The sequence below is a fragment of the Dama dama genome, chromosome 12, assembly GCF_033118175.1.
Source record: "Dama dama isolate Ldn47 chromosome 12, ASM3311817v1, whole genome shotgun sequence".
In the NCBI taxonomy this organism is placed as follows: Eukaryota; Metazoa; Chordata; class Mammalia; order Artiodactyla; family Cervidae; genus Dama; species Dama dama.
This window is the reverse complement of record NC_083692.1, coordinates 846,270-990,448: the sequence shown is the minus strand read 5'-3', so window position 1 is coordinate 990,448 and position 144,179 is coordinate 846,270. Positions and strand designations below refer to the sequence as shown.

Genomic DNA, 144,179 nt, shown 5'->3' with positions numbered 1-144,179 from the left:
TGTGTTAATTTTATATCCTGCAACTTTACTATATTCATTGATTAGCTCTAGTAATTTTCTGGTGGAGTCTTTAGGGTTTTCTATGTAGAGGATCATGTCGTCTGCAAACAGTGAGAGTTTTACTTCTTCTTTTCCTATCTGGATTCCCTTTATTTCTTTTTCTGCTCTGATTGCTATGGCCAACACTTCCAACACTATGTTGAATAGTAGTGGTGAGAGTGGGCACCCTCGTCTTGTTCCTAACTTGAGGGGAAATGTTTTCAATTTTTCACCATTGAGGGTAATGTTTGCTGTGGGTTTGTCATATTATTATGTTGAGGTATGGTACTTCTATTCTGCTTTCTGGAGAGTTTTTATCATAAATGGATGCTAAATTTTGTCAAGGGCTTTTTCTGCATCTATTGACATAATCATATTGCTTTTATCTTTCAATTTGTTAATGTGGTGTATTACATTAATTGATTTGCAGATATTAAAGAATCCTTGCATTCCTGGGATAAAGCCCACTTGGTCATGATGTATGATCTTTATAACATGTTGTTGGATTCTGTTTGCTAGAATTTGGTTAAGGATTTTTGCATCTATGTTCATCAGTGATATTGGCCTGTAGTTTTCTTTTTTTGTGGAATCTTTGGTTTTGGTATTAGGGTGATGGTGGCCTCATAGAATGTGTTTGGAAGTTTCCCTTCTTCTGCAATTTTCTGGAAGAGTTTGAGTAAGAGAGGTGTTAGCTCTTCTCTAAATTTTTGGTAGAATTCAGCTGTGAAGCCTTCTGGTCCTGGGCTTTTGTTTGCTGGAAGATTTCTGATTACAGTTTTGATTTCCGTGCTTGTGATGTGTCTGTTAAGATCTTCTATTTCTTCCTGGTTCAGTTTTGGAAAGTTATACTTTTTAAGAATTTGTCCACTTCTTCCGTTGTCCATTTTTATAACAACCTGTGAGGTAGACACTATTGTTCTCACTTGATTGGAGGAAACAAGGATGGAAGCTGCAAAGAAATGTACCCCAGATCAAGATTCTTATCTGGTCTTTCTGATTCTCAAAGCAACACACTTTACCACTGGGATTGTGAGTTTCAACATTTTGCAGAAGAATCTGTGAGATTATATTTTATAGGGGACTTGGAGAGAGAACAAAAAGGCTAAGGGAACACAAAAATAAAATGGATCTATAAAGAAAGCAGCACCACATGTTGTTGCTGCTGTTGTTCAGTTGCTCAGTCATGTCCCACTCTTTGTGACCCCATGGACTGCAGCATGCCAGGTTTCCCTGTCCTCCACCATCTCCTGGAGCTTACTAAAACTCATTAATTAACTAATATTTGAGGATTCAAAAAAGGTATATTGTGTGTGTATGTGTGGATGTTCCTGTGTGTCTGTTGTATTTGCTTAATATACACTTGCCTCTAAAGTTATTAGAGTAATTCAAGTCATCATGGTCATGTCAAAAGAGTTTACTAGTTAAATATTTTATTATGACATAATATAGAGCATGAGTTAACAATCTGAAGCACAGTCAGTATTCATTAAGTTTTAGTTAATGATGATTATTATGACTAAAAGTAGTCTTTACAGTTTTTAATCCTGTGCAAAAAATGAAATAATACTATCCACATAGGTTGCTATCATGCCATGATGATATCAGTCATTGAAAGTATGTTTGTTAGCATTATAAATTTACTGGAATTAGGCAACACATTGCTCATTCAATTACAGTAACTGTATCCTTTAATTTTCTTCTCATCAACAATGCTCTGTTACAATTTATGCCAACTATTACAATTAGTCTGATCCTGAGGTTCCTTTATCTGTCCTCCTTCACTTTCCTGAACCTCAACCTGCTTCATACAACTCACACAAAGACCTCTATTAGAGTTATATTCTGCATTCCCTCTTTTTCAAATGCTTCTTCATCCTTCCACTAGTATTTCCCTGGTTTCTTATTTTCTAAGATTAAAAGAAAAACTCTTTAACTTTGAATTTATAGCCTCTGCATCCATTTTCTATTTCTTTTTTCAGGCTTGGTTGCCACTATACCTGAGACCTACTGCTTCTATTAAGGCCCTAAGTCATCTCACATAATTCAGGGCACACAGATCCCCTCTTGCCTCTGTGTTCACTAAGTTCCTCATGATTCTAAACATTATCTTCTCCCAGGAAAGAATTTGAGTAATTTTTCAAGATATCAGAAGCTTTTTTTTTTTTAATCTCAAATAAACTCATAAGGATACAGAACTCAATAGAATTTAGGTATTTATTACCGGAGACGATGAATTCAAGGTTGCATTACAAAAAAATGACATTTTTTCATGTAATGCAATTAACCATAATATGAGATACATGGAGAAAAGGAATAATGTGACCGAGTTTATTCTACTGGGACTCACACAGAATCCGAAGATGCAGAAAGTCATATTTGCCATGTTTCTGGTCGTCTATGTTGTCTCTATGGTAGAGAACGTGCTCACCTTGGTCACCATCACCATCAGCTCATTATTGGGGTACCCCATGTACTTTTTCCTTGCTCCTCTCTCTTTTATTGATGCCTGCTATTCCTGTGTCAATACCCCTAAACTCATTATAGATTCACTCTATGAGAAACAAACAAACAAACAAACACAGCCCCTTCAATGGATGCATGACTCAAATATTTGGGGAACATTTCTTTGGAGGTGTTGATGTCATCCTGCTCACTCTGATGGCCTGTGACTGCTATGTGGCCATTTGCAAGCCCTTGCGCTATATGACCATCATGATTCAGCAGCTGTGTGGACTTCTAGTGGGAGTGGCATGGCTGGGAGGCTTTCTTCATGGAATCATTCAGATCCTCTTCATCTTCAGGTTACCCTTCTGTGCTCCTAATGTCATAGACCACTTTATGTGTGACCTGAACCCTTTGCTCGATCTTACCTGCACTGATGCCCACACTCTAGGGCTCTTTGTTGCTGCCAACAGTGGGTTCATCTGTCTGTTAAACTTCCTCCTCTTGATGGGCTCTTATGTAGTCATTCTGCACTCCCTAAGGACCTACAGCTTGGAGGCGAGGCAAAAGCCCTCCACCTGCATCTCCCACATCAGAGCAGTCATCTTTTTCTTTGTGCCCTGCATATTTGTGTACTTGAGACCTGCAGCTACTTTACCTATTGATAAAGCAGTGGCTGTATTCTACACTATGATAACTCCCATGTTAAATCCCTTAGTCTATACCTTGAGAAATGACCAGATGAAGAATGCCATTTGGAAATTGTTTAGTAGGAATGCTATTTCAGGTGTAGTATAAATGTGCCTGGACACCAAAGTCAATTGAAGAGAGGCGAACTTCAAAAGGATATTTTTGACCAAAGAAAGAAACTAGTATAAATCATAAATTATACAAAAGGGGGAATAATAAATGGGTGTAGAAATGGGACAAAAAAATAGGCATTTGTAAATTTAGAAAACTACTAAATTTTTACCTTTTTATCTAACTTCATTAATGTTTATGAATTCAAAGTTATTTCTCTAATAAAACAAAAGTAACAAGACATGCTGATATTTATTAATAATTTCAATTACAATCCAAAGTGTAGACATAGCTATTATTGCCCTATTACAAGTGAGCCAATAAACGGCAAGGAGTATGTTTCAAAGCAAAAATACTGAGGAACCAGTAACCAGAACCTACCTGAACTGTCAGACCATGTTCTTAAATGCTGTGAGGTACGACCAGGCCATAATGATCAGCAAGCAACATAGCTATATTTGTTAACATTTATAGAAACAGTTCTGCTGAAATATATATTGATATAGATATATATTATACCTTAGTATATATACTATCATAATGTGTATATATTTAGTTGTTGTTATATATGAATAAATTCTAATGCTTTTAATTAATAATGCTGACTACTTTTTATGAGTCAGAGCTGATGATTTTATGTCAAGTAGTGTGTTATTGTGGTGTGTAACTATCCTAGGAATATAAAAGCAATGGACCATTTAATATCTAAGTAATAAATGATATACTATATTTCAAAATTTCCTATTGCATTCAGAATCACTTCGAATCACTCATGTTATGATCTTATCCTGATAAGGAATCAGAAGGAGGGATGATTCAAATAAAACACTATTTAATGTCAGATGGGAATTTCAATTTATTAAGTATATAAATAGTCATACTGCATAAAGTATTGCCTATTTGCAAACATTTTTTTACAATTATCCCAATGGCTGGTTCATAATAAATGCTGAATAAATAGTATAAGTTAAAGAGAGATGAATAACATTAATAAAATGAAGATAAATAAGGTTGTGAAAGAGATTAGGAAACTTTTTCTACTTTTACGTGTTTCAGAGTCTGGGATGAATTCTAGTCTTATCTCCTTGGAAATCACAATTTTTATTTATTCCCTCTTGAACTATGAAAAGAAAGAAACTAAAGCTGTTTCTGTTATCAAATGAGCAAATTATGTACCTTTTATTCTTTGTGCTATTACCAAGATTTCATTATTTCTTACTGTGGGCTTTTTCTGTTATTTGTTAAACAGTTTGCTTTTGGGTAGCATTATATTATGAAAAGTTTTTTTTTTTTTTTTTAAATAAGTAGCTTCAGTTACATACAAAGTAATTTCACTATAAATGTATTCCATTTATCATTTTCATCCTCCGTTCACTGAACAACAAATAGTTTTGGGTCCAAGGAGTGAATAAAGCACATTAATATTTGCTTGGGTTTCAGTGATAAGTGGAGAAGGAACTGGCAACACCCTCCAGTGCTCTTGCCTGGCAAATACCACGGACGGAGGAGCCTGGTAGGCTGCTGTCTGTGGGGTTGCGAAGAGTCGGACACGACTGAGCGATTTCACTTTCATTTTTCACTTTTACTTTTCACTTTCATGCATTGGAAAAGGAAATGGCAACCCACTCCAGGATTCTTGCCTGGAGAATCCCAGGGATGGGGGAGCCTGGTGGGCTGCTATCTATGGGGTTGCACAGAGTCGGACACTACTGAAGCAACTTAGCAGCAGCAGCAGCAGTGATAAAGAGAAATTCAAGAGATGCCTTCACAAAATTCAGGACCACTGAGAGACCCCCAAAAGTATAGGTGATTACAATGCAATTTTACAAAAAATAAGACAGTGGAAGCACAGGATGCTATGAGAGCATGCTTGATGGATATACAACAAAGACTTTGGAATCAAAAAGTTTACAGAGTGAAGAAAATCTCAAAACTGAAACTCAATGTATGAGAAAATGTTACCAGAGTAAATAGGCACCAACTGAAGTAAGGGTGTTCTTGGAGATGGACTATATAACAAAGGCTAGAAGGTGAATATAAGAATGCAGGAATCCTAATAATTTTGATAGAGTTGTGGTTGTGACATCAACTATTCATTTAAAATTATTTATTGTATTCCCACTATATGCCAGGAAACACACTGGGCATTTAGCTTATAAAGGGAAAATAGCAAGAGACAGAAATAGGGAAGTTAAAGAAGGGTCTCATAATTGTGTCAAGGCTTGATGCTATATGTACTATGTGGAAATGACTGAATGGTCTTTTAAGTTAGTGAATGATGCAGTTAAAGTTGAGATTTAGGTGATGACTCCAGATACAGTACAGAAAATAAATTGAAGGGAGCAAGACAGGCAGCAGTAGAGCAGTTAGAAGGTTACCATAATTATCTGGGTATGAAATGGTAGAGGCCTGAGCTGTCTCAAAACACTCTCTGACATAAATCACAGCAGGATCCTCTGTGACCCATCTCCCAGAATATTGGAAATAAAAGCAAAAATAAACAAATGGGACCTAATGAAACTTAAAAGCTTTTGCACAACAAAGGAAACTATAAGTAAAGTGAAAAGACAGCTCTCAGATTGGGAGAAAATAATAGCAAATGAAGCAACAGACAAAGGATTAACCTCAAAAATATACAAGCAACTCCTGCAGCTCAATTCCAGAGAAATAAATGACCCAATCAAAAAATGGGCCAAAGAACCAAACAGACATTTCTCCAAAGAAGACATACAGATGACTAACAAACACATGAAAAGATGCTCAACATCACTCATTATTAGAGAAATGCAAATCAAAACCACAATGAGGTACCATTACACTCCAGTCAGGATGGCTGCTATCCAAAAGTCTACAAGCAATAAATGCTGGAGAGGGTGTGGAGAAAAGGGAACCCTCTTACACAGTTGGTGGGAATGCAAACTAGTACAGCCACTATGGGGAACAATGTTGAGATTCCTTTAAAAACTGGAAATAGAACTGCCATATGACCCAGCAATCCCACTTCTGGGCATACACACTGAGGAAACCAGATCTGAAAGAAACACGTGCATCCCAATGTTCATTGCATATATAGGTCTTTCATTTCTTTAGGTAGATATATGCCTAAGTATTTTATTCTTTTTGTTGCAATGGTGAATGTTATTTCTTCCTTAATTTCTCTTTCTGTTTTCTCATTGTTAGTGTATAGGAATGCAAGGGATTTCTGTGTGTTAATTTTATATCCTGCAACTTTACTCTATTCATTTATTAGCTCTAGTAATTTTCTGGTAGAGTATGGTTTTCTATGTGGAGGATCATGTCTTCTGCAAACACTGAGAGTTTTACTTCTTGTTTTCTTGTCTAGATTCATTTTATTTCTTTTTCTGCTCTGATTGCTGTGGCCAACACTTCCAAAACTATGTTGAATAGTAGTGGTGAGAGTGGGCACCCTTGTCTTGTTCCTGATTTCAGGGGTAATGCTTTCAGTTTTTCATCATTGAAGATAATGTTTGCTGTGGGTTTGTCATATATAGCTTTTACTATGTTGATGTATGTTCCTTCTATTCCTGCTTTCTGGAGAGTTTTTATCATAAATAGATGCTGAATTTTGTCAAAGGCTTTTTCTGCACCTATTGAGATAATCATATGATTTGATCTTTCAGTTTGTTAAAGTGGTGTATTACATTGATTGATTTGCGGATATTAAAGAATCCTTGCATTCCTGGGATAAAGCCTACTTGGTCATGATGTATGATCTTTTTAATATGTTGTTGAATTCTGTTTGCTAGAATTTGGTTAAGGATTTTTGTATCTATGTTCATCAGTGATATTGGCTGGTAGTTTTCTTTTCTTTTCTTTTCTTTTTTTTTTTTTTTTTGTGGTATCTTTGGTTTTGGTATTAGGGTGATGGTGGCCTCATGGAATGAGTTTGGAAGTTTACCTTCTCAGCAATATTCTGGAAGAGTTTGAGTAAGAGAAGTGTTAGCTCTTCTCTAAATTTTTGGCAGAATTCAGCTGTGAAGCCATCTGGTCCTGGGCTTTTGTTTGCTGGAAGATTTCTGATTACAGTTTCGATTTCCGTGCTTGTGATGGGCCTGTTAAGATCTTCTGCTTCTTCCTGGTTTAGTTTTGGAAAGTTACACTTTTCTAAGAATTTGTCCATTTCTTCCAAGTTGTCCATTTTATTGGCATAGAGCTGCTGGTAGTAGTCTCTTATGATCCTTTGTATTTCAGTGTTGTCTGTTGTGATCTCTCCATTTTCATTTCTAATTTTGTTAATTTGGTTCTTCTCCCATTGTTTCTTAATGAGTCTTGCTAATGGTTTGTCAATTTTGTTTATTTTTTCAAAAAAACAGCTTTTAGCTTTGTTGATTTTTGCTATGGTGGCTTTAGTTTCTTTTTCATTTATTTCTGCCCTAATTTTTAAGATTTCTTTCCTTCTACTAACCCTGGTGTTTTTCATTTCTTCCTTCTTCAGTTGCTTTAGGTGTAGAGTTAAGGTATTTATTTGACTTTTTTCTTGTTTCTTGAGGTAAGCCTGTAATGCTATGAACCTTCCCCTTAGCACTGATTTTACAGTGTCCCATAGGTTTTGGGTTGTTGTGTTTTCATTTTCATTCGTTTCAATGCATATTTTGATTTCTCTTTTTTTTTTCTTTCTTTCTTTCTTTCTTTTTTTTTTTTTTTTTTTTTACTTCTTCTCTGAGTTGCTGGTTATTCAGAAGCATGCTGTTTAGCCTCCATATGTTGTACTTTTTAATAGTTTTTTTTTTCTTTCTGTAATTGAAATCTAATGTTATTGCATTGTGGTCAGAAAAGATGACTGGAATGATTTCAAATTTTTTTTTAATTTTTCAAGGCTAGATTTATGGCCCAGGATATGATCTATTCTGGAGAAGTTTCTGTGTGCACTTGAGAAAAAGGTGAAATTGATTGTTTTGGGGTGAAATGTCCTATAGATACCAATTAGGTCTAGCTGGTCCATTGTGTCATCTAATGTTTGTGTTTCCTTGTTAATTTTCTGTTTAGTTGGTCTATCCATAGGTGTGAGTGGGATATTGAAGTCTCCCACTATTATTGTGTTATTGTTAATTTCCCCCTTTCATTCTTGTTAGCATTTGCCTTACATATTGTGGTGCTCCTACGTTGGGTGCATGTATATTTATAATGGTTATATCTTCTTCTTGGATTGATCCTTTGATCATTATGTAGTGTCCTTCTTTGTCTCTTTTCACAGCCTTTATTTGAAAGTCTATTTTATCTGATATGAGTATTGCGACTCCTGCTTCCTTTTCGTCTCCATTTGCGTGAAATATTTTTTTCCAGCCCTTCACTTTCAGTTTGTATGTGTCCCTTGTTTTGAGGTGGGTCTCTTGTAGACACCATATATATGGGTCTTGCTTTTGTATCCGTTCAGCCAGGCTTTGTCTTTTGGTTGGGGCATTCAACCCATTTACATTTAAGGTAATTATTGATAAGAATGGTCCCATTGCCATTTGCTTTGTTGTTTTGGGTTCACGTTCACACAGTCTTTCTGTGTTTCCTGTCTTGAGAAGATCCTTTAGCATTTGTTGAAGAGTTGGTTTGGTGGTGCTGAATTCTCTCAGCTTTTGCTTGTCTGTAAAGCTTTTGAATTCTCCTTCATAGCTGAATGAGATCCTAGCTGGGTACAGTAATGTAGGTTGTAGATTATTCTCTTTCATTACTTTAAATATGTCCTGTCATTCTCTTCCGGCCTGAAGAGTTTCTATTGAAAGATTAGCTGTTATCCTCATGGGAATCCCTTTGTGTGTTATTTGTTGTTTCTCCCTTGCTGCTTTTAATATTTGTTCTTTGTGTTTGATCTTTGTTAATTTGATTAATATGTGCCTTGTGGTGTTTTGCCTTGGGTTTATCCTGTTTGGGACTCTCTGGGTTTCCTGGACTCGTGTAACTATTTCCTTCCCCATTTCAGGGAAGTTTTCAGCTATTATCTCCTCGAGTATTTCTTCATGGCCTTTCTTTTTGTCTTCTTCTTCTGGGACCCCCATGATTCGAATGTTGGGGCGTTTCACATTGTCCCAAAGGTCCCTGAGGTTGTCCTCATTTCTTTTGATTCTTTTTTCCTCTCTGCTTCATTTATTTCCACCATTTTATCTTCTACCTCACTTATCCTATCTTCTGCCTCTGTTATTCTACTCTTGGTTCCCTCCAGAGTGTTTTTGATCTCATTTATTGCATTATTCATTTTTAATTGACTCTTTTTTATTTATTCTAGGTCCTTGTTAAACATTTCTTGCATCTTCTCAATCCCTGTCTCCAGGCTATTTATCTGTAACTCCATTTTGTTTTCAAGATTTTGAATCATTTTTATTATCATTATTCTAAATTCTTTTTCAGGTAGATTCCCTATCTCCTCCTCTTTTGTTTGGCTTGGTGGGCATTTTTCACGTTCCTTTACCTGCTGGGTATTTCTCTGCCTTTTCATCTTATTTAGATTGCTGTGTTTGGGATGACCTTTCTGTATCCTGGTGGTCTGTGGTTCCTTTTTATTATGGAGGTTTCTCCCAGTGGGTGGGGTTTGATGATTGGCTTGTCAAGGTTTCCTGGTTAGGGAAGCTTGTGTCAGTGTTCTGGTGCATGGAACTGGATTTCTTCTCTCTGGAGTGCAATGGAGTGTCCAGTAGTGAGTTTTGAGATGGGTCTATGTGTTTGGTGTGACTTTGGGCAGCCTGTATATTGACATTCTGGGTTATGTTCCTGCGTTGCTGGAGAATTTGTGTGGTATGTCTTGCTCTGGAACTTATTGGCTCTTGAGTGGTGGTTGGTTTCAGTGTAGGTATGGAGGCTTTTGGATGATCTCTTATTACTTAATGTTCCCTGTAGTCAGGAGTTTTCTGGTTTTCTCAGGTTGGGCTTAAGTCTCCTGACTCTGGATTTCAGTCTTATTCTTCCAGTAGCCTCAAGACTTCTCCAACTATACAGCACTGATAATAAAACTTCTCGGTTAATGGTGAAAAGATTCTCCACGGTGAGGGACACCCAGAGAGGTTCACAGAGTTACATGAAGAAGAGGAGAGGGAGGAGGGAGATAGAGATGAGCAGGAGGAGAAAAAGGGGGACTCAAGGGGGGAGAGAGACAGATCTATGCAGTACTCTGTTCCCTAAGTGTTCTCCATAGCCCAGAACACCCACAGAGATTCACAGAATTGGATTGAGAAGAGAAGGGGGAGGGAGGAAATAGGGGTGATCTGGGGGAGAAAAAGGAGAGTCAAAAGGGGGAGAGAGTAATCATCACACTCCTGAGTTAAAGGGGGTACTGAAGATTGGATTCTTAACTGTCCAAAATTAATATCAAATACTGAAAAACAAAGATTAAAAACCTAGAGTAGAGGTTAGGGTTTTAAAAATACAATATTAAAAACAAAAACACAAACACAAAAAATTTAAGAAATATATATGAAGTTCACTTTAAAAATAGGGTCTTTCTTTTTTTCAATGTTATAGTGAAATGAAAATGAAAGTTAAGGAGTAATAGAGGAGTAATAGAGGACTTTAAAAGAAAATAAAAGAAAAAAAGAAAAAAATATATTTTTAAATTAAAAAATATAATAAAAATATATGAAAATGAAGGTGTAATAGAGGTGTAATAAAGGACTTTAAAAGAAAATAAAAGAAAATGAAAATTAAGGAATAATAGAGGAGTAATAGGGAATTTTTAAAGAAAATAAAAGAGAAAAAAAGGAAAAAAATTAAAAAATAGTAAAAATATATTTCTCTGGAGCTATTGCGGACAGCGTGGGTTCAGTTCAGTTTCAGATAGCTCTTGTTCCAGCTTATACTTCTCGATATCTATAGGCCCCTTCTGGTGTAGTTGGTATTAACTACAGGTATTTTAATCTGTTGTACCTGTCACTTCTGAAGCGGTTCCCTTGGTTTATTTGGCTTCTGTTTGCTGGTCTTTTCAGTGTCTAATTTCTGCCCTGACACAATCGGGCAGAGGTGGTCTCTTGTTTAGGTTCGCTTGTTCATTTGTGCTGTGGGGAGGGAGGGGCACTGCGGACAAATATCAGTAGCCTGTGTGGGGAGCACTCCGTCCACACTGTGTTTGCCCCTGCTCGCGGCGTGTGTGCTTTTCCCGTCTACACTGCTCAGACTCCAGGCTGCTCTATAGGGAATGGGCCCTGAGTTATGTGTGGTTCCAGTTTTTGGGTACTCCACAAAATTGCAGACTCGGTTGGGCCTGCGTTTTGTGCCTCCCCCCCCCCGCCACGAGCAGCTCAGGCAGCCAGGAGCATGACGATCGCACTCTCCCCGGGTGCAGTGCGCCTTATCCCCTCCATAGTCCCAGCCTCAGTTTCCATGTGCGCAGTTTGGGTGAGCCTTGTGTCTGTTCTGGGGAGCTGGTCTCTAGCCGCGACCCTCCCAGCAGATGTCAACCATCCAGAATCTCAGGAAGTCTTTGGTTAGAAACTGGAGGCCTGTTTGCAGTTTGGTAGGGGATGCCGTCTCTGGGGCCACATTTGCCCCTTTCCCCTCCCCCCTGCCTCCTGCCTGTGGTCCGCAGCTGGCTAGCTCTTCTCTAGAATTGCTCACTCCTTCCTTTGTTCTGCGAACGGCCCCACAGTGTGTTCAGTTAGCACTTTTTGCAGGTTAATATTCTCTCTCTCTCTTCCTATCCCACAGTTTAAGTTGTTATCTCATGTTAGCTCCCTCCAATTGCTCTCAGGGCATTCAGGTCCAGTCCTTACCCTAAGCAATGCCACCTGCTCCTCTCCATTCAGCCCCCACTTGCTGGTGGCAGATGCGGGTGTCTGGGGTACTTTTCTGCTGGGAGTTGCTTTTAGGCATGTGATCTGTGGATTTTATTTATTTTTTCTCCCAGTTAGGTTGCCCTCCGAGATTCAAAAACTTCCCCCGACCCACCAGTGAGAGGGTTTCCTGATGTTTGGAAACTTCCTCTATTACCACTCCCTTCCTGGGACGGGTCTCCGTCCCTAGCTCTTTTGTCTCTCTTTTTATCTTTTACATTTTGTCCTACCTCCTTTTGAAGACAATGGGCTGCTTTTCTGGGTGCCTGATGTCCTCTACTAGCAATCAGAAGTTGTTTTGTGGAGTTTGCTCAGCGTTCATATGTTCTTTTGATGAATGTTTAGGGGAGAAAGTGGTCTCCCCATCCTATTCCTCTGCTATCTTAGCTATCTTAGCTCCTCTCCCAGAAAGGGGCATTTCTAAAAGTGAATATTTGTATAAATCAGATTAAAGATAAGAATTCAGGTTTTCCAAATGCCAACTTGTTTTATCTTTTCCCTGTGGGATTAGCCACTATTCTCACTTGAAATAAGGTAATTTCAACAAAGACATTGTTTGCTTTGTGTAATTGTTCATGTAATTATTTCATTGAGCTTCATTGTTTCCCAAGTGAGAACTGCCTAGGGAAATAAGAGTGTTGAGAGCTCTTAACAAAATACATCCTTTGACTCAGTCCTGTAGGATTTTCTCATGTAAATAGGAAATACACAAAGTAAAGACCTATTATACAGTATTTTTTAAGCTTCCATTTCCCACACCGGTTTAGCCTGTGTCTTCACTTTATTCTTAACCCAGAAAAGTAAACTAAGTTGTAATAGTAAGACTAGAGAACTTCCTGCATCTGTCAGATATACTTGGTAGCACAAAAATGTGGTGGTTTTTGCTCATTATATTGGAAAGATAGATTCATTTCAAATGCTTCTATTCAGTTATCTACAGCATCAGGGAATGGATATGGACACACTTGCCCTCTGTAGAACACACATAGTTCACTAGATACGTAGAACTGGCCCACTAGGAGAGCACTGAGTAAACATTCTCTCTCCTTGCAGAAATTAATAAACAGAAACGCAGTGAAATAGAGTTGGGAGACCAGAAGGCATAACAGCATAGCAGAGCCCAACAGGAAGAAGAAAGACTCTATTTCTTCCTGGCAATGTCTCAGCCCATGAAAAGTCATGTGTACTTTATTTCCTAGTGCCCCCTCAGCTTTATTTTCCCTTCTATAAAAGCATTTACCTTTCCTTGCCTGTGGGGGAATTGCACATGGTTCATCATGGTTACAGTCCCTAAACTGCAATTCTTGCTGATCCCAAATTAACGCATGCTTGCTGGGGAAATATCTGACATCCTATATGTTTCAGGCCAACAGTTAGCAATCAGCTTTCTGACCAGTGAAGGATGTGGCAATATGCCACCCAGGACTGAGGGTTAGAATCTATTTCAGGTAATCTCCAGAAAGAGTTGAGCATTTATATTTGCTAGAGTATAGCTACATTAGTAAATGGTCACAGATCTCTCAGAGAAAGGTTAGGTTGAAGATTTGCACCACCTATTTGTGCTGACAGCTATAATTCAAAAATATCTGATATCTTCTTTAGTCAAAGAATCTCTGGATTTGGAAATTATCTATTTCTGGAAATTGGAAGAGGAAATATGGTTTTTTTTTTCCTTTCTGAATTGAAACTTGGTCATTCAATTCAGACCTCTGTTGAGCAAAGTCAACCTGTATTTTATCATCATCACCATCCAGTATCAATACCACCATATATTAATTGGCTTGGGCTTCCATAACAAAATAATGCAGACTTCACAACTTAAATACAAGTCATTCATCTTTTTCACAGTTCTGGAGGCTGGATGTCCAAGGTTAAAGTAACAGCAGGATGGGTTTCTGGTGAGGCCTCCCTTCCTACTTACAGACAGCCTGCTTCACACTCTCTTCTCTTGGGGCCTTTTCTCTGAGCAAACATGTGGACTCTGGTTTACGTTCCATTTCTGACGAGGACACCAGTTCTATAGGATGAGGCTTCACCCTATGCTCTCATGGAGCACTGCCTGTTTCAGTTGCCACTGCTCAAGACTTCCCAGCCTGTATAGATATACGAGTGAGGAAACTGATTACATGACTTCAGCCTCAGCCAGTTTCTGACTTCAAGCTTATGAGAGATGTTGAGCTTAAAATACCCAAATGAACTAATCAAATTCTTGATCTATTATAATTACCCAAATCAGTAAAGTGAGACTTAGTTTTTGAAACTACTAAATTTGGGAGTGATTTTGTTTTTTATATGGCAATGATATCTGAAACACTTCAGTAATTTTAACACTATACTATTGCTTCATGGATATAAATGTTAACTGAACAAAATAAAGATCTAAGAAATAAAATAGTACATAAATAGACTTTATATATTAACATTATCATAGTGATATAGAAGGGTAGTCAGAAACAGAATATTGTTCCCAAGTCAGATCAAACTCTGTCACTTGAAAAAAAATCAATACACATAAAACTTGATAAATGGGAGAGCTGCCTTAAACCACAATGCCAGCAATCTACAGAAATGATGGATTTAGTGTCGGCAAAAAACACCTCCAAAGATTCTGCTGAGCCATGAACATTTTGAATGGAAGAGGGAAGAAATCTCAGTTAATCACTGAGGTAGAGAGTCAGATTCCTCAACAACCCCCACTGCACGCAGGCTTGTTGACTTCTTGTAGATGTTACCTTGTTCACACAGTTTGGTCACAAGTTTGACTATGAAATTATTGAAAGGGAACCTAGGAAAGAAATCTGATAATCTGTTACTTATTTTTCATTTCTAACTTTTTTGATCTACAGAAAGATCCAACCAGTTAGGCAAGCTGTTGGTTTTTTTTTTTTGTTTTTTTTTTTTTTTTGCAAGCTGTTGTTATAAACTAAAATATTTGAAAGGTGTGCATGGGCTGAAAATGAGTAGAGCATAGGGTGTCTGGTTAAAGGTTACTTATACTGTAACTTTGATAAAGTGACAAGGAAAAGGCTTCCTGCTGAGAAGAGTTTTCTGTAAAGAGCTGCTTAAAATTGCATATAAATATCATTAAATATCTGCACTCAGAATGAGAGAGTCATTTCCTAGGCAGGTTGATAAGAAGTCTAGGGGTCCCCAAGGAGAGAGAGGTCTGGGATATTCAAGGAGGAAGAAAGGACAAACTTTTTTACTTTTTTTCCTCTACATTCCTTAGGATTATATAACAATAATGTATCCTGCCTAAGGACAGTCTTTGGATTAAACCCTCTGGCTAATTCTGTTATCTTAAAACATAAATTATGGGAGTAGGTCTGGTCTTTACAAGGATGTATCCTGCCTGAGGACGATCTTTGGATTTGGTCCTTCTGGCCAACTCTGTTATCTTAAGATGTAAATTATGGGAGTAGGTCTGGTGAGGTCTTTACAACCTCCAGACATTCTTTGGATTCATTGGAGAGTATATAACTCCATTGCTAATACTAGCAAAGGGGGTACTCTTTTGCCCCCTTCGGAAGCCTATGTCAGAAGCTTTCTCTATCTCCTTTATACTTTAATAAAACTTTATTACACAAAAGCTCTGAGCGATCCAGCCTCGTCTCTGGCCCCGGATTGAATTCATCTCCTCCGGAGGCCAAGAATCCCGCGTCTCATCGTTCAGCAACAACCTTTCAAAAATAAGGAAGACACATGTGCATTTCTAATGGAAAATAAATAATCACAGTTCATAGTTGTTGCCTGAACATTCAAGAGATAAATTCCAGTAGAAAGAGTTTTACCTTTTGATCTGTTGACCACTTACAACACTTAGGTGTTTATAGCTGGGTTTACACTATTTTCATTGCTATCTTTTGGGTCTGTCAGAACGGTAGACACATTTCATAATAATTATTATAACTTTTGAAATTCCCTTTGTAAAAAGGAGATGCTAGTTAAATATAGGTATGCTCTTGGTATTTTATACACAAAAGAATAGAAGCAGAGATTGCTAACAGATATTTACGTACCAGTGTTAATAGTGGCATTACTCACAACAGCCAACAGGTGAAAACAACCCAGATTTATTTCACATGTTTGGAAAGATTGTTGTTATTATCTCTCCAAACATTTTCTCAGGTCCTCTCTCTCCTTCTCTTCTTCTGAGACTCTTATAATGCAAATGTTGGTGCATTTAATGTTGCCCCAGATGTTTCTTAGACTGTCTTCATTTCTTTTCAGTCTTTTTTCTTTATTTCTTGGCACTGATTTCCACTATTCTGTCTTCCAGGTTACTTATCTATTCTTCTGCCTCAATTATTCTGCTAGTTATTCCTTCTAAGATATTTGTCATTTCAATTATTGTATTGTTTGTCTCTGTTTGTTTGTTCTTTAGCTCTTGTATGTCTTTATTAAATATTTCTTGCGGCTTCTCAATTCTTGCCTCCATTCTTTTTCTAAGATCTTGGATCACTTTCACTATCATTACTAAGATTTATCTTTTCAGTAAGTTGCCAAATTCCACTGCACTTATTGGCAAAATGGCTGTCTGAGGAGGCCTTACAAATAGCTGTGAAAAGTAGAGAAGTGAAAAGCAAAGGAGAAAAGGAAAGATATACCAATTTGAATGCAGAATTCTAAAAAATAGCAAGGAGAGATAAGAAAGTCTTTCTCAGTGATCAATGCAAAGAAATAGAGGAAAATAATAGAATGGGAAAGACTAGAGATCTCTTCAACAAAATTAGAGATACCAAGGGAATATTTCATGCAAAGATGGGCTCAATAAAGTACAGAAATGGTATGGACCTAACAGAAGCAGATATGGCAAGAATACACAGAAGAGGTGGCAAGAATAAGAAGAGGTGGCAAGAATACACCAGAAGAACAGTACAAAAAAGATCTGCACAACCAAGATAATCATAATGGTGTGATCACTCACACTCACCTAGAGCCAGATATCCTGGAATGTGACGTCAAGTGGGCCTTAGGAAGCATCACTATGGATAAAGCTAGTGGAGGTGATGGAATTTCAGTCGAACTGTTTCAAATCCTGAAAAATGATGCTGTGAAAGTGCTGCACTCAATGTATCAGCAAATTTGAAAAACTCAGCAGTGTCCACCAGACTGGAAAAGGTCAGTTTTCAATCCAAACCCAAAGAAAGGCAATGCCAAAGAATACTCAAACTACTGCACAATTGCACTCATCCCACATGCTAGTAAAGTAATGCTCAAAATTCTCCAAGCCAGGCTTCAGCAATATGTGAACCGTGAACTTCCAAATGTTCAAGCTGGTTTTAGAAAAGGCAGAGGAACCAGAGATCAAATTGCCAACATCTGATGGATCATTGCAAAAGCAAGAGAGTTCCAGAAAAGTATCTATTTCTCCTTTATTGACTATGCCAAAGTCTTTGACTGTGTGAATCACTATAAACTGTGGAAAATTCTGAAAGAGATGGGAATAACAGACCACCTGACCTGCCTCTTGAGAAACCTGTATGCAGGTCAGGAAGCCACAGTTACAACTGGACATGGAACAACAAACTGGTTCCAAATAGGAAAAGGAGTACGCCAAGGCTGTATATTGTCACCCTGCTTATTTAAGTTATATGCAGAGTACATCATGAAAAACTCTGGGCTGGATGAAGCTCAAGTTGAAATCAAGATTGCTGGGAGAAATATCAGTAACCTCACATATGCAGATGAGACCATCATTATGGCAGAAAGTGAAGAACTAAAGAGCCCCCTGATGAAAGTGAAAGAAGAGAGTGAAAAAGTTGGCTTAAGGCTTAACATTCAGAAAACTAAGCTCATGGCATCTGATCCCATCACTTCATGGGAAATAGATGGGGAAACAGTGGAAACAGTGGTTGACTTTATTTCTCTCAGCTCGAAAATCACTGCAGATGTTGGTTGCAGCTATGAAATTAAAAGACACTCCTTGGAAGGAAAGTTATGACCTAACTAGACAGCATATTAAAAAGCAGAGACATTACTTTGTCAACAAACGTCCATCTAGTCAAGGCTATGGTTTTCCCAGTGGTCATGTATGGATGTAAGAGTTAGACTATAAAGAAAGCTGAGCACCAAAGAATTGATGCTTTTGGACTGTGGTGTTGCAGAAGACCTTTAAGGGTCCCTTGGACTGCAAGGAGATCCAACCAGTCCATCCTAAAGGAGATCAGTCCTGGGTGTGCGTTGGAAGGACTGATGTTGAAGTTGAAACTGCAATACTTTGGCCACCTCATGCGAAGAGTTGACTCGTTTGAAAAGCCCCTGATGCTGGGAAAGATTGAGGGCAGAAGCAGAAGTGGATGACAGAGGATGAGATGGTTGAATGGCATCACTGACTCAATGGACATGGGTTTGGTGAACTCCGGTAGTTGGTGATGGACAGGGAAGCCTGGCATCCTGTGGTTCACGGGGTTGGACACGAATGAGTGACTGAACTGAACTAGTTGTTATTCTGGGGTTTTATCTTGTCCCTTCATCTGGGCCATATGCGCTCATGCTCTCTAACTTTCTGTGAATTTGGTTTCTGTTCCGCAGGCTGCAGGTTTGTAGTTCTTATTTCTACTGTCTGCCTTTGGGTGGATGAGGCTGTCTCAAGTGGCTTATGTAGGCTTCCTGATGGGAGGGACTGGTTCTTGTATACTGATGAGTGAGCTGGGTCTTATCACTCTGGTGGGCAAGGTTGTGTTCTGGACTTCTATGAGAAGCTTGTCTGATGCTGGTTGGTTGCAATCATCCTGTTGGTTGCTTTCTTGAGGTATCCATCAAAGGAGCCTATAGGTGTAGAGTGGGTCTAATGGTGGCTTCCAGAAAGACTCATACCAATGAGTGGTCTCCAGATTTACCACTGCTGTCATCTTTGTCCCTACCATGAGCCAAAGACATGCCCCGCTTCTGCAGTTTCCAATACTAGAAAGTAGGTCCGGCCCCGTCTCTTGGAATGTCATTGTTTATTCCGCCCCCCCCCCCCCCAAATTCTAATATGTACACAACCATGTGTATACCCTCCAAGAGTGTAGTTTCTGCCACTTTCGTCTTTGTGGACTTTCTGTGATTAAACACTGCTTGCCTTCAAATCCAGATCCTCTTGGGCTCCTACTCCTGTGCTGGATGTCCACTCTGGTGAGCCTGTCCGAGGGCTCAAGACTTCACTCCTGTGGCAGAAGTTCTGCAGTGAAATTGCTTTCCAATTTGTGAGTTGCCCACCAGGTTGGTATAGGATTTGATTTAACCACGACTGTGCCTCTCCTACAGTCTTATTGTGGATTCTTCTTTGCCTTTGGATGTAGGGCATCTATTTTGGTAGGTTTCAACCCCCCCCCCCCTCCCGGTGTACGGTTGTCAGCTGCTGGATGTGATTTTAGTATTTATATGAGAAGGGGTGAACTCACATCCACTGTTCCACAAACTTGAGCTAATCTCTGTTCTGTGCACTAAATTATGACTCATTGATAGACAACTAAAATGCTTATAGGTAAAAGTCTCTATAACCCTTTCAGCAAAATGCAAGGAACAGCTCATTTTTTTCTGTTTATCTGTCATAAGTAAAATAAGTTGCTAGATTTGTGGTATCTTCAAAAGCCCAGGAACAACGTTTATATGTTCCAATAAGAATAAGGCATTGAAGACATAGCTGACATAAGGCCTAAAAATATGTAATAATTCATAGTAATTATATATAAGCCACAACTATTCTCAAACTTGAAATGAAGTAATAGTATTTGTGACCTAGAGAAGAAAGAATGGTGGTTTTGCAATAAGTATTTCAATGTGATCCACCAGAAGAGCAAAGAAGATAAAATTTATATGTTTTAAAGCATTAGAGAAATACCAAATGCTCAGTGTATTCCTGGAACCAATATTTTGAAAAGCCAGGAACTAAACCCTGAATTTTAGGTGCTCTTTTCACTAAATATATGGGTCAATTCTAAAAACCACACAGGAAAGACTGAAAAGACTTAGTGGAATTTCCTACAAATGGTTTTCTCTTGGGACAATAAATAGGATTCAAATCCTACCAAGAAGAAGAGAACTTTGGAAGCAACCAGGCTTTCATTTGAGATTATAAAAAGCTTTCTACTCCTTATAGCCATAAAACAAAGTCAGATTTAAGAGATGTTTCGAAAAATGTGCTGCTGCTGTTTGTGTCAAAGAGTATTCTACCTGAGTTTTCCTCCAGGAGTTTTACAGTATCCACTGTTACATTTAGGTTTTTAATCCACTTAGAGTTTATTTTTATATATAGTGTAAGAGATGATCTTTAAGAGACAGTCTTTTCTTCATGGTATATTCTCACCTCTTGGAGACAGCCTCGCACAATTTAGTAAACGTGGTCACACTAGTACCATGCTTGGGCATTGCTGTGTGGTCAAATTATGAAAGAAAGAGCTCCGGTTGACCACTGAGTCTGAGAAGGTGACATTTGTGAGAAGAAACCATGAGTTGGAGTGTCTTATTCAGAGAAGCTCTGATTTACCAACAGTGTTGTAATAAGTAGGATGACCTGGTATTTTCCATGGGTATAGAGAATCATTACAGGTATCCCCCCCATTTTTGAAAATTCACCTTACACGCTTTGCTTTTGTGAAGACCAATGTTAGTATTTGTTTTCATTAATAGAAAAGAAACGTGAATATTTTTGCTTTAAAAAATTCCATTACCATACTAATGTTGGACATTTTTTAAATTGAAGTAAATTGAACTTTCAAAAAGAAGAAGAATTTTGTAGTGCTGAAATGTATTCCTACATTTGAGACAAGGCTATAGCATATTGACACCACCCTCTTGAAGGATAAAGTGAATCATTAAGACAGCAGATGATATTCTCATTAGTAGACCTAAACATACCACAGACAACTGTTTACTTGAAAGAAAGTAAAACTGAGTTTTAAGACTTGAATTGGACGTTTCTAGCTGATTTTTTTTTAAAGAGAGCTGAGTTTCAGTAACAGTTCCTGACACACTAATGGGGGAAACGTGTATCAGGCAAGGCAAGTAAATTAGTAAACCACTTTGGCTTTAATTTGCTTCTTTGTAAAACTAGTATTGCCTCCCTGGTGAATTAAAAACAAACAAACAAGCAAAAAACGCCTGCCAATGCTGGAGATGTGGGCTCAATTCCTGGGTCGGGAAGATCACCTGGAGGAAGAAACAGCAACCCACTCCAGTATTCTCGCCTAAAAATCCCATGGACAGATGATTTGCACAACTGAGGGGCTAAACAATGACAATAAACTCTGTATAACTGTTAGTGAAGCTAGCAGTTTAGTAAATAGATAAATCAACTGAAGTGAATATGCTGCAGATAATGAAGTGCTAATTTAATGTAAATTTATGTAACAGCTTCAGAGACCTGGGTTTATAACAAAAACACAAACACACAAACTTTTTACACAGGTTTTCAGCACACAAGGATATTTCAAGTAGACAAATTCCTTATTTTCAAAGTTCTAAAAGAACAATAACTTTGAAGCATAATCATGTTTTTTGTTGAGGCATAATAAAAGATGTTAACCCTTGTATCAAATGACTCTCAATTCTTGCTATGGAAGATTTTTCATATATTAAAAAAAGTAGATTAGCCATAAGGATATTTAGAAAATGGAGGAAATGAAGAATAATTTCAAAATCTCTGGCTTATTCCTTGTGCCAAGAAAACATTCAGATTGTGAATGATTCTTTCCTCTCCATGCAGTTGACTGTTTTGCTTCTATGATTATTCATAGTACAAAGAAAAAAAAAAGTTAGGTCTGATTCTTTCACTTAACTATCCCTTCCCAGTGTATCTGGCAAAGAATTTCTATTCCTAATTTACTATAAACAGAAATAGACAAAGGTCTTAGATCAATGTCCTAAAGAAAAGCCAATTTCATCCAAAAGGCATATATGAAGAATTTAATGAAGCAGATGTAGGGCAGTGAAGAAAAACATGCTCTATAATAATCAAACCGGGAGTTTATAGTTGTTTCCATTGCCTAATCTGAAGTTATAAACATGAACATTGAAGTTTTCAAATAGTACATTAAAAGTTAACAAAATGCCTAAAATGTGCCTCACTGGAGTTAAATAATCAACATATAGTTTCTGGGCCTTTTTCTCTGTCAATAATCAGCAAAATTTCTTATTTTCTGTAATAATTCACAACTGGTACAACCCTCACTATGTATACAAATCGTTACTTTCTTGGCTTCATAAACAGTCTAGGTTACTCTCCTCTTCAGCAAATTTCTCATGGCAATTTTCACCTCTGTGCTTCTCACTGTGTAAATGATAGGATTTAGCATGGGAGTGAGGATTGCAAAGAATACAGCCACCCACTTGTCCACGGGATAGGTGGACACAGGATGCGTGTAAGTGAACATACAAGGGACAAAAAAGAGCACCACTACTGTAAAGTGGGAGCCACATGTAGAGTGGGCCTTGCGCCATGCTTCAGAGCCATGGGATTTCAGGGAGCTCAGGATGACTATGTAGAAGATGAAGAGAATGAAAAAAAAAAAAAAAAAAAATGAGCAAGCACAGGCCCCCTGTGTTAGCTGCCACCACAATTCCAAGCCTGTAGGTGTCGCTGCAGGCAAGTTCCAACAGTGAGAAGAAATCACACATGAAGCGGTCAGTGACACTGGGACCACAGAAGGTCAAGCTGACAATAATGAGAATCTGCACAGTGGCATGCAGGATCCCCCCAGTCCAAGCCACCACCACCAGGAGCTGGCAGAGTCCCTGTCGCATGATGGTCGTGTAGTGCAGAGGCTTGCAGATGGCCACGTAGCGGTCACAGGCCATGACAGTGAGAACGATGGTCTCTGACGCTCCCAGGAAGTGCTCCATGAAGAGCTGAGACAGGCAGCCAGTCCAGGAGATGGTTCTCCTCCAGTGCAGCAGGTCTGGGATCATTTTGGGGATGGTGACAGAGGTGAAAGATGCATCTATTAAGGACAAGTGATTGAGAAAAAAGTACATGGGAGCAGAAAGTGTGGAGCTGAGGGAGATGGTGATGATAATGAGAAGATTGGACAGCCCAGTGAATAGGAAAATGAACAAAAAAACAACAAAGGGTACTTTCTGCAAGTGTGGATTCTGTGTGTGTCCCAAGAGAACAAATTCAGTCACATTGTTAGGAACTGATATCTTCCTGGGTCCTGAATTACCTACAAAGGAGTAAAGAATGATATCATTTAATTATGAAAGCTTTAGCCTGAATCTCTTAGGAAAAAAGAAAATAGTTCAGCCACTGTAACTGTGGGGCATGTCCTTGGTACTTTGCTCCAGTGCTTCTTTCAAGTCTTTCTCATTTTCTCCATTAGTCTTTCCACCACTTCAGAAATCCAGCACCTGTCATCTGTAAAATATCTATACTGCATTACACATCTTATTTACTAAAAAAACCACTGAACTATGTACTTGAGATCTGGATTTCCATTCTGGTTCCAGCTCCATGTGACTGCAAATTCATCTTGACTTCCCATGCTTTTAAGACCTCCTTTTTGTCTGTAAGGTTACAAATTGTAATTCATAGATATATCTCATAAGTTTAGAATTATCTTCAAGAGGAAAGAATGATTCCCTCTTCCCTTGACAATTTCCATTTGAACATTCTGCTCTATGTGTGAAAAGAAAGACAATGCCAATGAGTATATATAATAAATAGGGAGGTTAGGGAAATATGCGTAAGTCAGAGGTGACGCACTACACCTGGTACTGAGCAGAACACGTCTGCTATTCAGCTGTATTCCTCACTTACCGTAGTGCCTGGCATGGTGTCTGCAGTGTCTAAAACCTACTAGGTGATGAGTAGATGCTTGACGAATTGCCATTCTCCATGGGTAAGTATATGCCTCATTCCCAGACCATAAATCTAGGAGAAATTCAAGTGTTCTTTTTTCTCTTGCTCTGTTTATTACTGCACTCTACTTTATGAGAAACAAACATTTGAAAGGAAGCTGCACCCCAGATTAGCAGTTTCTGACACAACTTATGGGGTAAGAGTGAAAATATCTAATTGCCTCTCAAAAAAAATATGTTATTGGGTTGAAGATAATTATAGTATATTACCTGACATTTTTTTATTCTTCAAAATTCTGCTTCATGTACAATATAACATACTAATACTCAGTAAATTTACAGCTTCAGTGACCTGGCTTGAAAAAAAAAAAGAAAAAAAAGCAAAAGCAAACTTTTTTATACAGGTTTTCAGGGTATTTCAACTAGATGAATTCCTTATTTACAAAGTTCTAAAAATAAAACTTTGCTATGGAAAATGGAAACAAAAACAGTCTTCTAGTTAAGATAAAGAGATAATGCACTAGGTATTCATACACACTTTCACAAAATAATACAGACACAGGTAAAATGTATTGGTGGTGGTGGTTTAGTCATTAAGTCATCTCCAACTCTTGCAGCCCCATGGTTGTAGCCTGCCAAGTTCCTCTGTTCATGGGATACTCCAGGCAAGAATACTGGAGTGGGTTTCCATTACCTTCTCCAGGGGATCTTCCCGACTCAAGAATCAAACCCAGATCCCCTGCATTACAAACAGATTCTTTACTAACTGAGCTACAAGGGAAGTCCCCCAAAACAGATATGATTATTGAAAGTGTTAGTTGTTCAGACAAGCCCAACTCTTTTCTACCACATAGACTGTAGCCCACCAGACTCCTCTGTGCTTGGGAGTCTCAGACAAGAACACTGGAGTGCATTGCCATGCCCTCCTTCAGGGGACCTTCCTGACCCAGGGATAGAGCCCAGGTCTCCTGCATTGCAGGCAGATTCTTTACCATCTGAGCCACCATAAAATAAACACCTATTACACGTTTGCTCATTCAAAAAAAAATTTATTGGACACTTACTATGTATATGGACTTCCCTGGTAGCTCAGATGGTTGGGAAGATCCCCTGGAGAAGGAAATGGCAACCCACTCCAGTACTCTTGCTTGGGAAATCCCATGGACGGAGGAGCCTGGTAGGCCACAGTCCACAGGGTCGCAAAGAGTCTGACACAACTCTTTTCTTTTACTACACATATGAATGTATATCTGTTCACACAAACTTATGAAAAGTCTTCTAGTAAAATGCTCTTAATAATTGAAATTTTATTACCAAAACAGCATCATCTCATCCTTCTATGATAAGAATTATCTTGCCATTCCTTAATGTTTCTGCTACATGCATTCTCTTGCCTTCTTGTGCCATCTTCCCAAAGCATTCATCTTCTGGTTCCAGAATACTATGTTACTAATAGAATGAGAAATTTGAGGGACATCAATTTGCCAAAGAAAAGAGAAGGGAAAGCATAATGTAGTAACATGCATTCTACAAAGATGTTTTTTCCTTTCAAAGATAATGCAATAAACAGCTTTGTTTTTTTAATTATCCTAAATGAACACATAATTGTCAATCAACTCTACTCCAATAGAAATAATTTTAAGATGAATGCTTATCATAATATATTAAAGATAAAATAATATATGAGAAAACAAAATATGTCAGCTTCATTTCATTTCCTTATTCTGACGGAGTATCCTCAATAGGTCAGAAAAAGGTTTAATGTGCATAAAGTAAGAATTAGATAGAATTAATAAAGAGTTTTAGAAAAAACTGAAGGAATAGGAATTATATTTTCATTTTTCTTTGACCCCAGATTGCTCTTTCTCAGATTAAACCATAATGAAAAATACTTTTAAGGGAGAAAAATCATTTACAAATATGCTCAACACAGTAATTAAACATCTTTGGAAAAATTAGAAACAGTATGTAATGTTTAGCATTGGAAAAATGGACATTTGAAATATAGTGTGTCTCTTCGAATAACGTCTAGATTTAAACAGAGATGTTTTTAATTATTTTGCAATATCATTTAAACTTTCTTAAACTGTAGTATAGAGTGGGGACAATTTTGGATGCAACTTTGTGCATTTAGATATTTGAAACATATGAGCTTATTATGGAGTCTGAATATTTAGCATTGTGTAAATAAAATATTTTGGTGAGTAGCCATCTGGTATTAAAATTTTATTATAATAATATAGTTCTCTACTATTTCTGCAAATCATAATTTTAAAATACAGTCTTGAAATAGATATACATTAATATATATAATTATGATATATATTATGATAATTATGAATGCTATTATAATAGTAACACTTCACACCAGGTGAAGTTCACAGTAATTCTTCGAAGTAGTTGTTTCTAGTGCCAATTCTGGAATTAGATTAACATGCTAGTGTTGAAAATAATTACATTGTATAATTATACTTAGAGATGTTGAATAAATTTATTTCAATTATCTAAATTTAATTGCACAATGTCCGTGTGGAATAGAACAATAGGTGATTATTTTAACAATTTATAACAAGGAAATATAAGACAGAGAATAAAAATGCCAGTTGATCAGGGGAAATAAGCTAAGTCACTAAATTCTGGGTCATGATTTTTATCTTTAAGTTATTGTTTGCAACTGAATTGCCATGACACATTTATGTTGCTACCAACTGTAAGATCCATTACAATTGTGTACTAAATAAAATAAATGCTGATATATAAAATTATTTCATAAATAAATGTAATTCAATTTAACTCAGAAATACTCCTATATAGAACCACACTCACACACTGTGTTCAAATATGCTTGCCCTAAAACAAAGAAAAATACATTGTACAAAATCTGGCTTGATCCCAGAAAATATGTCTACTATGAGGAGCATGTGTAATGAAGGAAAAAAATTAAGAAAACTGAAATCACATTACTAAACCTGGATTGAATGCATACTTCAATATTATACTTCTGAACTGATATTTGTGATAGATGACACAGACAGCTTGAATGAGGATTTGAAACTACCTAAGAACAATACAGAATATCGATTTTGCTGAAGTGTAACCATGAAAATCTCTCGAACTCTTTTTTCAACTATAGAATAAAAGCCAGACATTTTGAATGATCATCCAGTCTTTATTTAAATAACTACAGTGCTGGGTAGAAAGATTGTTTTCAAACACCTATACCAGTCTAGTCTAACTCAGCAGAATGCAGAGTAGCTCAAAATCGAAATAGAACAGGGTTGGGTCTAAAACATTGAAAGTTGTTCATGAAAATAAGTTTTAAAAAGAGGAGTTCCTAGAACAATGCAAGGAGAAAGTCTGTTTCTAGAATATAAATCCAAGAACAGACCCTGAAGAGTCAGCAACACAGATTCTCAAACTGGAAGGATAAACCAGAATGAGAGAAAGTGGATTTATATATGGATCTTATCACAGTTGGTCAGAAACAAATTGAGGTGTGATTTGACCTTTCATAGTTTCAGGGACTAATTTCCCAGAGACCAGGTACCTTCCAAAGTGTTCTTATGGCAGCATCTTGTATTTCAATAGTTAGAGAAAGATCAGAATAGGTAGAGAATCAACCTAGACAGCATATTAAAAAGCAGAGACATTACTTTGCCAACAAAGGTCCATCTAGTCAAAGCTATGGTTTTTCCAGTGGTCATGTATGGATGTGAGCATTGGACTATAAAGAAAGCTGAGCACTGAAGAATGGAAGCTTTTGAATTGTGGTGTTGGAGAAGACTCTTGAGAGCCCCTTGGACAGGAAGGAGATCCAACCAGTCCATCCTAAAGGAAATCAGTCCTGAATATTCATTGGAAGGACTGATGCTGAAGCTGAAACCCCCAATACTTTGGCCACCTGAAGTGAAGAGTTGACTCATTTGAAAAGACCCTGATGTTGGGAAAGTTTGAAGGTGGGAGGAGAAGGGGACGACAGAAGATGAGATGTTTGGATGGCATCACTGACTCAATGGACATGAGTTGGAGTAAACTCCAGGAGTTGGTGATGGACAGGGAGGCCTGGCGTGCTGCGGTCCATGGGGTCGCAGGGAGCCAGACATGACTGAGCAGTTGAACTGAGAGAAACACGTTCTCAAAGTAGCAAAGACTCAAGAGTGGAGTTCTTATTGTTTTGGTCCAATCCAAAGACTTCCACTCCAGAGGACATCTCTTATGCTGTTCATCAGGAATGGAAACGTTTTGTAAGGTGTACTGTGGTCTCATAAGTCTTTGAGTTTTACTACTAACTGAAGTGCACGTGTGCTAAGTTGCTTCAGTCTTGTCTGACTCTTTGAGACCCTATGGACTGTAGCCACCAGGCTCCTCTATCCATGGGATTCTCCAGGCAAGAATAACAGAATGGGTTGTCCTGCCCTCCTCCAGAAGATTTTCCTGATCCAGGGATCAAAACGTTATCTCCTGCATTGCAGGTGAATTCTTGACTGCTGAGCCACCAGGGAAGCCCACAAATTGAAATAGATTTTTATGGCAATTTTTATGGCAATAAGCACATTGACTTGGGCAGAATCACACAACTTGGAAACAAATTGCAATTTACCTAGGTAAACTACTTGTAGAAATAGGGAAAGCTTTTTAAGGTTATAGAAGAAGATGCTGGCACCGTGTGACATAAAACTCATGTCTCCTGATTCTGAAGCTAGTTGTCTTAATCTCCATCATGTTTTCCTTACCATAAGATGTTTGCTAAATATTGTTACATCATGATGTTCATTGATTTCTTCAATAAAACATATAAGATCCTCATAGTAGAAGCCTGAATCTTTCTGTCAAAAGGGAGACTATAAACATATCTATGACATATACACACATTTATGATTTGTATTTGGTAACAGACCTCATTTTTGAAGAGTCAAACTTAATTTGCATTGAGGTTTTATAAATTAGGTAAATGGTTCAGCCAAGAAGTACCTTCTTTGGTCAGTAGAGTATGATTCCATTTTTTTTTGTTTTGTTTTTTTAATGTGTATGTCCCTTATAAATAATCTTCTAAAGCAGTTTTCAAAGAGAAATCCAAATTCAAGTAAAGTCATTCTTATACCCCAGGACATACAGTTAGTGAGAAGTAGACCTGAAGATACAATTCAAGGCTGTCTGACCTCAAGATTTGATCTTTTCTTAACCTCACATTACCTCTCATGTAAAAACTCACCAAATAGCTAGCCAGAGTCTTCTTTAGCATCCATCTGTCACAAAGGCTTTCAAAAGATTTTTTCTCATCCTAGTTTGTAAAGGCATTAAAATATGGATTTGAAATACACTTGGGAATTTAAAAAATGTTAACTTCTTCCTCTGAGAATCTCCTGTCTCAGGGGGATTTAGAATACTATAGGTATTTTATTTGGTTGTTTAGTTAATAACACAAAACCAGTTCTGCCTATATATATATATATATATATATATATATATCTATATTTTTTTAAATCTGAGTAGAGCTGACCCACAATGCTGTTCTGGTTTCCGGTGTATGGTGAAGTGAATTAGCTACACATATATACACTGTCTTTTAGATTTTTCCCATATAGGACATTAGGGAGTATTGACTAGCATCCCTGTGTTACACCCTCAGTCCTCATTAGCTCTTCTATTTCACACACACTCGTGTGCACATGTTAACCCCCATCTTCCCGCTCGTCCTGCTACTGTATCCCTTGGTAGCCATGAGTTTGTTTTCTACCTCTGCGATGCTATTTATGCTTCGTGGGTAAGTTCATTTATATTCCCTTTTAAGATTCCACGTATAAGTGATACCAGCATGATATTTGTCTTTCTCTGTTTGACTTACTTCTCAACATGACAATTTCTAGGGCCATCCCTGTTGCTGTGTATGACATTATTTCATTCTTTTTTTATGGGTCAGTAATATTTCACTGACTATAAGAACCACATCTTCTTTATTCATTCCACTGTTGATGGGCATTCAGGTTGCTTACACATCCTGGCTATTTTAAATAGTGCTCCAGTGAACACTGGGGGACATGGATCTTTCTGTTTTATGATTTTTTCTCAGGGTATATGCCCAGGAGTAGGATTGTTTGGTCATATGGTAGTACTATTTTCAATTTTTTTTTTTAGGAAACTTCATACTGTTCTCCATAATGTGTACAGCAATTTACATTCCCATCAACAGTATAAGAGGTTCCTCTTTTCTCCACATCCTCTCAAACATTTATTGTTTGTAGATTTCTTCGATGGGAGTCATTCTGACCCACCTGAGGTGATACCGCATTATAGTTTTGATTTACAGTTCTCTAATAATTAGAGATACTGAGTGCCTCTTTAATGTGCTTTTTGGCCATCTGGGTGTATTCTTGGAGAAATGTTTATTCATACTTTCTACCATTTTTTTTTTTATTTTTTAAAATATTGAGCTACATGAACTCTTTGTATATTTTGGAGATAATCTTTTGTTGGTTGCTTTGTTTGCAAATATTTTGTCCCATTCTGAGAGTTGTCTTTTTATTTTGCTGTGAAAAAGCTTTCAAGTTTAATTAGATCTCATTTGTTTATTTTTATTATTATTTTCATTAGTCTAGGAGGTGGGTCAAAAAACATCTTGCAATTTATGTCAAAGAGTGTTCTGCCTATGTTTTTCTGTAAGAGTTTTATACTGTCCAGCCTTAAATATAGACCTTTAATCCCCTTTGAGCTTATTTTTGTGTCTGATGTTAAGGAGTGTTCTAATTTCAAGAAGTTGAAACACACAAAGTTGTCCAGCTTCCCCTACAACTTTTATTGAAGAGACTGTCTTCTTTCCATTCTATATTCTTACCTCCTTTGTTATAAATAGGTGACAAACCTTTGTCTCTGGGCTTTCTCTCCTGTTCTATTGATCTTTATCTCTGTTTTGTGCCAATATCATAATATTATGATTACAGTAGATTTATAGTGTAGTCTGAAGTCAAGGACCCTGATTCTTCTGTCATTTTTTTTTTTTCTCAGAATTTCTTTCGCTTTTCCTGTCTTTCATGTTTCCATACATACTGTAGAATCCTTTTTTCTAATTTTGTGAGCAAGAATTCAACAGTAATTTGATAGGGATTGCATTGCATCTGTAGATTGTTTTGAGTAGTATAGTCATTTTCAAAGTACTGACTCCTCCAATCTAAGAACATGGTATATATCTCCACCTGTTTGTGTCATCTTTTATTTCTTTCATCAGTATCTTATAGGCTTCTGAGCACATGTCTTTTACTTCCTTAGGTAGGTTTTCCCTAGGCGCATATTTCATTGTGTTGTTATTGTAAATGGGATTGTTCCTTTAATATCTCTTTCTGATCTTTTGTTGTTAGTATAAAGGAATTTATTTAATTCATATGTACTAACTTTGTATCCTGCAATTTTACCAAATTCATTGATGAGCTCCAGTAGCATCTTTAAGGATTTTTATGTATGGTATCATGTCATCTGCAAATAGTGAGAATTTTGCTTCTTTTTCAGTTTGGATTCCTTGTATTTCTTTTTATTCTCTGATTGTCATGGCTAAGACTTCCAACACTGTAGTGGTGAAAGTGGGAAGCCTTGTCTTCTTCCTGATCATAGAGAAAATGCTCTCAGCTTTTCGCTATTGTGAAAGACTCTTGCAGTAGGTTTATAATATACGGTTTTCACTATGTTGACATTGGTTCCCTCTATACCTATGTCTGAAGAGTTTTTTTTTTTTTTTTTTAATCTGGATAGCTTTCATTGTTGTCTTCTTTGCAAGACTTAATATGGGCTTCTTAGAGCATCTGGATCTCCACATATATTTAGTTCAATATTGCTTTTTGTGGATCATAAGGGATTAGATAAGGAGTCATTCAATACTTCATTGAACCACTTGAAGATCTTACTATTTGCTAAATTTCACCAAATATTGATGGTTTACTGCTTACCTAGTAAGTGAATGAAATCAAGCAACCCCACATGTTACATGTAAGACATTCAATATTTAAAGAATACATCTAAGCACTCATTCCTCTCTTACCAGTAAGTAACAAAAGATGGAGAATTTATCCTTAATTCATAAAATAACTGTCTGAGATGATAAAGATCCCTGTGGAATACTGTTTTGTTTGTTTGTTTGTGTCTTTTAGTTTTCAATTTAATTTAATTTATTTTTTCATCTAAAGACATTTTACTTTACGCTCTAATGAAACTTTATTTTTTTTCCTTTATTTATTTATTTATTTTTCCAGTGGGTTTTGTCATACATTGATATGAACCAGCCATAGAGTTACACGTATTCCCCATCCCGATCCCCCCTCCCACCTCCCTCTCCACCCAATTCCTCTGGGTCTTCCCAGTGCACCAGGCCCGAGCACTTGTCTCATGCATCCCACCTGGGCTGGTGATCTGTTTCACTATAGATAATATACATGCTGTTCTTTCGAAACATCCAACCCTCACCTTCTCCCACAGAGTTCAAAAGTCTGTTCTGTACTTCTGTGTCTCTTTTTCTGTTTTGCATATAGGGTTGTCGTTACCATATTTCTAAATTCCATATATATGCGTTAGTATGCTGTAATGATCTTTATCTTTCTGGCTTGCTTCACTCTGTATAATGGGCTCCAGTTTCATCCATCTCATTAGAACTGATTCAAATGAATTCTTTTTACCGGCTGAGTAACATTCCATGGTGTATATGTACCACAGCTTCCTTATCCATTCGTCTGCTAATGGACATCTAGGTTGCTTCCATGTCCTGGCTATTATAAACAGTGCTGCAATGAACATTGGGGTGCACGTGTTTCTTTCAGATCTGGTTTCCTCAGTATGTATGCCCAGAAGTGGGATTGCTGGGTCATATGGCAGTTCTATTTCCAGTTTTTTTAAGAAATCTCCACACTGTTTTCCATAGTGGCTGTACTAGTTTGCATTCCCACCAACAGTGTAAGAGGGTTCCCTTTTCTCCACACCCTCTCCAGCATTTATTGCTTGCAGACTTTTGGATAGCAGCCATCCTGACTGGCATGTAATGGTACCTCATTGTGGTTTTGATTTGCATTTCTCTGATAATGAGTGATGTTGAGCATCTTTTCATGTGTTTGTTAGCCATCTGTATGTCTTCTTTGGAGAAATGTCTGTTTAGTTCTTTGGCCCATTTTTTGATTGGGTCATTTATTTTTCTGGAATTGAACTTCAAGAGTTGCTTGTATATTTTTGAGATTAATCCTTTGTCTGTTTCTTCATTTGCTATTATTTTCTCCCAATCTGAGGGCTGTCTTTTCACTTTACTTATTGTTTCCTTTGTTGTGCAAAGGCTTTTAAGTTTCTTTAGGTCCCATTTGTTTAGTTTTGCTTTTTTTCCCAATATTCTGGGAGGTGGGTCATAGAGGATCTTGCTGTGGTTTATGTTGGAGAGTGTTTTGCCTATGTTCTCCTCTAGGAGTTTTATAGTTTCTGGTCTTACATTTAGATCTTTAATCCATTTTGAGTTTATTTTTGTGTATGGTGTTAGAAAGTGTTCTAGTTTCATTCTTTTACAAGTGGTTGACCAGCTTTCCCAGCACCACTTGTTAAAGAGGTTGTCTTTCGGGACACTGTAAAAGCAGTGCTAAGGGGAAGGTTAATAGCATTACAGGCTTACATCAAGAAACAAGAAAAAAGCCAAATAAATAATCTAACTCTACACCTAAAGCAATTAGAGAAGGAAGAAATGAAGAACCCCAGAGTTAGCAGAAGGAAAGAAATCTTAAAAATTAGGGCAGAAATAAATGAAAAAGAAACTAAAGAGACCATAGCAAAAATCAACAAAGCTAAAAGCTGGTTTTCTGAGAAAATAAACAAAATTGACAAACCATTAGCAAGACTCATTAAGAAACAAAGAGAGAAGAACCAAATTAACAAAATTAGAAATGAAAATGGAGAGATCACAACAGACAACACTGAAATACAAAGGATCATAAGAGACTACTACCAGCAGCTCTATGCCAATAAAATGGATAACTTGGATGAAATGGACAAATTCTTAGAAAAGTATAACCTTCCAAAACTGAACCAGGAAGAAGTAGAAGATCTTAACAGACCCATCACAAGCACGGAAATCGAAACTGTAATCAGAAATCTTCCAGCAAACAAAAGCCCAGGGCCAGATGGCTTCACAGCTGAATTCTACCAAAAATTTAGAGAAGAGCTAACACTTCTCTTGCTCAACCTCTTCCAGAAAATTGCAGAGGAAGGTAAAGTTTCAAACTCATTCTATGAGGCCACCATCACCCTAATTCCAAAACCAGACAAAGATGCCACAAAAAAAGAAAACTACAGGCCAATATCACTGATGAACATAGATGCAAAAATCCTTAACAAAATTCTAGCAAACAGAATCCAACAACATATTAAAAAAATCATACACCATGACCAAGTGGGCTTTATCCCAGGAATGCAAGGATTCTTTAATATCCGCAAATAAATCAATGTAATACACCACATTAACAAATTGAAAGATAAAAACCATACGATTATCTCAATAGATGCAGAGAAAGCCTTTGACAAAATTCAACATCCATTTATGATTAAAACTCTCCAGAAAGCAGGAATAGAAGGAACATACCTCAACATAATAAAAGCTATATATGACAAACCCACAGCAAACATTACCCTCAATGGTGAAAAATTGAAAGCATTTCCCCTGAAATCAGGAACAAGACAAGGGTGCCCACTCTCACCACTACTATTCAACATAGTGTTAGACGTTTTGGCCACAGCAATCAGAGCAGAAAAAGAAGTAAAAGGAATTCAGATAGGAAAGGAAGAAGTGAAACTCTCGCTGTTTGCAGATGACATGATCCTCTACATAGAAAACCCTAAAGACTCTTCCAGAAAATTACTAGAGCTAATCAATGAATATAGTAAAGTTGCAGGATATAAAATTAACACACAAAAATCCCTAGCATTCCTACATACTAACAATGAAAAAACAGAAAGAGAAATTAAGGAAACAATACCATTCACCATTTCAACAAAAAGAATAAGATACTTAGGAGTATATCTACCTAAAGAAACAAAAGACCTATGCATAGAAAACTATAAAACACTGATGAAAGAAATCAAAGAGGACACAAACAGATGGAGAAACATACCATGCTCATGGATTGGAAGAATCAATATTGTCAAAATGGCTATTCTACCCAAAGCAATCTATAGATTCAATGCAATCCCTATCAAGCTACCAACGGTATTTTTCACAGAACTAGAACAAATAATTTCACAATTTGTATGGAAATACAAAAAACCTCGAATAGCCAAAGTAATCTTGAGAAAGAAGAATGGAACTGGAGGAATCAACCTGCCTGACTTCAGACTATACTACAAAGCCACAGTCATCAAGACAGTATGGTACTTGCACAAAGACAGAAATATAGATCAATGGAACAGAATAGAAAGCCCAGAGATAAATCCACCAACATATGGACACCTTATCTTTGACAAAGGAGACAAGGATATACAATGGAAAAAAGACGTTTTACTTTACATATAGCAACATGTACATGCCAATCTGAAACTCCCAATCTATTCCTATCCACTGCTCCTTCTAGATAACCATAAGTATAATAAAACTGATATAGTGCCTCAAAATCTGTAATAATTTACGGTAGTTCTTTATGAGATACCACTAACCTCAAACAAGAAAATTAAATGGAGTGACAGTTTTTGTTACATGGAAAAACAAGAATGCTGGTTTTGTGATAACTGTTTCAATAAAAAACAACCAGAAGAGCAAGAACGATGTACAATTCATGTGTTTGAAAGCATTAGAGAACCAAGAAGGGGTAACTGTTGTGTGGAGTCAATATTTGAAAAGAGAGGAAGCCAGGAGCTAAACACAACATGTTAAATGCTCTTTTCACTAAAGATATGGATTAATTCTGATAATCGCACAAGAAAGACTGAAAAGGTTGTGTGCAAGTTCCCACAAATGCTTTTCCCTTGGGATAATAAATGGGATTCAAGTCCTACAGAGAACAAGAGGACTTTGAAAACAGCCAGGCTTTCATTTGAGACCACGAAGGGCTTTTTTACTCTTTTATTTTCTTAAAACAAAGACAGATCTAAAAGTTCAAAAACATATTCTGTTTTTTTATGTTAAAGAGTGTTCTACTGTTTTCCACTAGGGATTTATAAGGGTTGGTCTTACATTTAGATCTTTATATCCATTTAGGGTGTATTTTTGTATATGGTGTAAGGGAATGTGGTTGAAGAGGCACTTTTTTTCCCCATTGTGTATTCTTGCCTCCTGAAATAACTTTGCACAGCTTAGTAAAGATAATCACCCCAGTACCATATTTCTATGTGGTCAAATTACAGAAGTAATAGCTCCAATTGAGCACTGAGTTTGACAAACTGACATTTGTAACAAGAAACTATGAGTTGAAATGCTGTACTTCAGAAACTCTGATTAATAGTGGTGCAACAATGTAAGATGACCTATGTTCTGTAAGCATCCACAAATTTCCTGGAAGTTTACATTAGTGAATACACTTTTATAAAGACCAACATTAGCACTTGTTTTCACTAATGAGAAAGAACTCTGAAGAGGAGTTTTGCTTTTAAAAATTATGCTAACATACTAATGTTGGACTTTAAGGCAAGTGGACTAGCATACTTGAACTTACAAAAAGAAAAAGCTTGTCATGCTAAAATATACATGTGAGACAAGGCTACAGCATACTGACACCATCTCCTGGAAAGATAAACTGAATTGTTAAGACTGCAAACAATTTTCTTTTTTTTTTTTTTTTTAAGACTGCAAATAATTTTCTTTTTTTTTTTTTAAGACTGCAAATAATTTTCTTATCTATACACCTACACATATCATAAGCAATTAAGGATATTTAAAAAAAAGCAAATGAAGACTAACTTCAACATTTCTGGTTTGTTTTTCATGTCAAGGAAATGATTAGATTGTGAATTATTCTTTCCCCCTTTTGTGGGTGCCTATCTTTTGGCTTTTGGTAAATGCATAGTACAAAAACACTGTTTCAGCTGTGATTCCTTCACTCAAATCTCCCTTTCCTGTGCGACTGCCTAAGAATTTCAATCTCTTTTTGCTTTATCACAGGCTGGGGAAAAAACCAAGAAATTTTGAGATCAGTGTCATATGGGGGAGAAAATGCATGCAAATAACATATATGAAAAATTTAGTAAATAAAATGTAAGACTCTGGAGAAAAAAATACTTTATAATTATCAAACCAGAGATTTATAGTTATTCTTTCCACTGTCTAATCTGAAGCTATGAACATGAACATTGAATTCTCTAGAAAGTACGTTAAAAGTTATCAAAATGCCTAAAATATATCAATACTAAATAATTAACTAAATAATAATGGTTCTGGGCTTTTCTGTTTATGTCAATGATCTGAAAATTTCTTACATTCTAACAAAATTTACTGTAGGAGCAATACTATCTATTAATGTAAATCATCAATTTATTGACATCATGAACATCCTAAGTGACTCTCCTCTTTAGCAAATTCCTCATGGCAACCTTCACCTCTGCATTCCTCACTGTATAAATGATAGGATTTAACATGGGACATAGGATTGCATAGAACACAGTCACCCACTTGTCTGCAGGGTAAGTGGCCACAGGACGCATGTGGGTGAATATACAAGGGACAAAAAAAGCACCACTACTGTAAAGTGGGAGCCACATGTGGAGAGGGCTTTGTGTCGTCCTTTAGAGCCATGGGACTTCAGGCAGCTCAGGATGACTATGTAGGAGATGAGGAGCAGGAAAAAAATGAGCAAGCACATGCCCCCTGTGTTAGCTGCCACCACCATTCCAAGAGTGTAGGTGTGGCTACAGGCAAGTTTTAATAATGAGAAGAAATCACACATAAAGTGATCAATGACATTTGAGCCACAGGAGGTCAAGTCTACCGTGAAAAGAATCTGCACAGTGGCATGCAGTGTCCCCCCGATCCAAGCCACCACCGCCAGGAGCTTGCAGAGCCCCTGTTGCATGATGGTCGCATAGTGCAGAGGCTTGCAGATGGCCACGTAGCGGTCATAGGCCATGACAATGAGGACAATAACCTCTACTCCTCCCAGGAAGTGCTCCACAAAGAGCTGAGTCAGGCAGCCACCCCAGGAGATGGTTCTCCTCTGGTGCAGCAGGTCAGTGATGCTTGGGCGTGGTGACAGAGGTGAAGATGGCATCTATGAAGGACAAGTGAGTGAGAAAGAAGTACATGGGAGCTGAAAGTGTGGGGCTGAGGGAGATGGTGATGACAACGAGCAGGTTGGCTAGCACAGTGAATAGGAAAATGGGCAAAAGGACAACAAAGAGTATTTTCTGCAGTTGTGGATTTTGTGTGAGTCCCAAGAGAAGAAATTTAGTCATGTTGTTGGAAGATGTGAGGGGCTCCATTTAGGAAGCAATGTGTTCTTGGGTCCTGAATTACCTACAAAGGAATCAAGAATTGTACCTATTAATCATGATAGCATGATAGTCTGAATTTCTTGCAACAAAAACAGAGCAGTCACTGCAGTTGTGGAGCATGTCCTTGGAACTTTGCCCCAGTACTTGTTTCATGTCTTTCTTATTTTCTCCATGATGCTTTCCATCTTTTCAGACACGTTGTACTTGTAACCCAAAAATTACCTATAGGGCAACACATGATCTGTAGTTACTGTGAAAACACTGGGCTGTCTCCATGAGACCTGGATTCTCATTCAGGTTCCAGTTCCACGTGTCTCTGATTAGAATCTCAGTGCCCTGTGTTTCTAAGCCCACCTCTGTCACATTACAGCTTGCATTAAATTCTTAGGTGTGCATCTTCTATCTTGTAAGGTGACAGGTGCCACACAGGTAAGAGTTACTCCTTTTTTCATGAGAATTTACATTTGAACCCTCAGCTCTAACTGGAAAGAAAGACACGGTCAATAAAATTTATCGTAAGCAGAGGGTTTTGGTAAATATGCAGAATTCACTGGTGACACACTCCGCCTGGTAGAACCAAAACACATAAACTATTCAACTGTGTTTTCTCACTAACCATGGTGCCTGACATGATGTCTGCAGTGTCTGAAATCTATTAGATGATGAGTGAAAGCTTGGCGAATTGTCATTCAATATGGGTAAGAATATGCCTGATTCTCCAGACCACAAACCTAGGGGGAATTCATGTGTTCTTTTTCTTCTGCTCTGTTTATTATTGCTCTCTACTTTATAAGAGACAAAAATACACATTTGAAAGGGAAGTTGGAAAGTTTAACAGTTTTTGATGGACCTTATGAGGTAAATATGAAAATATTTAATTGCCTTTAGGAAAAAGTATGCTAGTGGTCTTTTTACTTTCAAGATAGTTATAGTGTTTGTTAATTGATATTTAGTATTCTTCAAAATTATGTTTTACATTGAATTCAACATAGATGTATTCAATTAATATACAGCTTCCAGAAAATTGGATAAAAAATAACTATTGCACAGTTTTTCAGTAAACAAAGATCTTTCAAGTAGAGGAAATCCTTATTTTCAAAGTTCTAAAAATGCAAAGTTAATGTGGAGAACAGAAAGATTCTTTAAGGTAATGTACAGAGATAGGTAGCTATACATTTATACATATATACACAGACTAACACAAGCACAGATAAAATCTATTGTTGAGTTAGTTACCTATTACAACTTTACTCATTCAAAAATATTTATTGTACACTTACCCTATATATGAATGTGTATCTGTGCACACAAGTCAGGAAGAGTGCCCCTGTTAAATACCCTTAAGAACTGAAAGTTCATTCCCAAACAGCAGCAAGGCACCCATCCATGAAGAAATCTTTTCACTCTTTCATGTGTCTGCTTCATGCATTCTCAAGCCTTCTCCAATTTTCCCATAGCATCCATCTTCCATAATTTCTGGTTATAGGCGATTGGATTACTAAGAGGATGAGAAATTTGGGGACATAAATTTCCCAAAGAAAATGGAAGACTAAGCATAAATATAATAAAATGTGTTCTGCCAAAATATGTCTTTCCTTTAAAAGATAAATGGATAAAGAGCTTAGTTTTTAGTTACCCAAAATAACCACAGCATTGTAAGTCAACTATACTTTAATAAAAATTGATTTCAAAACTGGAAATTATAGTTATGAGGAAACAAAGTGCAACAGCTACACTGCATTTTCTTATTTTGAGATATGATATATCAACAGATCAGAAATGGGTATGGTGTACATAAGGTAATAGTTAGCATAAGTAATATAATAACATTATTTTATAAATAACTGTGAAGAAATAGAAATTTCTTTTTTCATTTTTCTTTGGCTACATACTACTGTTTCTAGAAATAAGCTCTAATGGAAAATATTTTTAAAGGACAAAAATCATTATTTACAAATGTGTCAAACATTATTATTAAGAGCTGTGGAAAATTTAGAAACAGTATTTAGAAATTTAGAAATGTTGAACACTAAAGAAATTTATCATTGGAATACAGGCAACTCCTTAAGTAATGTGTAATTTTTAACAGAGATATTTTTTAAAATTGTGCTATATCAAAGAAACTTCTTAGGCTGTAAAATAAATTGTAACAAATTTGGATGAAACTTTGAACTCTTTAATTATTATGATATAATTCTAACTAATATTATTTTTCTTCTCAGTAACTTAAATATATATCAACAAGGAAAAAAAAATCCCCCAAATATTTCTACTTCTAAATTGATAATATTGTAATTGAATGCATCTTTCTTAAATGTTATATATGCTGAAAAAGATACAAGTTAATGTAGGAAAGATAAGGATTAAGGATGATAATATGATTTATAAGATCCATTGAAACCTGAGAGTCTATGATTATATGATTTCCTGAAAAAAAGAAATCTCACCTATGAACATGTCTGACATAGGTCCATGGCCAGGGCCCCAGGAAGCTGTTAGTTCACCAAGAAAGAGGCAACAATGTAAGATTTAAACCTGCCACCTAGCTCAGTTACAGTGAATGTCTTTGTTGACTTTTAAGTGGTACCTTTGGAGGAACCTTAAAATAATCACATGTCCTGTTTGTGGGCACATTCTCTAAAGCTTCTTAATTGTGGCTAATAGAACCTCAGGGGTATTTCACCACATTAGACTTTGCCAGCAAATCAGTTGTTTCCTGAAATTACCTGAATAGCAGAGGAGAGCTTTCTTTATCATGCATCTTTAATTTTAACCTCCTTCTTGAGTTTACATGAAGACAAAACACTATGAAAAGAGGGAAAAAAAAAAGAAACATTGATTTCTTATGAATTCAGGTATTTGAAAACATATGAATTTATTATGATGTCTGAATAGTATTGTGTAAGCTAAATATTTAGGTGGATAACTAATTGATATTTAATCTTTATTATAGTTATTTGTGGCTTAACTTACATATGCAAATAATGATTTTAACATATTGCTTTCATATACATTCAGTGGTAACTAAGAGTCTTATTATAATAGTGGCACTACAAACAGATGAAATTCGAAGTACTTCTTAAAGTAGTTGTTTATTATGCCAGTTCTATAATTAGATATATTAGATATAATTAGTTCTATAATTATATAATTATGAAAGCAATTACAATCTTTACCTGTACATAGAGATTGTAAAATGCACTTATTTCAGCCACTTTCATTGAATAATATTTGTATGGAATTTAAAAAAAGGCAGACAATATTATTCACAATTTATAACAAGAAAATTTAAAAAATGGAATAAGAATGTCATTTGCTAAGGAGAAGAAGCCAGGCCACTAAATCCTAGGCCAGGAACTGATCTTTAAGTTATCGTTTTGCAACTAAAGAAGAATGACACATATATCACCACCAACTGTAAAGCCCATTACAATTATCTACTAAAATAAATAAATATTGATATTGAAATTATTTGATAAATAAATGTAATTCAATTCAACTCAGAAATATTCCTATATAGAACCACACTCACACACCATGTTCAGATAGTCTCAATGAAAAATTGAAACTATCTAAGGCTTCCCAGGTGGCTCAGTCATAAAGCATCTGCCTGCAATGCAGGAGCTGCAGGAGACAGCAGAGCTTTTCTATCCCTGGGTCAGGAAGATGCTCTGGAGAAGGAAATGCCTACCCGCTCCAGTGTTCCTGCCAGGATAATCCCATGGACAGAGAGGCCTGGCAGGCTATAATCTGTGGAGTCTCAAAACTTCAGACACGACTGAGCAACTGAGCACACACACAACGAATTATGAGATACAAATTTTGTTGAAGTATAATTGTAAAAATGTCTTGAACTCTTCTTTCAACTCTGGAATGAAACCTAGTGTAAGATCAGAAAATTAGTGCAGACTGACAAAGTCATCATGGTCAACTTCATAAAAGATGGAAATCTATTTACAATGACTCATTAATCGGTCATCCAATATCTATCTAATTAACTACAGTGCTGAGTAGAAGAGTTGCTTTAGAACCCCTCAGTTCAGTTTAGTAGCTCAGTCGTGTCTGCCTCTTTGTGATCCCAAGGACTGCAGCATGCCAGACATCTCTGTCCATCACCAACTCCCAGAGATTACTCAAACTCATGTCCATTGAGTCGGTGATGCCATCCAACCATCTCATCCTCTGTCGTCCCCTTCTCCTCCTGCCTTCAATCTTTCCCAGCACCTTTCCCCTACACCTATCCCCTATCCCCTACACCTTTCCCCTACACCTATCCAGTTCAGCTCCCCAAGCACTAGAGAAGCATACAATGGAAAGAGAATGGAGTTAGGCCTAATTCAATGAAGGCTGACCATAAAAATAGTTTTTCAATCAAGGAGTTCCTGGACCTATACTGGTAAAATGTGTTTCCAGAATACAACTCTGAAGACAGAGTGGTTTAAAACATTGGAGAGATATAACACAGATTCTCAAACTTGAAGGGTAAATCAAAGCTGATTTACATGTTATATAATCTTTCTGGTCCTCCATCTTTTCGGTATGTTAAGAAAGCTAAAATTTAATTTTATGATGTCATTGTGACCATTTGATATCGCTTCAAATTGTTCACAACAGCTTAGATACTGTACAATTAGTTTTCATAATCACTGATTTTTTTCCCCAAGAGAACAAGAAATTCAATATAATTTTAAATATTAGTTATTTTCTTCCTGATTTGTATTCCACTAGTAAGGCATATAGCTTTCTGAGAACCAACTGCTTCTGTATGTCGGCACACTATAGAGGTATGTAAATACTATAGAATGTTTTCCAATTACTAGAAAATAAGAGAGATTCTAATTGCATGCTCTCTTTTCTCTGAGATTCTTTGAAATGATTGAGGAAGAATAAAATTTGAATTTAGAAGAATGATGATCTGAATACAAGCTCTATCTCTGTTAATATGTAGATTATTTAGCTCTATTTAACTTTATTCCTCCTCATCAGTGAAATGGAATAATCATAATTATACCTACTTTGGAGAATTGCTGTTAGTGTCAGTAAGAAATACAGGAAGGGCTTTATAGTAATAAACTATGAAAAAGTAAAGATGTGATGTGAAGAATGTGAAGAACTGACTCACTGGAAAAGACCCTGATGCTGGGAAAGACTGCAGGCAGGAGAAGTGGATGACAGAGGATGAGACGGTTGGATGGCATCACTGATTTGATGGACATGAGTTTGAGTGGGCTCCAGGAGTGTGATGGACAGGTTGCAGTCCATGGGGTCACAAAAAATTGGACACGACTGAGCGACTGAACAATAACAACAAATAAATTCATTACACATTCTTAATTAGGCAATGTTAAAAATGGTAGATCAGAGTTTCCTTTTGACTGATTAATAATATCTTACTAGTTCTCCCATTAATCTGTGAATTAAACAATTTTTTTGTATTTAATTTATATTTTGTGACGCTCCTGATTTAAATTAATTTTTTTCCCCTGGATAATACAATCCTGCTGTTTTTAGAGAGAAAAGCTAAGACTCATAAAAGTGTAGATATTCTTACCCTGTGTGGCTTACTTATTTATGTATTTTCAATTGCCCTGGGTCTTGCTTGCTGCACTCAGGCTTTCTCTAGCCATGGCAAGCAGGGGCTACTCGTCTTTGCGGTGTGATGGGACCCCCTTGTTTTGGCTTCTCCTGTTGTGGAGCACGGACTTAAGCTTGTGGCTTCAGTGGCTGAGCAACTGGGCTCAGTGGTTGTGGCCTGCGGGCTTAGTTGCTTCAGGACATGTGGAATCTCCCCAACCTGGGGTTGAACCTGTGTCCCCTACTTTATAAACTTTTAAATATTAAACATTAAAACTCTTAACCATTACATGTCCAGGGAAGTCCCCCTGTGTATTATTTAACTAAAATTGTTCTGTTTTATTTTGTCTCGGATTTATCTGTATATAACCTGTTTGTAGGAATCTCCTTTAAAACCTGTTTAGAAGTGAAATACAATGATCCAATAGCTCTTTCTCATCTGTGCCCATTTTCACATTGTCAAAACTATTATAAGTTCTGAGATGATAAAGTATTAAAGAAATTAAGCCCAAGGAAAAAACAAAACAAAACAAAAAAAAGAAATTAAGCCCAAGAAGATGAGGACTTTGAAAATAAAGAAGCTTTCATTTGAGACAACAAAGAGCTTTTTACTTTTTTATTTCCATAAAACAAAATAGAGACATATCTAGGAGACAATTCCAAAAACAACATCGCTGCAATTTATGTCAAAGAGTATTTTCCCTAGGTTTTTCTCTAGGAGTATTATAGTGGTGTGTTTTATATATGATGTAAGGGAATGTAGTTGAAGAGGCAATCTTTTTTCCACTGTATATCCCTGCCTCCTGGAGACAGCCTTGAACAGCTTAGTAAATACAGTCACCCAGTACCATGCTCTGGCATTGCTGTGTGGTCAAATCATGAAAGAAATAACTCCAGTTGACCACTGAGTTTGACCAAGCAACATTTGTGAAAAGAAACATGGCATGTTGTAATCAGAGAAGTTGACTCAGCATGTAAAGAATCCTCCTGCAATTCAGGAGACATGAGACAGTCAAGTTCGATCCCTGGGTCAAGAAGATTCCCTGGAGGAGGAAATGGCAACCCACTCGAGCATTCTTGCCTGGAAAAATCTGTGGACAGAGGAGTCTGGCACACTACCATCCACAAGGTCACAAAATCAGACACATGAGCACATAGCACTTCAGTCTGCTTAGACAGTCAGAGAAGTCCTGATTGATAAAGGGTGATGTAATAACGCAAGATGACCTGATGTCCTCTAGGTGCAGTGAGGAGCATTGCAAGTATCCCCAACTATCCAGAAAGTTCACATTAACCACTTCACTTTTATGAATGAAAAAAGGAAGGGACTTTTTGCTTAAACAACAAAAACAACAACAAACAACTCTGTTACCATACTATTGTTGTGCTTTTGTAAAAGTGAAGTGACATAACTGAAAATTTCAAAAAGCTTGTAGTGCTGAAATATAGTGCTACAGGTGAGACAAGACTACAACACATTTGACACCATCTTCTCAAGGGATGAATTGAATCATTAAGACTGCAGATAATTTTCTTCTCTATAGACCTGCACATGCCACAGACAACTAATGCTATTTAAGAACATAGACGGCCATCATCAAAAAGTCTACAAGCAATAAGTGCTGGAGAATATGTAGAGAAAAGGGAACCCTCTTACACACTGTTGGTGGGAATGCAAGTTAATACAGCCACTATGGAGAAGAGTGTGGAGATTCCTTTAAAAACTAGGAACAAAACTACCATATGACACAAGAATCCCACTGCCGGGCATATACCCTGAGAAAACCATAAGGGAAAAAGACACATGTACTCCAGTGTTCACTGAAGCACTGTGTATAACAGCTAGCACACAGAAGCAACCTAGATGTCCACTGATAGATGAATGGATCAGGAAGTTGTACATACACACAACGGAACATTACTTAGCTTTAAAAAGAAATGCATTTGAGTCAGTTTCAACGAGGTGGATAAACATAGTGCCTATTACACAGAGTTAAGTAAGTCAGAAAAAGAAACTCAAATATAGTATATTAACAGATATATACGGAATCTAGAAAGATAGTACTGATGATCCTATTTGCAAGGCAGCAAAGGAGACACAGACATAAACAAGAGACTTGTGGATGCAGTGGGGAAAGTAGAGGGCGGGACGGTTTGAGAGAGTAGCACGGAAACATACACATTACCATATGTAAAATGGATAGACAGTGGGAGTTTGCCATATGACCCAGGGAACCCAAAGCCAGTGCTCTGTGCCAACCTAGAGGGGTGGGATGGGGACTGAGGTGGGAGGGGGGTTCAGGAGGGAGGTATTCATGTTGTTGTATGGCAAAAACCATCACAATATTATAGACTAATTATTCTTCAACTAAAAATAAAATTCTAAAAAAATAGAGCAAATGAATAATTCTAAAATTTCTGGCTTATTTTTAGTGGCAAGGAAACAATTAGATTTTGAATTTTTCCTTCCTCATTTTGTTGGTGCCTCACTTTTGACTTTTGGTAAATCCATATGGGGAAAAAAAAAAGAAATTCAGCTGCAATTCCTTCACTCAACTGCTCTGTCCCAATAGATCTACTGAAAAAAATTTCTATCCCTTAGTTGCTTTACCACAGGCTATGGAAAAATAGAAGATCTGAGTCAATGTCCTATGAAAAAAACTGGTTTCTCCCAAGTAACATGTACACAAAATTTAGTAAAGTAAATGGAAGACTCTGGAGTAAAACATTCTCTAAAATCATGAAACTAGATTATAGATCTTTCCTTTGCCTAATCTGAAGCTATGAACATGAACATTGAAGACTCTAGAAAGTATAATAAAATTTATCAAAATACCTAAAATGTGCCAATGTTAAAGAATCAACAAATAGTTTCTGTGCTTTTTTTTTTTTCTGCCAATGATCCTCAAAACTTTTACTCTCACAATTTAAAACAGGTACAATTCTACATATGTATATAAATCATCACTTTCTTGGCATCGTGACAAGTCTAAATTACTCCCCTCTTCAACAAATTCCTTATGGCAGTTTTCACCTCTATGTTTCTCACTGTATAAATGATAGGATTAAACATAGGAGTGAGGATTGCAAAGAACACAGTCATCCACTTGTCTGTAGGGTACACAGCCACAGGACGCGTGTAGGTGAATATACAAGGGACAAAAGACATTACCACTACTGTGAAGTGGGCAGCACATGTAGAGAGGGCTTTACGTCGTCCTTCAGAGCCATGGGATTTCAGGGAGCTCAGGATGACTGCATAGGAGACGAGCAGCATGGAAAAAATAAGCAAGCACATCCCCCCTGTGTTAGCTGCCACCACAATTCCAAGCCTATAGGTACTATTGCACGCAAGTTCCAACAGTGAGAAAAAATCACACATGAAGTGGTCAATGACATTGGGACCACAGAAGATCAAGTCCATGGTGAAAACAATCTGCACAGTGGCATGCAGGATCCCCCCAGTCCAGACCACCACCACCAGGAGCCGGCAGAGCCCCTGTCGCATGATGGTCGTGTAGTGCAGAGGCTTGCAGATGGCCACGTAGCGGTCATAGGCCATGACAATGAGGATGGTGACCTCTGATCCCGCCAGGAAATGTTCCATAAACAGCTGAGTCAGGCAGGCACCCCAGGAGATGGTTGTCCTCTGGTACAGCAGATCAATTATCAATTTGGGCGTGGTGACAGAGGTCAAGGAGGCATCTAGGAAGGATAAGTGAGTAAGGAAGAAGTACATAGGGGCAGAAAGTGTGGGGCTGAGGGAGATGGTGATGACAATTAGCAGGTTGGCCAGCACTGTAAATAGCAAAATGAACAAAAAGACAACGAAGAGTATTTTCTGCAAATGTGGATTCTGTGTGAGTCCCAGAAGAACAAATTTGGTCACGTTGTGAGGAGACATGGGATCCATTTAGGAACTGATGCATTCCTGGGGCCTGAATTATCAAAAAAAAGAATAAAAAATGATAGGTTTTAATCATGAGAGAATTATAGTCTGCATTTCTTAGAGCAAAAACCGAGCAGTTCCTGACTCCAGAGCACGTGTTTGGCAGTTTTGCCCCACTACTTGCTTCAATATTTTCTTACTTCCTTGGTGATGCATATCATGTCTTCAGACACCTAGTGCCTGCCCCCTGTAAAATATCTATAGGATGACATTTGATGTGTAATTTACGGAAAACACTGGGATATTTACATAAGATCTGAATTCTCTTTCATTGTCCAACTCCACATGACTCTGCTGAGTTATCTCGGTGTCCCATGTTTCCTTGCCCTCCTCTTTGTCTTATTGCTGTTCAGTCACTAACTCATATACGGCTCTTTGCTATCCCATGGACTGTAGCACACCAGGCTCCGTGGGATTTCGCAGGCAAGACTACTGGAGTGGGTTGCCATTTCCTTCTGCAGGCTCCTCTGTGTCTGTGAGGTTGCAAATTGTCATTCTCAGATGCATCTTGTAAGGTAAGAGGTGCTACACACTGGTAAGAGTTATTCCCTTCACCATGAAAATTTGCATCTGAACCTTAGCTCTTACTGTGGAAAGAAATACATGGCCAATAAATATTTATCATAAGCAGACAGTTTAGGGAATATGCATATGACACTAATGACCCACTCTACCTGGTATCAAGCCAGAATACATAAGCTACATGCCTTCTCGTGTTCTCTCCCATCTTCCCATAAGAAATTGGTTACAGACTACTGCATAAATAATAGATTGAGAAATTTGGAGTCATAAATTTCCAAAGAAAAGCAGAAACATAAATACACTAGAGTGTATTTAGCAAATACACTTTCCCTTCAAAGATAAATGGATAAAGAGCTTTATTTGTTAATTGTCCACAATGAACACAACAGGAACTTTCCTGGTGTTCTAGTGGTTAAGACTGCGGCTTCCAGTTCTGGGGTGCTGATTCAGTCGCTTGTTGGGGAGCTAATATCCCCATGCTTTGTGGCCAAATGTCCAAAACAAAGAAAAACAAAAACAATAAAGATTTTAAAAATTGCCCACTTCAAAAAATATTTAAAGAATAAACACAACATTGTAAATCAACCACTAAACACTAATTCCAAAACTGAAAATTATAAGGAAACAAAGTGAAACAGCTTCATTGCAATTTCTTATTCTGATATAGGATTTTCCAACAGATCAGAAAAGGGTATAATGTACAAAGAGTAAGGGTTAGATATAATTAACATAATAAAACATTTAGAAGTATCTCTGAATAAATAATTTGCTTTTTCAGTTTTCTTTGGTGCACAACACTCTTTGGAGGAATAAGCCCTAATGGAAACATTTTTAAAGTAGAAAACTTATTATTTACAAATATGTTCAACACAATTATTAATAACTGTGAAAAATTTAAATGCTCAACATTGGATAAATGGTTAATTGAAATATAGTGCATGTCTGAAAAATATACTTTTTAACAGAGATATTTTTTAAAATTGTTCAGCATCACCAGAATAGCCTTCATTTGTAATACAAAATAGAGAAAATTTTGGGTGAAAATTGAATTGTTCATCCTAATTTAATTTAATTAATTTTATTATTTTCTTACTAATTTAAATATATAGCAATTAAAAAAAAAAACCACCAAAATATCTCTACTTCTAAATTAGTAGTATTGTACTTGAATCTATCTTCCTTGATGGTCTGTATGCTGAAAACACATTTTAATGTTAAATACTTGAGTGTAACAGGTGATATGTTACAACATCCATTTCTACCTGAGAGTCTATGATAAAGAGTCTATGATTTCCTGAGGGGAAAAAAGAAATCTTACCTATGAACAGGTCTGACGTTGGTCCATATTAGGTCCTCAGGTAGCTGTTCATCAAGAAAGAAGCAAATGCAAGATTTTAAAATGCCAGTCAGCTCAGCTATGATAAATGTCTTGGTTGGCTTATAAAATGGTCCCTTTGCATGAACTTTAAAAGTAGAACCATGTATTCTAATTGTGGACAAATATGTAAAGTTTCTTAGCTGTAGCTAATGGGATTTCAAGGGTATTTCATCATCATTAGCGGGTCTTGCCAATAATCCAATTATTTCCTGAAATTAACTGAACAGCAGAGAAGAACTTTTAGAGCATTAACTTTTAATTTCAAATTCCTCCCTAAGTTTGCATGAAGGCAAAACCCTGTGACAGGACGAAAATAAACAACAACAACAACAAAATAGTTGACCACTTATGAATTTAAATATTTGAAAACATATGGGCTTATTATGGAGTGTGAATACTTTGTACTGTGTAAATTAAACATCTATGTGGGTAACTATCAGATATTTAAATTATATTAAAATAATTTGCATTCTAATCTACTCTTTACTCAAATCAGAATTTTAGCATATTGTTTTCAAATATATGTCATAAGTCCCTTCAGTCATGTCCCACTCTTCGTGACTCTATGGACCCCAGGCTCCTCTATCCATGGAATTCTCCAGGCAAGTATACTGAATGGGTTGCCATGTTCACCTCCAGGAGATCTCCCTGCCCCAGGAATCAAACCCATCTCTTACATGTACAGTTTGGCAGGTTAGTTCTTTACCACTAGCATCACTTCACAAGCCCTTTCAGATATATATTAAGTTATAATTATGGATGCAATTATAATATTGGCACTTCATACCAAGTGAAGTTTACAGTACTTCTTCAAAGTAGTATTTGTGCCAATTTTGAAATGAGGTTAACGTGATAATGATGGAAATAAATACATTTTTCAATTATGTGAAAATACATTACAGTCATTTGAATTTCATTGTATAATATCCATATAGAATAGAAATAAAAGATTCACAACTTATAGCAAGTAAATGTAAGACAGGGAATGAGAATGTCATTTTCCAAATGTAAATAAGAAGCTAGGACAATAAACACTGGACCAGGATCCTTACATTAAATCACAGATTTACAGCTAAAGTGACATGAAACATTTATGCTGGTACAAATTGTAAGATCTATAAAAATTATTTACTGAGAGAAATAAACCCCAATATTTGAAATTATTTTGTAAAAATAATTCAATGAGTCTCATAAATATTCCTATATAAACAATACTCACCACATCATGTTCAGATATGCTTTCAATAATAAAAATAAAAATAACTTGTACTTACCTCTGGATTGACTCCAGAGAATATGGTCATTGTGAGCAGCATGTGTCATGAAAGAACAGATATTAAGCAAAATGAAACCACGTGGCCAAACCTAGCTTAACCAGAAACTCTAGTATTGTTGTTGTTCAGTTGCTCAGTTGTGTCCAACCCTTTGTGATGGCTGCAGCACACCAGCCTTCCCTGTCCTTCACTATCTCCCTGAATTTGCTCAAACTCATGTCCGGTGAATCAATGATGCCACCCAAACATCTCATCTTCTATTGCTCACCCACAATCTTTCCTACTATCAGGGTCTTCTCCAGTGTGTCGACTCTTCAAGTTAGTTGACTGAACTACTGGAGCTTCAGCTCTAGCATCAGTCCTTCCAATGAATATTCAGGGTTGATTTCCTTTTGGATTAATTAGTTTGATCTCCTTGCTGTCCAGCATACTCTAAGAGTCTTCTCCAGCACCACAGCTTGAAAGCATCAATTCTTTGGCTTCCAGCCTCCTTGTAATCCAACTCTCACATCAAAGCTTTGGACTATATTGACCTTTGTTGGCAAAGTTTTTTCTCTGCTTTTTAGCACACTGTCTAGGTTTGTCATAGTTTTTCTTTCAAGGAGCAAGAACCTTAATTTCATGGCTGTATTCACCATCTGCAGTGATTTTGGAGCCCAAAGAAATAGTCTCTCACGATTTCTGTTTTTTCACAATCTATTTGCCATGAGGTGCTGGGACCAGATGCCATGATCTTCAATTTTAGAGTGCTATAATGCTATTCATGGTGGGAAATGTCAACGGCAGTCTGAAAGAGGATTTTAAAGTATATAAAGAAGGATAGGAGATATGGATTTTGCTAAAGTGCTTTAATAAAAAAAAATGTCTAGATCTCTTCTATCAACTCTGAATTGAAAGCCAGAACCAAATCAGATAATTAGTATATACTGACATGGTTATCATTCTCAACCTCATAAAGGATTGAAGTCCATTCACAATGGCCCACTGAGTAATCATCCAGCTTCTACTTAAATATCTACAGTGTTGGGTAGAGAGATTGCTTTAGAACCTATACACCTGTCTCATCCAACTCTCAAATGCTATAGTAGCATTAAAGGGAAAGAGTGGAGTTAGGTCTAAATCAATGAAGGCTGTATATAAAAATAAGCTTTCAAAAGAGGAGTTCCTGGAGCTATACCATGAAAGTCTATCTCCAGAATACAAATCCAAAGACAAAGTGGTTTGGATCATAGAGAGACAACAATACAGATTCTTAAACTCAAGGGTGAGAGAATCAATTACTTGGCAGATTGATAAGAAGTCCAGGGGCCCTGAGGAGGAGAAAAGGGCCTGGGGCTCTCAAAGAGGAGATAGGGATCTGGAATTCTCAAGGAGGAGGAAAGAACAAACTTCTCCCCCCAGCCCCAACATTCCTTAGTAAGGATTATGTAACATCAAAGTATCCTTCTTGAGGATGATTTCTCCTTCCTGAAAACCTTTTGGCTAATTCTGTTATCATAAAACATAAATTATGGGAGTGGGTCTAGTAAGATCTTTACAACCTTGAGACATTATTTTGATTTATTGTAATAACTGATTAAAAGTGTATGACTCCCTTGCTTAGACTACTGAGTGGGGCACACTCCATTTCCCTTCTGATGTCTATGTCAGAAGCTTTCTCTGTCCTTTTTCACTTTAATAAACTCTGCTACATAAATGCTGTTGAGTGATCAAGCCTGGTCCCTGGTCCCAAAGCTAAATCTTCTTCAGAGATCACAAATCTGACACCTGTCACTGTAAGCTATCATCTTGGGGGCTTGTCCAGGATCTTCAGGACAAGGTAAGAACACTCAGAGCTCTACCCTCTCTGCTTTCTCAGTATACATGCTTTCTGCTTTACTTTCTAACTCTGTGGTGTGCCTGTGTGAATGAATGACACAACCTGACGGACTGATGAGCCTTGCTCTGTAGTTTTGCAGTGCCTTATAATGACTGAAGGCAGCTCCAAAAAAGGGGAGCCTTGTGGAGGGTTTATACTGATCTGCCAATGCCAAGAGACACCCAATGTCACTCACAGGGGAGCGGCCAGAGATGGGTAAAGCGTGTGGGTTGAACTTTCCTTTCTCAGTCACCTTTTCCTGGTCACTTTGACCATTTCATAATTGTGTGGGAAATTAGAACTACTAACCTAGTCTATCAGATTATCAACTTTCAAGAGAATTGTGATCCATGCCGTTCCTATGTACTGTTACTTAGACCCCAAGTATGGAAGCGCCTAGCCTTGCTAGGAGCCGAAAGTTACAGGAGCATGCTTGGGAGTGAGGTGGAGCTCTAGCTCCAGGAAGGTCTCTCAGGCTAGAGGGCACTCTCTTGCCTGCCTGCCTCAGGGGCCAGCGACCTGAAAGTGAGTCTTTGTCATGGCTGTGCCTCTGATCTCTGTGAATAGAAGCACTGCTGGTGACCATGAGGCTTTTGAGGACACAATCAGGAATTGCAAGATCTGGTCAGATTGGAAGTGCGATGGGCTTCTTCCGTTGGTAGTGCTAGCTCTTAGTGGACAGAGGAGGCTCTCTGGTGGCTTTTGTCTCAACTCCCTAGATATTCCTTTTGTGGAATCTGTGGGAATTAACTGGAAGGATTGGCCCTAGTAGCTTGAGGACAAAAATCACTTTTTCCTCATTGACCAACACTCCACCACCTTTTTGCTATACTGGTGTTGTGACACTCACAAGGGAATCTTCATTGTCCTTCATCCTTTTGTGACTCACCACTTCTACAGAGGTCAGGACTGTATTCAGAAATGTGCACAGGGACATGAAAGACGAATGCTTCCCCTAGTAGTCCTAGCTTGGGAAAGATTCTGGAAATCTACTCTGTTACACTCTGCATCAGAGCAAAGAGCAAATCAAACAAAGGTCTTGGTGGTAAGGAACTGAAAATCAATCTGGGATGCCATCAGGTCTACCCCTGGTGCGTCTCTACCCTGCCTTAGAGGTAGAACTGGGAGGGATGAGTAAGATGCCTGCGTTGGTAGGGGACAGACTGCATCTGACAGGGAAGGAAAGCTTCAGTGGAAAGCCTGTCTACATCCCATCTAGAGTAGGGAAGGATGCTTCTGGTGTGAAAAAACCACGGCTGTGCATGTCACCATTTTCTCTCTTACAGATGAGAGCTATTGGTTTCACAACCAATTCGTTACAATATATTTTAAAAACTGGGACAAGTTTGATCCCCAGAATTTAAAAAAAGATATGATTGATCTTCTGTGATACCAAATGACCACACTATCCTTTGGAAGACAGGGGACGCTGACCTGTTGAAGCGTCTCTTAATTATATTGTTTTACAACTAGACCAGTTCTGTAGAAAACAAGAAAAGTGGGTAGAAGTGACATATATGTTGCTCTGTATCTCTCCAGTTTTTCCATCTTACTCTGGGGCCCAGAGGTTGGGCTCTCAGGACAATCAGGACCAAAGGTGCCCAGGAGTTTCCAGAAAAGCTCTCATCCTAATTACACTTGAAGAACCCTGGGTACTAATAACTGTAGAGGGCCAATCATTTGATTCATTTTGGACACTGGGGCAAATTTCTCTGTGCTCACTGAAACCTGTGGTCTGCTTTCCTCCTGATCCACTACTGTAATGGGGCTGTCTGGAGGAGCCAAATGATATTATTTCCATCATACTTTAAGCTGTAATTAGGACTCTGTGCTATTTTCTAGAGTTTCTAATCTGGCCAGAGTCTCCCTTACTCCTTCTGTGGATATACTGAGCAAGGTCCAGGCCTCTGTTCTCATGAATATGGAACCTGCTCTTTTAATTAAACAAAATGTAAATCCTAAAGTGTGAGCTGATGGAAAAACTGGGTCAAGCACAAAACACTGTTTCTGTCATTATCAAGCTCAAGGACCCTCACCTATTTTCACATCAAAAGCAGTACCCACTAAATCCCCAGGTTAAGGAAGGGTTAAAACCCATCATTGAGAATTTAAAGGAACAGGGGCTATTAATTTCGTGTAATAGTCCATGCAACACTCCTATTTTGTGTGTAAAAAATGTCAAGTGATAAATGGAGACTTGTTCTAGATATATGAATAATATGTATCCAATCCTTATACTTTATTGTCTGAAATTCCTAAATGAGCCAAATATGACTTTAAGATAATTGAGAAGATTCTTGGGCATTACAGGCTATTGCTGCATTTGGATTCTGGGTTATGAAGATCTTGTCCAGCCTTTAAAAAAACTTATAACTGAAACTCAGCAGGTTTCAGTTGTTCAAACCAACAAGCTGGTTTGGTCCACAGAGACTCAAAAGAATTTTAAGTCTCTTCAAACTGCTCTCTTTCAGGCAACAACTTTGAGTTTGCCCAAAGGATTAGAGTTCAGTTGTTACTGAAAAAAATCTATGGGAGGAGAGTAAAAAGTTGGCTTAAAGCTCAATATTCAGAAAACTAATATCATGGCATCCGGTCCCATCACTTCATGGCAAATAGACGGGGAAACAGTGGAAACAGTGGCAGACTTTATATTTTGGGGCTCTAAAATCACTGCAGATGGTGACTGCAGCCATGAAATTAAAAGATGCCTGCTCCTTGGAAGAAAAGCTATTACCAACCTAGACAGCATATTAAAAAGCAGAGACATTACTTTGCCAACAAAGGTGCCTCTAGTCAAGGCTATGGTTTTCCAGTAGCCATGAGTGGATGTGAGAGTTGGACTATAAAGAAAGCTGAGTGTTGAAGAATTATTGCTTTTGAACTGTGGTGTTGGAGAAGACTCTTGAGAGTCCCTTGGACTCCAAGGAGACCCAACCAGTCCATCCTAAAGGAGATCAATCCTGAATATTCATTGGAAGGACTGATGTTGAAGCCAAAACTCCAATACTTTGGTCACCTGATGCGAAGAGCTGACTCTTTTGAAAAGGCCCTGATGCTGGGAAAGATTGACAGCAGGAGGCGAAGGAGACAGCAGAGGATGAGATGGTTGAATGACATCACCAACTCAATGGGCATGAGTTTGAGTAAACTCTGGGATTTGGTGATGGACAGGGAGGCCTGGCGTGCTGTAGTCCATTGGGTCACAAAGACTCGGACATGACTGAGCGACTGAACTGAACTGAACTGAACTGAATTATTACTATTGTTTTGCTAATGCCCAAAGTTCATATGTTTACTAATGGGCAAAATCTTACTGTACTGACTTCTTATGATGTGAGTGAGGTCTTAAATTAAAGTTCAGGGTGACAATGGCTCCATCTTTAAAACTGCTGTAACTCAAGGAGTGTTGAAAGTTCTAGGAATATAATATCACTTACTGTTCCTGGAGACCCCAATCTGCAGCAAAAGTTGAAAAGGCTAATGCATTATTAAGAGACATCTGTGTAAATTAACTCAGGAAACACAAGACAGTTGGTTCAAAATTTTACCCATAGCTTTAATGAGGGCTTGAACTGTCCCTAGAAAGAAGGGACTGTCTTTATTGCAGACCATTTTTGCACACAGATATTGTCATAGATCCTGAAACCTTAAAACTCAGTGACTATTTGACTCAGCTTTCAGCTTTTCAACCTCCTCATCAAATGAAGGCTTCCCTTGGTGGGTTTCTCCGCTTCAAGGAAAGGACTTTCTTCAGCTCTGCAAATACCTTCAACACCAGCAATCGTATGTGACACTTCTTCTTGATCTGATGACATCTAACAATCCTAAGATGGACTGGTGTAACTACTGACATGATGTAACTTTTAAGTTTGATTATGTTTTATAAACTTTGTTTAGTGAGTATTTTGCCTGACATCTGTAACTGTGTAAACTGGATTTGTTTCTAACCGTCTGAAAGCTTTTAAGTTACAAATGGTTGTCCAGGCTCCTATGAGTACCACAGCCTCCTCCAAATATTACTTGGGGCCCCTGGATCAAGGACCCTCAATATGAGGGTTCAGAGATTAAGTTGCCTCAACAATTTAGGGATGACACCCCACAACAGCAGGAAGTAGTTGTAGAATGAAAATGATGCCCCTTTCCCTTGGCAACAGAATTCTTCTAAAAGAAAAGGGGGGGAATGAGAGAGTCAATTCCTAGGAGGGTTGATAAGAAGTCCAGGGTCCCTGAGGAGGAGAAAAGGGTCTGGGGCTCTCCAAGAGGAGACAGAGGTCTGGAACTCTCAAGGAGAAGAAAAGGACAAACTTTTTTCCCCCCTACACTCCTTAGTAAGAATTATATAACAACAATGTATCCTGCTTGAGGACAATTTCTCCTTCCTGAAAACTTTCTGCCTAATCCTATTATCTTAAAATGTTAATTTTGGGAGTGGTCTAATAAGATCTTTACAACCTTGAGATATTCTTTTGATTTATTGTAATAACTAATTTCAAAAGTATATAACTCCCTTGTTTAGACTAGCAAGGGGGGCGCTCTCTGTCCCCCTTCTGATGTCTATGTCAGAAGCTTTCTCTGTCCTTTTTCACTTTAATAAACTCTGCTACATAAAAGCCCTTGAGTGATCAAGTCTGGTCCCTGGTCCTGAAGCTATATCTTCTTCAAAGATCATGAATCTGACACTATTCACTGTAAGCTATCAAGGGTAAACTAGAATTAGAGCAGGAGGAATTATATATGAAACATATCACAACTGATCAGAAACATGCTGACATGTGGTTTAACTTTTGATAGATTCAGGGACTAATTTCACAAAACCCAGGTACCTGTCAAAGTGTTCTTATGGAATTTTCATTTGTTTCAATAAGCAGAGAAACATATTCTCCATGTAACAAAGACTCAAAAGTGTAGTTCATATTGTCTTAGCCCAATCCAAAGACTTTCACCCCAGAAGGACATCTCTTATGTTGTTTACCAGAAAAGGAAAAGCTTTGTGAGGTGGACTGTGGTCTCATAAATCTTTAATGTTACTATTAATTGAAGTAGAAGCAAATGCAGCTGTATTTATGGCAACAAACACATTGACTTAGGGAGAATCAGAGAACTTTAAAACACTTTGCAATTTACCTAGGTAAGCCACTTGTAGAAATAAGGAAAACTGCTTATAGTTACAGAAGATACCAGCATAATGTGAGAGAAGACTAATGTCTCGTGATGCTGATGCTCTTTTTCCTCATCACAACTTTATAAGCACAATATGCTTGCCAAATATTGCTACATCAATATGTCCTTTGATTTCTTCATTGAAATATATGGTACCAATGGAATGGGTGACTGGATTTTTCTGACAAGGAGAGGAATATAAACCCATCCATTAGATACACATGCGTTCATATTTGGGTAGCAGACTTTGTTTTAGATAAAGAGGAAAAACTAACTTCAAGAAAGTCTTAAAAGTTAGGCAAATTCTTGAGCAGAGAAGTACTTCCTTAGTCCAATGCAGAGTAATGATTTCTGGTTTTAGATTTTTAAAAATCTATATATTCCTTATAAATAATCTCCTAGAGTAATTTTCAAAGTGGATCCAGATGCAAGGAACTAAGTGTAAAGCCTATGTTTACTAGTGAAAATGTTTTACAAGTACATTTTATAGTGTGCTTTTGCAACAACAACAAAAAAAACTGCAGCAAATTGCTAATAATAATTGTTAACCTAATGAAGTGTCATATCCTATGGCATAAAATAAAAAATATTTTTATGAGTCAAACCATAGTCAAATCAAATACCATGCCCAAGGGATTTTGTGTAATGTAAAGATCACAGGATGTGAAATGAAAGTATTTGGACAGAGCTGACTTACATGTTCAAGGACTGAAATATTTAATCTTTTTGATTCTCTATTATTTATATAAAACAAAGACAAAACACTTTAATTTTATAAATGCTCTGACCTTCTAAAAGTGAAAGTCACTCAGTCATGTCCAATTTTTTGTGACCCAATGGACTAAACAGTCCATGGAATTCTCCAGGCCAAAATACTGGAGTGGGTAGACTTTCCCTTCTCCAGGGGATCTTCCCAGCCCAGAGACAGAACCCAGGTCTCCCACATTTCAGGCAGACTCTTTACCAGCTAAGCCACAAGGGAAGCCCCTGACATCTGAGAACGTTTCACATTTTTCACATCAGTTTAAATAGTGTCCAATTATTTTTTTTATAATCACTGCCAATTTTTACTCAACAGAAGAAGAAATACAACGTAATTTTAAATATTATGTATAACAAGAGAACTGACTCATTGCAAAAGACCCTGAGGCTGGGAAAGACCGAAGGCAAGAGGAAAAGGGGATGACAGAAGATGTGATGATTGGATGGTATCACTGACTTGATGGACATAAGTTTGGGTAAACTCCAGGAGTTGGTGATGGACGAGGAAGACTGGCATGCAGCAGTCCATGGGGTCACAAAGAGTCGGGCATGCATGAATGACTGAACTGAACTGAACTGTCTTCCCTGATGGCTCAGCAGATAAATAATCTGCCTGCAATGCAGGAAACATGGGTTCAATCCCTTGGTTGGGGAGATCCTTTGAAGGAGGAAATGGTGACCCACTCCAGTATTCTAGCCTGGAAAATCCCATAGGTGGAGGAATCTGGTAAGCTACAATCCAAAGGGTCTCAAATAATCAGACATGACTGAACATGAGCTTGATACAGGGAACAAAAAACCAGACAGCAACTGTGATGGGGGAGCTACAGGTAGACAGGACTATTTTTCTGTTGTTACTATTTTCTCCATGCAGAGCAATGAGTCTTCAGGAGCATAGGATGACCACACAGAATACCAATCACATTACAAAAGTGGTCACAGAGGTTATCCCACCATTGGCAGCAACCAACAGACCATCAAGGACACTGTTAGTGCAGACAAGTTGTATCCGGGGAAAACGTCATACATGACGTGATCATTGATGTTGGAGTCACAAAATGGGAAAAAGAAAGTGACTAGACTCTGTCCAATAGAGTGGAGAACACCCACTGCCCAGCACACCCCCACCAGGAGGCAGCATATGTGGGGGTCCACGATGGTCACATAGTGCTGAGGTCTGCAGATGACCACAGAGCAGTCACAGGCATGACCACGAGGAGGACCACCTCTGAAGCTACCAAGAAATGTTCAATAAAGAGCTGTTTCCTTTAGCCATTGAATTAGACAGCTTTTGAATCACAGGGCCTATCAGATAGCATTTTGGGGATTATGGAAGAAGACTAACATGTGTCTATCAAGAACATGAAGGCCAGGAAGAAATTCATCAGGGATTTAAAAGTCTGGCTAACAGTTACAGTAAGAATGAACAGGTTTTCCTTGACAGTGACACTATAGGTGATGCATGCATGAGTTCTAAGTTGCTTCCATCATGTCCAGCTCTTTGTGACCCTGTGGACTGTAGCACCCTCCACAGGCTCCTCTGCCCATGGGGATTCTCCAGGCAAGAATACCTGAGTGTGTAGTCATGCCCTCCTCCAGGGATCTTCCTGACCCAAGGATTGAACTCACGTTTCTTATGTGTCTCACATTGGCAGGCAGGTTCTCTAACACTGGCGCCACCTGGGAAGCCCACTACAGGTGATGCGCTGTGCTGCGCTTAATTGCTCAGTCGTGTCCAACTCTTTGCAACCCCATGGACTATAGTCTGCCGGACTCCTCTATCCATGGGGAGTCTCCTGGCAAGAATACTGGAGTGGGTTGCCATGCCCTCCTCCAGGGGATTTTCTCAATCCAGAGATCAAACTCAGGTCTCCCATGCTTCAGGCAGGTTCTTTACCACCTGAGCCACGAGGGAAGCCCTCTATAGGTAATAAGTAAAGCCAAAAATAGAAGTTTCTGCATCTGAGGAGTCTGTGTAAATCCCGTGAGAATGAATCCAGTCACATTTATCACGTCTTCTTACATTTCAGTGCTGATGATAAACTCAGAGTCAGGAAATTAACATGATTAAATAGAACAATATTTTTACTATCAAGGTGATGAGAAGTTCATATTTTGGGCTTTCAGACATGCTCAAGACATTTCATTAACACAAACTATTTTTTTCCCATTGTGTGCAGGAGAAGAAACAAGATACATTTTTTATTTTATGAAAAATGTGAACTTTTGAAGATGTTCTATTCAATTTACTAAAAGAGTGCTCAAATCCTTCTTCCATACCTCTGGCAACTGGTTCCTGGGTCTTTGCTGAAAGACACCAAGGGTAAGGGAGATCACCATGTAATAAGCCTGATAGCTTCTCAGTCAATAATAAATGTTAAAAACAGTTCTTGACACGTTAAAGAAAATACTTATGCAACTATTAATTCTCTTGACACATAAATTTGGTCTAAGTCATCTTCCTTTGCCATGTAAAAGTCACTTCAAAAATCTAAGAGACAAAGACTCTATCCTGTTCACCTCTTTATCACCAACACTTATTTGAGGGTCGGCATGTGTACATGTTAAGTCGCTTCAGTTGTGTCCAACTGTTTGCAACACTATGGACTGTAGCCCACCATACTTCTCTGTCCAGGTGCCATGAGATTCTACAGGTAAGAGTCCTGAAGTGGGTCGCTGTGCCCTCCTCCAGGGGATCTTTCCAACCCAGGGATCAAACTAGCGTCTCTTGTGTCTCTTGCATTGGCTTCTGAGGTGGTACTAGTGGTTTGACTATACTGGTGTTCAATAAAATGAAGTGAATAAATAAGTTGGAAGACCCTCACTTCCTCAGTGTTTTCCTCTCTTCAAGCTAGATCCAAAAATAGTGCTTACTCTCTTACTTCAGGGGAAAAAAAAATAAAAAACTGAATAAATGGTTGGATGTTTAAATATATACTCCTTTTACCCACTGAGATCTTTCCATCCTGAGCTGCTGTCTTCCCTGGTTTGTTTCAATCCACTGCCTTGCCTTCTGGCTGAGAGGTAGCACTAGTGCTTAGATGGCCCTTCTGTGTTTCGGGAAGATCTCCTGGAGAAGGAAATGGTAACCCACTCCAGTATTCTAGCCTGGAAAATCCCAAGGATGGAGAAGCCATGGGGTCGCAAAGAGTCAGACTCGACTGAGTGACTTCACTTTCACTTTCACTTTTCTGCGTTTCTGAGACCATCATCTCCCCTGCTCTCCCAGGCCCTATTGTGGTCATGACTACCTACAGGTACTAGCCTCTTTGTTCTATATCATCTGTTATTAGTTTCCCTAACTCTCTCCATTGTTTGACAAGTAAACAATTATATGTTTGGTAATGTTTGCTAACTCCTATTTTATTTATTATTATATTTTTAAAAATTTATTTTAATTGAAGGCTAATTACTTTACAACATTGTGGTAGTTTTTGCCATACACTGACATGAATCAGCCACGGGTGTACATGTGTTCCCCATCCTGAACCCCCCTCCCACATCCCTCCCCATCCCATCCCTCAGGGTCATCCCAGTGCACCAGCCCTGAGCACCCTGTCTCATTCATTGAACCTGGACCAGCAACCTATTTCACATATGATAATATACATGTTGCAGTGCTATTCTCTAAAATTATCCCACCCTCACCTTCTTCCACAGAGTCCAAAAGACTGTTCTTTACATCTGTGTCTCTTTTGTTGTCTCACATATAAGATCATTGTTGTCATCTTTCTAAATTCCATATATATGTGTTAATATACTGTATTGGTGTTTTTCTTTTTGACTTTCTCTCTGTATAATAGGCTCCAGTTTCATCCACCTCATTAGAACTGATTCAAATCCATTTTTTTAAATAGCTGAGTAATATTCCATTGTGTATATGTACCACAACATTCTCATCCATTCATCTAGGTTGCTTTTCTGTCCTGGCTATTGTAAACAGTGCTGCGATGAACACTGGGGTACACATGTCTCTTTCAATTCTGGTTTCCTCGGTTTGTATGCCCTGCGGTGGGATTGCTGGGTCATATGGCAGTTCTATTTCCAGTTTTTTAATTAATTTCCACACTGTTCTCCATAGTGGCTGTACTAGTTTGCATTCTCACCAAAAGTGTAAGAGGGTTCCCTTTTCTCCAAACCCTTTCCAGCATTTATTGTTTGTAGACTTTTTGATAGCAGCCATTCTGACCAGCGTGAGATGGTACTGTGGTTTTGATTTGCATTTCTCTGATAATGAGTGATGTTGAGTATCTTTTCATGTGTTTGTTAGCCATCTGTATGTCCTCTTTGGAGAAATGTCTGTTTAGTTCTTTGGTCCATCTTTTGATTGGATCTCCAATTTTTTTCTGGAATTGAGCTGCAGGAATTGATTGTATATATATATTTTCCCATTTATTTTTATTAGTTGGAGGCTAATTACTTTACAATATTGTAGTGGTTTCTGCCATACATTGACATGAATCAGCCATGGATTTACATGTGTTCCCCATCCTGATCCCCCCTCCCACCTCCCTCCCCATCCCATCCCTCTGGGTCCTCCCAGTGCACCAGCCCCGAGCACTTGTCTCATGCATCCAGCCTGGACTGGCGATCTGTTTCACACTTGATAGTATACATGTTTTTGGTGCTGTTCTTTCAGATCATCCCACCCTCGCCTTCTCCCATAGAGTCCAAACGTCTGTTCTGTACACCTGTGTCTCTTTTTCTGTCTTGCATATACGGTTATCGTTACCATGTTTCTAAATTCCATATATATGCGTTAGTATACTGTATTGATGTTTATCTTTCTGACTTACTTCACTCTGTTTAATGGGCTCCAGTATCATCCATCTCATTAGAACTGATTCAAATGTATTATTTTTAATGGCTGAGTAATATTCCGTTGTGTATATGTACCACAGCTTTCTTATCCATTCATCTGTTGATGGGCATCTAGGTTGCTTCCACATCCTGGCTATCATAAACAGAGCTGCTATGAACATTGGGATACACGTGTCTCTTTCAGATCTGGTTTCCTTGGTGTCTATGCCCAGGAGTGGGATTGCTGGGTCATATGGCAGTTCTATTTTCAGTTTTTTAAGGAATCTCCATACCATTTTCCATAGTGGCTGTACTAGGTTGTATTCCCACCAACAGTGTAAGAGGGTTCCCTTTTCTCCACACCTTCTCCAGCATTTATTGATTGTAGACTTTTTGATAGCAGCCATTTTGACTGGTTTGTAATGGTACCTCACTGTGGTTTTGATTTGCATTTCTCTGATAATGAATGATGTTGAGCATTTAAATTTTGATAGCAGAATTTATTTTTGAAAAGAGTTTAAATTAATTACCTAAAGTCATATAACATAGGTAAATTGTTTAGTCAAGAAGTACTTTCCTTGGTTAAATGTAACATGGTTTTTTTAATATGCATATTCCTTATAAATAATCTCCTAAAGCAGATTTCAAAGAGGATTTCAGGTTCAAGGAACTAAGTATAAAGCCATCTTTCTATAACAAAACTGTTTTAAAAATATATTTTACTGTGTGCTTTAGATAAAACTTGCATTTAATATTACAAATAATTGTTAACTTAATGAAGGGTCACTTCCTATGACATGTAATCAAAAGGATTTTTATATACTAAATCATAAGTATATACCAAGCCCCAGGAATCCTGTATAATGAAATATCAGAAGATGTGGAATTAAAGTTTTGGATCCTATGCTGACTTCCATATTCTATGATTTAATTACATAATCTTTCTGAACTGCCATCTTTTCTGTAAATAAGAACACTAAACTTTAATTTTGTAATGTTTGAAACCATTTGAAAGCATCTTAACTTTTCTTTCCCCATAAGTTTGATAATTTTTATAATCTCTAATGTTTCCCAAGAAAATAAGAAATCCAATATAATTGTCAATATCAGTTGTGCTAAGAATGCATTAAGAGGATATTGGTAAGTGTCTTCTTTCTATTTTGTATTCCACACTATCTTAGATACCATCTTAGAATTTTCTGAGAACCAATTGCTTCTATACACAGGCACATTATGAAAGTATGCAATTACTATGGAAAACTTTTTAATTACTACAAAACAAGAGATGTCCTGCTAGAATTCTGTCATTTTTCTGATACAATTTTAAATGGCTGAAAAGAATAAAATTTGGATTTAGAAGGATGCAGATCTGAATACTAATTCTGTCTCTGAAATTGGATAGATTAGTTACTGTTTTTTTTTTTTTAAATTTATTCTTTATTGCATGTAAAATTAGGATAATCACAATACCTACCTTGCAGAGGTGCTGTTAGTGTCAGATGATATGTGTGGGAAAGACTTTGTAATAATAAAAATGAAAATGCAAAGATCATGAGAGAAATAAAATATTCATATTGGGTCATTTAGTTCCCTAAGTCACATTCCATTTAATAATGCTCTAATGGTATTTTTGACTTTTATATTTGTTACTGTGTGGATAATACGGCTTAACATGGGACTAACAAGAATACAGAACGCTTCTGTGGCTTTATCCATGGGAAAAGGAGCTACTAGTTGCAGACACATAAAACTACAGGACACAGATAACAAGACAGCTGTGACATGAAAACTACAGGTGGACCAGTCTTTTTTCCTCCCTGCAGAGCTGTGAGTCCTCACGGAGCTCAGGATAACCACATAGGATACCAGCCACATTACAAAACTAATCACAGGGTTTATTCTGCTATTGGCAACAACTAAGAGGCCAGCAAGAAAAGTGTCAGTGCAGGCAAGTTGTGTCAGGGGGAAATGTCAAATGTGGCATGATTCTTGACGTTGGGGCCACAGAATGGGAGACAGAAAGTGACTGGGGTCTGTCCAACCCAGTGGAGAAAACCCACTGCCCAACACATCCCCCTGAGGAGGCAGAATGTATGGTGTCTCATGATTTGGCCACATAGTGCAGAGAGGTCTTTAGATGGCCATGTGATGATCACAGGCCAAGACCACAAGAAGGACAGTCTCTGATGCTCCAAAGAACTGTTTAGGGTAAGACCTGTTTCCTGCAGCTGTATAGCATGGGAGTTCATTGGTGCTCTGTGATGACCTAGAGCAGTGGGATGGGGCAGGGGGTGAGGGGGAGGCTCAAGGGTGAGGGGATATATCTATGCACATAGATAGCTGATTCACTTTGTTGCACTACAGAAGCTAACACATGGTAAATCAAGTATACACAAATAAAACAAACAAACAACAACCAAAGAAGAAGCCACTGAATTATACAGGTTTTATACAGCCTTTTTTTTTTCCCCTGTTTTTGGCCATGGCACATAGCCCTTGGGATCTTAGATCGCAGAACCCTTGAAGTGGAAGTGAATACTCTTAAGCCCTGGACCTCTGGGGAATTCCCTGAATTAGATGGCCTTTTAATCAGAGAGCAAATCAGCTAACATTTTAAGGTTGTGCTTTTTTCTAAGTTTTCCTCTGAGTATTATAGTGACCAATCCTACATGTAAGTCTTTAGTCTATTTTAGGTTTATTTTGTATGTGGAGTAAGGGAATGTGTTGAAGAGGCACTCTTTTTTCCCATTGTATATTCATCCATCTTGGAGATAGTCTTGTACATCTTAGTAAACACAGTCATCCCAGTACAAAGCTCTATCATTGCTGTGCACTCAAATTATGGAGGAAACAGCTCCAGTTGAACACTGAGTTTGACACAGTAACATTTGTGAGAAGACACACGAGTTGAAGTGTTGTAGTTAGAGAAGCTCTGATTTAAAAAGAGTGATGTAAAAATATAAGATGACCTGATGTCTTCTAGATGCAGAGAGCAGCATTGCAGGCATCCCCAGCTTTCCTGAAAGTTCACCTTAGCCGCTTTGCTTTTATGAAGATCAACACTAATTCTTTTTTTCAATAACAGCAAGGAAAACTGAAGGGGATTTTGCTTAAAAAAATTTTGTTACCATGCTAATGCTGTTCTTTTGTAAAAGTAAAGTGGCATAATTTGAAATTTCAAAAAGGAAAAAATTGCAATGTTGAAATATACTACTATTAATACATGTGAGACAAGGCTGCCACCTATTGACACCATCTACTTGAAGGACAGGGACTCATTAAGACTGCAGATAATTTTCTTATCTATACACCCAAACATAGCACAGACACCTAAGGATATTTAAGAATAGAGAGCAAATGAAGACTAACCTCAAAACTTCTGGGTTATTTTTTTGTTTGTGCCAAGAAAACAGATGGTGAATTATTCTTTCATCCTTTTGTGATGGCCTCTCTTTTGCTTTTGGTAAAATCATAGTAAAAAAGAAATTTTCAGTTGTGAGTCATTCACTAACTGTCCCTTCCCTGTGTATCTACCCAGGAATTTCTATCCCTTATTTGCCTTACTAAAGGCTAGGCAAAAATAGAAGTTCTGAGATCAATGTCCTGTGGAAAATCCTATGTTGTCTAAGTAATAAATATGAATTTAGTACAATGCGTGTCAGGTTCTTGAGAAAAACATTCTACAGTTCTCAAACCAGGAGTTTATTGCTGCTCATTTCATTTCCTAATGTGATTCTTTGGACAAGAACATTGAACCATCCTGGAAAGTATATTGGGGTTCCTCAGTGACTCAGTTGCAAAGAATCTGCCTGCAAAATAGGAGACTAAGAGACCTAGGTTCTATCACTGAATCAGGAAGATCCCTTGGAGGAGAACATGGCAAACCACTCCAGTGTTCTTGCTTGGAGAATCCCATGGACAGAGGAGCCTGGTGGGCTACAGTCCATGGGGTCTCAAAGAGTCTGACATGAGTGAAGCAGCTGAGCACTCAAAAAGTATATTAAAACTTATAAAAATGCTTAAAATATATCTAGACAATATTAAATAATCAACAAATATTAGTATCTGTCCCTTTTTTTTCTGTCAATGATCTACAATTTTATTTTTACTTTCTATCATAATTTATAACAGGTATAATCTTACCTATGTATATAAATCATTCTCTTGTTATTGTGAACAACTTAAGTCGTTATAATTTTCAGCAAACTCCTCATGGCATTTTTCACCTCTGTGTTTCTCACTGTGTATATGATAGGATTTAACACGGGAGTGAAGACTTCAAAGAACATAGTCAGCCACTTGTCCTCAGGGTAAGTGGTCACAAGATGCGTGTAGGTGAATATACAAGGGGCAAAATAGAGCACCACTACTGTAAAGTGGGAGCCACATGTAGAGAGGGCTTTGTGCCTTCCTTCAGAGCCATGAAGGAAGCTCCCATGATTTCAGGGAGCTCAGGATGGCTATGTAGGAGATAAGGAGCATGAAAAAATGAGCAAGCATGTTCCCCCAGTGTTAGCTGCCACCACGATCCCAAGCCTGCAAGCAAGATGCAACAGTGAGAAGGAATCACACATGAGATGGTCAATGGTGTTGAGACCGCAGAAGGTCAAGTCTACTGTGAAAAGAATCCGCACAGTGGCATGTGAGATTCCCCCCGATCCAGACCACCGGGGCCAGGAGCTGGCAGAGCCCCTGTCGCATGATGGCCTTGTGGTGCAGTGGCTTGCAGATGGCCACGTAGTGGTCCTAGGCCATGACAGTGAGGATGGTGACCTCTGATCCGCCCAGGAATTGTTCCTAAAAGGGCTGAGCCAGGCAGCCACCCCCGGAGATCGTTCTCTGGTACAGCGGGTCAGTGATCAATTTGGGGGTGGTGACGGATGTGTAGCAGGCATCTATGAAGGACAAGCAAGTGAGAAAGAAGTACATGGGAGCTGAAAGTGTGAGGCTGAGGGAGATGGTGATGATGATGAGCAGACTGGCCAACACAGTAAATAGGAAAATGAACAAAAAGACAACAAAAATTGTTTTCTTTAAGTGTGGATTCTGTGTGAGTCCCAAGAGAGCAAATTTAGTCACATTGTTTGGAGATGTCAAGAGATCCATTTAGCAACATAGACCTTTCTGGGTCCTGAACTACCTACAAAGGGACAAATAATGATATCTGTTAATCATGAAAGTGTTAGAGTCTGAATTCTTTAGAACATAAACACAGCAGTCCCTGGAACTCTGGATCATGTCCTTGACACTGTGGCCCAGCACATGCTTCAGTTCTTGCTTACTTCCTCTGTGATGTGTTCCCCTCTTCTAAAATCTAGACCTTGTCACCTATAAAATATCTCCTGGGCAGCATTTGATGTGTCATTCACTGAAAAACACTAGGCTATCTACATAAGATATGGATTTTCCCCTGCTTTCCAACTCCATATGACTCTGCTAAGTCATCTCAGTGTCCTATGTTTCCAAGCCTTCCTTTCTTTGTGTGAGGTTACCAATTTTAATTCTCAAATGCACCTTGTAAGCTGGGATGTGCCACACACAAGCAAGAGTTATTCACTTTTCCCGTGAGAATTTAAACTTGAACCCTTTGCTCTAACTTTGGAAATAAAGACATGGTCAAAACATATTCCTCATAAGCAGTGGGTTTAGGGAAATACATATAAGTCACTGCTCACACAATGTAGCTAGTGCCAACCAGAATACAAGCTATTCAGCTGTGTTTCCTCACTCGCTACAGTGCTTGGCATGACGTCTGTAGTGTGTGAAACCTATTAGGTGATAAGTAGACGCTTGATGAATTGCTATACACCACGGGTAAGTATATGCCTGATTCCCCAGACCATAAACCTAGGAGGAACTCAAGTGTTATTTTTTCTCCTATTCTGCTTATCATTACTCTCTACTTTAAGAGAAACAGAAATAAACATTAGAAAAGAAGCTGCACTCTGGTTTAATAGTTGGCACAGCTTATGGGGGAAGTCTTAAAATGTTTAATTGCCTCTAGGAACAAGTATGTTATGGGGTCTTTTTACTTTCAAGATAATTGTAGTGTTTGCTAATCATTTTTTTTTTTTTATTCTTTAAAGTTCTGTTTCATATTGAATTTAATGTAGTTGTGCTCGGTAAATGTAAAGCTTCTATAACCTTGGATAAAAAAATAAAAATAAAAACTCTTGCAAAGTTTTTCAGTATATAATGATTTTTCAAGCAGTGGAAAGCTTTATTTTCAAAGTTCTTAAGTAAAATTTTAATGTGAAGAGCAGAAAAGTCTGAAGGATACAGAGATAGACAATGTACTATACATTCATGCATATCAACAAATACTCAGACTAACACAAGCACAGATAAAATCTTCTACTGAAGTATCTATTACAAGTTCCCTCACTCAAGAAATATTTGTTGTACACTTACTGCCTATGAATGTGCATCTGTTAACACAAAGCCATGAAGAGTGTTCCTACTCAATGCCCTTAAAACTTAAATTTCATTCCCAAACAACAGCAAGGTGTCCATCCACAATAGGAACGGTCTTTCCACCTCTTCCTGCTTCTACTACATGCATTCTCATGTCTTCTTCTCCCATGTTTTCATAAGATCCATCTTACTTCATTCCTGGTTATAGACCACTGAATTACTGATAGAATGAGAAATCTGGGGACACAAATGCCCCAAAGCAAAGACAAGAGAGAACATAAGTACAGTAAAATGTATTATGCAAAAGTATGCCTTACCTTCAAAAGTCAATGAATAAAGAGCTTTATTTTTTTTAATTATCCAAAAGGAACACAACAGGGACTTCCCTAACAGTCCAGTGGTTACAGAGGGGTTGGGGATTCGATCCCTGTTTGAAAACCTAAGAGTCCACATGCCATGTAGCCAAAATAAATAAATATATATATATATATATATATTTTAAAAAGTAATATTGTAACAGACTCAATAAAGGTTTTAAAAATGGTTCACAAGAAAAAATAAATCTTTAGAAAAATGAACACATACTCTTCTGTGTGTGTGCTAGTCACTCAATCATGTCCGACTCTGTGCGACCCCGTAGATTATAGACCGCCAGGCTCTTCTGCCCAGGGAATTCTCTAGGTAAGAACACTGGAGTGGGTTGCCATTCCCTTCCCCCAGGGATCTTCCCAACGCAGGGATCAAACCTGGGTCTCCTGTATTACAGGTAGACTCTTTACCATCTGAGTCACCAGGGAAGCCCTATACTCCTACAAACATTAATTAAAAACTGAAAACTATAGTTATGAGGAAACCAAGTGGAGCTGGTTCACTTCATTTTGTTATTCTGAGGTACAATCCTCTAACAGATCAGAAAAGGGTATACACACAAGGTAAAAATGAGAGATCATTTACATAATAAAACTGTTTTTGAAATAGCTATGAAGAAATTTATGTTTTTATTTTTCTTTGGTGCACAATACTCTGTCTAGGAATAAATTCCAATGAAAATATTTTTAAAGGAGAAAAATCATTACTAACAAAGGTTTTCACCACAATTATTAAGCGTTGTGGAAAATTTGGAAATGGTATGGAATATTCAGCATTGAAAAAAGTGGATAACTGAAATTGAAATTGAAAACTGAAAGTTGCACAGTCGTGTCTGACTCCTTGCAACCCCATGGAATTCTCCAGGCCAGCATACCAGAGCGGGTAGCCGTTCACTTCTCCAGGGGATCTTCCCAACTCAGGGATCGAACCAGGTCTCCTGCATTGCAGGCAGATTCTTTAACAACTGAGCCACCAGGGAAGTCCAGTTAATACATACTTTCTAACAGGGATGCTTTTAAAAATTTTTCAGTATCCCAGGAACATTTTTCATTTGTAATATAAAGTGGAGACAATTAGGGATGTATGTTTGAATTGCAAATTATTCTAATTCTACCCAATTTTATTCTTCTTCTTACTAGTTTAAATATATGTCAGTAAGGAAAAAAAAGACACCAAAATATTTCTACTTATAAATTGGCAGTATTGCATTTGAATCTATCTTTACTGACAGATATGCTGAAAAAGATACATTTTAATGTCAGATAGTTAAAGGTGAGGAATGATAATATCATTTATGTCATCCGTTTAAACCTGAGAGTCTATGATATTCTGGAAAAAAAAAAAAAACAACAACTCACCTATGAACATATCTGACATAGGTCTATGCTAAGGCTTCAGACAGCAGTTAGTTCAGCAAGAAAGAAGTAAAGTTATAAGATTTTAAAATGCCAACTGGCTCAGCTATAAATGTCTTTGTTGGTTTATAAATGGTACCTTTGTATTAACCTTAGAAGTAGGATCATGTATTTTGTTTGTAGGCAAATTCTTTACAGTTTCTTAGTTGTGTCTAATAAGATCTCAGGGGTATTTTGCTATCATTAGCTGATCTTGCCAACAGCCCAGTGATATCAAGTAAAGTAACTAAACATCAGAGGAGAACTTTTAGAGCACTCATCTTTAATTTCAAATTCCTCTTTGAGTCTGCATGAAAGCAAAACACTATTAAAGAAGGAAAAAAAAAAAAAGAAAGCAGTGGATTACATGAATGTAAGTATTGGAAAACATATGGGTTTATTATGGAGTATGAATATTTGGTATTGTGTAAATTGAGATGTATGTGGGTATTTATCAGATATTTAAATTTTATTATAATAATTGTTTTAATTTATTTATGAAAATCAGAATTTTAAAATATTGTTTTCAAATATATTTTAAGTGGTAATTGCTGTTTAGTCACTGAATTGTATCTGACCATTCTGTGACTCCAAGGACTGTAGACCACCAGACTCCTTTGTCCATGGGATTTCTCAGGCAGTACTGGAGTGAGTTGCCATTTCTTTCTTCATGGGATCTTCCCAAACCAGAGACTGAACGCATATCTCCTGCTTGGCAAGTGGGTTCTTTATCACTGAGCCACCACTGAAGCAAGTGATAGTTTTTGAACCCTATTATAACACTGACACCTCATACCAGGTGAAATTTACAGTAGTTCTTTTGTGCCAATTCTGTAGTTAGATTAACATGATGATGATGGAAATAATTTGATTATTCAATTATACTTAGAGAAGGGAAAATACATTTATTTCAATCAATTAAATATAATTTTATAATATTTATATGGAATAGGATAAAATAAATGACATTCAAAATTTATAGCAAGGATAAATGAGCCAGGGAATGAGAATGCCATTTACCAAGGGAAAAGAAGAGGCCAGGGCATTAAATTGTGAGCCAGCATTCTTGTATTTAAGGTATGGTTTTACAGCAAAAGTGGCATGAAGTGTATTCCCACCAATGGTAAGGCTCATTACAATTACCTACTGAAAGAAAAAAATACAGATATTTGCAATTACTTTGTAAAAAAAAAGTACTTCAACTAAAAAAATACTCCTGCATATATAAAAAAGAAATATTTTTAGATAGAATCATACTCACACATCATGTTTTAATATGCTTTAAGTAATAAGAAAAATAAGTCAACTGTACATAACTCTGCATTGACTCCAGAGAATGTGATCATTCTGAGCAGTATGTATTATGAAAGAAACGAGGTTAAGGAAACTGAAGTCACATGGACAATCCTAGCTTCCTGTAGTTATTGTTGTTCAGTTGCTAAGTTGTGTCCAACTCTTTGTGACCCCATGGACTGCAGCATTTCAGGCTTCCCTGTCCTTCAATAACTCCTGGAGTTTGTTCAAATTCATGTCCGTTGAGTCAGTGATGCCATCCAACCATCTCATCCTCTGTCATTCCCTTCTCCTCCTGCCCTCAATCTTTCCCAACATCAGAGTCTTTTCCAATGAGCTGGCTCTTTGCATCAGGTGGCCAAAGTATTAAAGCTTCAGTACCAGTCTCTCCAATGAATATTCAGGGTTGATTTCCTTTAGGATTGACTAGTTTGATCCCCTTGCTGTCCAAGGGACACTCAAGAGTCTTATCCAATACCACAATTCAAAAGCATCAATTTTTCAACTCTCAGTCTTCCTTCTCTATGGTTCAACTTTCACATCTATACATGACTACTGGAAAAATCATAGCTTTGACTATATGGACTTTTGTCAGCAAAGTGATGTCTCTGCTTTTTAACACACTGTCTAGATTTGTCATGGCTTTTCTTCCAAGGAGCAATCATCCTAATTTCATGACTGCAGTCACAATCCACAGTGATTTTGTAGTCCAAGAAAATAAAATCTGCCACTGTTTCTATTTGTTATCCATCTATTTGTCATGAAATGAGGGGGCTGGATGCCAGGATCTCAGTTTTTAAATGTTGAGTTTTAAGCCAGCTTTTTCACTCTCCTCTTTCACCTTCATCAACAAGCTCTTTAGTTTCTCTTCAATTTCTGCTATGAGGGTGGTATCATCTGCACATCTGAGGTTGTTGATATTTCTCCTGGCAATCTTGATTCCAGGTTGTGATTCATCCAGCCTGGCATTTCACATGATGTATTTTGCATAGAAGTTAAATTATCAGGGTGACTATAAAACCTTGTCGTATTCCTTTCCCAATTTTGAACCAGTTCATTTTTCCATGTCTGGTTCTAACTGTTGCTTCTTGACCTGCATACAGGTTTCTCAGGAAGCAGGTAAGGTTGTCTGGTATTCCAATCTCTTGAAGAATTTTCCACAGTTTGTTGTAATCCTCACAGTCCAAGGCTTTAGCAGAGTCAATGAAGAAGAAGTAGATATTCTTCTGGAATTCCTTTGCTTTCTCTATGATCCAACGGATGTTGGCAATTTGATTTCTGGTTCCTCTGCCTTTTCTAAATCCAAGGTGGACATCTGGAAGATCTTGGTTCATGTATTGTTGAAGCTTAGCTTGAAGGATTTTGAGCATTATCTTGATAGCATGTGAAATAGGTGGAGTTGCATGGTAATTTGAACATTCTTTCTCATTGCTCTTCTTTGGAATTAGAATGAAAACTGACTTTTCCCAATCTGTGGCCACTAATGACTTTTCCATCTTTGCTGGTAAATTCAGTGCAGCACTTTTACAGCACTCTGTTTTAGAATTTGAAATAGCTCAGCTGGAATTCCACCACCTTCACTAGCTTTGTTTGGAGTTTGGCTCAGATGTTAACGCGTCTGCCTCCAATGCGGGGACCCAGGTTCGATCCCTGGGTCAGGAAGATCCCCTGGAGAAGGAAATGGCAACTCACTCCAGTATTCTTGCCTGGAGAATCCCATGGATGGAGGAGCCTGGTAGGCTACAGTTCATGGGGTCACAGAGTCGGACACGACTGAGCAACTTCACTTCATACTTCCTAAAGCCCATTTGACCTCATATTCCAGAATGTCTGGCTCTAAGTGGGTAACCACACCATCGTAGGTACTCCAATATTAGAGTAGTGCTACATGGCTGCATGTACTATAATGCTATTTGTGATGTCAGATGCCAAAGACAATCTGCATAAGTATATAAAATGATCTAAAGAACTATAAGGGATATGAATTTGGCTGAAGTGTCATCATGAAAATGTCTTGAACCCTTCTTTCAACTCTGGAATGAAAGCAAGATTCAGATCAAATAATGATCATCTACTGACAAAGTCTTCATTTCCAATCTCATAAAAGCTTGAAATTTACTCACAATTTCTCATTGAGTGGTCATGCAGTTTCTACATAAATAGCTACAGTTCTAGGTAGAGAGTTTGCCTTAGAACTCCTACATGTATCTAGTCTAGCCCCCTCTCCCCCCAAGCTCTAGAGAAATGCAAAATGAAAAACAGAGCAGAATTTAGGTCTATAACAGTGAAAGTTGTCCGAGAAATATCTTGTAAAAAGGAATTTCCAGAGCTTTACTGGTAAAGTCTGTTTTCAGATTGCAACTCTAAAGACAGAGCAATTTAAACCCTGGAGAGAGAGCAATACAGATTCTCAATCTTGAATGGTAAAGTAAAACTAAAACAGAAGAAATTATACATGAGCCTTATCATTGATCAGAAACCAGTTGAAGTATGGTTTGACTTTTGACAGGTTCAGGGATTAATTTCACAACAACCAGGTAAAATGTACTGGCAAAATGTACTTATGGAAGCTTCATGCATTTCAGTAGGTAGAGAAACATGTTCTCAAAGCCCTCAAGAGCAGAGCTACGGGCTTCCTTGCTGGTCCAGTGGCTGACTCCGAATAATGACTGCAAGGGTCCCAGGTCAGGGAACTAGATCTAATATGCATGCAATAACTAGGTGTTCACATGCACAACTAAAGGACCCCTACACAGCAAAAAATATCCCATGCAACCAAAATAAAAATAAATAAGTATTAAAAGCAAACAAACAAACAAAATTAAAAAAAGCAAACAAACAAAAAAGAAAACGGATGACCAAAAAATGGCATGTTGGGTCATCTTGCCATTTCTCATCATATTAAATCCAAAGACTAGCCTAATAGTAAATGATGCTTAAAAAAAAAAAAAAAAAAGGAGTGCAGAGTCCATATTCTTTTAGTCCAATTCAAAAAAGCATTTTCATCTCAGAAAGACACCTTCTAAGTTGTTTACTAGTAATGGAAAGGTTTTGGAAGGTGGACTGTGGTCCCATAAGCCTTCCAGTTTTACTTCTAATTTAAGTAGAAACAAATATAACAATATTTATGGCAACAAATGCACTGGCTTGGCCAGAATCACAGAAATTGAAAACACACTGCAATTTACCTAGGTAAACTATTTGTAAAAATAGGGAAAACTGTTTAGGGCTAAAGAAGAACATAATGGCATAGTGTGAAATAAAGCTCATGGCTCCTGATACTAAAGCTAGTGTTCTTACTCTCCACCATGATTCCATAGCCAAAATATGTTTGCTGAATTTTGTTACATCATGATGTCCATTGATTTCTTCAAAAAAGTATTATATGGTACCTATGTAGTAGGAGGTTGGGCATTCCCAACAAAAGAGGAGACTATAATCCCCTCCATGGTGTGTGTGTGTGTGTGTGTGTGTATTCTGTATATATATACACATAAATATATATGTATACATATGTATATGTATATACAAATACATATATATTTTGTATGTATATATTTTGATAGCTGATTGACATCATTTTTGAAAAGATCCGAAATTAATTTTTAATAAATCTTATAAGTTAGTTGCTCAGTTTTGTTCAACTCTTTGCATGGATGGTAGCCTGCTAGCTTCCTCTGTCCTTGGAATTCTCCAGGCAAGAATACCAGAGTGGGCTGCCATTTCCTTCTCCAGGGCATCTTCCCAATCTAGGGATCAAACCCAGATCTCCTACATTGCAGGCAAATTCTTTACCACTGAGCCACCAGGGAAGCCCAGATAATTTTTTTTTTAGCCAAGATATATTTTCCTTGGTTAAATGTAGAATAATGGTGTCCACTATTCTTTTAAAAATACATATACATTCCTTATAAATGATATCCAAAGCAGTTTCCAAAGAAGAAACAAGTTTCAAGGAATTAAGTGCAAAGCCAACTTTCTAATAGTGGCATAGTTTTTTCAAACATTTTACTGGGTGCTTTTGGGAAAAAAAGAAAAAAGCATGTAAGTGCTCCTAGTAACTGTTAACCTAATGAAGTGTCACTTCCTATGAGACAAGTGCTCGGACCTGGTGCACTGGGAAGACCCAGAGGGATCGGGTAGAGAGGGAGGTGGCGGGGGGAGCGGGATGGGGAATACATGTAAATCCAAGGCTAATTCATGTCAATGTATGACAAAACCCACTGGAAAAAAAAATAATAATAATAAAAATTTAAAAAAAAATAAATAAAATGTACTATAAAGCTATGATAATCAAACAGTGTGGTGTCAGCATAGAGACAGAGATAAAGGGGAAGTTGTAATGTTCCTGGAGTTGGAAGACCCTAACCACATGACCTCCCTCAGGTACATCAAAATTACAGCTCTGTACAGTGCAACTGTTGATGACAATGACCTAAAGACCAACAGGAAAGATCCCTGTTCAAAGAATTCAAATAAGCAGGCTAACAATACATAGCCTTGTCATTCTCCTTTCCAGCTTTGAGCCAGCCCATTGTTCCATGTTTAGTTCTAACTGTTGCTTTTTGACCTGTATACAGGTTTCTACCAAGGGAACATTTCATGCAAAGATGGGCTTAATAAAGGTCAGAAATGGTATGGACTTAACAAAAGTAGAAGATATTAAGAGGAGGTGGCAAGAATACACAGAAGAACTGTACAAAAACAATTTTCATGACCCAGATAATCACGATGATGTGATCACTCATCTAGAGCCAGACATCCTGGAATGTGAAGTCAAGAGGGCCTTCATCACTATGAACAAAGCTAGTGCAGGTGATGGAATTCCAATTGAGCTATTTCAAATTCTGAGAGATGATGCTGTGAAAGTGCTGCACTCAATATTCCAGCAAATTTGGAAAACTCAGCAGTGGCCACAGGATTGGAAAAGGTCAGTTTTCATTCCAATCCCAAAGAAAGGCAATTCCAAAGAATGCTCAAACTACTGCACAATTGCACTCATCTCACAAGCTAGTAAAGTAATGCTCTAAATGCTCCAAGCCAGGCTTCAGCAATACATGAACCATGAACTTCCAGATGTTTAAGCTGGTTTTAGAAAAGGCAGAGGAACCAGAGATCAAATTGCCAACACCCACTGGATCATCGAAAAAACGAGAGTTCCAGAAAAATATCTGTTTCTGCTTTATTGACTATGCCAAAGCCTTCGACTGTGTGGATCACAATAAACTGTGGAAAATTCTGAAAGAGATGGGTATAGCAGGCCATCTGAACTGCCTATTGAGAAACCTGTATGCAGGTCAGGAAGCAACAGTTAGAATTGGACATGGAACAACAGACTGGTTCCAAATAGGAAAAGGAGTACATCAAGCCTGTATATTTAACTTCTATGCAGAGTACATCATGAGAAACACTGGGCTGGAAGAAGCACAAGCTGGAACCAAGATTGCCAGGAGAAATATTAATAACCTCAGATATGCAGATGACATCACCCTTATGGCAGAAAGTGAAGAGGAACTAAAGAGCCTCTTGATGAAAGTGAAAGAAGAGAGTGAAAAAGTTGACTTAAAGCTCAACATTCAGGAAACTAAGATCATGGCATCTGGTCCCATCACTTCATGGGAAATAGATGGATAAACAGTGGAAACAGTGTCAGATTTTATTTTGGGGGGCTCCAAAATCACTGCAGATGGTGATTGAACCCATGAAATTAAAAGACACTTACTCCTTGGAAGGAAAGTTATGACCAACCTAGATAGCATATTTAAAAGCAGAGACGTTACTTTGCCAACAAAGGTCCATCTAGTCAAGGCTATGGTTTTTCCAGTGGTCATGTATGGATGTGAGAGTTGGACTGTGAAGAAGGCTGAGAGCCAAAGAATTGATGCTTTTGAACTGTGGTGTTGGAGAAGACTCTTGAGAGTCCCTTAGACTGCAAGGAGATTCAACTGGTCCATCTTAAAAGAGATCAGTTCTGGGTGTTCATTGGAAAGACTGATGCTGAAGCCAAAAATCCAATACTTTGGCCACCTGAATGTGAACTGACTCATTGGAAAAGACCCTGATGCTGGGATGGACTGGGGGCAGGAGAAGAAGGGGACAACAGAGGATGAGATGGTTAGACAGCATCACTGGCTCAATCGACATGAGTTTGTGTAAACTGCAGGAGTGGTGATGGGCAGGGAGACTTGGCGTGCTGTGGTTCGTGGGGTCGCAAAGAGTCAGATACAACTGAGTGACTGAACTGAACTGAACTGAACAGGTTTTTAAGCATACAGATAAAAAGAAAGTGAAAAGAAAGGAAAGTGTTAGGTGCTCAGTCGTGTCCGCCTTTTTGCAACCCCATGAACTACAGCCCACCAGGCTCCTCTGTCCATGGAATTCTAAAGACAAGAATATAGAAGTGGCTTGTCTTTCACTTCTCCAGGTGATCTTCTTGACCCAGGGATTGAACCTGAGTCTCCTACATTACAAGAGGTTTCTTTACCATAAGGTGGCCTGGTGTCTCCATCTCTTTAAGAATTTTCTACGGTTTGTTGTGATCTGTAGTGTCAAAGGCTTTACTATAGCTAATGAAGCTGAAGTAGATGTTTCCTTCAAACTCCCTTGGTTTCTTTCTTTTTTTTTTAAATTTTTTTCATTTATTTTTATTAGTTGGAGGCTAATTATTTTACAATATTGTAGTGGTTTTTGCCATACATTGACATGAATCAGCCATGGATACTTTATGATCCAAAGAATTCTGGCAATTTGATTTCTGGTTCCTTTGCCTTTTCTAAACCCAGATTTTACATTTGAAATTTCTCAGTTCATGTACTGCTGAAGCCTACCTTGAAGGATTTTGATCATAACCTTGCTAGCATGAGAAATGAGCATAATTATATAGTAGTTCGAACATTTGTTGGCATTATTGGAAAGAAAACTGACCTTTTCCATTTCTATGACCACTGTTGAGTTATCCAAATTTGCTGGCATACTGAATGCAGCATTTTAACAGCATCATCTTTCAGGATTTTAAATAGCCAGCTGATGTTTTGTCACCTCTACTAGCTTTGTTCATAGTAATGAACCCACTTGACTTCACACACCAAGATATATGGCTCTAGGTGAGTGACCACACCCCTGTGGTTATCTAGGTAGTGAATATCTTTTTTGTATAGCTCTTCTGTGTATTCTTGCTGCTTCTTCTTGATCTTTTCTGCTTCTGTTATGTCCTTACCACTTCTGTTATTTATTGTGCCCATCTTTTTATGAAATATTTCTTTGATATCTCTGATTTTCTTGAAGAGATCTCTAGGCTTTCCTATTCTATTGTTTTCCTCTGCTTCTTTGCATTGTTCATTTAAGAAGGCCTTCTTGTCTCTCCTTGCTGTTCTCTGGAACTCTGCATTCATTTGGGTAATTTTTTTTTTTTTTTTCCATTCTCCCATACTTTTCGCTTCTCTTCTTTCCTCAGCAATTTGTCAAGTTTTCTTGGACAATCACTTTGCTTTCTTGCATTTGCATCTTATGATGAGGACAGAGGATGAAATGCTTAGATAGCATCCTTGACTCAATGAAAGTGAATTTAAGCAAAATCTGGGAAACAGTGAAGGACAGGGAAGACTGGTGTGCTGCAGTTCATGGGGTCACAGAATCAGATATGACTTAGCAACTGAACAACAACACCATACTCAAATAAATAATGTATTGAAGAGTAACTTTCCCCACAGCCTTACTGATACTAAATATTGTCATTATTGAGCATATTAACCAAAGAATGAGGTAAAAAATCATCTCATGTCAATTTGCTTTCATTTACTCATTCATTCATGGAATTTTATTGATAGCATAAATAATGCATGTATTATTGGTTTCCAAATAAAATTAAATTAAATGTAATATAATGCATATATAGAGATGCATAATCTATACACATATGCCAATTAAGCTAATAATAGTAATATATCATTTAGCACATGCTATGTATCAGAAATTTTGCTAATAATCTATACCATTTTAAATTAAATGAGAATTTAATCCTCACAATTAGCTACAATAAGATAATTTCATGGATTATATAATAGAACAAAATAGTTAATTTGCTTAATACTATAAATGATAAAGCCTGGATTTGATTCAAGAAGTCAGTTTTACAGCTAATAGATTTTTCTTATGTCTGAATTTCTCATGGAGCTAAATGATTTATTCAGTAAAATCCTGGATAACAGCAAGGTGATAGAAATGTTTGTAGGATGAGTCTCCATGTCAGTTTTAAGGAGCATTAGTGCCCTGTGTTTCTCAGAAATCCTCTGCCTGGAACACAGGCATCAGCAAAAGGCTATGTCTCTAATGAAGGACTTTAAAAGGGTTATTTATGATGGTAAGTCTTCCCAAGCTACTTGTTTTGCTTGAACGATGAGTGGAGATACAATTACTTACAGTAACACTTTCTCTGGATGAAAATTACTATCATTTTGTAGATATATAAACTGCGTTTGGAATGTTTCCAGAGGGAGGGGACTTAAATCCTAAACAACCTTTCTTTGTTTCACCACCCCCTCCCTGAGCAAATCATCAGCATCACCCTCGGCACCAAAACAAACATCATCCCTGTGGGCAGAGCTGCTCACAAATACATACATATGTTGCATTTTTGTCTGTATGCATGATCCAAATTATCGGGTCCATTAAATAATTAGAATTATTAACTCATCAAAACAGAAAGAAAAACACTGCCAAAAGTCTTTCTCAAAGGTGAGTAGCAGAAAAATAAAGTTAAAGAAAATTATTATAAGTGGAAAGCAGAAATACACATAATAATACACATATAGGCACACACATAGAAAACTGCATGAAGAAAGGAAAACATAAAATTTGTCTAAAACTCTTCTCTACATACTAGATTCTCCTGTTCCTCCTTTTTCTAAGAAATGTTTCTGAAACACACTCTTTCATTCACTCATCTCATGATCTGGATTGTAAGTCAAGATAAAAATTGTTGATTACTCAAGGCTCTTCCTCTTGAGGCTTTAATGTGTTTATACAGACAAAACAGGTGAACTACTGACACTTTTTAAATATACTTGTCGCCTTATATAAGTGATTCAATTTTTTCAATGATTTCAAATTAGTAGTTCAGATTAATAAAAGCATGTTTAATACTTAAATAAGTTGTTAAAACTGCCTCCTCAAAAACTCAGTCTCATGTTATCTCATGTTAGTGATCTCTAAAAGACAATCACCTGTGGTCCCAGTAAGTAGAATGCACAGATTGTACAAGTAGATATTCTGGGATCACATCAGGACAGCCAAAACAATTGTCCCATCTAGGATGTGCTAAAGCAAACTTTTCTCTAGGAATCATTTTCATCATAGCAAATCCAAGCACGGAGGCAAGTAAATCAGAACCACACTTGAAGCAAAACATCTGATCAACTAATAAGGAATCATTTTGATAGGACCAGTGGGTCTAATGACTTTGAAGAAATATTTAAAACAGGTGGTCTAAGTGGCCAAGGACTTATATAGGTAGACACTCTTGTGGATGGTAGAGGAATTCAAATTTCATCTAAATAGGAAAGATTGCCAGAAAGACAGCCAGCTAAGCTGTTTACAAAATCATGGAAATAAGCCTGTCAATTAGGTATATTTGAGTTTAATTTGTAAACATTTTACACTTCTTAGAAGTGTACATCTGTGAAGATACAGGCCACATCTTAGAAGATATAGCATCATTGAGATGTTCTCTTTTGGGTAATAGACCTGGGCTAAAAGAGATCAAAGTGCTATTTTCAAATGGCACAGGGTTTCAAAATGTGTAGACTTTCATCATTTCAACTGCATCCCTTTGAGGTTGTTTCTACTGACCAAGGCACTACTCACCATACCCGTGAGTTTCCATCCACCCCTGCAATGATCCCCTTTTCCCAGGGGCAGAGCTTTCCTGAACCCAGGTCAAACTGATGCCCCACACGTACAAAGCTAGATCATGTTGTAATATTAACCCTTCATTTATTTCTTCAACAGGTAAGCTCTCTTCTTGAATGTAAGAAAGCCCACACAATGATTCATTTGCCCGATAATATAGATGAAGAAAAGTTAATAAGACTTTCTCTTGGCCACCTAATTTGTACCAGGACTGAATTTTTCGATCATGTAACCTGGTGCTCTGTATTCTTTCAATATTACTATTAACACTGTGTCACATCTAACTACAGGACAGTTGCCTTTATAAAGGATTTGAAAATGTACCTCAAGTTTGAAAAATAATAACTAAATTCTTCCTCAATGCATGCATCATGTTAAGTCGTTTCAGTCCTGACCAACTTTTTGAGGCCATGGGGAATGCAGTGGCCCAGCTCATTTGCTCATGGGATTCTCCAGGCAAGAATACTGGTGTGGGTCTCCATGCCCTCCTCCAGGGGATCTTCCCGACCCACGGATTGAATCCATGTTGCCTATGTCTCTTGCATTGGCAGGCGTGTTCTTTACCACTAGTGCCACCTGGGAAACTCTTCTCAGTGCATAATGGTTAGTATTATCAAGTGGCATACTTTCAATTTAGAAATAGTGAGGGTTACAGCCTTCATTCTTTTTCTAACTTCATTTGTAGTAAGTATCAATTTACAGCACTTTTCACAACAGATTACAACTTGTCCCTTAATGTAGTTGGCCACTTAATGAAATCTCCTGAGAAGGAGGAGCATCTGAATTTTACTGAATATGATTCTTGAAGGTGATGGGTCATGTTCTGTGTTTGGATGATCTTTACTATCTTTCTAAAGTTACCCCATGATCTTACTTAGTGGCTTGGATGTAAGTTAGTGATTTTTTTTTTCTTTCACTATTCATCTCAGATGTGCTTTCTTAGAGATTTTGTTCCTTAATTTTCTCTGCCTTGAAAAGAGTAATGCCACAAATATACCAGCTATTTGTGTGATTGTGTTTATCTGTGCATTATAACAGAAAAATTGTAAGAAATATTCATCCCCCAAGGAATTAGTTTTGCTTTGTTGGGAGAGATATTTCCCCCAATTCAAATGCATGTTTTAAAATAACCTACTTATTTTTCAAAAGGAAGATGTATAATGTAGTTATTTAAACTTGGATTAAACTGAAAATCTGTCTTTGCTTCAAACAACTACACAAATAGATATATCTAATTCTTCTCTCTGGCATCACCCTCTCATAAATATATATATATTTTTAATCTTACCCATTACTGGCAAAATTATGCTTTTAGTTTAGGTGTTTACTTGCTTATTACCTATCTACTCCACATTGGAACTTTAGTCCCATTAAAAAAAAAAAAAAAAAAACTCTTTTGTGTGTGTATTTAAAGTTGTATACCAGCTCCCATAAGTCTCTGGCCCAGTGTAGGCACCAAACAATATATATATATATATATATATATATATATATATATATATATATATATATATATACTGGAGAAAGTGGGTCTATGTTCTGCACTGAATATAGAGCCACTTTTTCCAGTAATAATTGCGTACATTACAGAATAGCATTGGGAGAGCTCTATGGAAATGCACCTATTTAGTTCTTCAAGGTGCTACCTTATGCTTAAACAGAATGTCAATTTCCTCAGTAATTGAGCTGCTTATTTTTCCTTTAAATATCTCTTTCACCCAAGTGTCATGTCCTTTGAAATTCAAACATTTTAATTTCATTCCTGAGCCTATTTCTCTCATTTATCATGATGCCCATGAAGGGAATATATCTGCAGGAAAAAAAAAATCATCAGATGGCTTTTCATTAACAAAAAACACAATAAGAGTCTACAGAGTATAAGTAACCTGGAAAATGAAGGTAAACAGGGAGATGAAGGGAAGAAAATGCCTCCCACTGAGAATAATGTCTCAGTGACACTCTTCACAATGTGGCCAATGATCAGATATGTGTTTATCTATTTTTCACTTCATGATATCAAAGAGTATTCATAAGTGAGAAGAGTAGAGGAAGCAAAGACTAAAAGACCTGATAATGTTGTCTAACTTCATTGAATCACATTTCCCCCTGTATAAAATGGAGTGAAGACCTCTTTAATAATACTTGCTGCTACATGAATAAAGTATGTAAAGAACCTATCAAAATGTATGCATCATACTTGCCTCCAACAGTAGTACACTCATGCCATTCACTTAATGCCTAATATTTTTATGAAATTAAAAGTTTAGATTAAACCAAAATATCCTTACATAAACATATCCAAACATTGCTTATGTCATTATTTTTTTTTAAGTATCAGAAATAAGCAGGTGACAGTTGGTTCTTAGGGGAGATTCTTGGTGATAGTGCAAAGTATCTTCTAAACAAGCGTTAAACTTACAAACCATCAAGACTCTATCCACTGAGAATGCCAGACTGCCTTTCATTTCCTCCTTCAGTTCTTATAACTTGAGAGATTGCTGTTGGCAATTAATAATTTATGCATCATTAATCTTCTCGCCCTTCCATTGAGTCCCAGGTATAGCCTCTAGGATGCAATCACTGGCCTGAGTTTCCCTCTCCAAATCCTCTGTTTGGTCTTAGCATAGAAACCACTCTTGCTCAGTGTTTTTCCCATCCTTACCCCCAGGGTACTACCCTCCCTTCTCTAAAAATCATTAGACAAAATGAACCACATAGCATTTAGTTGAGATTCTGTTGAAACGTTTCATTCTCATCAGCAATTACAAACTGAATAATTTTAATAAGTTAAGTACTGATGATATGTTTTAGACCTAGACTTTGTTGGAAAATGTTTGGTTTCTTATGAACTGGAGACATTCATGCATAACTTGGTAAACACAGTCACACCAATATGATGCTCTGGTATTACAGTATGTGCAAGTTAGGGGAAAAAATAGTTCCAGTTGATCACTGGATTTGAGAAAGTGATATTTCTGAGACATAACCGAAGTAATATTTGCTACAAGTGTTGTAGTCAGAGAACTTAGATTTATGAGTTATATAATGTAGGATGACCTCGTATCCTTCACATGCATAGAAGAGCATTGCAACCTTGCAGTAGTTCATTTTAGCTATTTTATTTTTATGATGGACAATTTAAGTACTGGAAAAAATCTGAAAGAAATTTTTAGTTTTATAAATGGGAAAATTTATATTAATATATATAACATCATTATTGATATTATAATTATATAATAATAGTATTTAATATGATATTTTATTAAATATTTATTAATGGACAAATCTGAAAGAAATTTTTAGTTTTACAAAAAAGGAATCCTTTGTCATACTATCAGCTTGTAGTGCTATATTTGAGACATTTGTTACAAGGCTGCAGCAATTCCAACATGATTTTCTTGAAGGACAAAGTGGATAATTAAAACTACAGGTAAGTTTCTTATCTGTATACCTAAACATAGTATGGACTCCTGTGTTTCATTTGAATGAAAGCAAAACTAAGTTTTAAAGACTTTGGTCAGAAGTTCATAGCTGAAACTTTTGAAAGGAAGTTGTATTCTAGTTTTCCTAACACACACTATAGGATAAAAATGTGTGATTTGATTTCAGTAAATTAGCAAATATTCAAGGCTTCAATTTGTTTCTCTGTAAAATGGGGATAATGATAATGGAACCACCAGTTTACATGGACAAATCAACTGAAGCAAATATGCCATATAGATAATAAGGGGATCATTTAATGTAAATATATGTATTAGACCTACACATAGCTACATATAGTTCCCTTCATAGCTTTGAACCTAATTAAATGACTTTCTGTTGAAACCTTGATAAAAAAAATACTTGCCATTTTTATTTCAAATGTTTCCTCAGTCTTTGTATGGAAGGAAACATTTCCTTCATATTCAAGGAAACCATGAGCTATAAGGATATTTAAACAAATAAGAAAGAACAAATTAAGAGTGATTTCAAAATTTCTGGCCTAAACTGTGTGGCAAGAAAAAATGAAGTAGATTGTGAATTATTCATTCCTCCTTTTGCGGGTACTTCTCTATTTGTTTTTAGTAAATTCTTATTTCAGAAAAAGAAAATCAGTAATGATTCTTGCACTTCCCATCTGTCTCCTTCCCACATATCTATCTGAGATTTTCTGTACAAGAATACTTTCCCACAGGCTAAGCAGAAATTAAAGAAGTTATGAAATCAGATCCAATGGAAAGCAAATTTCATCCAAGGAACATATATAAAGAATTTAGTACAGAAGCAGTAAGACTGGAGAAAAATTATGCAACAATGATCCCCTAGGGGATTATAGTTCTTTTCCTTGCTTATTCAGAATCTATAAATGTGAATATACAAGCCTTGGTAAAGTACAGTAAGAGTTATCAAAAAGACTCAAAAATAACTAGCCATTATCAAATAGCCAACAAATATTAGTTTCTAGTCCTTTTTTTAGTCGATAAAATACCTTTTTCTGGGGAGAAATCAGCATGGGAAATATTTTTAATGGAGATGATCTGAAAAATTTCTTAAATTTCTTTCACAATTTACAACAGTTAAAATCTCCCCTATGTATGTATATAAATAATTGCTTTCTCAGATTCAAGGATAACCTAAGCTACTCTCCTCTTCAACAAACTCCACATGGCATTTTTCACGTCTGTGTTTCTCACTGTGTAAATGATAGGATTTAACATGGGAGTGAGGATTATAAAGAACACACTCACCAACTTGTCCCCAGGGTAAGTGGTCACAGGACGCATGTAACTAAATATACAAGGGACAAAATAGAGTGCCACTACTGTAAAGTGGGAGCCACATGTAGAGAGGGCCTTACGCCGTCCTTCAGAGCCATGGGATTTCAGGGAGCTCAGGATGACTATGTAGGAGATGAGGAGCAAGAAAAAAATGAGCAAGCACATGGCCCCACTGTTGGCTGCCACCACCATTCCAAGTGTGTGTGTGTGACTGCAGGCAATATCCAAGAGTGAGAAGAAATCACACATGAAGTGGTCCATGACATGGTGACCACAGAAGGTCAAGTCTACTGTGAAAAGAATCTGCACAGTAGCATGCAGGATCCCCCCAATCAAGGCCACAACCACTAGAAGCTGGCAGACTTCCTGTCGCGTGATGGTCACGTAGTGCAGAGGCTTGCAGATGCCCACATAGCGGTCATAGGCCATGACAATGAGGACTGTGATTTCTGATCCTCCCAGGAACTGTACCAAAAATAGTTGAGACAGGCATCCATGCCAAGAGATGGTTCTCCTCTGGTACAGCAGATCAATGGTCATTTTAGGCGTTGTGGCAGATGTGTAAAAGGCATCTATGAAGGCCAAGTAAGTGAGAAAAAAGTACATTGGAGCAGAAAGTGTGGGGCTGAAGGAGATGGTGATGACAATGAGGAGGTTGGCCACCAGAGTAAATAGGAAAATAAACAAAAAGACAATGAAGAGTATTTTCTGCAAGTGTGGATTCTGTGTGAGTCCCAAGAGAACAACTTCAGTCACGTTGTTGGGAGGCCTGAGGACATCCATTCAGCAAGTAACACCTTCCTGGGGTCTGAATTACCTAAGAAGAAATAATGTATGATACCTGTCAATCATGAAAGACGTGTGGTCTGAACTTCTTAGAACAAAAACAGCAGTTACTGTAACTACAGAGCATATCCTTGGTATTCTTGCCCCACTACTTGTTTCAAGGGTTTCTTACTTCTTCCATGATATCTTTTTATCTCTTCAAACACCTAGTACCTGAGACCTATAAATGATTTATAGGGCAACTTTCAATTTGTAATTTATTGAGAAAACATGGTACTATGTACCTGAGATCTGGATTCTTCTTCTGGTTCCAACTGCATTTGACTCTGCAAGTCTTCTGAGCGCCCCATGTTTCCAACCCATCCTCTCTGTCTCTAACGTTACAATTTTAATTCTCAGATGGATATTGTGAGGGACCCTTACAAAGGTAAGAGTTATTCTTTCTTCTAGGAGAACTTATATTTGAATCCTCAGCTCTAACCATGGAGAGAAAAACATGGTCAAAAAATATCCAAGCAGGCAGTTTAGGGAAAGGTATATAAGTCCTTGGCAATGCACACTGACCAGAAACACATAAGTGAGGCATGTTTCCTCATTGTCCCTACTTCAGTGCAGTGGACACATGATGTCAGCAATACCTGGGACCTGTCAGGTATTGAGTAAATGCTTGATGAATTGTCATCCTCTACAGGTAAAATAGTCCTGCTTCCTTAGACCATAAACTTGGCAAGAATTCAGGTGTCCTCATCCTCCAGCTTTGTTTATCATTACTTTTTTAATAAACATAAATTAATGTTTGAAAGGAAGCTACACTTTAGCTTAATACTTTCTGATACTTTCTGGCACACATTATGGGGTAAGTATGAAAAGAATAATTCTCTTTAGGAAAGAATATGTTACTGGGTCATATTAAAATCAAGATAATTATATTATTTTAAGCATTAGTTTTTGTTCTGAAAAATTATGTTCCACATATAGTCAAATTCAATAAATTTACAGTTTCAGTAGATCTGGAAGGTAAAAAACAAACAAACAAAAAAAACCAACAAAAAAACCTCTTGCATAGGTGTTAACTACAATAGGATCTATTAAGTACAGGAAATCCTTATATTCAAAGTTCTAAGGAAAAAACTAATGCAGAGAAAAAAATAGTTTCTTAAATAAGTTAGATAAATAGATTATATAATTTACATATAAATATATATATATATATACACTAACTCAAACACATCTAAAATCTATTATTTACTGTAAGTCCCTATTACAAGTTGACTCATTTAACAAATGCTTTTTGGACACAGACTTTGTATGTTAATGTACATGTGTTCACCTAAAGTTGTAAAATGTACCCCTGTTAAATGCCCTTTAATGCCTGAAATTTTATTGCCAAACAGCAGCAACGCATCCATCCATGACAGAAATGACCTTCCCACGCCTTATGTTTCTGTCACATGCATTATTATGCCTTCTCCTAAATCCCCTTAGCATCCATCAATCATCATTCCTGGTTTGAAGCTACTGCATTACTAAGAAAATGAGAAGTTTGGAGGACATAAATTTCCTAAGGAAAAGACATAAATAAAATAAAATGTATTCTTCAAAAATAAGTCTTTTCCTTTCAAAAATAAGTTGATAAAGAGCTTTATTTTTTAGTAATCCAATATGAAAATTTTATAGTTATGGGAAAGCCAAGTGCAGCAGGTTATTGCATTCCCTTATTCCGGGGTGGGATCCTCTAGTGTATCAGAAAAAAGTACAGTGTATATAAAATAAGAATTTGACATAATTATTAAAAGTGATTTAGGGATAACTATGAAAAAATAAAAGGGCTTCTCAAGTGGCTAAGTGGTAAAGAATCCACTTGCTAATGCAGGAGATGCAGGAAGCACGGGTTTGGTCCCTGGGATAAGAAGATGCCCTGGAGGAGGAAATGACAACCCACTACAGTATTCTAGCCTGGAGAATTCCATGGACAGAGGATCCTCTCGAGTTACAGTCCAAGGGGTCAAAAAGAGTCAGACACAACTGAACATTCACATACACCCTGATGAAGAAATAAAAATCACTTTTTCCTTTTTCTTTGGCTCCATGAAACTCTTTCTAGGGATAAGCTGTAAAGGAAAACATATTTAAAGTAGATAAATCATTATTTACATATATGTTCAACATAATTATTATGAAGTGTGGAAAATTTAGAAACTACATGGGACTGTTCAACATTTAAAAATCTGATAGCTACAATATAGTGCATCTCTTTGATTAATGTACAGTTTTTAACAGAAGTGTTCTAAAAAATTGTACAACATCATAGGAAATTTCTTATGGAGAAAATTTTGTATCTAAATTGGAATTAGATAATTATTCTCATTTAATTAGAGCTAATTTATTGATTAATTTATATGGCAATAAGACACATATTTTTCTTCTAGTTTGATAATACTTGAATTGGGTCTACCTTTCTTGATGTTTTGCCTCTAAGATTGGTGAGGATGATTTGCAAAATCCACTTGAACCTGAGAGTCTCTGATTATTTGATTTCCTGGAAAAAAAAAAAAATCTCACCTATGAACATGACTGATGTAGGTCCATCGTATGACATAAGTCCATAGTTCCAGCAGATCCCCAGGCAGTTGTTAGTTCCCCAAGAAAGAGAGAAATTTGTAAGACTGGAAAGTGTCTACTAGATCAGCTACAATAAGTATCTTTGTTGATTTATAGCTGATACCTTTGCATGAGACCTTTCTCTTAAACTGTAAAAGTGCTACCACATATCCTTTTTGTAAGCAAATTCTGTGAAGTTTCTTAGCTGTAGCTAATTAAAACCCAGGGGTATTTCATCATCCTTAGCAAATCTTGCCTACAAGTCAGTTATTTAATGCAACTTAACTTCAGAGGATAATTGTTACATCACTCATCTTTTAGTTTGATTTCCTCCTTAGGTCTACATGAAGACATAATGCTATCAGAAGAGAACAAAATAAGTTAACCATTTATGAATTTTGAGTTTTAAGCCAGCTTTATCAATCTCCTTTTTCACCCTCAACAAGAGGCTCTTTAGTCCCTCTTCACTTTCTGCCATTAGAATGGTATCTAATGAAGTTGTTGATGTGTCTCGCAATCTTGATTACAGTTCACGATTCACTCAGCCCAGCATTTCACATTATATGCTTTGCATAGAAATTAAGTAAGCAAAAAGACAATATACAGCCTGAGGTATTCCTTTCCCAATTTTGAACTAGTCCATTGTCCCATGTCTGATTCTAAATGTTGCTTCTTCAGACAAGTTCAGGCTTCTCAGGAGACAGGTAAGGTGGTCTGGTATTCTCATCACTTTAAGAATTTTCCACAGTTTGTTGTGATACACACAGTCAAAAGCTTTCACATAGTCAATGAAACTGGAATAGATGTTTTTCTGGGATTCCCTTGCTTTTTCTATGATCCAGTGTATGTTGGCAATTTGATTTCTAGTTCTGCTTTTTATAAATCCAAATTGTACTTCTGAAAGTTCACTGTTCACGTACTGTTAAAGCCTACCTTGAAGGATTTTGAGCATTTTGCCTTGCTACCATGTGAAATGAGCACAATTGTACAGAAGTCTGAACATTCTTTGGCATTGTCCTTCTTTGGGATTGAAATGAAAACTGATATTTTTCCAGTCCTGTGGCCACCGTTGTGTTTTACAAATTTGCTGGCATATTGAATGCAGCACTTTCATAGCGTCATCTTTTAGAATTTGAAATAGCTCAGCTGGAATTCTATCACTTCTTTTTTTTTTTTTTTGAATTCTATCCCTTCTAACTAGCTTTGTTCCTACTAATGCTTCCTAAGGCCCACTTGGCTTTCACACTCCAGGATGTCTGGCTCTAGGTGAGTGACCACACCATCTGGGTTATCTGGGTCATTAAGATCTTTTTTGTGTAGCTCTTCAGTGTAATATTGCCACTTCTTCTTTATCTTTTCTGATTCTCTTAGATCCTTGTCATTTCTGTCTTTTATTGTGCCCATCTTTGTCCATAAGTATAATTATTAGTAGAGACTTCATTAAATTTTAAACTAATCTGTTTATCCATTTAATCAATAGGCAGTATAGTTTATTTTGTTCCAGTTCTTTCCAAGACCATGATATAAGGCTAGTTAAAACATCCTGCCTGACCTCAAAAAACTGATAAGAGTAATGAAGAGTTAAGTAATAAAGAAATATAATTAGAAAAAAGCATATTATAAAGCATAAAATGGTACACAATTATCTTTCCATCTGGAAACTAACAAAATTGTGCATATAATCAACATCTTATACAAAATTTAATATTGATTGAAGTTTTAGTAAAAGTTAAAACAATATATCTGTTTTACTTTTATTTATTAAGAAGATTATTTTCTCCATTGTAATGGTAGAAAAATCTTAACCAACCACTGATAATCCAAATAAATATATTTAGTAATGTCATCATTTTAAGGAATTTGTGAAAAGAAACTACAACATCAATTAACTAGTTTGGAAAAGATTTGTATTTTAGAGGGTATACACAGAGTTAATATTTAACATAGATAAATGTCTAAGCAATTAACAAAATTATAAATGTAAAATGAATAAAAATATAAACAATTAAAGGAAGATTACATATTGATGGTCCATTAATATTATTGGTCCATTGTAATAATTATTACATATTAATGGTCCATTAACATGTGTAAACATACTAATATGACTATTACATATTAATGGTCAACAAATATGTGATAGGATGCTTTAGCTCACCCATGAACAGAAAAGTAGGAATTTTCCCCACAGTCTTCACAGCTCTACATATTGTGATTTTTGAATACATATTGACCAAATACAAAGTTTAAAAAAATCTCATTTTGATATGCATTCATTCAATCCTTCATTCATATAATTTTATTGATGACATAAAAGATACATTTATGATTGGTCTTTAGATAAATTTAAATGCAGTGTAATTTCTATACAGAATGACATAATTTACATACATATCTATATTACACTAATAACAATAATAAGTTATTTAGTACATGCAATGTACCATGTTCCAGACACTTTGCTAATACTTTATGCATGTTTTCTAACTTTTTACTCACAATTAGCTATACTGAGACACATTTTTAAGTCTGAGAAAAAGGGAAATATAATTTTCTTAACACTATACAGTTTGTAAGTGGATTTAAACTCAAGAAGCTGCCTTTACAGCTGATATGTGTTTCTTGTGTCTGGCTTTCTCATGAAACTAAATGATTTATTCAACAAAATCCTAGATAGCAGGAAAGTAATAGTAGTATATTTAGGAGAGCTTTTGTTTCATAAGTTTTAAGGAGCAACAATGCCCTGTGTTCCTCAGAAGACCCGTGCCCTGAGCATAGGCATCATCAACAGACTATGTCTCCAGTGAAAGGCTTTTAGAAGATTCTTTCTGGTAGTAAGTCTTCCCAACCCACTGTGTTTTCTTAAAAGATGAGTTGAGATGGAATTATTTGCAGTAGCACTTTCTCTGAAAGGAAATTACTATCTTTGTGGTGGTGGTGGTTTAGTCACTAAGGCATGTCCGACTCTTGTGACCCCATGGACTGTACCCCGCCAGTCTTCTCCTGCCCATGGGATTCTCCAGGCAACAATACTGGGGTGGGTTGCCATTTCCTTCTCCAGGGGATCTTCCCGACATAGGAATCGAACCTGGGTCTCCTGCATTGCAGGCAGATTCTTTACTGATTGAGCTACAGAATTTAATGCTTCCTTGGAATGCTTCCAGAAGGAGGGGCTTGATCTTTAAACAATATTTCATGATTCCACCACCCCATCCTTGAGCAGATTATCAGTATCACCCTCAGAACCAACACGAACCCTGTGGACACAGCTGCTCACAAATAAATGTGTGTGGTTACATGTGTGTTTGTGTGATATGTGTATGTCTGTGTGTGTGTAATCCAACTTAGTTGTTTCATTAAATAATTAGGATCAATAACTCATCAAAACAGAAAGAAAAACACCACATAAAGTCTTTCTCAAAGATGATTACTAGAAAAATAAAGCAAAGGAAATCAGTACAAGAGTAAAGAAAAATGTACATAAAGTGCACACAGAAAACTATATGAAAGGAGGGAAACAGAAAATCTCTCTAAAACTATTCTATACATACTAGATAAGCCTGTTTCTCCTTTTTCTAAGACACATCGCTGAAACATAAACACAATGTTATATTTGCTCAACTCATGATCAGGGTAGAGACAAAAAAGTAGACACTTATTTTTGTTATTTTCCAGAAAAGAATAAATCAAGCTAAAATTTGTTGATAATTCAAAACTCTTCATCCTGAGGCTACAACTGGTTTATATAGACAAAGCAAATGAACTACTGACACATTTTAAATATAATTGTCCCTGTGTTACCGAGTCCAAGCTCAATCTGCTCACTACAGGACAGGTCAATGAACTAGAGATGTTGAGGCAAGGAATATAACTTTGTTTGGAGAGCTGGCTGACCTAGAAGATGGCAATCTAATGTCTCAAAAACAAAAACATTATATTAGCGTCTGGATGCCAGGTTCTTTTATAGATCAGAGATGGGAGGAGATGAGGAAACAAAGTAAAAAAGGCCATTAATCTTGCAAATATCTCCTGGAATGACAAGCCTCAGGCAGAAGATGTATTAATTTCTTTCTACCATCTACTGATGCACAGGGTTCTGAACAAAGGCATTTTAGCTTAACAGTCAAGCAGAAGGGCAGAATTCTCTGAGTCTGAGCATTATGCATGATTATAATAACAAAGGAAACTAAACAAGAAGTTAGAATTGGCTTTGCCCTGCAAGATTTGTATATAAATGATCCCGCTGCTTCAATGATTTCATAATAGTCATTCAAATTATTATTCTCATTAAGTTTCTAAAATCACCTCAAAAACTTAGTGTCATATCATCTCTGTGACCTTTAAAGCCCAGTTACCTGATGGTTCCTACATGTAGAAGGCAGAAATTGTGTAACTAAAATTCCTAGGATCATGTCAGGGTAATCTAAAGTATGGTTCCATCCAGCATGTACTGACAAGAAATGTTCTGAACAAAAGAGTTAGGAATCATGACAAACCAGAGTTTCCAGTTAGCAAATCCAAGCATTAGTCAAGTAAATCAGGGCCAAAATGGGAGCAAATCATCCAATCACTTAGTGGGGAGTTATTTTTATAGGACCAGAGTTTTGAAGGATTTTAAATAATTAAAATACTTGTTCTAAATGTCTAGCATTTATATAGGAAACAAACCATGCAGAGGAATTCAAATTTCATCTCAATAGAAAATATTGCCAAGAAGACAGCCAGCTAAGTGTTAGTCACTCAGTTGTGTCTGACTCTTTCCGACCCCATGGATTGTAGCTTGCCAGGGTCCTCTGTCCAGGGGATACTTCAGGCAAGAATACTGAAGTGGATAGCCATGCCCTTCTTCAGGGGATCTTCCTGAACCAGGGACTGGACCCAGGTTTACTGCGTTGTAGGCAAATTCTTTACTGACTAAGCCACCATCTAAATAGGTGGTGGTGGCTTAGTTGCTAAGTCATGTCTGACTCTTGTGACCCGATGGACTGTAATCTGCCAGGTTCCTCTGTCCATGGGATTCTTCAGGCAAGAATACTGGAGTGGGTTGCCATTTCCTTTTCCAGGGGATCTTCCCGACCCAAGGATAGAACCCAGGTCTGTTGCATTGCAGGCAGATTATTTACGAACTGAGGTACAAGGAAAGTCCCTAATCTAAATAAAAGACATTGCCAAAAAGACAGCCAACTAAGCTGTTTAAAAAATCATGGAACTGTTGTCTGTGACTTAGCTATATTTGAATTTAATTTGTGAAAAGTTTCTAGTCTATGCCTTAGAAAACACATCATATAGAGATGTTCTACTTTAATAGAACCTGGGCTAAAAGAGCACAGAATGTCATTTCCAACGTGAAGACTTGCATCATCTCGACTATACCCCTTTGAGTCTGTTTCTCTTCTGACTGAGACACTAATCACTATTCAGTGAACTCCCATCACCCTCTGCAATGATCTGCTTTCTCAGGGGCAGAGCTTCACTGGAGTCTGGTCAAGCTATGCCCCACAAATAGAAACCCAGATCTTGGTATTAACCATTCAATTATTTGTTCAATAAGTAGGCTCTCTTCTTGAATAGAAGAATGGCCTCACAATGACTCATTTGCCTGATAACGCAGCTGAAGAAAAATCAATAGGGCTTGTTCTCAGTCACCTAGCTACTACTAGGGAAGAATTCATCTATCGCTTCATCCAATGCTCTCTATTCTTTCAAGACTATTATCAACATTGTGTCACATCTAACTGCAGGATAGTCATCATTATAAGGGATTTGAAAATGTTCCTTAGCTAGAAAATAAGAACCAAATTGCTTCTCAATGCATAATAAGGAGTAGTATCAAATGACATTCTTTCAATTTAGAAATACTTACGGCTATAGCCTTTATTATTTTTCTGTCTTCAGTTCTAGAACACATCAATTTACAATACACTTCACAGATTACAACTGGCTCGCTAACAGGTTAGCACATACTCAGGAATTCCCCTGAGAAGGAGGAGCCTCTCAGCTTTACTGAAAGTGAACCTCACGGTTGATGGATCTATCTAGACAAACCAGGGCAGTACTCCTCAATCTTTTTGTCACTATTGGTTTCTAAAGGTGTTTTTAGACATTCTGTTCCCTTATTTATCTGTCCTTTGAAGATAGTAATCCTACAAACATATTACCTACTTATGTGGGTTATTTATATCCATGTGCTATATGTAAAAACAGTAAGAAATTTTAAAATGGAGAAATAAGTTTTTACTTAAAATTAATGACATAAATACATAAATAATATTTGGATCTATTGTGTAAGGATATTTTGGTTTAATCCCTAGAAACTATTGTTATCTAATTGGGAGAGTTATTGCCCCCATTTCAAATGAACATTTTTAAATAACCTACTTATTTTTAAAAAGGGGAGGGCATAATGCAGTATAAACTCAGGCCAAACTGAAATTCTAGCTGTGTTTCAAACAACTACACAAATCTATATCCAATTCTTCTCTCCTGTATCAAACTCTAATAAAATGCTTTTAATCTTACTCATTATTAACAAAATTATACTTTTAGCTTTGTTGTTTGCTAGCTTATCATCGATCTACTCACCACTGGAATTCCAGTTCTGAACAAATATAGCCCATATTTGCATTACTCAAGCTCTATAAATCAGCTGGTAAAGATTCTGTCTGCAATTCAGGAGACACCGGTTCGATCCCTGGATTGGGAAGACCCCGTGGAGGAGGGCATGGCAACCCACTCCAGTATTCTTGCCTGGAGAATCCCCATGATCAGAGGAGCCTGGCGGGCTATAGTCCATTGGGTCGCAAAGAGCTGGACACGATAGAGCGACTAAGCATACACTATTTGATATCCACTCCTCATAAATCTTTGGCACACTGTATGGATTGAACTTATTTTTGATAAATAAGTCAAAATTTTCTAAATTGAAGTGGCAATGGAGTATTTTTTTCCAGTAATAAATATTAACACTATGTCATAACAATGGGAAAAGCTGTATGGAAAGAGCACCTATTTAGCTCTTTAAGGTGCTACTGCATGCCCCAAATACCAATCTCCTCAGTGATTGAGTTCTGTTTTACTGTAAATGTCTTTTTTGCCCGAGTATGACTTCCTTTGAAATTCAACCATTTAAATGCAGGAGGATATGCTATGGATGTGCATGACGGATAGAATGTCTGCAAGATAAAAAAGAGGGTCAGGCGACTTTCCTTTAACATAAGAATAATCAAGAGAGTGAAAGTAACCTAGAAAATGGGGATGAACAGAGGGCTAAAGAGGAAAAAAAGCCCCACCACAAAAATATGGGAATAAAGTTTTTAATATATGGTTAATGATCCAATCTGTGTTTTGCTACTTCCACATCATGACAATAAGCAGTATTGTCAAGTGGGTGGAGCAGAGGAAGCTGCTCTGTAAAGCTTGATATTGTTGCTCAGCCCTATTGCTGCTGCTAACTCCTTTCGGTCGTGCCTGACTCTGTGCAGCCCCATAGACAGCAGCCCGCCAGGCTCCAGGCAAGAACACTGGAGTGGGGTGCCATTTCCGTCTCTAACGCATGGAAGGGAAAAGTGAAAGTGAAGTCACTCAGTCCTGTCCAACTCGTAGCGACTCCTTGGACTGCAGCCTACCAGGCTCCTCCATCCATGGGATTTTCCAGGCAAGAGTACTGGAGTGGGGTGCCATTGCCATCTCTGTAGCTCTATTGAGTCTCATCTTTTTCTTTTAGAAAATGGAGTATAAACTTCTCTAATAATACTTGCAGGTAAATGAATAAGCTATACAGAGAATCTATCAAAATATATGCCTCATAGTTCCCTCGAACAATAGTGAACTCATTCCCTTCAATTAATGCCTAATATTTTCAGTGAATTAAAAGTCCAAATTAAACTAAAATATCCTTATGCAATAGATCCAAATATTATTTATGTATTTGTCATTAATTTTTACAAAAAACTTATTTACTTCTGCATTTTTTAGAAATAATCAAGTGATAGTTGATCTTCAGGACAGATTCTTGATAAGAAGTGCAAAGTAGTATCTAAACAAGCTTTAAATATACTCACAAACCAACACAATTCTATCCACTGAGAACACCAGACTGCCTTGCATTTTCTCCTTCAGTTCTACACACTCCATGTTTTATGTTGACAATTTATAATGCATGCCTCATTAACCTTCTCACTCCATTGAGTCCCTAGTGCAGCCCCTGAGATACAATCACTGGCCTTAGTTTCCCTCTGTAAATCCTCTGTTTGGTATTAAAGTAGAAACAACATCTACTCAATAGTCTTCCCATCCTTAGCCCTAGGTTACACTCCTCTCCTTTCTACAGTTACAAAACAAAATGAACCATATATCATTTAAGCCAGATTCTGTAGAAATGTTCCATTCACACCTGCAATTGCAAACTTGATCATTTTAATAGATTAGATGTTAATGTTCATGATAATCCCAAAGAACAGCAATTCCAAAGAATGTTAGAACTACCATAAAATTGTGCTCATTTCACATGCTAGCAAGTAATGATCAAAATCCTTCAAGCAAGGTTTCACCAGTAAATGAACCATGGACTTCCAGAAGCTAGATTTATAAAAGGCAGAAGAAATAGAGATCAAACTGCCAACACCTGCTGGATCATAGAAAAAGGATGGGAATTCCAGGAAAAGATACGTTTCATTGACTACGTGAAAGTCTTTGATGGTGTGGACCACAACAGACTCTGAAAAAATTTTAAAGAAATGAGAATACCAGACTACCTTACCTGCTTCCTGAGAAACATGTATGCAGGTCAAGAAGTAACAGAACTGGACATAGAACGATGGATTTGTTAAAAATTGGAAAAGGAGTACGTCAAGGTTGTATATTGTCACCCTGCTTATTTAAGTTATATGCAGAGTACGTCATGCGAAATGCTTGTCTGGATGAAGCACAAGCCAGAATCAAGATTGCAGGGAGAAATATCAATAACCTCAGATATGCAGCTGACATCACCCTTGTGGCAGAAAGCAAAGAGGAGCTAAAGAGCCTCTTGATGAAGGTGAAAGAGGAGAGTGAAAAGTCTGGCTTAAAACTCAACATCCAAAAAACAAAAAGTCTAAGATGACCCATCACTTCATGACAAATAGATGGGGAAACAATGGAAACAGTGATTTACTTTATATTATTGGGCTCCAAAATCACTGCAGATGGTGACTGTAGCCATGAAATTAAAAGACACTCGCTCCTTGGAAGAAAAGCTACGACCAACCTAGACAGCATATTAAACAGCAGAGACATTACTTTGCTGAAAAAGGTCTATATAGTCAAAGCTGTGGTTTTTCCAGTAGTCATGTATGGATGTGAGAGCTGGACTGTAAAGAAAGCTGAGCACCAAAGAATTGATGCTTTTGAACTGTGGTGTTTGTGAAGATTCTTGAGAGTCCCTTGGACAGCAAGGAGATTCAACCAATCCATCCTAAAGGAGATCAGTCCTGAATGTTCATTGGAAGGTCTGATGCTGAAGTTGAAGCTCCCATACTTTAGCCACCTGATGGAGATAACTGACTCATTAGAAAAGAACCTGATGCTAGGGAAGATCGAAGGCAGGACGAAAAGGGGCAACAGAGGATGATTTGTTTGGATGGCATCACAGACTTGATGGACATGTGTTTGAGCAAACTCTAGGAGTTGCTGATGGACAGGGAGGCCTGGTGTGCTGCAGTACATGGGGTTGCAAAGGGTTGGACATGACTGAGTGACTGAACTGAACTGAGCTCTCTATTTCATGTCTGAAGCTGGTGGATAGTGCTAAAGCTAACACATGAAAGGCAAGGCCCGTATCTCCATAGAAAGCTATGAAACACCATAAGCAAAAAAAAAGAGACAAGAATATTAAAAAATAGCAGAAGTATTGCCAGATATTCTAAACTATATTAGAAGATAAATGGAATATCTATGAAAATGTGATTCCAATCAGAGGTAATCCACTTGAGATATAGTGATTACCCAATTGGGAGAGTAAGTAGGATTTGATTATTGTTCTGTAATTACACATTGTTTATTCAGATGTTTTATCAAGTTAGACTCTTTATGATTAATACTTAAAAACTCTGAAACATCATTCTATTTCGACACCAACATGTCAAGCAATATTAACTAAATAATGTATGTAATCTTCCATGGTGCCTCAGATTGTAAAGAATCTGTCTTCAATGTGGGAGACCCATGTTTGGTCCCTGAGTTGCGAAGATCCCCTGGAGAAGGGAATGGCAACCAACTCCAGTATTCTTGCCTGGAGAATTCCATGGAAAGAGGAGTTTGGCAGGCTACAGTCCATGGGGTTACAAAGAGTCAGACATGACTGAGAGACAAACACTTTCAGTTAAGAAACTAACTTATAGATACAAAAGTAAAACACATACTTCAGATATTAACATTAGCTGTCTTTGTGTGCAGAGAAGTGAACAAAAAATTTACTTTCAGTGTTTTTCAAAATCTGTAATGTGTTCCATTAATTCCAAAACAAAATTGTACTATTGGAAAGAGAAACAAGATAAAATTTTCCACTAGCTAAAATAAATTTACAGTATTTACTTTACCTTAACTCATCATATCAGTTCAGTTCAGTTCAGTCACTCAATCGTGTCCAACTCTTTGTGACCCCATGGACTGCAGCATGCCAGGCCTCCCTGTCCATCACCAACATCCGGAGTTTATTCAAACTCACGTCCATTGAGTCGATTATGCCCTCCAACCATCTCATCCTCTGTCATCCCTTTCTCCTCTCACCTTCAATCTTTCCCAGTACCAGGGTCTTTCCATCACCTAGAACATAAATTCATAGCCTCCATAGAGGTGTATTATACCCCACAACTATGCATATTTACATAAAAAAACTGTAATAATCTTCAAAAGTATATTTCAAACAAAATACATATTTTGAACAATGAAGTTATGAACATTTTAATTGTGATCAATAGAAATATTCAAATAATAAAAGTTTTCATCATGTTCAAGTTACTAATCCTGAATAGGAATTTAATACAGATAACCATACAAGGCTTTCCTGGAAAGAACAATTCTTCTCTGAAAACAAGTGACACATTTCCCTGCTACCTCATGTTCTTTTTCTGGTCCAGAGTTTTTTCATGGCATTGTTTATCTCTCCATTTCTCAGAGTATGGATTACAGGGTTCAACATGGGAGTGATAATGATATAAAACACCGTCAAGTATTTATCAATGGGTAAGGTGGAAGGAGGCCTCACATATATGAAAATACAGGCACAAAGAAGAGAAACACCACAGTGATGTGGGAGCCACAGGTGGACAAGGCTTTGTGCCTCCCTTCCTGACTAACATTTTTTAGGGAGTGCAGGATGACCCCATAGGAGATGAGTAAGAGCGTAAAGATGACCGAGGAGATTGCCCCATCATTGGCCAGCACTGTGAGGACAGTGATGTAGGTGTCAGAGCAGGCAAGTTTTATCAAGGGGTACATGTCACAGATGAAGTGGTCAATGACATTGGGGCCACAATAGCGAAGGTTGTAAACAAAGAGAGGATGAAGTACCCCATGCAAACACTCACCAACCAAAGTAAGTTGCAGCAACGGAATATCAATCTGCTTATTCATGATGGTCAAATAATGCAAGGGTGTGCAGATGGCCACGTAACGGTCATAGGCCATGACCACCAGGAGTATTATATCAGCACCACCAAATAAGTGCCCTATGAAAAGTTGGATCATGCAAGCTTGGAAAGAAATGGTTTTCTCCTCACACAGTAAGCCTATAATCATATTTGGAGTAACTGTAGTAGAATAAACTACATTGAGTTTATTGAGAAATGCCATTGAGAAATGATAAGTAGCTAAGAAAGAAGTACATCGGGACATGCAGAGTTGGGCTGAAGACCGTAGTCAGGACAATGATTAGGTTGCCCATCATTATCACCAGGTAGATGAGCAAGAAGACAACAAATAACGTTCTCTGACGTGGAGGCTCTGAGTGAGCCCCAAGAGGACAAACTCAGTTACATTGTTCCTTTGTTCCATATTGCTTCTGTGTATCTTGTGTCAGAGTTTTGGAAAAAATTACCTGTAAATATAATTATTACTAGACACTTCCTGAAATTTAAGATAGTTTGTTTACTCACCCAACTACTGAGCTTTATTATGATTCAGTAGTTTCAGACATTATCATAAAAGGCTGATAAAAACATTGTCTTGAATCTCAAAATCTTACAGAGTGGCAAATAACTAAGATACATGTTGGGAAAGGACAATTTAATTATTAGCTAGATGTGTTGCCACAAGTCTCTTTTCATCTGGAAGCTAATGAAATTGTATTTATAATTAATACCTTATATAAAAATTTTAAAATGAATAAAGTTTTAATTAAAATGTAAAGAAAGATGTTCTTTATTTTGCATTTGATTTATTAAGGAGATAGTTGTCTCCATTCCAGGAGTGGAAGAATCTTTTTAACAAATCACTGAAGTTTAAAATATATATATTTGACAAATTGAATTTTCTCTTTAGGATTTAGGAAAAGATACAGCAACATCAATTGAAAAAAGTAGTTTGGAAATTGATTTACATTTGGGGGATATACATAGAGTTAATAACTAAAAGACAAATAGCTTACAAATTTATGAATAAAAATATAAATAAAATATAAACAACTATTTAAAGGAGGAATGCATCTAAATAGCCAACAAACATAAAACAAGATGCTGAAGCTCACCTGTGAACAGAAAGGCAGAAATTGCAGCAACTGCTTGCTTACAAGTATTACCTTTGTTTGTTGAAAGTCAGTGGATCAAGGTCTACAGATGCTACCTCACCTTTTCAATTTTAACAGCTTAACAAAGAATGTTTATAGAACACGGTAATTGAAAATATCATCAGATTTGCAAATATCTGCCCATGAAAATATCCTCAAATAGTTACACTTGAAATTAGTATCTAAGACAACTTCATTTTACTGAAAGAGACTTTACTTCAGAGCATTAGAATGTGAAGATACCTAAAGGAGTATTATAAAATAGAATCAATTTTCACATAGTTTAGAAGTCACAAAAGATTCCTAACACTACTGATCATGAAAATCACAAAGGAAAACTCTTAAAAGACTGAACACTCACACCTACCAATGTACTCTTGCAAAATAAAAAGTCTAGTGTAGAATATTGTGTATAAACGCACGTCTGGGTTGCCTGCATAAGAAGACAGCCATTCAGTCCACGTTGTGAGCTCTGGTGTTTTCTTCTTTGCCCTTTATTTCTGGTGCCAACTTTGTGAACACAAAGAGCCAAGTACATGCAGCATCACTTTACTTTGAATTGTTTCCATGTGACCGACTCTTCCCATGTTTTCAGAAAATCTAATTCACCTCAGTATTTCAGAGAAACATTACCTTCAAATTGTTCTTATTTTCAAAATGAATATTAATGTTCTGTTAGCTAATGAATTCTGACTCTTAATGTGAACAGAGGTCCTAAATATTGATGGTGGTGGTGGTGGTTTAGTCGCTAAGTCGTGTCCGACTCTTGCAACCCGTGGATTGTAATCCACCAGGCTCCTCTGCCCATGGGATTCTCCAGGCAAGAATACTGGAGTGAGTTGCCATTCTCTTCTCCAGGGGATCTTCCTGACCCAGGAAATGAACCCGGGTCTCCTGCATTGCAGGCAGATTCTTTACCAACTGAGTAAATATTGATAGCTGTCAGATTTCTCCTAAACACCAACAAATGTTAACTCAACATTTTGATTGGAGAGAAATCGGAAAATTGTTTCTTAATTATTTTAATAAAAATGTTGCTGTATGTATTCTATACAAATCACAGTAAAATGGTGAAGTAACATTTATAGCATTTTGATTCTCAGTTTTAATATCTTTTCTTCATTGTCGAACTTTGCTTTTCCTGAAGGATGGATAATGACTCCATATACATAATTTATTATGTTTTGAGTCTCCTATTTAAATTCATAAAAGTCTAACATATGGGATGAGGCAAAAGATCCATGAACACCTTATATACATTTGAAATAGGGCACATATTATTGAGGCATTTAATTGGCACATCTCCAAGGATAATTCTTGACTAATTAAATTTGTTGGGACATTGGTCATAATTTTGATAACACGCCATTTACCTCCAGAAATGATCAAGGGTGGTCACCATGTAGAATAGGACTGGGGCTTCCCTGCTGGCTCAGGCAGTAAAGAATCTACCTGCAATTCAGGAGACCTGGGTTCGATCCCTGGGTCAGAAAGATCCCCTGAAGAAGAGAATGGCAAACCAATCCAGTTTTCTTGCCTAGAGAATTTCACGGACAGGGGATCCTGGCACGCTACAGTCCATGGGGTTGCAAAGAGTCAGACACATCTGAATGATTAACATTTACTTACTAAGAATAGGACTTAGAGAACACTGTCCTCTAAGGGTAAAGCTATAAAACAAACAAACAAACAAAAACAACTTGAGATCATCTTACCAAGAGGGAAAAGTCTTGACATAAATAAAATGTATAGTAATAAAAACTTTCTTGTTTAAATCATGATGACAAAATAGGCAAATCTGTTTAAACTTTATCTTTGGAGAAGAAATCTTTCTTGATTTTCAGAAGACGAAGGATGTTAATATCAAAACAAGTCATTTAACTTCAAATGAAGATAAATCTTCCATAGAGTTTGTCACATAGTTTCATAAAGACAAGTTGATAGAATCAGTGTTTGTATGGGAGTGGGGATAAATAAAACATTTGTGGAACTATTATTCCATTCATCTCAAAGTGTTAATCAGCCTTTCACCAAAGTAGACTATATATTATTCCATGGCAAAATTGTAATACATTTCAAAGGACATATATAGTGTAGGTAGATAGATGGATAATTATATAGCAAATATATTACATAAACAATATATTTAAATTATATTTACATATCATATTATACAACTATGCCATATTATATTATATGTTACTGTATATGCTATATATTATATATACTGTAATTAAACAAAAAGTCTAGGAATAGTATAATATTTTCAAATTATTTACAAATTAAATAGGATCCTCTTTAATATTCCAACATTCTCAATCTCTCTCTCTCTCTTCTTGTTGTTTTCTCCTTCTCTCTCTTCCCTTCCCACTAAGTCTACGGGTCTATAATGCACATTATTCCACTCTCAGAGTTCTAGCTGCCTGGGTTTCATCAGATCGTCAACTTCATCTTCTAAATTCAGACACTGTCAAAATATTTTGAGCTAGTCCTTGTTGTACCAAAGATGGAAATTCTTTATGATCATCAGCTCAGTTCAGTTCAGTCACTCAGTCGTGTCTAACTCTTTGTGACCCCCTGAATCGCAGCACACTAGGCCTCCCTGTCCATCACCAACTCCCAGAGTCCACCCAAACCCATGTCCATTGAGTCAATGATGCCATCCAACCATCTCACTCTCTGTCGTCCCCTTCTCCTCCTGCCCTCAGTCTTGCCCAGGATCAGGGTCTTTTCCAATGAGTCAGCTCTTTGCATCAGGTGGCCAAAGTATTGGACTTTCAGCTTCAACATCAGTCCTTCCAATGAACACCCAGGACTGATCTCCCTTAGGATGGACTGGTTGGATCTCCTTGCAGTCCAAGAGACTCTCAAGAGTCTTCTCCACACCACAGTTCATAAGTATCAATTCACTGATGCTCAGCTTTCTTTATAATCCAATTCTCACATCCATACATGACCACTGGAAAAACCATACCTTGATTAGATGAACCTTTGTTGGCAAAGTAATGTCTCTGCTTTTTAATATGCTATCTAGGTTGGTCATAACTTTCCTTTCAAGGAGTAAGTGTCTTTTAATTTCATGGCTGCAGTCACCATCTGCTGTGGTTTTGGAGCCCTCAAAAAATAAAGACTGACCTGGTTTCCACTGTTTCACCATCTATTTCCCATGAAGTGACGGGACCAGATGCTCAACATGCTCTGAATGTTGAGCTTTAAGCCAACTTCTTCACTGTCCTCTTTCACTTTCATGAAGAGGCTCTTTAGTTTTTCTTCACTTTCTGCCATAAGGGTGGTGTCATCTGCATAGCTGAGGTTACTGATATTTCTCCCAGCATTCTTGATCCCAGCTTGTGCTTCCTCCAGCCTAACATTGCTCATGATGTACTCTGCATATAAGTTAAATAAGCAGGGTGACAATATACAGCCTTGACATACTCCTTTTCCTATTTGAAACCAAGCTGTTGTTCCATGTCCAGTTCTAACTGTTGCTTCCTGACCTGCATACAGGTTTCTCAAGAGATAGGTCAGGTGGTCTGGTATTCCCATCTCTTTCAGAATTTTCCACATTTTGTTGTGATCCACACAGTCAAAGGCTTTGGCATAGTCAATATGCAGAAATAGGTGTGGTGTTTTTTTTTTTTTTTTTTTTGGAACTCTCTTGCTTTTCAGATGATCCAGTGGATGTTGTCCTCTTTTTAAAGAAGAAAACCATAAAGCAAAATTCATGACATCTATGGAGATGATTACAAATTTTTATTGAGCCATCAAACAATCCTTCACAATATTTGTTTTACTCTGGATGATAAATCAAGATATTAAAATGTAGTTTTCCTCAAAATGAATATGTATTGTCATATCATCCTAAGTATAATGTTATAGAAAATTTTCAAACTTGGAAAAATGACTCTAAAATTTAGAAAAGGAGGATAAGGAGGTAGAGGAGGAGGAGAAAAATATGTCCCTAAACTGAAGCTTCCAGATGGTGTAAAATCTACCATAGTAAGTGGAAATTTTAAAAATTATCACTGAATTTAATAATTATGTATACATATTTTTTCTTGTTTGGGATAAACTATTTCTTTATCACAAACAAAATAAATAAAGTTGTTTTGAAAAAAATTAAGTGTTTTAAAAAGTTATTTTTAAAAAAGTTAAAAGTTATAAGAGCATTGGAAGGGTATGGAATTTTCCAAAAATTATATGATAAAACTAATCAAAAAGTAAAATAATACTTAACCATTTTTATATTAAAAATCATATTTATAACATAAATGTTATAATGAAGTAAATATATAGAGAGAGGTAATCAACATTTATCAGTAAAAATTCTCGCTCTAATGGGTTAAGAATTCAAGTAATTGACAGGTCTGAAGAAGGAATTCTATGTTCCATACATTGTGCAAGAAACAAAGAACAAAAAGAAAATGAAGTAACTTTCCCTGACTTCAAAGCAATTACAAACCAATAAACATGGACTTAATAAATTAACAAACAAATCTATCTCATCACTTGAAATAACTAAACAATTTTGAAAACTAAATTTCTGTCTTGGTCCTTTTGTGCCATTATTAAAAAGTATCATAGACTGGATGGTTTAAACAACAAATATCTATTTTTTGAAGTTTTGAAATCTTATAAATCCAAGATTAAAGTGCTGGCAGTTTCCCTGTCTGATAAGGTTACCTCCTTGGTTGGTAGACAGCCACCTGTTGCTGTTTCCTCATTCGGCAGAAGGCTCAAGTGAACGTTTGGAGTATGTTTATAGAGTATTAATCACATTCCTTACCTGAAAAAACCCACCTCCAAATGCCACCACATTTTAAAGGAGTTAGCAAGATTTTGGACAACACAGACATTCAGGTTTATATAGCAACATTCAGAAGCGGAAAGATACATGTCCTGAGTTCTGATCGATTCAAATGCTTGGTGTTATTCTGTGAACAGTATTGTGTTTGAGGGAGTCGTCTGGTGGCTCAGTGGTAACGAGTCTGCCTGCCATGCAAGAGACACAGATTGGATCCCTAAGTCAAGAAGATCCCCTGGAGAAGGAAACGGCAACCCGCTCCAGTATTCATGGTCCCATGGACAGAAGAACCTGGCAAGCTAGAGTCCATGGGGTTGCAAAAGAGTCTGATACGACTTAGCAACTAAACAACAATTTTGTTTGAGAAGACTTTGAGATAATATAAGAAATCTCCATGTAACTGGAATAAAAATCAGGATATGAGATTTCTTACAGTGTGATTTACTACTGAAAAGAACTCATTGCCCCATAGCTTTAGCCCAGTATGAATCCAGACAAATTATGAGAGGCAGCATAGTATTTCTTTGATCACATCATTTTGAAGCACATATTATTTAATTTCAAGCTTGACGAGAAAGAGAGAGGACTCTATGAAGGATATCTCCATTAAGTAAAACAATATATTCTGGCCTATTTATTTCCTAGTAGCCTATATCTCATTAATAAAAGGAATAAGAATGGCATATATTATTGGCATCTTTCTTAAAAATTGGTTTTGAGCTCTGTAATTCATGTCTGAAGCTAATGAATTATGAGTTATGCTAAGCTTAACACATGAAAGGCAGAACCTGGATCTCTGTAGAAAGCTGTGAAACACTACAAACAAAAAAAGAGATGGGGATATTGAAAAATAGCAGAGGTATTACCAGACATTTTAAATTATCTGAGAAGATTAATGGATCATCTTTATGAAAATATAATTCCAAACAAAGTTGTTCCACCTGATATATTATGATAAAACAATCTGGAAAATAATTAAGATTGGTTATTTTTCTGTATATAAACCTTGCTCATTCAGATTATCTTTATAAACTTAGACTTTTTATGATTAATACTTTTAACTCTGAAGTGTCATTCTACTTTGATATTAACATACTAAGCAATATTAACAAAATAATATATGTAAGCAAAATTACATACATAAAACTAAAATGCATGCTTCAGATATCAATATTGGTGATCTTTGTATGGAGAGACATGAACAAAAGGTTTAATGCCATATTACCGACATTATTTTTCAAAATCTGTAATGTGTCCTACTAATTCTGAAAAATATTACAGTATTTGAGAAACATTAGAAAATCTTCTACTGACTAATTTTACAGTATTTGCTACACTTTAACTTATTATAGAGACCAAAAATCTATAGATAGACAATGTTATACTACCATACTGTACAGTATTTGCTACACTTTAACTTATTATAGAGACCAAAAAATCTATAGATAGACAATGTTACACTACCATACTGTACATAATTTCATAGGAAATTGTGATAATATTAAAATTACATTTAGAACAAAATATATACTTTGAATTACTAAATGATGAAATTCTTAAAATTCATATTTTGATCATTAAGTATTCAAATCATAAATATTTTCAAAATATCCAGGTTATTAATTCTGAGTAGAAATTTAATACAGTTAAATAATCATACAAGACTTTCTTGGAAAGAGCAATTCTTCTTTGAAAATAGATAGTATGTTTCCCTGCTGCCTCACTTTCCTTTTCTGATCCAGAGCTTTTTCATGGCATTTTTCATTTCACCATTTCTCAGAGTATAGATTAGAGGGTTCAGCATAGGGGTGACAATGGTATAAAACACAGTCAAGTATTTATCAATAGGTAAAGTACAGGGGGGTCTCACATACGTAAAAGCAGAGGGCACAAAGAAGAGGAGCACCACAGTGATGTGGGAGCCACAGGTGGACAAGGCTTTGTGCCTCCCTTCCTGACTAACATTTTTTAGGGAGTGCAGGATGACCCCATAGGAGATGAGTAAGAGCGTAAAGATCACCAAGGAGATTGCCCCGTCATTGGCCAGCACTGTGAGGACAGTGATGTAGGTGTCAGAGCAGGCAAGTTTTATCAAGGGGTACATGTCACAGATGAAGTGGTCAATGACATTGGGGCCACAATAGCGAAGGTTGTAAACAAAGAGAGGATGAAGTACCCCATGCAAAAACCCACCAACCAAAGTGAGTAGCAGCAACAGAATACAAACCTGCTTATTCATGATGGTCAAATAATGCAAGGGTTTGCAGATGGCCACGTAGCGGTCATAGGCCATGACCACCAGGAGTATTCTATCAGCACCACCAAACAAGTGCCCTATGAAAAGTTGGATCATGCAAGCTTGGAAGGAAATGGTTTTCTTTTCACACAGCAAGTCTATAATCATATTTGGAGTGACTGTTGTAGAATAAACACCATCAAGAAATGATAAGTAGCCAAGAAAGAAGTACATAGGGACATGCAGAGTTGGACTGAACACCACAGTCAGGATAATGAGTAGATTGCCCATCATCATCACCAGGTAGATGAGCAAGAAGACAACAAACAATATTCTCTGACCCTGGACACTCTGTGTGAGCCCCAAGAGAACAAATTCAGTTACATTATTCCTTTGTTCCATAGGTTCTTCTGTAGGTCTTATTTCAAAATTTGGGGCAAAATTACCTTCAAATATAATTATTACTAGAGGATTTCTGAAGTCTTAAGTTAAATTGTTTATTCATTCAAACAATGAACCTTAAGGTTTATTATGATGCAGTACAGGCAGATATTATAAGGTTGATCAAAACATTGTCTTGATCTCAAAAATCTTACAGAGTGGCAAATAATTGAGACTTATATACATGGAAAAAAGGACACAGTATTAAATAAAATAGGTGCCACAACTAGCTTTCCATCTGGAAGCTAATGAAATTGCAAACATAGTTAATATCTTATATAAAAGAAAAACTGAATAAAGTTTTAGCTAAAAATGTAAAGCAATATTTTCTTTATTTTATATTCGATTTATTAAGGGGATGACTGTCTCCACTCCAGGAGTGGAAGAATCTTCTTAACCAATCACTGAAATTTCAAATTGATATATTTGACAGTTTGATATTTCTGTTTTAGATTTAGGGAAAGATCCAATAACATCAACTGAAAAAAGTATTAATAGCTTGAAAAACAATTTATGTTTTAGGGAGTATACATAGAGTAACTTTCTAAAATAGACAAATATCTATAAGCTATGAATAAAATTATAAATAAAATATAAAAATATTTAAAGGAAGAATACATCTATCTAAATGACCAACAAACATACAATCAGATGCTGAAACTCACCTGTGAACAGAAAAGTAGATATTTTACCTTGGGTTCTTGAAAGTTACTGAATCAACATTTACAGATGCTACATCATCTTTTAATTTTGAACAGTTTAACAAAGAATGTTTAGAGAACATAGCAAATGAATCTAACATCAAATTTATAAATATATGTTCATGAAAATATTCCCAGATAGTTACACTTGAAATTAATTTCTATTAAAACTTTATGTTATGGAAGGAAATTTTATTTTAGTGAATTAAAACATGAAGATATCTAATAAGTATTACAAAATGGAATCACTATTAATATATTTTAGTCATCACAAAAGATTCCTAATATGGCTGATTATGAAAATCACAAAGGAAAACTCTTAAACGACTGAATTCTCACACCATGAATGTACTCTTGCAAAATGGAAAGCCTAAGGCAGAATCTTGTGTGTAAGTGCAATTCCAGTTTACCTGCATAAGAAGATAATCATGTAATCCATATTCTGGACTCTGATGCTTTCTCCTTTTCCCATCATAACTGATGCCAACTCTGTGAACACAAAAAGTCAGATACATTCATTATCATTTGCCTTTCCATGTGACCAACTCTTTCCATGTTTGCAGAAAATCTAATTCATCTCAGTATTTCAGAAAGATATTATCTTTCAAACTATTTGGATTTTCAATGTGAATATGAATGTCCTGTTACCTAAAGAACTCTGACTCAATTATGAAGAAAGACTCAGAATATTCATAGTTAACAGGATTTTTTCTGAACACCAATGATAAATCAGCACTTTAACTGGAGAGAAAAATGGAAATTATGTATGAATTATTTACATAAAAATGTTGCTCTATGTATTTTATACCACTCAAAGTAAAATAGTGAACTAACATTTATAGTGTTTTGATTCTGAACCAGTTTGAGTGTTTTCTCTTCATTGTTGAACTTTGGTTTTCCTGAAGGATGGAGAATAATTTCATATACTTAGTTGATCATGATTTGAGTCTACTGTTTAAATTCATAAAAGTCTGACATGTGAAGTGAGAGAAAAGGTCCATAAACACCTTATCTATATTTGAAAAGTCACACATATTATTGAGTCATTCAATTGGTGCTTCTCCGGGGATAATTTTGGACTAATTAAGTTCCTTGGGAAACCATAATCATAACTTTGATAGTACTTTCTTTACCTCTAGAGATGCCACGAGGGTAATCATCATGTGGAACAGGACTTGGAGAAACCTGTCCTCTAGGAGAAAAGCTATAAAAAAAATTTTTTAGGCCTTTTTACCAAAATGGAAAAGCCCAGTCTAGATAGTAGTAAAATATCTAAAAATTTCCTTGATTAAATTATGACCTACAAAATAGGTAAACCTATTTCAGTTTAAACTCTTTCATTGAAGATTATATCTGATTTGATTTCTGGAAAATGATGGATGCTGATATCAGAACAAGTCATTCAAAACCTGTTTCAAATGCAGATAATTTTTTTTCACATAGTTTGTCACATAGTTTCAGAAAGGCAAGTTGATAAAATTGGTGCTAGTAGGGAAGTGGGGATAAAGAAAACATTTGTGAAACTATTATTCCATTCATCTGAAAGTATTCATTAGCCAGATACCAAAGTAGACAATTCCTATGCCATTGCCTAGCTGCAATACATTGCAAAGGATTTATATAGTGTAGGTAGAGAGATATATGGATAGGTAGATTGATAGTAATGCACTACACTTATATTTTTATATATAATTTTTATATATCATATTATAAAGTACTGGAGAAGGCAGTGGCAAACCACTTCAGCATTCTTGCCTTGAGAACACCATGAACAGTATGGAAAAGCACAAAGATATGGCACTGAAAGCTGAGCCCCCCGGGTGTATGAATGTGAGAGTTGGACTGTAAAGAAGGATGAACACTGAAGAATCAATACTTTCAAACTGTGGCTCTGGAAGAGACTCTCCAGAGTCTCTTGGACTGCAAGGAGATCAAACCAGTCAACCCTAAAGGAAATTAGCCCTGAATATTTGTTGGAAGGACTGATGCTGAAGGTAAAGCTCCAATACCTGATGTAAAGGGTTGACTTATTGAAAAAGACCCTGATGCTGGGAAGACTGAGGGCAAGAGGAGGAGGGCCATTGGTGTGCTTTGCCGCACACCTCAAACCAGCACGACACTGTAAATCAGTGCTGGGAAGCATCGGTATGCTGTCTCACCAAGTGGTACCCTCTGCACTGTGATTCGTCAGACACAAAAGTTACAGTTTCTCTCTCATCTCATTCAGATTACTTATGGACAACTTTAACAAAATCTGTTGTCTCTACTTTCAAAATATATCATTTATTTATTCATTCCCCACACTCAATCTCCACTTTTTCCTGGCCCACTGCTTATACAACAGCATCTTGACAAGTCTCTCTACTTACATTATCCCTTTCAAGATGTTATTCTCTTCAAGTAGCACAAATTACACTCTTTAAATCTTGTTCTAATTATATCTCTCAACAGTTCAAAACTCCCACAGTAGATTCCAATCACACACCCACAGTTGAATGTCTCACATTAAGTAAGAATGCTAATCCTCATTTTTACCTGAAATCATTGAGGCTGAGAACATCTCATTAATTGACCAAGAGCACATATTTTTATGTAACAAAGGTAGGATATGAATACAAGTTTGAATTGTTTCAAAATAATTTAATATCGTACATTATAAAGATGGCAATACTCTTGTGAATCCTAATTTCCACAATTTTCTGGTAGTCTTCCTGATGAAGGCTTGTTCACAATCTGAGTTGCTCTTAAGTTACTTACAAAGACTTGGAACTCTTCTTTCATCCAGTATGAACACAGAGGGCAAAAGACTGCATCATTGCTTGAGTAAATATCTTCTTTAACTGTCCATTTTCTCAGTGGAATCTTCTGACTATTCAGAAAAATATTTTTATTTCCACTCGTGCTTAGTTGCTCAATTGTGTCCAAATTTTGCATGGACTGTAGCCCTACAGGTTCCTCTGTCTATAAGTACTTTGTTTATAGGATTCTCTGGGCAAGAATACTGGGTAGCCATTCCCTTCTCTAGGGGATCTTCCACACCCAGGGACTGAACTTGGGTCTCCTGCACTGCAGGCAGATACTTTACCATCTGAGCCACCGGGAAGCACTTTAATTTGCACTAAATATTGTTTAAGAGAAATTCCATGGTGACCATGAAAATACTAAAGCTTGTCATGTTAGGATAATTCATCAAAAAGAGCAGCAAATCCTATGTTTAAATAAATAAGACAGCAATTAACCATTTTCCAGGAAAGTGCATCTCAAGTAGCTTCTTTTCCTACTAATTTCAAGGTATTATAATAGCATTCAATTGTTTACTCTTTCTTATTCTGTCATGTTAGTGTGACCAGACCACTTGACTTAAGATTTTGAAAGACATTCCTGTATATGTATGCTATACACCTTTTTTTTTTCCAATGCCACTTTAAGCCTACCAAGGACTTCAAGGTGGTTCCATGACAAGGAATCCACCTGCTATTGCAGGATATGCAAGAGATTGGTTTCAGTCTCTTGGTTGGGAAGATCCCTGGAGAAGGGAATGGCAACTCCAATATTCTTGCCTGAAAAATTCTATGGACAGAAGAGCCTAGCAGGTTACAGCCTATGGGCTAAACAAGGAGTCGAACATGACTGAGCAACTGAGCATGCAGGAAAACACAAGTCTAAGAAAGGGCCTAAAAGGGTATAATTTTTCCCTGTAGGTGTGAAGATAATTGGACATTGTCTCCCTTCTAACATCATTAGAATCAAAATTGATCCAAGACTGATTCTTGCTTAATTATATTCGGTGTCATTTTCCACTAACATTTAAAAGTACATATTTATGCAAAGATACTACTAAATCACATCACAGAATTAGTATCAGAAAGATGTCCATGGAGAAAAAATATCTTTAGAATCATTTTGAGATTATCACCAGTCTCAATTTAAAAAGTAGTTATAGTCTTATTAAGTGCTTCTAGACAAAAAAATAGAGGGCAGAAATAGGAGGGACAATTCTACTATGAATAAAGTAATCATTGAAGTCCTTTCCTAAAAGGTGATTGAAAGGGCAGAAAGTGGCTACCAGTGGGAGTACTATTACAGAGAGCAAAATTAAGTAAAAATTAACTAAATAAAGTTATCTTGTTTCAGAGATGACCTGATATATATGTAGAAATCTCTAAAAGAATTTTAGAGAATTCTTTGGATTTCATTGGAGTACTTATGTTGCAAAGAAGTGGTGCATTTACTCTTGTCTTGACTTACATTTTAATTGAAAAGCTTTCAAAATTTCATTGCTGAGTATCCTGTGACCTGTGAATTTGTCCTATTCAGCCTTTATTATGTTCAGGTATCTTTTTGTGACTAATTTGCTCTAGAGGTGTTTTTTGTTTGTTTGTTTGTTTAATCATGAAAGGATGCTGAATTTCTATATTTTCAATAAAGATCACAAAGGAGAAATTAAGAAAAAATTCCCATCTGTACTAGCATCAAAGAAAATAAAATAATTAAGAGTAAACTTAATCAAGCAGCAAAAGTCTTATGCACTGAAAATTACAAAATGTTGCTGAACAATGTTATAAATGACATTGTTTTTTTGTAAATAAAAATAAATTACAAAAATTTAAAAATAAATTAAAAAAATACGAACTAGATTATTTATCATTAAGATATCAACATTATCCAAACTGATCTACATGTTCAATGTAATCTCTATCAAAATGTTATTGCAAACAGAGGAAAATCCATCCTGATATTTATATAAAATCACAGGAGATTGCAAATAACCAAAATTATTATGCTTTCTGATTCTGAAGTATACCATATAGCTACTGTAGTGAAGAGAGAATGGTATTGACATAAAGAGAAAGACATATAGTGTGGCATGACCAAGATGGTGGAGTTCCACCCACCAGTTGACCAACACTGGCCCTGGTACCCTGGGACTCCAAAGTCAGCTGTTTTGTGACCCAGAGCTACACAACAGTGGACCTACCACACAGTCAGTCAATTTCATTCCTGAGTATTTACCTTAAAAAATGGAAAATGTTAATTAGAAAAGACATGCACTCCTATGTTCACTGGAGCATTTTTTTTCCAATAGAAACATTGTGGAAGCAACCTAAATACCCATCAAGAGAACATATGTATGTAGGTGTGTGCAATGAAAGTTTATATATAAAGAAATATTGCCACAATAAAAATTAAATATTGCCATTTGTTACAACATAGTATTAAACCATTAATAAGTGCAACAAAGTAGAGAAAGAGAAATATCCTATGATTTTATTTACATGAGGAATACAAAAAACAAATAAACAGAAAAAAGTAATAGAATAAACAGCTGCTTGAGGGATGGGAGTGGCTGTGGAGAGAAATGGATGAATGAGATAAGAGAAATGAACTTTCAGGTATGAAATAAATGAGCCATGATATGACGTGTACAGTATGGGGAACATAGTCAATAGTCACATTCTTGTATGTTGAAGGTCAATAATACTTCAGAAGATAATAGACAAACTCAGAAAAAGAGCTCATATTTCTGGTTACCAAAGAAAACAGGAGAGGGGAAAGGGGAATTGGATGAAGGCAGTCAAAAGGTACAAAATCCCAGTTATAAGATATCTAAGTACCAGGGAGGTAATATACAACATGAAAAATATAGTTAGCATTGTTCTATGTTACATACGAAGGTTGTTAAGAGAGTAAATTTAAAAAATTCTCATAAAAGGGAAATTTTATTTCTATTTATTTAAGTTTATATCTATATGAGATGATGGATGTTTACTAAACCCATTGTAATCATCATTTCATGATGTATATATGTCAAAACATTATGCTATACATCTTTAAACTTATACAGTGCCCTATAACAATTATATTTCAATAAAACTGGAATGAAAAATAATGTTGTTGTCACACTCAATTGCTCAATCATGTCCAGCTCTTTGCTACCCTCATGAACTGTAGCCCACGAAGCTCCTCTGTCCAAGGAATTTTCCAGGCAAGAATACTAGAGTGGGTTGTCATTTCCTCCTCCAGAGGATCTTCCTGACCGAGGAATCGAACCTGTCTCCTGCAACTCCCGAGCTGGCAGGCAGATTCTTTACCACTGAGCCACCTGGGCTTCAGTGAAATAAAATAGAAAACCTAGAAATAAACCTGTGTATATGTGCCCAGTGATTTTTCAACCAGGAAAGGACATCTTGTTCAACAAGTGGTGTTATGAAAGCCTTATATTCACAAAGGAGTGAAATTGAACCCTTATCTTACACCATATGCAAAAAAACAAATCAAAGTTTATCAAAGACACTTAAAATAGTGGGCTTCCCAGGTGGACCTGGTGATAAACAATATATCTGCCAATGCAGGAGATGCAACACAGTAGAAAATATAGAAGTTCATAACTCTGCATTTATTGATGATTTCTTGAGTATGACACAAAAAACACAGGTAAGAAAGGAAAAAATAGTAAACTTTACTTTATCAAACTTTAATTTTTTTGCATCAAAGAGACTATTAATAGAGGCCAACAGCAGCCCACGAAACTGGATAAAATATTTACAAATATATCTGAAAAGAAATTAATATCAGAATAAATAAAGATCTATATATCAACAACAATACAAACCAAACTATGAATCTATGAATCCATCACAAATTTCCATTGCCTACTAGTTCACATCTCAACTTCCCTGTCTAAGATTCAAGACCCTCCCCCATGATAGTCAACCGCATGTTTTTCTAAGAGTCCCTCCCACTCAGTCAAGCCTATCTCTTATTCCTGAACACACTTCAGTCTATTTTATGCAGTGGGAAAGGCCCTGGGTTTCAGGGTGTGCAGATTTAACTCTCCACTGCAGTCAGGTCACTTACTGATCATGCAAAATACAAATCCTAAAAAAAACAAAACAATGCAATGGTCAGTCAGTATGTGTCAGGGAGTTGTTTGCGAGACTGTGATAAGATCTTAAAGATTTTTAGTTTTTAAGTCCCACAAAACCCATATGAAATAGGAACTAGCATTATCTTGATTGTTTAATGAAGTGGATAAGGCTCAGAGAACTTGTGTAATTTGCCCAAAGCCTTTGGTAGCTATGTGGCTAAATTCGTAGCTCAGGCTACTAATCACTCCCTTCTCAACCCCTCCAAGAATTTTACGCCTTGCCTCACAACACTTTCATAAGAATCAAACAGGCATGAGAATGTTTGGAGAGCGCTATCCAAATAGTTATCATGATTATTTTCCATTCCTGTAAGCTCTGGGCTTCCTGCTTCCTTTTGTTGTTGTTTAGTCACCAAGTCATGTGTGACTCTTCATGACCCCATGGACTGTAGCACCCAGGCTTCCCTATACCTCAACATCTCCTGGAGTTTGCCCAAATTCATGTCCATTGAATCATTGATGCTATCCAACAATCTTATTCTCTGTTGCCCTCTCTGCTTCTGCCTTCAATTTTTCCTGCTCCCTATGTCTAAACTTCATCTGTTAAACTAATCCATGACCATGTGTCTTTCAGTCTCACTTCATCCCGCAAATCCCCTTCACTTGTTATCCTAGATATCATCCAATCACTTAGTGGGAGTTATTTCAATAGGACAACAATTTCTAATGATTTTCAAGAAATATTAAAACAGATGGTCTAAGTGTCCAAAGATTTAAACAGAAAAACACGCTTGTGGCTGCAGAAGAATTCATATTTCATCTACATAGAAAAGGCTACCAGAAAGACAGTCAGCTAGGCCATTGTATAAAATGATGGATCTGTACCTTTCACTTAGCTATACTTGAAGTTAATTTGTAAACTGTTTCCAGCCCACACCTTAGAAGAAGCATCATTACTAAGATGTTCTCCTTTGGTTAACAGACCTGGGCTAAAAGAGATCAAGATGTCATTTTCCAATGGCACAGAATTTCAAAGTATTCAGACTTTCATCCTTTGAACTGCCTCCCTTTGAGACTGTGTCTCTGCTGACTGAGGCACGAATCACCATGTAAATGAATTTCCATCCTGCCCTGCAATGATTCACTTTTCCTAGGGGCAGAGGTTCACTGGAGCCAGGCCAAGCAGATGCCCCACAAACATAAAGCCAGCTCATGGTATTATTCATTCAATCAGTTTATCCGCAACTAAGATCTCTTTTTCAGTAAAATGTCCACACAATGATTCATTTGCCTGATAATATAGGTGAAGAAAAGTCAATAGAACTTGTTCTTGGCCATCTGGCTAGTACCAGGACTGAAATATTCTATTGTTTTATTTGGTAGTCTCTACATCTTTCAAAACTGCTATTAATATTGTGTCACATCTAAGTGCAGGGCAGTTGTCATTATAATGGGTTTGAAAATATTCACCACCCAGAAAAAATGAATAAATTCTTTATCACTGCATAATGGTGGGCTTCCCAGTTTGTGCTAGTGGTAAAGAACCCACCTGCCAACCCACCTGCCAATGCAGGAGACATAGAGATGTGGGTTCTATCCCTGGGCCCAGAAGATCCCAGAGTTGGACACGACTAAAGCCACTTAGCATGCATGTATAACAGTGGTGGTGGTGGTTTAGTCACTAAGTCATGTCTGACTCTTGCAATCCCGTGGACTGTAGCCCGCCAGGCTCCTCTGCCCATGGGGTTCTCCAGGCAAGAATACTGGAGTGGGTTGCCATTTCCTTCTCCAGGAGATCTTCCCAACTCAGGGATTGAATCCAGGTCTCCTGCTTTGCAGGCAGATTCTTTACCAGCTGAGCTATGAGGGAAGCCCCGTAGGAGGCTTTATATCTAGAAATGTTTGGAGTTAGAGCCTTCATTTTTTTTTCTCTTATTGTGGAAAATGTATCACAGATTACAACTGGTTCATTAATGGAGTTGACCACTGACTTTGGGAAATCTTCTAAGAAGAAGGAATCTCTCAGTTTTACTGAAGATGATCCTCATAGATGATGGGCCAACATCTGTGCTTGGATGCACTTTACTAACATTCTAGTTACTCCATGGTCTTACCTGACCATATAGACATAAGCTAAGGCAATATCCCTCAATCTTTGTCCACTATTGGCCCCTAAAGGTGTTTCTTAGATACCCTGTTTCCTTAATCATATGTCCCTTGAAAGTAGTTATATCTATGTGAGTTATGTATATCTCTGCATTATACATAGAAAAAGTGAGAAACGTTTGTCCCCCAAGGAACTATTTGTACCTTATTGGTAGAGGCATTTCTCCCATGTCAAATGCACATTTTTAAACAACCTACTTAGTTTTCAGAAAGGAGGAAGCATAATGTGGTTATTTACTCAGACCAAATTGAAATTCTAGCTGTATTTCAAACAACTACATGAATCTCTATCCAATTATTCTATCCTGCATAACCCTCTCATAAAATGTTTTTATCTTACTCATTACTAAAAATATTATATTTCTAGTTAATCATTTACTTGCTTATTATCCATCTATGCCCACTGGAATTTAAGTTCTGCACAAACACAACCTTTTTATTATTGTGCTGGATACCCCAGTTCCTATAACTCTGTGGCCCACTGTTGCACTGAATGGTATTTTGTGAATAAAATAAATAAGTCAAACTTACCTAAATTAGATTGGCCATAATGACATTTTTTCCCAAAATGAATGTTAATACTGTGGGATATCAATAGGAAAAGCCCTGTGGAAATTACATCTAGTTAGCTCTTCAAGATGCTACCACATGTACAGAGTATCAGTCTCCTCAATCATTGAATTGCTCTGTCTTACTCCAAACATCTTTCACACAAGTGGAACTTCACTTCTTTTGAAAATCAACAACTTGAATTTCATTCCTTGAACCTATCACAGCCCACTTTTCTTGATACCCATGAAAGCTAATATATCTGCAAAAAAGATCATCAGGTGATGTTTCCTTGACACAATCAAGAGAGTGTACATAGCATAGGAAATGGAAGTCAACATAGAGCTAGTGGGAAGAAAGTGCACTCCACACAAAAGTAAGAGAAAAATCCCTCAGTGTCAACCTTTGCAATGTGGCCAGTGATTAGATTTGTCTTTGGCATTTTTCACACCAGGACAACATGGAGTATCATGAAGGGGAAGCGACATTCTAGTCAGGTGGCGGTTGTTCCTCAGAGAAGAATCTTGGTGATGAGGGCAAAGGAGCATCTAAGCAAGCTTTAAACTCACAAACCAGCAAGATTCTATCCATTGAGAATGCCCGCCTCCCTTGCATTTCCTTCTTCTTAGGCTTTCCCACTTTGCTGTTGACAGTTTATAATCTGCGCCACCTTTATCTTCTCACTCTTCCACGGAGCCTCTGGTACAGCTCTTAAGACACAACCATTAACCTTTGTTTCCCTCTTCATATCTTCTCTTTGGTCTTAGAGTAGAAACAACATTTACCCAGTACTTTTCCTATGTAACTCATGGGTTACACTCCTGTCCTCTCTAATAGTCACAAGACAAAATGAACCACATATCATTTAGCCTAGATTCTATTGAAATATTTCGTTCTCACCAGTAATTACAAACCTGGTCATTTAAATAGATAAGTGGTAATTATACACTCTTTCAGATCTAGACTTCATAGAAAAAGGTTCTCTTTCCTAGGATTTTGAGACAGTCATACACAGCTTAGTCAGTGTATACACATACACAACTTACACACACTTAGACAGTGACAACACTGCCACCCCAGGACCATGCTCAGGTGTTAGTGCATGTTCAAATTATGGAAGAAATAGTCCCAGTACATCATTGAGTCTGAGAAAGTTACTTTCTTGAGAAATAACAAGAGTAGGAGTGTCATAGTTAGAGGAGTTCTGATTTATGAGTTATGTTATAATGTAGAATGACCAGATATTCTTCAACTACATAGAGAAGCATTGTAGGTATCTCCCACTTTCGAAAATTTGCATCAGTCACATTGTGTTTATGAAGACATACTTTAGTCCTTCTTTTCATTAATGAGAAATAAATCTTAAGGGGGGTTTAATTTTTTAAAAAAAGTTAACATGCTACCAATTTCTAGTACTACATTTGAGATAAAGCTAAAACCAATGTAACACAGCAGAAACAACACATTTGTCTCCTTGAAGGACAAATTGAATCATTAAAACTGCAGATAATTTTATTATCTATATACTTAAACATAAGACAGACAACTGTATTTCTTTTGAAAGAAAGTAAGACTGAGTTTTAAAGACCTGAGTTGAAATATGTAGCTGAAACTTGTGAAAGAAATCTGTGTTTCAGTGTGATAGTTCCTGACACATTTTATGGTGGAAGCATACGTGATCTGAGTCAGTTAAGTCAGTAAGCTTTTCTTGTATTCAATTTGCTTCTACATAAAATTGGGATAATAATAATGGAACTATTAATACCTGTTTAGTTTGTGAATAAATCAACTGAGGTGAATATGCCTGATAAATAATAAAGGGTTTATTTAATGTAAATATCCGTAGCAGACCTACAGAGCAACAGCTCTGAAAAATAAACGTATGTCTTTCTATCGAAATTTGATAACAGGTGTTTCAGTTCAGTCGCTGGGGCTCAGTCCTGTCTGACTCTTTGTGACCCCATGGACTGCAGTATGCCAGGCTTCCCTGTCCATCACCAACATCCGGAGCTTGCTCAAACTCATGTCCATCGAGTCGGTGATGTCTCCAACCATCTTATCCTCTGTCGTCCCCGTCTCCTCTCACCTTCAGTCTTTCCCAGCATCAGGGTCTTTTCAAATGAGTCAGCTCTTCTCATCAGGTGGCCAAAGTATTGGAGTTTCAGCTTCAGCATCAGTCCTACCAGTGAACATCCAGGACTGATCTTCTTTAGGATGGATTGGTTGGATCTCCTTGCAGACCAGAGGGCTCTCAAGAGTCTTCTCCAACACCACAGTTGAAAAGCATCAATTCTTTGGTGCTCAGCTTTCTTTATAGTCCAACTCTCCACACATGACTGCTGGAAAAACCATAGCTTTGACTAGATAGACTTTTGTTGGAAAAGTAATGTCTCTGCTTTGTAATACATTGTCTAGGTTGGTCATAGCTTTTCTTCCAAGGAGTAAGCATCTTTTAATTTCATGGCTGAAGTTACCTTCTGCAGTGATTTTGGAACCCCCCAAAAAATAGTCTAGTTTCTCATTTCTAATGGCTCCTCAAGTCTTGATATAGCAAAATAAAACATTTCCTTTATATTCAAGAAAATCTGTAAGCCAAAAGGATATTTAAGCATATAAGAACAAGTTAACAGTAATTTCAAATTTTCTGGTTGAATTTGTGCAACAAAAAGAGTTAGAGATAGATCAACACTTATCATTTTCCCTTTTAGTGGCTGTCTCTCGTTTTGCTTTTGATATAGTGCAAAAAAAAAAAAAAATCAATGATTGCTTCATTCAACAGTTATTTCCCCATGTATCTATCTAAGAATTTCCATTTCTTACTGGATATACCACAGGCTAAGCAAAAATAAACAAATAAATAATTTCTTACATCAAGATCCTAAAAAAAATCAATTTCATCCAAATAACATATATGAAGAATTTAGTAAAATAGAACTAACACTCTGGGAAGAATCTTGTTCTACAGTGATCAACAGAAGCATAAATATTAATAGCTGTTCTCTCCATTGTTTATTCTGAATCTATGAATGTGAACATTGAAGCCTTGTTAAAGTACAAGTTATCAAAATGTCTTATAAATGCCTAGTTATAATTAAATCTTCAACAGATGTTAGTTTCTAGGTCTTTTTTTTTTTTTTTTTTCCCCTTCCAGGGATCTGCAAAAGTTTTTTTTTTTTTTTTTTAACCCCACAATTTACATATATAATCATTCCCACACATATATCCTTTTCTTGGCATAGTGGATAACCTAAGTTACTCTCCGCTCCAGCGTCAACAAACCGTTCATGGCATCTTTCACTTAATGTGTTTCTCACTGTGTAAATGATAGGATTTAAAATGGGAGCGAGGATTGCAAAAAACACAGCCACCAACTTGTCCCCAGGGTAAGTGGCCACAGGACGTGTGTAGCCGAATATACAAGGGACCACTACTGTAAAGTGGGCGCTACACGTAGACAGTGACTTGTTCTGTCCTTCAGAGCCATGGGATTTCAGGGAGCTCAGGATGACTGTGTAGGAGCTGAGAAGCAGGAAAAAAAAAAAAATCAGTGAGAGCATCCCCACTGAGTGAGCTGCCACCACCATTCCCAACCAGTAGGTGTCGCTGCGGGCAAGTTGCAACACAGAGAAGAAATCACACATGAAGTGGTCGATGACCTTGGAACCACAGAAGGTCAAGTCGACTGTGAGGAGAATCTGCACAGTGGCATGCAGGATCCCCCCAGTCCAGGCCACCACCACCAGGAGCTGGCAGAGCCCCTGTCGTATGATGGTCGTGTAGTGCAGAGGTTTGCAGATGGCCACGTAGCGGTCATAGGCCATGACAGTAAGGAGTATGATCTCTGATCCTCCTAGGAAGTGCTCCAAAAACATCTGAGTCAAACAGCCACCCCAGGAGACGGTTCTCCTCTGGTACAGCAGGTCAATGACCATTTTGGGGGTAATGACAGATGTGTAAGAGGCATGTATGAAGGCCAAGTAAGTGAGAAAGAAGTACATGGGGGCAGAAAGTGTGGGACTAAGGGAGATGGTGATGACAATGAGCAGACTGGCTAGCACAGTGAAAAGGAAAACGAAAGACAATGAAGAGTATTTTCTGCAGGTGTTGGTTCTGTGTGAGTCCCAAGAGAACAAATTCAGTCTTGTTGTTGGGAGGCATGAGCAGATCCCTTCAGTAAGTAACACCTTCCTGGGACCTGAATTACCTACAAAGGAATAAAGAATGATACTTCTGAATCATGAAAGGCTTGTCATCTAAATTTCTTAGAACAAAATTAGAGCAGTAAGTGTGACTGTGGAGCATGTCCTTGGAATTTTTGCCCCAGTACTTTTTCCAGTTCTTTCTAACTTCTTCCGTGATGGCTTTTTATTTCTTTAGACATCTAGTACCCATCACCTGTAAACTCTCTGTAAGATAATAGCTGATGTGTAATTTACTAAGAAAACACCAGGCTATCTACATGAGATCTGTATTCTGTTTCCAAATCTGTTTAACTTTACTAAGTCATCTTGGTGTCCCATGCTTTTGCGTTCTCCTCTGTTTCTGTGAGTTTAGAAATAGTAACCACCTAAAGCAGAGGATATAGGCAATCTATAGTTCATAGGGTTGCAAAGAGTCAGACATAACTGAAGTGAGTTAGCATGCATGCACGCACCTTGTAAGCTAAGTGATCAAGCCTGCAGGTAAGAGTTGTTCCTTCTTCCAGGAGGATTTACATTTGAAACTTCAGCTCTAACTGTGGAAAGAAATACATTGTCAATACATATTTATCACAAACAAGCAGTTTAGGGAAATGTATACATTCTTGGCAACACAGGCTAGCTGGTACCTTGCAGAACATATGTTATTAGGGTGTGTTTCCTCGCTTACCATAGCGACCTGGCATAACGTGTGCAGTGCCTGAAATCTGTTAAGTGATGAGCAAATGCTTGCTGAGTTGCCGTTCTCCACGGGAGAGCATAAGGCAGGTTCCCCAAACCATAAACTTATCGGGAATCAATTTCTCCTGTCTGCTAGCTCTATTTTCCATAATTCTCAATGAGAAAAATAAATTAATGTTTGAAAGAAAGCTACACTCCAGGTTAATATTTTCTGGCACACAGTAAGGTGTACATAGGAAAATAATTATGACCTCTATTAGAAATTATCCTACTAGGTCATATTATTGTCAAGATAATTGCAGTGTTTTTAAAATAACAATTTTATTCTTCAAAACTCAGTTTCACATACAATTTAAAAGTCATCTTAAATAATTATACAAATTCAGTATACTTAGATTAAAAAAAACTATTTGATATTTGTTTATTGCAAGGTAGTCTATTAAACAAAGGAAATACTTATTTTCAATGTTTTAAAAGAAAAAAAAGTTAATATGGAGAATAAAATAAATAATTTTCTGAAAAAGTTGGAGTAATAACTAAGCCAACATATTTATAAGCATATATATATATCAACTAAGAAAAACACATTTAACATCTATTATTAAATGTAGCTACTGCAGTTCATTCATTAACAGATATTTATTAGACACTTATTGTGTATATGAATGTATATTTGTTCACATAAAGTCATGAAGAGTGTCCCTGTTAAATGCTCTTAATGCCTGCAATTTTATTACCAAACAGCAGCAGCTCATCCATCCATGGCAGGAATGATCTTCCCACTCTGTTATGCTTCCATATACATTACTATACTTTTTTCTCCTATCTTCCCATAGCACCCAGCTTCCATAATTCATGGTTACAGAATACTACATTACTAATAGAATGAAACTAGACAGCACATTAAAAAGCAGAGACATTACTTTGCCAACAAAGGTCCATCTAGTTGAAGCTATGGTTTTTCCAGGGGTCATGTATGGATGTGAGAGTTGGACTATAAAGAAAGCTGAGGGCCAAAGAATTGATGCTTTTCAACTGTGGTGTTGGAGAAGACTCTTGAGAGGCCCTTGGACTGCAAGGAGATCCAACCAATCCATCCTAAAGGAGATCAGTCCTGAATGTTCACTGGAAGGACTGATGTTGAAGCTGGAACACCAATACTTTGGCCACCTGATGAGAAGAGCTGACTCATTTGAAAAGACCCTGATGCTGGGAAAGACTGAAGGCAGGAGGAGAAGGGGATGACAGAGGATGAGGTGGTTGGATGGTATCACCGACTCAGTGGACATGAGTTTGGGTAAGCTCCAGGAGTTGGTGATGGACAGGGAGGTCGGGCGTGCTGCAGTCCATGGGATCACAGAGTCAAACACGACTGAGCAACTGAACTGAACTGAATAGAATGAAAAATTAATGAAGATAAATTTCCCAAGGAAAAGAGAAGATTAAACATAAATATAATACAATGCATTCTGCAAAAAAAAAAAAAAAAAAAAAAAACTTTTCATTTAAAATAAGTAAAGATTCCTTAAAAAACTGGAAATAGAACTGCCATATGACCCAGCAATCCCACTCCTGGGCATACACACCGAGGAAACCAGATCTGAAAGAGACATGTGCACCCCAATGTTCATCACAGCACTATTTATAATAGCCAGGACATGGAAGCAACCTAGATGTCCATCAGCAGACGAATGGATAAGGAAGCTGTGGTACATATACACTATGGAATATTACTCAGCCATTAAAAAGAATTCATTTGAATCAGTTCTAATGAGATGGATGAAACTGGAGCCCATTACACAGAGTGAAGTAAGCCAGAAAGATAACCACCAATACAGTATACTAATGCATATATATGGAATTTAAAATGATGGTAACGATAACCCTATATGCAAAACAGAAAAAGAGACACAGATGTACAGAACAGAGTTTTAGACTCTGTGGGAGAAGGCAAGGGTGGGATGTTCTGAGATAACAACATTGAAACAAGTATACTATCAAGGGTGAAACAGACCACCAGCCCAGGTTGGATGCATGAGACAAGTGCTCAGGGCTGGTGCACTGGGAAGACCCAGAGGGATGGGATGGAGAGGGAGGTGGGAGGGGGAATCGGGATGGGGAACACATGTAATTCCATGGCTGATTCATGTCAATGTATGGCAAAAATCACTACAATATTGTAAAGTAATTAGCCCCCAACTAATAAAAACAAATGGAAATAAATAAATAAAGATTAAGTGCAAGGGGGAAAGAACAGTAGGAAAGGCAAACAAAGGAATAAATGTAGAAAAAATATAAGCAAATATAAAATAAAATAAGTAAAGAGATTTTTAAAGATTATCTGAAATGAAAATGTTACACTTAAGTGGAAACAAAGTTCTGCAGCTCCACCCCATTTCCTTATACTGAGATGGGGTCCCCCAACAGATCAGAAAGGAGGCTAGTGTATATAAAGTAGCAATTAGACATAAGTATTTTAGAAACCACCATGAAGACATAAAAATCAGTTTTTCATTTTCTTTGACTCTACAATACTCTTTCCAGGTATAGACATTAAAGGAAAATACTTTCAAAAGAAAAAACTCATTACTTGCACAAATGTTCAGCATAATTATTAAGATCTGTGGAAAATTTAGAAACTACATGGAATGTTCAACTTTGGAGAAATCAATTAAAATATACTTCATATATTTGATTAGTGTGTAGTTGATTAGTGTGTAGTTTTTAATAAATGTTTTCTTAAAATTGTATAAAATCATAGGAAAATTCTTATGTTATATCATTAATTGGGGAAAATTTTAGATGTGAACATAAATTTATGATTATTTTAATTTATTTAACTAATTATTTTATTATTCTATTTCTATTGATATATGATTTCTATATATATAAATTAAAAGCAATTATTTCACTATTAAATTGATAATGTTGTAATTGAGTTCACCTTTCTTGATATTTTACATGCTGAAGAAGTGATTAAATCTGATTGGTGAGAATGAGAAGTGATTATATGGTTTCTAAGATCCATTTAAACCTGAGAGTCAACATTATACGATTTCCTGAACAACAAAGTCTTACCTAAGAGTGTGTCTGATGTGGGTCCATGGCCAGAACCCTAGGTAGTTGTCAGTTCAGCAAGAAGGAAGTTGTGAGAATAAAAATGTCAACTAGCTCAACTACAGTGAATGTCTTTGCTGACTTATAGATGGCACATCGCCATACGGCTTTCTTTTGAACCTCAAAAGTGCTACCACATTTCCTGCTTGCAGACAAATTCTATACAGGTTCTTTAGCTCAGGCTAATAGGACCTCAGGGGTATTTCACCATCATTAGTAGATCCTGCCAACAACCCAATTATTTCATGTAACACAGCTGAACTTTAGAAGATAAATTTTATAGCATTCATCTTTCATTGTCATCTCTTTCTTGTTCAACATGAAGACAAAACAGTATGCCAAGAGAAAAAAATAAGTTAACCATTTATGATTTTAGGTATTTGAAAGCAAATGAGCTTAAGATGTACCCTGACTATTGATTATTGTATAAAGTCATCATTTAGGGGGGTACTATTTAATGCTTTTCTTTATGTACTTCAGTGTTTTTTTTTTCATTTATTTTTTTATTTGGAGGCTAATTAATTTACAATATTGTAGTGGTTTTTGCCATACATTGACATGAATCAGCCATGGAATTACATGTATTCCCCATCCCGATTCCCTCTCCCACCTCATATATATATATATATATATATATATATATATACATATAGTTTTCTATGTATAGGTCTTTTGTTTCTTTAGGTAGACATACTTCAGTTTTTAAATTGAGCTACCATTTACCAAATCATAACTTTTAAATACTGCTTTCTAATACACAGTAAGTGCATGATATGAACCCTATTATAATACTGGCACTTCACATTAGGTGATCTTTATAAATTTTTTCATTTGTATCTTGTTTGTCTCTTGCTTCACTTCTGGAATTAGATCAACATGACAATGATGAAAATAATTCTATTTTTCAATTATATTCAGAGTGAGTAGAATTCATTATTTCATTCATTTAAAATTATTCTTATAATATTCTTATGGAATAGAAAAAATATGTATGAATGCATAATTTACAACAGGAAATATAGGACATGGAATCTGAATACTGTTTTCAAAGGCAAAATAAGAAGCAGACCACTAAATCCCGGGTCAGGATATTTACCTTTAAACTACTGATTTATAAGCTAAGTGTTATTACAAGTTTAGGCTGCCACCAACCATGAGGCCTGTTATAACTACGTACTAAAAGAAATAAATTATGATACTTGAAATTTTCTAAAAAAGTAAATTTAATTCAATTAACTTTGGGTGTTCTCATGTTCACATTTGCTTGTGCTAATAAGACAAATAAATTGTACAGAACTCCAGATTGAATCTAGAGAATGTGTCATGAAGGAAAAGAGTTTATGAATGCTGAAATCACATGACCAAACCTAGTTTGACTAGAGCCTTTAATATGATAGTGCTATAAGAACATTTGTGATTGCAGATGCCAAAGAAAATCTGAATGAGGATTTAAAACCATCTAAACAATTGTAAGAAATATGGATTTTGTTAAAGTATTATAGTCAAAATCTCTTGACTCTTTCATATCTGAAATGAAAGCCAGGTTCGTATCAGAGAATTAGCAGTACTGCCAGAGTCATCATTCTCAACCTGATAGAAAGTTGAAATCCATTCACAACAGCCCATTGAGTGGTCATCCAGCCTCTCCTTAAATAGCTACTGTGCTGATAGAGTGGTTGCTTTAGAATCCCTACACCTGCATATTCCAGCTCCCCAGAGACTAGAGTAGCATGCCATGGATAGAGACTCTGCTTGATCTAAATCTGAAAATGTTCTCTATGAAAGAAATTTTTCAAAAAAAGTAGTGCCTGGAATTATATCAGGAAATTCTGTTTTTAGAATACAAATTCAGGGGCAGAATGTAGTAAAGCCCTGGACAAAGAGCCACTCAGATTCTCAAACTTGAGCAACAAACTGGAATGAAAGTAAAAGTTATTACATAAATGGATCATATCACAGTTGATCAGAAACTAGTTGAGGGATGATATGACTTTTGGTAGGTCCTAATTTCAAAAAAGTCCATCTACCTGCCAAAGTGTTCTTCTGGGCATCTTCATGCTTTTCAATAGGTAGAGAAACATGTCCTCAAAGTAACAAAGCACCCAAGAGTAGAGTTCATATTGTATTAGTCCATTCTGAAGACTTTCTAGTAGGATATCTAAGTTGTTTACCAGGAATGGAAAAGTTTGGGGAGGTGGGCTGTGGCCTCAGAACTCCTCCAATTTTACTACTAATTGAAGTAGAAGTTAATATAAATATTTACAACAATAAACACACTGACTTGGCAGAATCACAGAACTTGGAAACACCTTTCAATTACTTAAGTAAACCTCATGTAGAAATAGGGAAGTCTGCTAAATTTATAGAGGAAGATGAGGGCATAGTGTGAAATAATACTCATGTCTCCTGATCCTGAAGGTAGTGTTCTTACTCTTCGTCACAACTTCATAATCTTAAAATGTTTGCTAAATATTGTTAGATCACAGAATCCATTGACTTCTTAAATTAGACATACAGTACCCATGAAGTGAGAAGTTAGATCATTCTGTCAAAAGAGGCATGGATGAAAAAGACACTAAGCCTTTTCTGACTAGCTCATTGTTAAGTGTAAGGTCAAATGTAGATAAAAGTGTCCTCCTTTTAAAGAATAAAATCATAAAGCAAGATTTACGTCCATTTTGTGGAGAAGAATACCAAATTTTTGAGACATCAATCAATCCTTCACAATATGTGTTTTATTCTGGATAGGAAAACAAAAATTTAAAACATGCAGTATTCCTCAAAATAAATATTTAGTGTCGTGACATTCTAAATATATTTTCACTGGACTTTTTCTACCTTTGCCAAATGAGCCTAAAGCTTAGAGGAAGAGGAAACTGTTGGGGAGAAGAGTAGAAATTGTCCCAAAATTGAACCTTCTAGATGGTGTGAAACCTGGCAGAATAAATGGAAATATTTCAAATTATTACTGAAATCAATATTTATATTACCAGATTTTAAAGTGTACTTAAAAAATGTTTGAAAATTAAAAGTCACTGGAAATGTATAGAATTTTACCACAGTGATATGATAGAGCACATGAAAAAGTGGAAGAAAAATATAACACCTGTATGTAAAGCACTCATAACTATAACATAAATAACATAACAAAGTTAATATTTGTATCAAATTTAAATATATGTTATATATATATATATATATGTATATGTATGTATTTAATGTAGATAGAGTCAATCATAATTTTCAGTAAAAATTCCCACTTCAATAGATCAAGAATTCAAGTAGTCGACAAAATCTATAGAGTTGTTTCTATGCTCCATACATTGTGCAAGGAAAAAAGAACACAGAAAACTAAGTAACTTTTCATGGCCTCAGGGATGTTGCAGATGAATGAACATAGACTTTAGCATATTAACAAAGACTTTTATCTCTTCATTTGATATCTACCCAAAGTTGAAAATTAACTAAAGTTCAAGCTTGGTCCTTCCGTGTTGCTATTACCGAATACCATGGACTAGATGATTTAAACCATATGCACTTATTTTTCACAGGTATGGAGGCTCAGAAGCCCAAGATTAATGTCCCAGCAGATTCCCAGAGCTGGGGAGTTCCCCTTCCTAGTTCATGAAGTGAAGTGAAGTGAAGTTGCTCAGTCGTGTCCAACTCTTTGCGAGTCCATGGATGGAGCAGCCTCCGTCCATGGGATTTTCCAGGCAAGAGTACTGGAGTGGGTTGCCATTTCCTTCTCCAGAGGATCTTCCCAACCCAGGAATCAAACCCGGGTCTCCTGCATTGTAGGCAGACACTTTACCATCTGAGCTATCAGGGAAGTTTATAGACTGCCCTTTTTCCTATGTCCTCACATGGCAGAAGGGTCAAGTGAGGTCTCTGAAGTCTCTTTATAAGGACATTAACTTCACTTGTCAGGGCACAACCTTCATTAGTTAATATTTCCTAAAGCTCCTCTCCAACTTCACCACATTACAAAGGAACTTATTTACAATTTTGGAGAGGGACACACATTTTCAATCTACAACAGTACCTGAAACTGGAGAAATAAATTATAGAACATCTGGTAAACCCAAATGGTTGGTTTTATTTAGTGAATAGTATCATGTTTGAGAAGTCATTGAGATCATGTAAGAAATCTTCATGTAACAGTGACAAAAAAATTGACATAGGATGTTTTTCTCATACAATGTGATTTATTAAAAACACCCACCACCTCATAGCTGTAGTCCCTCACGAATTCTAAGTGAGGGAGGAAGAATAATAAGCTTCTTTGACCACATGATTCTGTCTAGAAGTGGATAATATTTTGCTTCAAAGTTCATTCAGAGAGGCAGAGAATTTTATAAAAGAGGATTTTGCTAAATAAGGCAATATATTCTGACCTCTTTATTACCTAATAATTTGTATTTTATTAATGAACTATAAGAATAGCATATGGTGTTAGCATTTTTAATGTCTACATCACCCAAAATATCTTGTATCAAGCTTTGTAGTTCATCTTTGAAGTTCATGGATTATGGTTTATGCAAAATTTACACATGAAAGTCAGACTCTGTCTCTCCATAAAAGCCTATGGAAAACTATAAGCAAAAAAGGAGATGGAGATACGGAAAAATAGCAGAAGTGTTATTAGATATTCTAAACTGGATGAGAATATAACTGGGTCATCTCTATGAAAATATAGTGCAAACAAATCTGTTCCACTTGAGATATTATGATTACCCAGTTGGGAGTATAAGTAAGATTTGGTTATTTATCTATATTTGCACTTTGTTCATTTGGATTATTTTTATAAATTTAGCCTCCTTATGCTTAAAATATACAACTATGAAACACCATTCTCCTTTGATGTTAACATTTTAAGCAATATGAAGAAATATATATGCAAAATGTGTTGTAGATACAAAATACAATATATATCTCTTATATTAATATAGGTGGCTATGTGTAGAGAGGAGTCAAGGAAATTTTTATGTCATATATTTTGTTTTCTGAAATCTGGAATGTGTTCTATCAAATCTGAGAAAGATTATGATATTTATTTATAGGAAAACCATGAGAATATCAATAAGAAAAATAAATTTAAAGTACTAACTATTGTTTACCTTATCATATAGAAGATAAATCAATGAAATGAATAGTGATGTTTTATACCCCCACTGTATGTATTTTCTAAGAAACTCTGAAAATCTTAAAAATGCTATTTCAAAATCAATAAATACTTTGGACTAGGAAATAATGAAAATCTTTAAAGTATGCTGTGATGATTGCAAGCATTCATGTCAATGTTTTGACATACTTCTTTTTACATCTGAGGAGACACTACAGTTAAATAATCACAAAAGGCTTTCATGGAAAGACTATTCTTCATTGACAATAGGTGATATGTTTCTCTACTGCCTGCCTCATTTTCTTTTTCTGATCCAGAGCTTTTTCATGGCATTTTTCAACTCTCCATTTCTCAGAGTATAGATTAGAGGGTTCAGCATAGGGGTGATAATGGTATAAAACACAGTCAAGGATTTATCAATGGATAAGGTGGAAGGAGGTCTCACATACGTAAAAATACAGGGCACAAAGAAGAGGAGCACGACAGTAATGTGGGAGCCACAGGTGGATAAGGCTTTGCGCCTGCCTTCCTGGCTAAGATTCTTCAGGGAGTACAGAATGACCCCATAGGAGATGAGTAACAGTGTGAAGATGGCCATACAGATCGCCCCATCATTGGCCAGTGCTATGAGGGCAATAACATGGGTGTCAGTGCAGGCAAGTTCTAACAAGAGGTACATGTCACAGACGAAGTGGTCAATGACATTTGGGCCACAATAGGGAAGGTTGTAAACAGAGAGAGGATGAATTACAGCATGCAAAAGCCCACCAACCCAGGCCAAGAGCAGCAGCAGAGCACACACTCGCTTATTCATGATTGTCAGATAATGCAAGCGTTTACAGATGGCCACATAGCGGTCATAGGCCATGACCACCAGAAGGCATAAATCAGCACCGCCAAATAAGTGTCCTATAAACAGCTTGGTCATACAAGCTTGGAAGGAAATGGTTTTCTTCTCACACAGCAAGGCTATAATCATATTTGGAGTGACTGTAGTTGAATAAACAGCATTCATAAATGATAAATAGCCAAGAAAGAAGTACATAGGGGCATTCCGCATTGAGCTGACTACCACATTCATGACAATGAGTAAGTTGCCCACCATTGTCACAATGTAGATAAGCAGGAAAATGACAAATAATATTTTCTGACCCTGGACACTCTGAGAGAGCCCCAAGAGGACAAACTCTGTTACATTGTTCCTTTGTTCCATAGATCTTTCTGTATATCTTTTTCCACTGTTCAGGACAAAGTTTTCTGTAAATATACTTATTAATTTCCTAAATCTTAAGATATTTGTCTATTCATTTAACCATTGGGCTGTATGGTTTATCATGATCCAGTATTTTCAGAGATTATAATACAAAGCTGCTTAAAATACTGTCCCAAACCTCAAATCTTACACAGAAGCAAGTTATCAAGATACATTAGTGAGAAAAGAGCAAATTTTAAGTAAATATTTTGCCACAGTCTCTTTCTATCCAGAAGCTAATAAAATTGTACAAATAATTATTACCTTATAAACATTAATTAAAATTTTAATTACAAAGTAAAGCAAGATTTTCTTATTTTTCTTTTCATTTATTGAAGAGATAACTTTCTCCATTCTAGGTGTGGAAAAATCTTCTTAACCATCAAATAGCTATATTTGACAATTTCAAATTTCTTATTAGGATTTAGGAAAACATACAATAATGTCAATTGACAAAAGTAATTTTTTGAAAGATTTACATTTTAGAAGATATACATAGAGTTAATATCCAAAACAGATACACGTTTCTAAGCAGTCCACAAATTAAAAAGGTAAATAAAAATATAAAATAAATTTAAATTATCAACATCCAATTAAAGAAGAATACATCTAAATGGACAAGAAACATATTATAGGATGCTGAAGCTTATCTGTGAACAGAAAAGTTTGAATTGAAATAATGGCTTGTTGACTACAGTATTGTTTGTGTTCTTAAAAATCACTGAATCAGGGTTTACAGATGCTATATCATCTTTAATAAATGAAATGAATAAATGAATGAAATAAATGAATAAGAAATAAATGAAATAAATGAAACATGAAACAGAAATAAATGAAAAAGAAACTAAAGAGACCATAGCAAAAATTAACAAAGCTAAAAGCTGTTTTTTTGAAAAAATAAACAAAATTGACAAACCATTAGCAAGACTCATTAAGAAACAAAGGGAGAAGAACCAAATTAACAAAATTTGAAATGAAAATGGAGAGATCACAACAGACAACACTGAAATACAAAGGATCATAAGAGACTACTACCAGTAGCTCTATGCCAATAAAATGGACAACTTGGAAGAAATGGACAAATTCTTAGAAAAGTATAACTTTCCAAAACTGAACCAGGAAGAAATAGAAGATCTTAACAGACCCATCACAAGCACGGAAATCAAAACTGTAATCAGAAATCTTCCAGCAAACAAAAGCCCAGGACCAGATGGCTTCACAGCTGGATTCTACCAAAAATTTAGAGAAGATCTAACACCTATCTTACTCAAACTCTTCCAGAAAATTGCAGAAGAAGGCAAACTTCTAAACTCATTCTATGAGGCCACCATCACCCTAATACCAAAACCACACAAGGATGCCACAAAAAAAGAAAACTACAGGCCAATATCACTGATGAACATAGATGCAAAAATCCTTAACAAAATTCTAGCAAACTGAATCCAACAACATATTAAAAAGATCATACATCATGACCAAGTGGGCTTTATCCCAGGAATGCAAGGATTCTTTAATATCCACAAATCAATCAACGTAATACAGCACATTAACAAATTGAAAGATGAAAACCATATGATTATCTCAATTGATGCAGAAAAAGCCTTTGACAAAATTCAACATCCATTTGTGATTAAAAACTCTCCAGAAAGCAGGCATAGAAGGAGCACACCTCAACATAATAAAAGCTATATATGACAAACCCACAGCAAACATTACCCTCAATGGTGAAAAATTGAAAGCATTTCCCTTAAAGTCAGGAAAAAGACAAGGGTGTCCATGCTCACCACTACTATTCAACATAGTTTTGGAAGTGTTGGCCACAGCAATCAGAGCAGAAAAAGAAATAAAAGGAATCCAGATAGGAAAAGAAGAAGTAAAACTCTCACTGTTTGCAGACGACATGATTCTCTACATAGAAAACCCCAAAGACTCTACCAGAAAATTACTACAGCTAATCAATGAATACAGTAATGTTGCAGGATATAAAATTAACACACAGAAATCCCTTGCATCCCTATACTCTAACAATGAGAAAACAGGAAGAGAAATTAAGGAAACAATGCCATTCAGCATGACAACAAAAAGAATAAAATACATAGGAGTATATCTACCTAAAGAAACGAAAGACCTATATATAGAAAACTATAAAACACTGATGAAAGAAATCAAAGAGGACACAGATAACTGGAGAAATATACCATGTCCATGGATTGGAAGAATCAATATTGTCAAAATGGCTATACTACCCAAAGTAATCTATAGATTCAATGCAATACCTATCAAGCTACCAACGGTATTTTTCACAGAACTAGAACAAATAATTTCACAATTTGTATGGAAATACAAAAAATCTTGAATGGCCAAAGCAATCTTGAGAAAGAAGAATGGAACTGGAGGAATCAACCTGCCTGACTTCAGGCTCTACTACAAAGCCATAGTCATCAAGACAGTGTGGTACTGGCACAAAGACAGAAATATAGATCAATGGAACAGAATTGAAAGCCCAGAGATAAATCCACGTACCTATGGACAACTTATCTTCGACAAAGGAGGCAAGAATATACAATGGAAAAAAGACAACCTCTTTAACAAGTGGTGCTGGGAAAACTGGTCAACCACTTGTAAAAGAATGAAACTAGAATACCTTCTAACACCATATGCAAAAATAAACTCAAAATGGATTAAAGATCTAAATGTAAGACCAGAAACTATAAAACTCCTAGAGGAGAACTTAGGCAAAACACTCTCTGACATAAATCACAGCAGGATCCTCTATGACCCACATCCCAGAATATTGGAAATAAAAGCAAAAATAAACAAATGGGACCTAATGAAACTTAAAAGTTTTTGCACAACAAAGGAAACGATAAGCAAGGTGAAAAGACAGCTCTCAGATTGGGAGAAAATAATAGCAAACGAAGCAACGGACAAAGGGTTAATATAAAAAATATGCAAGCAGTTCCTGCAGCTCAATTCCAGAAAAATAAATGAGCCAATCAAAAAATGGGCCAAAGAACTAAACAAACATTTCTCCAAAGAAGACATACAGATGGCTAACAACACATGAAAAGATGCTCAACATCACTCATTATCAGAGAAACGCAAATCAAAACCACAATGAGGTACCATTACACACTAGTCAGAATGGCTGCTATCCAAAAGTCTATAAGCAATAAATGCTGGAGAGGGTGTGGAGAAAAGGGAACCCTCTTACACTGTTGGTAGGAATGCAAACTAGTACAGCTGCTATGGAGAACAGTGTGGAGATTCCTTAAAAAAACTGGAAATAGAACTGCCATATGACCCAGCAATCCCACTCCTGGGCATACACATTGTGGAAACCAGATCTGAAAGAGACACGTGCACCCCAATGTTCATCGCAGTACTGTATATAATTGCCAAGACATGGAAGCAACCTAGATACCCATCAGTAGACGAATGGATAAGGAAGCTATGGTACATATGCACAATGGAATATTACTCAGCCATTAAAAAGAATTCATTTGAATCAGTTCTAATGAGATGGATGAAACTGGAGCCCATTATACAGAGTGAAGTAAGCCAGAAAGATAACCACCAATGCAGTATACTAACGCATATATATGGAATTTAAAAAGATGGTAATGATAACCCAATATGCAAAACAGAAAAAGAGACACAGATGTACAGAACAGACTTTGGGACTCAGTGGGAGAAGGCGAGGGTGGGATATTCGGAGAGAATAGCAATGAAACAAGTATACTATCAAGGGTGAAACAGACCACCAGCCCAGGTTGGATGCATGAGACAACTGCTCAGGGCTGGTGCACTGGGAAGACCCAGAGGGATGGGATGGGGAGGGAGGTGGGAAGGGGGATCGGGATGGGGAATACATGTAAATCCATGGCTGATTTACGTCAATGTATGGGAAAAACCACTACAATATTGTAAAGTAATTAGCTTAGCTTCCAACTAATAAAAATAAATTTAAAAAGAAAAAAATTTAAAAAAAATTAAAAAAGAAATAATGTCTTGTTGACTACAGTATTGTTTGTGTTCTTAAAAATCACTGATTTGCATTTTTCTGACAATGAGTGATGTTGAGCATCTTTTCATGTGTTTGTTAGCCGTCTGTACGTTTTCTTTGGAGAAATGTCTGTTTAGTTCTTTGGCCCATTTTTTGATTGGGTCATTTATTTTTCTGGAATTGAGCTGCAGGAGTTGCTTGTATATTTTTGAGATTAATCTTTTGTCTGTTGCTTTGTTTGCTATTATTTTCTCCCAATCTGAGAGCTGTCTTTTCACCTTGCTTATAGGGTTAGGGTCAGGGTTAGGGTCAGGCTCAGGGTCAGGGTCAGGGTTAGGGTTTAGGGTTAGGGTTAGGGTCAGGGTCAGGGTTAGGGGTCAGGGTCAGGGGTTAGGGTCAGGGTCAGGGGTTAGGGTCAGGGTCAGGGTTAGAGGTTAGGGTTAGGGTTAGGGTTACTTTAGATAAGAATAGGGGCTAAAAATCAATGATCTAAGAAGCATCCATATCAGGAAACTAGAAAAGAAAAATCACCAGCAACTCCCAAGGAAAATAGAAGGAAGAAATAATATAGATAAGAGGGGAAATTAATGAAATAAGAAACAAATCTATAATAGAAAGGGACAACAAATCAAGAAAATGTTTTCTTTGTAAAGACTAATTAAATTTATACATTTCTAGCAAGACTAGTTAAAAAAAGAGAAAGAAGCACATCAAACCCGTATCAGAAATGAAGCTGAATTTTTAAAATTATGAGCGAAATTTGACCAAATTTATGCCAGTAAGTTCAAATATTTAAATGAGCTATCTAAATTCCTAGGAAATCTGTTTTACTCAATCTGACATGCAAAAAATAGGAAATATCATTAGTCCTATAACTATAAAAATTATGAATTTACAAGATAAAAAGCTTCCTATAGCCCCATGAGTTACTAGTGTTGTCGTCTTGGCAAGCTATGTACCTATTTCCCCATCTCAGCAATAAAGATAATAACATAATGTTAGGGCTTCCTTGGTGGCTCAGTGGTAAAGAATCCACCTGTCAATGCAGAAGACATAGATTCCGTCTCTGATCCAGGAAGACCCCACATGCCTTGGAGCAGTGAAGCTTGTGTGCCATGACTATGGAGCCTGTGCCCTACAGCCTGGGAACCACAGCTACTGAGCCCACACACTAGAGTCTGCAGCCTGTGTTCTGCAACAAGAGAAACCAGCACAATGAGAAGCCTGAACACCGCAACTGCAGAACAGCTCCTGCTTGCTGCAACTAGAGGAAAGCCCTCACAGCAATGAAGACCCAGCGCAGCCAAAAATTAAATAGTTAAATTTTAAAAGGTAGCCTCATGTCATAGGTAGTACTTTGAGGATTAAATTCTGATAGAAGTACTTTGCACATGGTCTGGTAGTTGACTCATTCTCAGTGTATGCTGGTCGTTGAGTCTCCTTTACGGTCTGGGTGTGTACCACTAAATGTAAAAATGTGTCCTGTGGGCACCCTGCTGTGCCTGTTCTGAAAGGTAAAAGGGCCTGGTTTCTCTTTTTCTGAAGTAAAAGTGCTCAAGGGCAATAGATGCATCTTAAATTTTAAAATAAATCTTTTTCAATTCTGGTTTCCTCCAGAATTATATGGGCTTCCCTTATGGCTTCCCTCCTTTGTGGCTCAGCTGGTAAAGAATCTGCCTGCAATGCCAGAGACCTAGGTTCGATTCCTGGGTTGGGAAGATCCCCTGGAGAAGGGAAAGGCTACCCACTCCAGTGTTCTGGTCTGGAGAATTCCATGGACTCTATAGTCCATGGGATTGCAAAGAGTCGAACATGACTGAGTGACTTTCACTTTCAGGGTATATGCCCAGTAGTGGGACTGCTGGGTCATATGGTGGTTTTATTCCTAGTTCTCTCTCTCTCTCTCTCTTTTAAGGAATCTGCATACTGTTCTCTATTATTTGATAAAAATGAAAATATAGGCATGGGTAAATGTAACTAGGAGAAAGTAGAGAGCTCGAGTGGACTCACAGGGTATCACTGCCCTCGCAGTGAGGAAGGCTAGAAGGATGTCTGTTTCCTAAATTGGTGTGGAATCTGCTTCTTGCCCTTTAAGCCACGGTGACTGACCCACACTCATTTCATGCTCCAGGTAACTTGGGCTTCTTTTTTCCTGGGTCAGCTTCTCTTGCTCTGGTCTTCTTTTTGCCAGATGTGAGTCCTGGCTCCTCACTCTTGTTCTGATTCTGCATCTGGATCTGCTGTTTGTAATTAGATCACCCCGAGGTCTGAAGAGTCTTTAGAATGTAGAATGCATATAACTTGACATTCAAAGAAGTCATAACTCTGCAGCTTAGGCAAAGAAATCTAATGTCTTCTTGGTGGATATAGCCTCATCCTTTCCCTTGTTGAGTGGATCACCCTTGGCTGTTGCCACAGCCCTCTTAGCTGACAACTGCTCTGGTTCAGCAAATACCCCGCCATGAGTGGGGAACTGACCCCTCTGAGGGTCAAATGCTGGAACCAGCCTTTCTGTAGGATGAGACAGTAAACATGGATTGGCTCTGTAGAAGGATGTGAGTAGAAGCCTTAATGTTCTGGGATTTTCTCCATTCCAGTGATTTCCCAACTCCCTTATAAGTCTACTCAACCTCAGCAGAGATGTATCCTCAATGTGGGAGCAGATGCACACAGGAGCCATCTGACATGAAGGTGTAGCTTGATGTGCTAGACAGGGTAATAAGGGTTTCTGTGATAGACCCAGATTTTATAGTTTTAGCTGCAGATTTCATCCTAATTATCAGCGTCTGTAGAGACCTTCCCTAGTTCTTTGCCTCTGTTTTGTGAATATTCTTATCATTCTGTCTTCTCATCTGCACCTTAAACTCTTTCAGTTGGATCCAGTTCACTGGGCATTTTTGAGTCTCTTCCGTGTTCCAGGCACTGTGCGGAGCAGAGTGACGTCTTGTAGTAGCTGGTAGGTGGCCAAGTGTGTCTGGTGGGTATTTCCTTTCTTCCTTCTCTAAAACTGGCCAAGCACTGGGTGTGAGAGAGCTCTATGTTTCACAGAGTCAGGATATGATGGGGATGGTGATTCCAGACCTCATTCTGGGAGAATTTGGGATGATACACTTCCATTCTGTGTGGTACCTGTGGCTGGGTAGGGACACGGAGAAGGAGGAATGGCCGCAGGATGGGAGGGGGGACAGAGTGGCTGTCCCAGTTTACAAATACCTTACAGTTTCTTACTGTGTGCAGAGCTCTCCCACATGTATTCCAGTATTTTATCACTCCCTGTGAAATGATATCCCTGGTCCCTTTTTACAGAGGAGGAAACTAAGGCTTTAAAAGGGCTACAAGACAGCTCACAACCTCATAGTTAAACTGCATCTTCTACTTTTGGTAACCCTTCCTCATGCTGCTCCAGCCACAGTGGCCTCCTAGCTGTCTCCCAAACAAGCCCAGCGTTCTCCTGCTTTAGTGCCTTTGTTTTTGCTATTCTTTCTGCCCGGAATGCTCTTCCCCCATTTATCTACCACATATATACAAATGCCCTCTGCTCCAGGACACTTGATCCCCCTTCCCATTTTTACTTTATCCACAACAATTTCTACCCTCTAACATATTTCACTTGTTAATTTTATTTATTGTCTGTCTACTTCAGATAGTTTGTAAACACCATGAAGGCTGAGATTTTTGTCTTTTATTAACTGTTGTGTCCCTAACGCTTTGCCCTACTCTTGGCATGGAAGAGGTCCTCAGTAAAGAGTTGTTGAATGAATGAATGAAGGTAAAGATCCAAGGGCCAAACCCAGTCCAGCTGACTTCAAGTCCTGCCTTCTATTGACATTACATGAGGCCACTGGATTCTGAAATGATATACAGATTGATGCAGATGTGTGTTGGCATGACTGGTGGAGATGGCAACTTACCATCCTGGAACGCCTTCAAATAGGTTGATTTCTTTTGGCTCTAATATTTTAGAATGTAGAATGCATATAACTTGACATTCAGAATTGCCATAGCTCTGAAGATTAGGCAAAGACATCTAATGTCTTCTTGGTGGGTATAGCCTCATACCAACGTGCAATCTACACAACTGTATAAAGAGGCTTTATCCCAGTCCCAACTGAGAAAACACAGCCACATGCTGAAGTGGGTCTCAGGGCCTGTTGGCTGCTGAGTTGCAGGGGTGCGAGTCACTTTGGTTCTCTTTGCACAGTGCTCATTGTGGTCCTCAGAGCTG

At 37.0% G+C, this 144,179-nt stretch overlaps 5 protein-coding genes and 2 pseudogenes across 5 annotated transcripts; 1 reads left to right on the top strand and 6 right to left on the bottom strand.

Moving 5' to 3' along the window:
• Window positions 1–2,339: 2,339 nt before the first annotated feature.
• LOC133065889 (olfactory receptor 4C46-like) lies at window positions 2,340–3,279 on the top strand (annotated as a pseudogene).
• A 34,040-nt stretch (window positions 3,280–37,319) lies between these two features.
• LOC133065887 (olfactory receptor 4C13-like) lies at window positions 37,320–38,216 on the bottom strand (annotated as a pseudogene).
• Window positions 38,217–46,818: 8,602 nt separating this feature from the next.
• LOC133065886 (olfactory receptor 4C3D-like) lies at window positions 46,819–47,742 on the bottom strand. The gene has a single exon (XM_061156372.1). The coding sequence runs from the start codon at window positions 47,740–47,742 to the stop codon at window positions 46,819–46,821; it is 924 nt and encodes a 307-aa protein (XP_061012355.1).
• A 39,779-nt stretch (window positions 47,743–87,521) lies between these two features.
• On the bottom strand, window positions 87,522–126,248 carry LOC133065885 (olfactory receptor 4C3D-like). Its single transcript, XM_061156371.1, has 3 exons — window positions 126,232–126,248; window positions 112,405–112,483; window positions 87,522–88,482 (listed from the first exon to the last, which is right to left on the bottom strand). Exon 3 carries the CDS (start codon window positions 88,446–88,448, stop codon window positions 87,522–87,524), a length of 927 nt encoding a protein of 308 aa, XP_061012354.1. The 5' UTR covers window positions 88,449–88,482; window positions 112,405–112,483; window positions 126,232–126,248.
• On the bottom strand, window positions 110,337–111,254 carry LOC133067143 (olfactory receptor 4A15-like). The gene has a single exon (XM_061158334.1). It carries the CDS (start codon window positions 111,252–111,254, stop codon window positions 110,337–110,339), a length of 918 nt encoding a protein of 305 aa, XP_061014317.1.
• On the bottom strand, window positions 124,113–126,462 carry LOC133065884 (olfactory receptor 4C3D-like). Its single transcript, XM_061156370.1, has 3 exons — window positions 126,447–126,462; window positions 124,834–125,628; window positions 124,113–124,162 (listed from the first exon to the last, which is right to left on the bottom strand). The coding sequence occupies exons 1-3, from the start codon at window positions 126,460–126,462 to the stop codon at window positions 124,113–124,115; spliced, it is 861 nt and encodes a 286-aa protein (XP_061012353.1).
• An 8,529-nt stretch (window positions 126,463–134,991) lies between these two features.
• Window positions 134,992–135,909, bottom strand: LOC133067142 (olfactory receptor 4A15-like). The gene has a single exon (XM_061158333.1). It carries the CDS (start codon window positions 135,907–135,909, stop codon window positions 134,992–134,994), a length of 918 nt encoding a protein of 305 aa, XP_061014316.1.
• Window positions 135,910–144,179: the final 8,270 nt, after the last annotated feature.

Excerpts from the sequence above, each read along its gene's own strand:
- LOC133065885 (XM_061156371.1), bottom strand. The coding sequence starts at position 88,448 with ATGGATGTCCTCAGGCCTCCCAACAACGTGACTGAAGTTGTTCTCTTG.
- LOC133067142 (XM_061158333.1), bottom strand. The coding sequence starts at position 135,909 with ATGGAACAAAGGAACAATGTAACAGAGTTTGTCCTCTTGGGGCTCTCT.
- LOC133065886 (XM_061156372.1), bottom strand. The coding sequence starts at position 47,742 with ATGGATCCCATGTCTCCTCACAACGTGACCAAATTTGTTCTTCTGGGA.
- LOC133065884 (XM_061156370.1), bottom strand. Across the intron at positions 124,163-124,833 it reads TGTTGACGCTGGAGCGGAGA|ATTTTCTTGAATATAAAGGA; the intron begins GTAACTTAGGTT and ends TTTGGCTTACAG.
- LOC133067143 (XM_061158334.1), bottom strand. The coding sequence starts at position 111,254 with ATGGAACAAAGGAATAATGTAACTGAATTTGTTCTCTTGGGGCTCACA.